This window comes from Sorex fumeus, unplaced genomic scaffold (genome assembly GCF_029834395.1).
Source record: "Sorex fumeus unplaced genomic scaffold, SorFum_2.1 ptg000054l, whole genome shotgun sequence".
In the NCBI taxonomy this organism is placed as follows: Eukaryota; Metazoa; Chordata; class Mammalia; order Eulipotyphla; family Soricidae; genus Sorex; species Sorex fumeus.
The window spans coordinates 2,928,401-3,034,239 of NW_026606111.1; the positions used below are offsets into that span (position 1 = coordinate 2,928,401).

The 105,839-nt window shown below is 57.1% G+C and overlaps 3 protein-coding genes across 20 annotated transcripts; 1 reads left to right on the forward strand and 2 right to left on the reverse strand.

Annotated features, from left to right (window-relative positions):
• Positions 1–39,729: 39,729 nt before the first annotated feature.
• On the reverse strand, positions 39,730–79,752 carry PLEC (plectin). Of its 18 annotated transcripts, XM_056125360.1 has the most exons (35): positions 79,615–79,752; positions 78,860–79,058; positions 59,636–59,697; positions 59,400–59,414; positions 59,208–59,297; positions 58,976–59,011; positions 58,557–58,634; positions 58,387–58,479; positions 57,498–57,664; positions 57,260–57,375; positions 57,075–57,181; positions 56,859–56,978; positions 56,666–56,761; positions 56,442–56,569; positions 56,076–56,169; positions 55,480–55,634; positions 55,083–55,392; positions 54,924–55,001; positions 54,669–54,830; positions 54,458–54,562; positions 54,278–54,373; positions 54,025–54,150; positions 53,367–53,519; positions 53,127–53,281; positions 52,918–53,044; positions 52,633–52,816; positions 52,388–52,545; positions 52,108–52,286; positions 51,488–51,626; positions 51,046–51,402; positions 50,872–50,955; positions 50,669–50,773; positions 50,468–50,566; positions 46,280–49,660; positions 39,730–46,157 (listed from the first exon to the last, which is right to left on the reverse strand). In XM_056125360.1, exons 2-35 carry the CDS (start codon positions 79,050–79,052, stop codon positions 39,939–39,941), a joined length of 13,767 nt encoding a protein of 4,588 aa, XP_055981335.1. In that variant the 5' UTR covers positions 79,053–79,058; positions 79,615–79,752; the 3' UTR covers positions 39,730–39,938. The 18 variants fall into 18 exon arrangements, with proteins under 18 accessions (XP_055981335.1, XP_055981336.1, XP_055981337.1 ...); XM_056125361.1 differs by lacking the exon at positions 59,400–59,414; XM_056125362.1 differs by lacking the exon at positions 58,976–59,011.
• Positions 79,753–80,040: 288 nt separating this feature from the next.
• PARP10 (poly(ADP-ribose) polymerase family member 10) lies at positions 80,041–85,849 on the reverse strand. Its single transcript, XM_056125380.1, has 10 exons — positions 85,676–85,849; positions 85,349–85,600; positions 85,048–85,284; positions 84,453–84,946; positions 84,143–84,364; positions 83,974–84,052; positions 83,227–83,847; positions 83,004–83,137; positions 80,560–80,734; positions 80,041–80,466 (listed from the first exon to the last, which is right to left on the reverse strand). The coding sequence occupies exons 1-10, from the start codon at positions 85,842–85,844 to the stop codon at positions 80,138–80,140; spliced, it is 2,712 nt and encodes a 903-aa protein (XP_055981355.1). The 5' UTR covers positions 85,845–85,849; the 3' UTR covers positions 80,041–80,137.
• Positions 85,850–88,241: 2,392 nt separating this feature from the next.
• Positions 88,242–91,043, forward strand: GRINA (glutamate ionotropic receptor NMDA type subunit associated protein 1). Its single transcript, XM_056125385.1, has 7 exons — positions 88,242–88,350; positions 89,063–89,414; positions 89,498–89,607; positions 89,693–89,893; positions 89,983–90,111; positions 90,214–90,357; positions 90,435–91,043. The coding sequence occupies exons 2-7, from the start codon at positions 89,087–89,089 to the stop codon at positions 90,582–90,584; spliced, it is 1,062 nt and encodes a 353-aa protein (XP_055981360.1). The 5' UTR covers positions 88,242–88,350; positions 89,063–89,086; the 3' UTR covers positions 90,585–91,043.
• The last annotated feature ends 14,796 nt before the right edge of the window (positions 91,044–105,839 follow it).

The window sequence follows — 105,839 nt, forward strand, 5'->3', positions numbered from 1 at the left end:
AATGACCTACTACTGTATTATTGCTCCAGCCCCAAGCAAGGTAATTTTTATTGAACAAAACTTACTTAGAAAGATGCAATGGGTTAGGTATAAAGAAAGGAATACGTGTTCCAGAAAGAATGCATCTGGAAAGAACAAGCAAACGAGCAAAGAGAAACAAGCAAGATGCAAGTCCAGTGGAGAAGGCTTGAAGAGTGAGTCAGAAACTTCCACTTCAGGCTTTGATGACATCTACCATGTCTACTGTTTTCTGTGGTTGCTTCTGAGCTTGATGTCTTATGTAAGAAATTATTCCCAAATAACAAAATAACAAGTAACACTTGATCACTTGACATCCCGTTACTCATTGATTTGCTCGAGCGGGCACCGGTAACGTCTCCATTTGTCCCTGTTGCATGCTAGTGTAGCCCAATGGCGTCTGCTCATTCTAGGAACACGAAGAGCCCCAAACCAATCATTCAGGGTCTTGATGAAGAAGTCTGACCATCTCATAGGTGGGCGGCCATGCGATCTTTTGACGTTCTGTGGAATCCAGTTGGTGACAAGTAACAATAATTCCAGTAATTAACAAGTAACTGTCACTATCACTGTCCTCCCCTTGTTCATCGATTTGCTCGAGCAGGCCCAGTAACATCTCCATTTTGAGACTTGTTACTGTTTTTGGCATGTTGAATACGTCACGGGGAGTTTGGCAGGCTTTGGCCTGAGGGTGAGATACTCTCAGTAGCTTGCCAGGCTCTCCTAGAGGGGCGGAGGAATCAAACTCGGATCAGCCATGTTGGCTGCGTGCAAGGCAAACACCCTACCAGCTATGCTATCGTTCCAGGTCTGACATACAAGTAACACATAACAAAATTCCAGAGAAGTCTTGCTTTGCACTTGGAAACTTGGTTACATTCCCAGACTCTTTATGGTGCCCTCTACCACCAGGAGCACCATCCAGTGCCCAGAAATAGTTGTGAAAACCTACACTGGAAATAAGAAATTCCTGAAACCAACAATCTAATCTTTTATTTTAAGAAACTAGAAGACTTGGGGCCAGAACCATAGTACAGTGGGCAGGATGCTTGCTTTGCATGCAGACAAACTGGGTTTGATCCATGTCATCCCATAGAGTCCCCTGAGCACTGCCAGGCATAGTTCCTGAGTGTAGATCAGTGTAACCCTTGAGCATCATAGGTGTGTGCCCACTTCAGAAAGAAAGAAAGAAAGAAAGAAAGAAAGAAAGAAAGGAAGGAAGGAAGGAAGAAAGAAAGAAGCTAAAAAAGTCTTCACCGTGTCAACAGTCTAGCTTCACAGGTCTTGACTAATCTCAGAAGAGACACCAAGTCAAGCTGATAAGCTGATAAAACTCACTGGTATACTGGTTTGGGGGCTGAGAACTCCGGGGCTCCCTCAGAAGGGGGCTGGACCAAGTACCTGCCCTACTGAAGCCCCAACCACTGTACCCACACCCCACAGCTTCCACCATATAAACAAGCCAGCTTCACTGCAGCATGACCAATCTTGGAAGAGATGCCAAGCCAATGAAATTCCCAGGAACACTGCTCTTCAGGCTGAAAACTATGGGGTCTCCTCAGAGCAGGGGTGGGCATCCTCCCTTCTCCCCCCTCTACTGCTGAAAGCCCCTGAACTCACATCCCACAACCACTACCACATAATGGCCCAACCTCACAGCTTCATGAGTAATCTCAGAAGAGATGCCAAGCTAATAAAAATCACAGGTACACTGGTTTGTGGACTGAAAACTGGGGCACAGGAGAGGGCACAGCTATAAACCATCCCGTTCTACAGATCCTGGAGCTCCTGTAGTGTATGACCATATATGTGGCCACTAACCTCCAAGTCCCACAATACTGATAGCCTTGTAGTAGCACAGCAAATTAGATGGAAAGTAGCATAGAAGTCAACTAAACTCAATTAGCAAAACCAGTAACACAGAAGGTTCAGCTAGTAACAAACAGCTTAGTAAGTCCTCAGAGGATGACTTCAATAGCCCCATTGTGAGATGCAACAATTTTCACAAATTTCGTTTTACCAAACCACTTTGTGTTAATTTCACTTACCATTTTGTTGTAACAAGCAATATAAAAAAATTATTTTGTGCCTGCCAAGGAGGCAGACTCGGGAAGGGTGGGAAACTGTGAACAATGGTGGAGGGAAGGCCACACTGGTGGTGGGATTGTTGCTGGAACATTGAATGACTGAAACAAATGTATTAGGAACAACTTTGTAAACCATTGTGTTTAAATAAAATTTAAAAAACAAAGAAACTAGAAAAGGATGGCTGCAGAGAACACAGGAGGTACGGCATTTGCCTTGCATGTGGCCAACCCTGGTTTGATCCCTGCTACTACATATGGTTCCCAGAGAACAATCCTGAGCACGGAGTCAGGAATAGCCCCGAGAACCACATGATATGGCCCATGGACCAAAATTAAAAGTGGGAAAAGATTAATAGCATGATCTTCAATAGATGTGACAAAAGCACTGGACAACATCTGATGTCATTCATGCAAAACCCCTCAACAAACCAGAAGTCACTTAATCACTTAACTTCCTGTTAGTCGTCGATTTGCTCGAGCGGGCGCCGGTAACGTCTCCATTTGTCCCTGTCACGTGCTAGTGTAGCCCAATGGCATCTGTTCGCTCCGGGAACATGAAGGGCCTCAAACCGATCATTCATGATCTTGACGAAGAAGTCTGACCATCTGGTAGGTGGGCGGCCACGCGGTCTTTTGACATCCCGTGGAATCCAATCAGTAACAGCTCTAGCCCAACGGTCGTCTTTAAATCTCATTACGTGACCAGCCCATCTGATTTTCGACACCTTGGCAAATGAGACAGCGTCCCTGATCCTTGATCGTCGACGGATGTCAGAACTCCGGATTCTTTCTCTCATTTGAGTGAAACGTGATATTCCAACAAACCAGAAGAGAAGGAATATTTTCTCAGCCTTCTGCCCAGAAGAACCCACAGCCCACACCTGACCTGTGGTGCCAGGGTGGACACCCAGGCAGTTGTTCTCTCCCTTCTAGCCCACATTGTGCTGGAGGCTGCAGTCACGTACTCAGGCAAGAAAAGGGATCCAAACTGCTGAGTCAGATGAGAACACTCTCCAGCAGCAGCTTACTCTCCTTTCTTACAGGAAAGGTCAAGATACAAGAAAAGTGTCTAGTTTCAAAAGGTCAAGGCACAAAAAGTGTCTGGTTTCATAGCAGCATTGAGCAGTGTAAGAGCACAACACCCAGATACAGCCGTGAGCAGCAGCCCTACATGTGTGGAAACACTTGGGAATGAGTCTCAGCAGAGAAGTACAGGTTCATACTGAAAACCCTCAGAACTCTCGAAGGGAATCAGTGCTGAGTTCAGGATGCCAGCTGTGAGCAGGCTTCGAAGGTGCCCAAGGACTGACCGCATCACTGCCTTGTGTCCCCAGAGACTGTGTCATCTCTAGCATTGCAACAACTTCTGGCAAAAATGGACGATCACGATCACGACCATCCTGTTATTCGTCGATTGCCTCGAGCAGGCCCCAGTAACGTCTCCTTCGTCCTAGCCCTGAGATTTTTTAAAAAGTGCCATATTCAAGGCTCTTTCAGAGTTAGGAGAATGAGACCCATCATTGTTACTGGTATTTGGCATATTGGGTATGCCACGGGGAGTTTGCCAGATTCTGCTGTGTGGGCAGGTTACATTCGGTAACCTGCCAGTTTGTCCAAAGTAGGAATGAGATAATAAGATGTCGCACGGCCGCAAATGCAAAAATGGACAAGGGACCTGATTTTCCAGTCTTGAAAAACAACAAAACCAGAACTGTTTTTAAAATTTTTGTTTGATTTTGGGTTATACCCAGTTGTTCTCAGGGCTTAGTTCCTGGATCTGTGCTCAGGGATCACTCCTAACAATACCATATGGGGTGCTTGGGGATTGAACCTGGGTCTGCCATATGTCAGGCAAGTGCCCTACCAGCTGTACTATCTTTCTGGCCCTGTTTAAGAATTTTTTTTTTGCTTTTTAAATTTTAGTTTATAAAGTTGTTCACAATAATTAATTACATTTAATACTGAAACACCATTCCCACCATCATTGCACCTTTCCACCACCATATTTCGAATGCTTCTGCTCCAAGTCCCAAATCATGCCTCCCAAAGCTTGGTACATCAGTGGGCTGGAGTTTGAGAGGTCCAGGAGTTATAAAATTTAGAATACAACTATATAGAAGATTCATTCTGGGTGAGGCCAATGTTGCTCTCTTCTGAGAGCTTTGTTTCTGATTCTCTGGATCATGGCCACTGATGAGATTCTATGGCACCAGGGGCAGTTTGTGGTATGACTGCCAAGCTACTGGAAAACTTGGGAGATGGGGGGAGGAAGTCCAGTCCTGCTCCAAGCGAGCTTGGAGATTTCAGTTACGAGTCCCACGTACCTGTTTTTTTCTGCAGGTTCCCTCAAGGGTGAGGCTTGTCTGAGCCTGTGGAGAGTAGCCATGAGCATGACAGCAGTTGGGTTCTGGGGGGTTTGGGCTGCTAGGGCTCTATTGGGGTGGGAAGGGAAACTCAACCCACCCCCCTCTGAGTTGCCCCGGTGAAAACAACCTGGTGCAGACTCTGGACCCTGTTTAAAATTTTACTATAGAGTTTGTGTAGCCAATTTTTCTCTCAGATGACACATCCCCATTCTCATTCTCACCAGCCCAGGGCAAGAATGATGGGACCTGCTGGGAAGAACCACCAGGCCAGAAGTGGACGTGGTCAGGCGTTCTGGCAAATGGAGTTTGTGCCCAGGTATCAGGCAGAAAGGGACAATCTGTTACAAACAACCCTTGGGCATCCCCAGGAGGAAGCTAAGTCCCAGCTGCTAGGAATGAAGATTGATCTACCTTAAACAAACAACTAGGAGCCGAGTGGCTGATCAAAGGATAACTGTCAAGCACACAGGCACAGGCCAGGTTCCGGGCAGGACACAAAGAGTGCACTGTAGCCGTGCTGGGGGAGACTACGGGGAGGGCAGGCCTGGTAAAGGAAATGACACCCAGGGTTGGTTTCGTTGTTGCTGGGGGGGTATGTTGTGCTTTTATCTTTAATCCATCTCAAATTATTTTTTAACTTTCCTTATAAGTTCCTCTTGACCTATGATAATTTAGGACTATGTTGTCAGATTAGACATATTATCAGTTTTTATTATTGTGTTTAGGTCTCACCTGGTGGTGCTCATATCTTACTCCTGGTTCTGCATTCGGGGGTCAGTCCTGGCAGTGCTCAGAGGACCACATGTGGTACTAAAGATCAAACCCAGGCTACGGTCAGTTGTAAGGCAAATGCCCAACCCTCTGTACTATGTACACTGTACTCTGACTCCAGTTCTAATTAGACATTCCATAGATTCGAGGATATTCTTGTTTTCCTTTTTCCTACAAATTTGTGATTTCATTCTTGATTCCAATCCTTTTAACTTTATTGAGATTTATTTAGATTTATTGAGATTTACTTAGGGTCTAATATGTGATTTGCTCTAGGCTATTTTCTATAAGTATATGTGTATGTGCACATATAAAAATATATAATATATAAATATAAATCTATGTGTATGTGCACATATATAAAATATATAAATATAAATATATAAATATATGTGTGTATGTACAAGTGGTGCTGAGAGCAAACCCAGGGCATCATATGTACAAGGCAAGTGCTCTATTGTGGAGCCTAGAATGCTCCTGGGCCCCAACCCCAAGAATGTTTCATCTAGTTTTAAGAAGATTGTGGATTCTTCAATGGCTGGATACAATGCTCCATTGTCAGTTCTAGTCCTTCCCTGTGTCCTTCAAGTCTTCTCTGCCTGGTTGGCCTTCTGGCTTGATACTCTATTACACTGAGGCTGGCAAAATGAAGCGTCCAGCTGTCACTAACATTCCTCTCTTTTGCTCTGTCTGGTTTTGCTTCCTGTAGCTTGAGGCTTTGCGGTGCATATGTGTTTAGAAATGCCAGATCTCCCTGGTGACCTCACTCTCATAACATAAGAAGGTTTCCTTTATATCTTGTTTGACTTTGTCAAAAGTCTGGCTTTTCTGCTTAGTTACTGCCTGGGCTCTTTTTTTCTATTTTTTTTTAACTGACTCACCAAGTTACAAAGATATTTATGGTTGAGCTTCAGGCATATATTGCTCCAACACTAAATTCCTTCACCTGTGCCCCTTACTCTTCACCAATGTCCCCAGTTTTTCTCCCACCCCCAGCCTGCATCTGTAGCAGGCACACCTTTCCCCTCCCCCATGGTCCTAGTGTCCCCTCCCTAACTCATTCCCCCACCCCTGCCCCAGAGCCAAGTTTCCTACTGAAGACCAGTTCTCCTGCTCTTCATTTCTGTTGCCATTGGGCACTTGATATTCCCTGATGAGGTTCTTTTATATCCACAAATGAGATAGATCATTCTGAGTCTGTTCCTCTCCCTCTGGCTGAGTTTACTTAATGGAATATTCTCCAGATCCGTCCAAGTTGCAGTAAATTACATGACTTGTATTCCATTGTGTACATGTATCATAGTTTCTTTATCCAGGCATCTGTCTGTGGGCATTTGGGTTGTTTCCATATTTTGGCTATTGTATATAGCACACTTCTTCATCAAGATCATGAACAATCGGTTTGAGGCTCTTCATGTTCCCAGAGCGAACAGATGCCATTGGGCTACACTAGCACGTGACAGGGACAAATGGAGACGTTACTGGCGCCCGCTCGAGCAAATCGACGACTAACGGGAAGTGATTAAGTGATTAAGTATATAGCACTGCAGTGAACGTAGGAGTATAGTTGTCTGCTCTGATTTGTGCTTTTAGGCTCTTGCAGTATATTTCCAGGAGTGGAATTGCTCGGTCATATGGAAGCTTGATTCTGGTTTTGTTTTGTTTTTATTTTGGGGCCACATTTGGCAGTGCTCAGGAATTATTCCTGATTTTACACTCAGGAATTAATCCTGGCAGTACTTGGAGAGCCATACGGGATGCCGGGGATCCAACCCAGGTCAACTGCATGCAAGGCAGATGCCCTACCCTCTGCAATATCGCCCCAGCTCTGATCAATTCCTAGTTTTCTGAGGAGTGTTTGTATTGTCTTCCAAAAAGGTTGGGCCAGTCGAGATTCCTACCAGCAATGAATGAGGGTCCATTTCCTCCTCCACACCCTTGCCCCTTGCCTACACTAGTTGTTCTTTTTTTTTTTCTTCTTCTTTTTGGGTCACACCTGGCGATGCACAGGGGTTACTCCTGGCTCTGCATTCAGGAATTACTCCTGGTGGTGCTCAGGGGACCAAATGGGATGCTGGAAATCGAACCTGGGTTGGCCGTATGCAAGGCAAATGCCCTACCTGAAGTGCTGTCACTCTAGCCCCATAGTTGTTCTTTTTGATGGGGTCTCTTCTTTCTAAAGTTTTTCTCCGTGTTTGTCTGGGCTGCCCAGCATCACCTGACAACCTCAAATCTGGATTGCTGCCCACTCATCCAATTGCATACAAACACTTCCTCCCTCCTCCATTTCATCCGTCATAAACACCATGCTGATGCACAAACTATATCTTTATCTGGAGTGTGAACAGCAGCATTGATTTATGTTTGCCTGCATCTTTGCCTCTGGGGGGTGCCCTGGAGTTTTTCTTGGAGGTTGGAACTGGTGTCCTTTCATTCAGCCTGAAAGTGTCTCATTAATGATCCTCATAACCATAAAAACTCAACCCAGTTTTATTTCTTTAAGACAATCTTAATACTTTTCTTCATTCTTGAGGGATAATTTTCTGGACACAAACTCCATGGGTGAGTTTTTTCTCTTAGCACCTTGAGGGTGTCATCCTGGTGCCTTCTGGCCTACAAGGCTTCTGATGAGTAGCTTCTAAGAGTCCCTGAATGACACCAGATGCTCCTGTCCTGCTTTTTAATTTTATTTTTTTTGGGGGGGGGGGCACAGCTGACAGTGATCATGGTTTACTTCTTGGCTCTGTGCTCAGGGATCATTCCTGATGGGGCCAAGGAAACCACATGGGGTTCCAGGGATCAAACCCAGGTCAGCTGGTTGCAAGGCAAATGCCCTACACACTCTACTATCTCTCTGGCTCTGTCTCTCCTGCCGTTTTAAAAGCTTTAGTGTTTGGCCTTCAGGAGTTTCATTAAGCCTTAAAAACATGTTATTGGAGGGGCTGGAGAGACAGTAAAGTGGGTAGGGTGTTTGCCTGGCAGTGCCTAACATGGGTTCCGTTCCCTGGCACTCCATATGATCCCAGAGTGCCACCAGGAGTGATCTCTGTGCAGAGAGCCAGGAGTAAACCCTGAGCAGTGCCAGTTGTGGCCAAAATAAATAAATAAAAGGAGTTTTGACGCATAGACAAGTCTCTTTACAGATCAGGAATCGAAGTTAGATGCAATAGGTCTTCATCTCTTTGAGTTTCTCTCTCTTGGAGGTCCTAAGGCTTCTTGGATGTGTCTATTAGATGTGGGAATTTTGGACAATAGTTTCTTCTGATATTTTTCTGGAGCTGACCTCTCCTCTCCAGGGAGTGCCATTATAAACACTGTGATGCAGTTGGAGCTGTTCAGTTTCTTAGTTTATTTTTAACTTCTCAATAACTGTTTATTATCCTGAATTCTCACCTCTGCATGTTCAGATATAATATTTAGGGGCCTGTAAGGCACTTGCCTACACTGTGGGCCTGGGGAAGGACCAGGACATATGTTCCTGTGCTCCTGCCAGTACGCTGAGGCCCTGATGGCTGGAGTCACCCTCCTGCCTGTGGGGGTTGCTACAAGCTGGGAATGAGCCACTGACAATTGGCCACTTGGGAAATTCCCGCTGCAAGTAAATAGTGGGGCTGCAGGTGTGGTGGCCGTTTTTTCAAGCCAGTCTGCATTGTTTTCACTTGGCAAGAAAGAGAGCGGAAGCCTTGATCTCCAGGTGTTCCTGTGGAGATCAAGGCTGCAGCCTCAAGCAAACACGGAGCTTGTTCATGCCCAGAGACTGAAAACCCAAGTGTGCAGTCTTTTCAGTACTATATCATTGTTTTGACTTTAATATTTTATCCCTTGGAAAGAGACACATGCCAGGAGTTCCCCACAGCCCAGCAGTGTCTGTCTGGAAACACAAGTTCTCCCTCACCTGTGCATGAGCCCCCTAGCGCGGGGTTCTTGGCTCATCCCTGGAGAAGATGACCAACAAGGCTTCAAGTGATAGCCTGACCACTGGAGGGTCTCCACAGCACCCCTCTGGTATTTGGGTAGGAGGGACCCAGGGCCTCACACTGACCCTGGGCTGCCACCTGCTGGCACTCTCGTGAGTGACTCCCCGGCCCTGCCCAAGTTCGGAGGCCGGAGAGAAGGGACCCATCTGCTCTCTCCCCGTGGGCACCCCTGCTCTGGGTCCCAGCACAAACCCTGTCACAAGAAAGCAAGGCCCTGAGACAGTGACAGGCAGCCCAGAAGTAGGTGCCAGCTGTTCTCCCGGGGCTGGACCAGGGTGGGTCCCAGAGAGGCCCCAGCATCCCGACAGGAGGTGAGGTGGTGGAGTGCCCCATGCCCACCTTGCACAGCTGTCTTCAGACCAGGGCGCTGGCCAAACTGCTCTCAGGGTCCCGCGGAGAAAGGCAGTCGAGTGGGCAGGAATGGGATGTCTTGCAGCGTTCACCCAGGGTCCTCAGGTGGGAAGGCCCTTAGCTGCAGGGGGCTGGGGGTGGGGGTGGGGTGGACGTACAGGAGGAGCCACAGGCGAGAATGTTGGGCCACGCGTACTCATGTGTGCGCCTTTGGGCCGGCGCCCCTCAACAACCTGGTAACACAGCCCACTCTGACGCCTGAGGCCCTCACCCCAACCCTGGGACATCCTCATCCCGACCCCCACCTCGCCTTGCCACAACCTCACCCCATCGCATCCTCACCCACCACGTGACTGCTTGGCCCTGACACGTGACCTCATCGCCCCGCCCCACCACGCCCTCACTCGTCACGTGACTTCCTCGCCCAGACACATGACCTTGCCCCGCCCCTCCCTCTCCCAGTCCTCACGCCGCCCCCGTCAGCCTTACCCGGACAAGTGAGGTCCTGGTTCCCCACCCCGTGCTCTGACCGCCCCCCTCACTTCCTCACACCCGTGACTTCCTCACCCGCCCTCACCCCCTACTTCCTTGCCCTGGCAAGGGTGACTTCTCGTCCCGCCCCTGTCACGCCCTCAGGTACCTCCCCACTTCCTCACCCCGCACCTCCTCATCCTGACCCTGGACTTCCTCACTCCAGGGGAGATTCCTCGCCTTGCCCCTGTCAGCCCCTCACCACCTTCCTCACCATGCCCGAGACTTCCTCACCCCGAGTTTTTTCACCTCTCCCTGGTGACTTCCTTCACCCAGCGCCCAGAACTTCCTCAGCCCCATTTCTTCACCCCGTGACTTCCTCACCCAGCCTCCATGATTTCCTCAATCCCATGTCTTCCTCATCCTACGGCCCTCACTTCCTTGCCACACACCCCGTGACTTCCTCAGCCCAATTTCTTCACCCCGTGACTTCCTCACCCATCTCCTCTGATTTCCTCACTCCCATGTCTTCCTCAGCCTACCGCCCTCACGTCTTCCCCCCCCCACATCCACACCCCGTGACTTCCTCAATCCCATTTCTTCACCCTGGGACTTCCTCACCCAGCCTCCATGATTTCCTTACCCCCATGTCTTCTTCATCCTACAGCCCTCACTTCCTCGCCACACCCCGTGACTTCCTCACCCAACTCTCCTTATTTCCTCACTCCCATGTCTTCCTCAGCCTACTGCCCTCATGTCCTGCCCCCTTACCACACACCCACACCCCTCCCCCCCATGACTTCCTCAACCCCATTTCTTCACCCGCTGCCATCCTCACCCCCATGACTTCCTCCTGTGACATGTCCTGCCCACCACGGCGGGAGAAAGCGGGCCCTGTCCCCAGGCTTCTGTCAGATGCTGAGCTCGCACCATGTGAGTCCGTGGTTTGCTGTTGTGATTGATGGGACGGTTTTCCAACGCTTCTGATCAGAAATGGGAGGCAGCTTCCGAGAGCCCCCCATGTCACTGTGCGCGATACCATCATCCCCATCTTAGCTTCGTGCTTCTGAGAGACTGATGCGACTCGGCGCCACTCAGCCCCTGCATCCCAGTTCCCAGTCTCTGGGTGGCCAGAACCTGGCTCCTGGGCTGAACCCCACTCCCTGGCCTTTGGAGTAGTGCCCTTTTCTTGCTTTGCAACTTGCTGGGTCCGGACAGAAGGGGGCATTTGTCCCTATGTGCCGCTTCTCTTTGCGGTGTTCACGTGGGAGCGTCTTCCTTTTTACGGGGGGGGGGGGGGGGGGGGGGGGGCGGTGGCTGATCAGCTGAGTGCAATGCAGAGGACCCCCGTGCGGGCATCTCCCCGGGACAGCTGCAGCTGCTTATTCTGTTTGGCTTCGTGTAGAACCACCGAAACTTTTGCACGGCGCCGGCTGCGTTTTCCGTCCCCTGCGCCAGATCAGGGTCCCAGGCCTGCACTCGCCACTTTTTGCCAGGGGTGTGGCAGTGTCTTAGGAAGCGCCTCCTGCTTCCTGACCCGTGTCCTCCCGCTGGGAACAGTGTAAGAAGGAATTAGAGAGTCTGCAGAGAGGGGTTGGGCCAGGGCTGATTCCTGCGACTCCTCCCTCGCAGCTACAGCCTGGGCGCCAGAGGCCTCCGTGTCTCCAGGAGCTTGTGTACGTCTCCTTGGGTGGCCAATACTCTTGCTGCACTTGTTCAAGGGCTTGCCTGCTCAGTGTCTTTCAGCATCCTGGGATCTGAGTGCCCTTCTTCCCTCGGTGGCCATGGAGCAGGCAGCAGGCGCCGGGTCTGAGTGCCTCCCTTGTTACCTTCCTCTGCCCTGACATTTCACGCCTTCCCTGCTTAGCTTTAGGGGTAGTTTTCTCTTTTCTTTGCCAGTGAGGATTTGATTGGAGCGGGTCATCTCTCGGTGGTTTGGTGTGTGTAGAGCCCCTGTGTGTGCGGTGCTGATCCATCCCAGTGGGGTCATTTCCCTGATCTGTGGGCTGTGTTAAGCAGGTGCTGCTTGATTTCCACAAATTTGTAAGTTTTCCAGTTTTCTTCTGGTGCTGCTTTTTAACTTACTCCTGTTGTGGTCAGAGAAGATAGTTAAGGTTACTGTTACTATTACTATAACTGTTACTGCCTTTTTAATTCCTCTGCCTTGGTGATCTGTCATTTGCTTCATAAATGCTTGTAGCTGCTTTATTGACTTGCTATAGTGAAACCTCTGCTAATATAGAATGTTCTTTGTCTCCTGCAGTCTTTCTTAACTTAAAGCCCCTTTCTTCTGATATTGAGACAGTCGTTTCTACTTGACTTGTTCTTGCATACGATTTGTTTTCTCATCCAATTTCCTTCTCCTTGGGTCTTTGCATTTGAGCCAAGTCTCATACACAGGATATAGTTGTGTCATAAAAAACAAACCAAAAAACTTTCTTCCAATCTCTGTTGTTACTAAGGAATTTAATCCACTTAAATTTTTTTTTTTACAATTAAAAATTTTTATTAAAGCACCATGATTTACAAAGTTATTCATAGTTGAGTTTTAGACATACCACGTTCTAGCACTGGGCTCCCCCCCCCCCCACCAATGTCAACTTCCCTCCAGCAGTGTTCTCAGGTTCCCTATCCTAACACACCCCATCTCCTCAGAGCTGCCCCCTGCCAGCCTGTCATCTTCGCAGACACCTTTTTAAGTTTGGTTGCCAAAGTTTGGGTCTCATGATTTCAGTGCTGTTGACCCTCTGGTTTGGATATTTAGCTCTATCATTCCTTTCATTTTTTTTTTTTTTATAATTTATTTATTTATTGAATCACTGTGGGAAAAGTTACAGAGCTTTCGGGTTTAGGTCTCAGTCATGTAGATACCAAACACATTTCCCTTTACCAATACTCATTTTTAACCCCGAACCCCAATAGACCCCCACCTCCCACCCCTCCCAATTCTTTGTGAGGCAGATGAGTTCTAGTTAATACTCTATCTACTTTGACTAGATAGATTATTTCGATAGAAGATGCACAATTATTGTTTAATCCACTTAAATTTTAAAGAAAAGAGTATTCTTTGGTTGGTTTCTTTTTGTTCCTCATTTCCTGCCTTACAGCCTCCTTACGTGTGTAGCTGGTTTTACTTGGTGAAACTGTTTACAGCCCATTCTCATTTCCTTTTTATGTTTGTTTTTAAACCACACCCAGCAGCGCTCAGAGCTTATTCCTGACTCTGCACTAGAGATCACTGCTAGAGAGCTTAGGGAACCATATGGGGTGCTGGGAATTGAACCCTGGTTGGCTGCTTGCAGCAAGTGCCCTAGTCTGCTGTACTACCACTTTGGCCCCTTATTTCCTTTTGTACATATTCTATAATTCTTTTCTTTGTGGTCGCCATGGGGATTGTGTGTAACTGCCTACAACTGTAACACTCTCACTTGAATTTACAATAGATGAACTCTAATGACTTACAGACTGCTTCATGGCGCCACCGTCTCAATTGTTAAAGTCACAAAATCACATCATCTTACAAGCCATAGCCACTAGTCATTTTTAATGCATTGGTCTCATTTAGGGAATTAAATGTGGCATTGCAAACCATTGATAAGAATCCCTTTACCCTGTGGAGTTCATGCCCAATTCAATCATCCTAATCCATGGGTGAATAAATAGCAGTACTCCTACATTAAAAAAAGAAAAAAAAAGAATTCCTTTACTCTGGCTCTCTGCCTGCTTGGCAGCTTGGCTGTCACGCCCACAAGCTCCCGCTAGGTGCCATCTTGGCGCACCAGCAGCCCTGGTACAGAGACTCCCAGTTGAATCCCAAAATGGATTAGTATCCTACAGCGATGTCTCTGGAACCCAACCATCTACAATCTAGGATTCTAGAAGCGTGTGGCCACAAAGTGGCTGCGCGAACTCTCACGATATTCAAAATCAGCAATGAAAAATAAATTATCTAGTGTCTGCCCCTGGCAGGCAGGCTTGAATGGTGGTGGCAAAATTCGGGCAAAACACAATGGTCAAAAGTAGAGAGAGAGTATTGGGGAAATTGTCTGTCATAGAGGCAGGGTGAGGACTGGGATGGGGGTGGGGGGATACAGGAGACATTGGTGATGGAAAATGTGCACTGGTGGAGGATGGGTGTTCGATCATTGTATGGCTGAATCTCAAACATGAAAGCTTTGAAAACTGTATCTCACGGTGATTCAATAAAAATTAAAAAAAAAGAATTCCTATAAATAAAACTTTTAAAAGATGCAGATCTTTTAAATCATGTAGGACGCATGAGTGGAGTGATGCTCTGTTGTGCGGACATCCCCCCTCTCATTTTATCACCTGTCTGACTCTGCTAGGGTCTGTCTGTCATTCTTTCTGTGGACTTCTGGATTCCGCACTGAAGGACATCCCATAACAATCCTGTTTTCCCTTCTTTGCATGGGGGATGGATCCAGGACCTCACAGGCAGGGCAGGTGCTCCACCCCCAGGCTGCCTCCCCAGCAGCTACTCTTAAACATGCCTTGTTACTGGGTCTTATGGGAACCATCTTCTCTGACTGGAATATCTTGAACTATCTTCATTTCTCCCTAACGCTGAAGGATGGGTTTGCTGGAAATAGGAGCCTTCATACAAAGTTTGTTTTCCTCTTGACCGATTGCACTCTTGGGTCTTAGCCCTCTGGCCTACCTTTCTCATGAGGAATCTTTGAGAGTCTCATTGAGAATCTCTTGTATGTGACCAGTCTCTTCATTCACTGCATTCAAAGTTCTCTTCTATGTTTGAAAGCTTGATTCTTCTGTGTCTCGGTGGATTTCTACCAGTTCATTGAACCTTTTGGATATTTATATTCATGTCTGTCATCAAATTTGGGGATTTTTTTGAGGCATTACTTTCTTTTGAAAAAAGATAAATAAAGCTTGGGTTCAGTAGTCCATTGCTTGCCTTGCAGCATGAAGGCCTCAGTTTGATTACTGGCACTGCAGAAAAATAGCACTGCACTGTAGCACTGTCCTCCCATTGTTCATTGATTTGCTCGAGCGGGCACCAGTAACGTCTCCATTGTGAGACTTGTCACTGTTTTTGGCATATCGAATATGCCACGGGGAGCTCGCCAGACTGTGCTGTGCGGGCAGATACAATTAGATTTGGTTAATTATTAGTCTTCTTTTTCAGAGGAATTGCTTTAGAATAAATATAAATAAATACATAGATTCAACAGGTGTTTCTTCAGATACTCTCTGCCTTTCTCACCTGTTCCTCTCACCATGACTGTGCTGCCCCTGAGCACCAAAACAGGGTGTGCTCTCTGGTCTCACAACAAAAGGTGTATGAGCCCCTTGGCTAGGATTGCACCACATGAACACGTGGGACACCATTGCCATGTGTATGCAAAACTTGGTCATTGGGGAAGGCAGAAAAGGGGAAAACAGCACAGACTCCAGAGCTGGGCGAGGTTGCCCATCAGTACTGTCTTGGGGAGCAGACACAGCCATTCCTGGTGTCCCTTCCTAACTCCACAGACACTTTCCCCCTTAGTTTCTGGTTTAGAATGGGATCTCTGTCTGGTGTATTAGGTGGAGCATATGTGGAGTTCAAGTACTGGCAATCCCTTACCCTGTAAATGAAACAAAATGTCTGTTTGGAATGAGCTAGCTTCTGGGCTCACCTAAAGACAAGCAGGCAGCCTTTGCTAACCTGTGGTGTGAGCAGCATCTCTGTGTGGATGGCCACCTCCTCTATCAGACACATTTCTGAGGTCAGAAGCCACAAGAAGGGGCCCAGAGTGAGAGCCACTGCCCAGCAGATGCCAGACATGCCAGCTCTTTGGGTACAGGCATTGGAGTCTGCAGGACAGCTGCAGAGGTCTGGATAGGTGTCCAGAGTAGCCTGACCCTGACAGTCTGGTGCCTCCTTCTTGCATCCTGGTGTCCACTGCACTCCAAACACACAAATGCTGGGTTGGGCTCTGGGACAGGGCTGAGGTGGGCATTGGGACAGGAACTGGGATAGGGGCTGGGACAAGGACTGGAACAGGGGCTGTGGGTGGGTATTGGGACAGGAACTGGGCTAGGGATTGAGATGGCAAGCACCCTACCAGCTGTACTATCATTGTGACCCCACCAACTGTTACTTTTACCACACGCTGACCATAACTTCCTTTAAGTGCTGATTGCAAAATCTGCTGCATACAGGCTGTAACTTTGGTCATGTATTGACTAAAAATATTATATATTCTCCTGAGCACAAGCTATGCACATGCCGGCTGTAACTTTTGCCACATACTGGCTGAAACTTCTGCTGAGCACTGTCTGTAACTTTCAAGTACTTACTGTAACTTCTGCCAAGTATTGGCTGAAACTTCCTCCAAGTACTGATTGTAACTATCACCAAGTGTAAGTCGTAACTTCTGCCACATACTATAATTCCTGCCAAATACAGGCTGTAACTTACACCAAGCACCCACTGTAACTTCCGCTGAGCAGTGACCACCAAGTATTTTTATTTATTTATTATTATTTTTTTCTTTTTGGGTCACACCCGGCAATGCACAGGGGTTACTCCTGGCGGTGCTCAGGGGACCATATGGGATGCTGGGACTCGAACCCGGGTCAGCCGCGTGCAAACGCTCACCTGCTGTGCTATCACTCCAGCCCAATGACCACCAAGTACTAACAGTAACTTTCATCAGTGCTGACTGTAACTTCCACCATGTGCTGGCTCTAATTTCACCACATTCTAACAGTAAATTTCACCTGTCCCATACATGGCTGTGTTGCCTGTCGAAAGTAATGTGGGTTTGGGGGATGCTTATGACTCCCTCTGACTTTGTTGCAGGAGAGAAGCACTTGGTGGGCTGCTGGGTATTTTTTGTCTGGGTACCAGGAGAGACCCTCTACCTTTTGGGGTTCTTCACAGGCTGGATGAGTGATCACACAGCCTCAGTAAGGGAAAAGCAGATTTCTTGACCCACCTTGGGAAGAAACAACAATTGTGAGGGCTCAGCTCTGAGGTGGGGGTGCCCAGGGGCAGAGCAGGGGAGACTTCACAGGACGAGGAGAGGATGACACAATTTTTGGAGTAAAGGTTAGTTTCTCACATGGGGGGAGCGTATAGTTACAGGAAGTCCTGCGCCAGAATAACATCCGCAAACTACTTTCTTCATGCCATGAAAAGGGACAGAATTAGCCTCTTCCCTTGGGGGAGTGAGAGCTTGGGCATGGGCCCTACTGTGCCAAGCTGAGAGGAAGGCAAAGAAGGTCATGGAACCAGCCGGGCTGTGCAGAGCAGGGCCCCAGAGCGCGTCCATATGCAACCACATAGTCTGGTTCCCTTCGACTTTGTGCTGAGCATCACACTAAGCTTCCTCAAGCCCCACTGTGGCTCCTCCACACAGCACCCACAGTACAGACCACACACGCACTCATACACCTCAAATACCGCAAACAGCACACATCCTGACATTCACACCCCACATCCAGTCACACACTCAAACCACATACCCACCACGTATACCACACGGCACACTCCCTCACATTCACACCCCCTCACACATACCACACACCCACCACATATACCACATGGAACACCCCCTCACATTCACACCCCCTCACACACACCACACCAGACATAACACACTACCTCATATTCACATCTCCTCATATACCCACCACACACCCACCATATATACCACACAGCACACTCTTTCACATTCACACCCCCTCACACACACCACACACCCACCACATTACCACACACGGCACACTTCTTCACATTCACACCCCCTCAAACATGCCCCCAACCCATGGGACTAGTCAACGTGGATAACCGGGAGAGGGTGCGAGGGTGGGAAAAAAGATAGAGAGCAAGTCAAGACTCTGATAAAGCTCCAAATCTATTTCTCCCAAGCAAGCCTTTCATAATTGATTACATGAGGAAGTGGGAAAAATGGGGAATTAACAAAGCATGCAGATACTCAATAAATCAGGGTGTGAGACCTAACAGCTGGCTCATGGCAGTTAGCTCGGGTGTAGCTTAGAAACTTACACAATGTATTTTAACATTTTTCCAAGAAGAGATTAGTTCCTAAACTGCAGGTCAGGCTGTACTGACATTTTGGCTCCCAGGACACACACACCACACACACACACACCACATATACCACACAGCACTCTCCCTCACGTTCACACCCCCTCACACACACCACACACCGACCTCATATACCACACACAGCACACACCCACCACATATACCACACACAGCACATTCTTCACATTCATACCCCCTTACACACCCACCATATTCACACCCCCTCATACATCCACCACACACCCACCACATATACCACACCAGCACACTCCCTCACATTCACACCCCCACACAGGCCCACCACGCACTGACCACATATACCACACACAGCACATTCCCACACATTCACACTCCCTCACATGCACACCACACAACCAACCACACATAACCACACACAAAGCACATACCCTCATGTTCACACACACAGTACACAGCCTCACATTCACACCCCATACCCACTTATATTCTCACACCACACACAGTACACATACCCTCACATTCACACCCCACATTCACTCATACTATATATATGTATACACATACCACGCACAACACCCACAGGCATTCGTATACAGCACACATTCACACTCAAACACAGGCGTGGGGAAACTGTTCTTGCTGTGGTCACTGTAAATGAGTCTGCTCCTCCACCACGCCCTCATGCAGCAGCCTGGGGGTGGCGGGGTGGCTGCTCCCTCTTGGCGGTATTACAGTCGTAGTGCTGGGAAGAGCGTGCTTGTATGGATGCATGCTGCCGTCTCTTTGAAAGGGCGACTGTGGCAGTGCCCTACACGCCCAGGAGGCTGGGTAGTTCACTGCTCACCAGCTCTGTCCTTGAGCCCCACTGCCCATCCCAGAGGCAGTGGGGCTCAAGGCCAGTCTTTCAGGCTTTTAGCAGGTAAGAGCTCTCTCCTGTTCTGACTGTTGCCCTGGTGACTAATGGGCGTGCTGAGAAAGAGCCTGTTCTGACGCCCTTTGCCCTTGGAATCAGGCTATTTTCTGGTAAGCGTGTGGTGTGTTCTTGACAGCCTGGATGCTCTCCTCTAGCACCTGCCTTTGGTGCTGAAGCTCAGGACTCTTGGCGTATCCCCGTAGCAACCAAGGGTATTCTCACACTTTCTGGTAACACATTGCATCAGGTCCATTCTGACTCACTGTGTGTGGTGGAAGGCTCATTGTTTTCTGTGTGTGAATGAGGTGGTCCAGCATTGTTTGAAAAGCCCCTTCTTGCTCCACAGGATGGCCTTTGACCCCTGACTGCATCATTCTGTTTCTGGCGGTGCAGGGTCTGCTTCTCTGCCTTGTCCCCCGCAGCCCCAGGGACCACACACTTGTGGGGCATCTTACTCATGGTCCGAGTGCTCAAGCTTGTGGCTTTCCCTGACCTTTCCCACTTGCATATTTATTTCAGAGCCAAATCCTGGAGCAAAAAAAAACAAGCAAGCAGCAAAGCTGGTGGGGTCCTTGGACTGCTTCAGTGGGAGAGTGTCTCCCCATTGAGGCCTCCAGCTCCTCAGCTAGTCTGTTTCCCCGTTGGTGCTGGCAATCATTTTTTTGGCAGCCACCTGAATTGTCAGTGCTCAGGTCTTAACCAGCCTTTTATCAGAATTATTTCTAAGCATTGCAAAGTCTGCATAATTGTTAAATGACTTTTAAAATCTTATGTCTTACAATTGTTGTCTGAACACAGGTTGCCATCAGTCCTTGTAGCTCCATCTGTGCCCCCGAGTTCTTGCACCTCACTTAATTGTGTCTAGCACTTTCCCACACATTCATATTTTCTACATAAATACTCGTATCATGGGAGGGTGAATAGAGACAGTCTTGATTTTTCCTGTCAGTAAGAAAGCCATTTATTTTTGGTTTATTTTCCTGTTGCCTCAGACTAGTAGGCCCTAGCACAGGAATGTCTTTTCCTGACCTTGTGGAATAGCATTTGTCATCCTTACTAACCATGTGTTTGCTGTAGACACCCATGCAAGGAAACACCTGTAGACATATTGCTTTGTCCTTTCTCCCTTGCCACAAGGAGCTTAGGTTTATCCGGTCACACCCATCCCTATCACTCCCATTCTTTTATTTGTAACTACTTTTCTATGCTCTCTTCCCCAAATAGTTAATCAGCTTGTTCCCCTAATCAGTTTCTGTTAATTTGTAAGGTCAGATATTTCCAGGACACTGAACTTGTAAGTTAATATTGCCTGTCTCCTCTCCTTATGTCTTTTGAATAGTTTACTTTAAAGCAGTGTCCTTTTGTATAGACACAAGAAGACAATTAATATAATGCTTTTGTAACTTGGGATTTAATTGGCTTTGAATATTATTAATTCCCGGGCATCTGCTTTCTCAACTTAAGCCTCAGTTGCCCTCACTTCCTAGCACCCCCAAAAGCAGGGCCCCGATGAGGGACTGGATGGAACCAGGGCAAGCAGTAAGCTATGTGCTACTCTGGCATCGAGATGGGCCTGGCCAAAGTGCCACAATTCTTAACTATAAATTAAGAGTTTGATCATGGACAAATGCTGTCATGATCCCAAAGTAATGACAAGACTAGGACCCTACTAGGGATAGGAAACACTAATCTGGCCTGAGCACTGTAGTCTGAGATCGGGATGACCCCAGGAGAGAAATTCTATAAGCTTAATGCATCTCTTACTGTGTCCATACAAAATTATTAATATTATGAATGCTTATATGTTTGTTGGACAAGGAGAGGAGAAACACCCATGGGAAACCGCCCTTGTGTGGGATCCTGCTGAAAGAGAATCTGTTCTAGAAGCAGCATCCCTTAAGGGGAAGAACTTTAACCCTATTAATTGTGACCACACCTATGTGTGGTTTATATAAACTGAGATTTTTTTTTCTGGACAGTTGGGTAGAATTTCCCAGTGGTGCTGTTTTGTTTTGTGGGAAGGGTTTTATTGATTCATTCCTTTCCTTATTTATTTCTCCTTCCCTTCCCTCTGTTGATATTCCTGTGATGACCAGGGGTGGCACACATTTGCTGCAGGCGCTTGCACACTTGGCTGTGGGACTCGCTGAGGTTCGCACAGTTATTTAGCGTGATGCTCATTTGGTATTATGCTGATGGCCATGGTGCTCGCACATCAGTAATTCTGGGGTTCACCAACTCTCATACTCCAGTGTGGTGCTCACAAGCACCCTCCAATGTGTGTAGTCAAACATTCTGTCCCGGGGGCTGGAGAGATAGCACAGCGGGTAGGGCGTTTGCCTTGCTTGCGGCCAACCCGGGTTCGATTCCCAGCATCCCATATGGTCCCCTGAGCACCGCCAGGAGTAACTCCTGAGTGCAGAGCCAGGAGTAACCCCTGAGCATTGCCGAGTGTGACCCATAAAGCAAAAAAACAAAAACAAAACAAAACATTCTGTCCCTAGAGCAGAACCACCACTAGAATGAAGCTCATGTGGGCAGGAGTGAGAGTACAGTGGGTAGGACCACTTGCCTTGCATACAGCCAGTTCCAGTTTAATCCCTGGCTCCCATATGGCTCCCTCAAGACCCATCAGGAGTGATCCCTGAGCACAGAACCAGGAGTAAGCTCTGAGCACTTCTGAGTATGGCCCCAAACAAAAAAGAAACAAACTCAGCACATGTTGGGGGGGAGGGGAGGGTCCCTGGAGATCCAGCTCATGACCACGTGCTTGCGAAGCAAGAATATAGCCAGTATAGCCATGGTGCCACCTTGGGCATGTGATGGTGTTTAAACTTCAAGTTCTTTTTCCTATAAGTGCAGGGCCATTCTGGTTTTCTCTCTCAGATCAGATTTGGGAATATTATTGGGAATTGGTGGCTTTTGGGGTGTGTAATGGGTGGCGAACTGCACCTGGCAGTGCTCATGGATTACTCCTGGCTCTATGCTCAGGGATCACACCTGTAGGCTTGGGAGACTTGAAATCAGTCGGGGTTTTTTTTTACCTCCTTGCTGCTACTCTCCCTACTTTTGTAAGAGATTTCTCTAATCTGTGAATCGTCTCCCAATTTTCTGTTTCATTGATTTTTCCTTATTACAATTTTCTGCCAATGGTCCTAATTTTGTTCTTTAGTTCCCATCTTCTTCTGACTTTAAGTTTGGCTTCCCTTTCTCTTTTCTATAAATTTTTCCCAAGTACTACTTTAGCTGCCATCCCCAAGCTGTGATATGTTGTGCTTAAAAATATATAAATATGGTCCTGAGAGATAGTGCAGGAGGTGAGGTGTTTGTCTTGCATGCAGCCAACTCCTTTTGGTCCCTGGCACCACCCTTGAGCACTGCCAGGGGTTACTCCTGAGCACAGAGCCAGGAGTAAGTCCTGAGTGACACTAGATGTGGCCCCCAAAACCACAGTACAAAAATACATAAATTTTAAGCCCAATTTTAAAAACATAATTTAAATACACACAAATATTTAAGTATAAACATTTTTATCACTTCAAATACTAATTTCCATCTTGATTTATTTGACCCCTGAATTATTTGGAGATAATTTTTCTTTTCAGATATTTGGAGAGTTTTCCAGATATGTCTTGCTCTTGATTTCAGATTTTACATCACTGTCAGTCCTCATTTTTATACCATTTAAAGCCAATGAGATTCCCTTAGTGGTCCACATCATGGCCTGTTGGAGCGTGGCCTTGGTCACCTCTGCTTGTTTTCCCTGAGAAGGGAATGAGCAGGGGGAAAACTGGGAGCACCATGCCCTGAAGGCTGACCCTGTAAAGGGGGGCCGAAGAGAAGGCTGCACCTGATTGGCCTTGGCCAGGCCAGGAACCACATTCTCATTCCTGAGAGAGTTCAAGGAACTGTCGCATGCGCAGCTGCAAAGCAAAGAAACAGATAACGTAGCTCACTCAACTTGTAACCCTTGGCTTTCCCACAGAGTACTCTCTGTACACTATAAAAGAAAATGAGCTTTGGCATAAAGTTGCTGTATGCCGTATATTGCATGCAGTCCTCCCTAGCTCTGGTCAGCTCTCATTCCCTCACTCTGGCCAAGGTTCAAGTTGGCCGCGCAGGACGCGGTAATGGTCCATGTGGTGGCAGCGGCCTGCGTGCCCTCAGAGAGGTTCTCGACTCCTATAGGACTGGCTGCTCTGTTGCTTCATGCCCTTTGGAGGCCGGTTCTCGGCCTCCTTGTCCTCTTGGTGGCCTGTTTGCAGGAACGCTACTGGCCCTTCCAGTCTTCTCCACCTCAAGTCCCTGCTGGCGCCTGCATGACTGCCCTGCTCCTGTCCTTCTGTCTCTGTGATTGTCGTCCTGTTTATTGGAGCAGAGTGGCAATCTCTCCTTTCCAGGGGAGTTTTAGCAGCCCCCGCAGAAGGCGAGCAGGCCTCACAGAGTGAGGGTCTCTCTCCCTTGGGTCATCATCTGGTGTGTCACGGGCTCACTGTTTCCTTGGCTGTGGTCTACACTGGCTCCAGTTCCCCTTAATCCACACAGCTCTCCACTCACCTCCCAACTGTGCTGTTTCTGTGTAAAGGTCTTTTCTCTCTGAAGGAAACTTGAGTAACGGGACCTGGTACTTGGCCACCCCATGGCCAGTGCCCACCCGAGCTCAAAGGACTAGCTCGACCTTTCCTGTAGTATATACCCTATGACTTTCAGCCTTTCTTATATCTGGTTCACTATCTCACTCTCAATTTTCAGATACCTTTTACCTCAGCAAAGAGTTCTAGGCCGAGGTACTCAGGATATGGCTCAGAGGGTAGTGCTCATGCTCAGCATGTGTGAGGCCCCAAGTTCAATCCCCAGCACCACACAGTCACATGGCCCCTGAGTACTGCCACATCTAGGCTCCCAGGCCCCCAGCTCTTCAGGAAAGCCATCGAAAAAATGATTTCTAGGTTGACAGTCTCTCTTGTTCTTTAAGAACTGAATCCAGGGTCTCAAACTTGCAAGGAAAGCTATTTCCCTAGTCCCTTCTTTTTCTTTCTTTTACTCTTTTTTGGTGGCATGGAGGAGCTTCTAAGCCTTGCTCTGAGATCTGGGGGCCACTCCTAGCAACACTTGGCCTGGCTCTGGGGGCTTGATAGCTCAGTACTCGGGCAGCCATGAAGTGTGGAACTGACCACCTCTGTGTGCGCTCTGGGTCCAGCCAACTCCCTGGCCCCTTCCCTCAGTCTTGGTCAAAGTCTTCTTTACTGTCCTTACAGGAGCCTGCCTCTGTTTTGTTCCTGCTCTCTTCTCCTTTCCAGGTTTGCTCTCGCTCTAGGCTCAGGACATGACTGTGGGTGCCTCCATGAATGCCCTCAGGTCGTTGGAGGTAGAGTTTGTTGAGCTATTGGATCTGTGGGTTTATAGTTTGCATCAGCTGTGGAGAACTCTCAGCCCTGACCCAGAGCCTGTTCCTTCAGTTCTCGTATGCCTGTAGGCCTTGTACTGTCTCAGTGATGCGCTCTTTCAACACTACAAATGACATCATGGTGCTTTTTAAAATACCTTACAAGCCAGTGTTTCCTCGAACTTATTAGAAATACAGGACACATTTATCACATGCGTCATTGTCCACATGATGGACCCAATCACCTATGCCCTAGGGGTGACTGGCCCTCCCCCACTCCTACCAGGCTGCAAGAGCGTGATCTCACTGGCCCAGGGGCTGGGTTAGGTGCAGGCACGCAGCTTCTCTTTGCTGAGGCCTGGCCATTCCTGTCTACTATAAACACTTTCCTGCTTTGTTTGGGGATGCAACTCAGTTGCTTGGCAACAGGAAGATCTTTCCATGTCTTGCTACAAGCTTGGCTGGGTGAGACTGACTCCTAAGAAGGCATTGAGATGGGAGACAGGCCTCCAGCTCTAGCCCTGCTTACGCCTCAGCTCAGGGCACCTGCCAGCCTCAGTGGCCACAGGACCCTTAAGCCAGGCCACTCCAAGGCTCACTCTGTGCGTGCCCACCTCTCGGTGCCCCCTCCTTCTTTGCCAATGTTTTGAAAACCAAGATTTGTGGTATTTTAATGGTATGTTTGTTTCCAAATTAAGGGGTAATAGGATACTTGTTATTTCATCGTAGGCATGAAGTTCTGTTCTGTCTCTTAACTTCCAAATTCAATGCTGCAGTTTTTCTTTTTCAACCTTGGTAAAACATGTATCACAAGGTTTTCCATTGCCAGGAGTATATCCAGTGGCATCAGGACACAAGGAACATAGCTATGCCTCACCCCTCCATCAGTTTAAGTTCAGTTCATCATCTTGAACTGCACTTCTATCCCCACAAAGCATGAACCCCCATTCCCAGCATCTGTCCTATCTGTCATGCCCTCGCACAAATCCTTATATGGGCATAATCAATCTGATTGGTCTTTCACAATCACCTCTACACCCTCAGTTCCATATATCATCCAGTCAGTTGGCCAGATGACTCATGTACGTTGGGCACAACAGTCGGATACTAGAAACAACTAAGGGGTCAAGATCCATAACATAAATTCTGGTAACTGTAGAGACTGGGAAAGAAGAGGAGAATGAGAGAGAGGGTGAGAAAAAGGAGGAGAGAGAGGATGAGAGGAGTGAGAGAAGGTGGGAGGCGGTGTCAGATATGAGGAGGTAAGAGGAGGTAAGAGTGATGTCGGTGGGCCCCACGGGTGACTTATATGAAGTGGGGAGGAGAAAGACAGTCACTTTCTCCCCATCCGCCTCTGCCACTCGGGACCCAGGGTTGCTGGGTTCTTGTCTCGCCTCGCAGAAAGGAATTTCAGGAGTAGACAAGCAGTGAAGTAAATAGATTTTATTTGGAGGATTTTTAGGTATGGAGGGAGGGAGAGAGAGTGAGAGAGTAAAGTTAGACACGAAAGCATGAAAGTACACATCTCAAGAGGGGAGATGCGGGCGACACATGTGCTCGGGCACCACATGTGCTCGGCCACGTGGGCACAAGCAGCACATGGGCTCGGGCAGCAAATGTGCGCGCTTCCTTTGTTCAAGGTGGCCTTTATAGGGTTCCTCCAACCTGCCCCCACGTGGGGCTTCCTCCCAGGTAAATGTCCCGTTGCTAAGGAGGTTGCCAGGGAGGATGGGAGTGGTGATGGTCTTCTTTGAAATTCCTTTCCTGGCCTTTTGTTCCTAGAGGAGCTTCTTTGGGTCTGTTGCTGGAGCCAGGTGAGGGTCTTATCAAGCCTTAGTTCCTGTTTTGCTATTTTCTGCAGGGCTGGCTCTTATCATTGCCTTGGGAGGGGGCCCTCCCTGTCTACCTGCCTACATCATATCCCCCCTAGAGATTTCACCACCTTAAATCTTTAAGGGGAAATTGGTCGGTGGTCTATCTTCTGAAGCTGCTTCATGCTGACAAGGGGCGCAGACCCTGCCTGTGAAAGGGGGAAATCTCAAACTACCTTAGTTTATAATGGGCCCCAGGCAATGAATTGGTTGGGTTCCTGAAGTTATCTGAAAGAAAAGATCAGATGGATTAGACTGAGGGATATCACTTTGAAATGGTTAGACCCTGAAGGATTAGAAGTTCCTTTCTGACCCAGTGAGGACAATGTTGTTTGCTGTCTTAAAAAACAAGAGTTAAAGCAACAGAAACCAAAGCAACATAATGCCATACCCATATCTATCATTAAAATAATGGAAAGGAATAACTCTACCCACAGGTTTGGCTGATAGAAAAATGACTTCCTGTGTCCAGATTTTTCTACTGGACACAGAAACACCAAGCCATTCTCTGGCTTTCTCAGTACAGATTGGAAAAGCTTCTGCCCATACACTGAAGCTATCAATAAAAACTAACAGCTATTTATACCTTGAATATATGAGCATTTGATCATTTGCATAAGGTCAAGCTGTGATCCTCCTCTAAGTTCTTTGATGCTGAACAGGTGTTAGTAGAGGAGGATCAAGATTTCCTCTAGGTTCATTAATGGCACAGAAAGCACAGGTCTGAGTTACATCTGCCTTACTTCCTGTTCAGTCCCTTCCCATGGAAGATGGTTTTCACTAGTGTTAAAGCATGACCCTTTAATAATATTCCACTGCATAGGTCCAGGAGTTAGTAACTTTCCTTGTTGGGTAAATCCATCAACTTCCTTTTGGAAACCTCCAATGTCCATCGTTCCTCTTCTGCAGAGCATTCTGGCTTAGAGGAAATATTCTCTGGTGTTAATCCCATGATGCAACAAAAATTAAGAGCTGTTAACATCCTTGTTCTCTCCAAACGACTGTTCACAGAAAATGAGATTCAATACAAAAAGTATAGAAAGAAAATTCACAGTATTTTAGAACGAGCTATTAATCCATTCTAACTTAACCAGTTTAGATGCCCTTTCTTGACACTTTGGCCAATTCACAGACTGGGGGAAAGCAATTCTGCACTTTGAGATGAGCTTCACCCTAGTAAAGCTCTGATCGAACTAGTGACAGCATGCATAACATTGAGTTCCTTTATGCATTAGGCTGTTTACCTATAGTCAGTAAACCAAGTTTTATCTAAATTTCCCAACGAGGGGTACCTTTTAGATCAAGATTAAATACATTTATTCAATCACCTCTGTAGAATTAGAATCTGATTCTTACAAAAAAGCAAGTTGCAGAAACATGGTTTTCTCTCCACCTTCATTTTAAAACTTTGCAAGATAGCTTAACAAACCTGGCTTGTTCTTTTGCATAAGCACAGTAAGATTAGAGAACTCTCCATTTGGGATACCCCATTATTTACTGAGAAGTCCTGGGGATTGGCTAAAGACAGGAGACACACCAATAGTGGCATTAATCTTATCTGGCACGTCAGAGCTACCCAGGCCTGGCCAGAAGATGTCCCACGATGAACTGGATTGATGGCCTCAAGCCTTCAGGTTGAGCTGGATGTAGTTTTGGGCCTCATTTTCCACAGAGATGTCCTGGCAGAAAGAAGTCCATCCCATTCCTTCTTCAGGGCTGGGAGAAATCCTGATTTCCAGGTTTTTCCTTGACGCCGAGAATAGGCCCAGACTGAGATAGTCATTGCAGAGTCCTGGATTCCTCATTCTCCATAGCAGTGATGATTTCCACATCTTTCCTCAAGCCGGCCTGCCTCTAGGGTCGCCCTGAGGTTTGTAGGGTACTTGAAACAGTACCCGTTAAATCCCTGCTCCTGTCATTTAGACAGATCCCCTGACTGTTCCCTGGAAGAGGGCTTTGGGGTCCCATAGTTGGTTTTTCCAGTCTGCATGAGGGGTAGACCCTATTACAGAGAGGAAAGACTTATCTGGATTTATGCAAACCAACATAGTGCCATGAAACATCAAAAACATACTGAAGGTACAAAAGAAGAGAAAAGCAAGCATTTCACTTTACTCACAGAGATGTAATATACCTGTTTGCTGTGGGTCCTAGTCAGAGAAGCTAAAATCTGTAAAGATAAAGCATACATTTAACATGTTTTCAATCCCATTTCAAAACCCTTGATTTCCTGCAACTTTTGAAAAATTCAATGATCTTAAGAGCACTGTAACAGGAGTCCAGACAATCCATCAATCATCTTTTCCATAGATCTTACCACAAAGGTGCTAGAACAATTCTGCATGTGATTTAAAGAGTTTCTTACAACAATTTGATCAGTTCTTTTTCTTAAAACAACCTCAAACCTTCTACACATTCCTTTACATACATTCTGTAACTTTCATTCATTTAAAAATCAACTTCACTTTAACAGAATTCCTTTCCTTTCTTCCCACTGACGATATCTCCATCCATTATCTTTCTGACTTATGGCATACATCTATAGTAGTACAATGTACAATGTGATCTCCCAAATTTAGACACAAGTTACCAACCATCTCACTTAACATGACAAAACTGTACTCTGCAGCACTATTTCAAAAGCATTAGATCAGTTGCATAGATATTCAAAATGCCTTAAAAATGCTCACAATTAAAGCTTTTACAAGGTATATCCACTGGGCAAAAGATCACTTTACATGAGAAATTAACCAGGAGACATCTTAAAATTCTGATTTACAGGAAAACACAAATACAAAAAGATTAAAACACTCATAGATTATCATGAAACAGAAAGCATTTCACACTTAGGTACAAAGTTCTCAGGTCAGGTCAGGGCTAGGTTGATACCTGGAGACAAAGCTTGGCATAGAATAAAATTATCAAAATAATAGCATGCACTTTTAAAGCAATAGACAGGCTGATTAACAACATAGTTAGTAAAATTTCCCACATTTTCCATGCAATTCTCCATTCTCAGAAACTATTACAGAAGGCTGACATCTGAGGTGAACCCATTTTATAACTCTTAGTAGTTCTAGAAATTTTAGTTACCAAGAGTCTCAGAGATCAAATCAAACACTGGTAGGATAAGTTTTGCAACCAACTTTATAACTCTAGAGACTCATATTTTAAAATAAACATGAACCTGTTTTTATGTACCACATTATTTCAACTCACAAGATATTCTAGGTCATTCTAATCCAATGCAGATACAAATGTATACATTGATATAACAGCATAAAACCCATGAACCACCAATTAATATAAAACATGATAAAACCTTTGGCTTAATTTCAATAGTTCTTGTACCTTATTTAAAATCATGAGCTTTCTACAACAGGTACTTTTAACAATTCCACAAGAATACAAGCATGCTTTCAGATGCAGAAAAAGGCCTTTGTTTTTTTTCCAAACTTTGATATTAGCATAAGAAAATACTTGAATTGCTGTGTAAACACAAAAAGGATGGCAGCAATCTATTTCTCCCACAGCCCACGTTTGGTAGTTTCCCCCACTCCAGGGAGGTGGATGGGCAGGAGAAGGAAGGAAACGAGGCCAAGCTGGTTGGTCTTAGTAGCCGTTTATTACATGGAAGAGATGTATGTCATGGAGGCCCCAGGATCTCTCAAGCACGTGCTCCTTTGTTCTCTCAGCTTCTGTCCTCAGCCCCATCTTCCCAAATTCTCTGACCCACGTGTCCCCCCAGAGAGCCCTGAAATCTCCCTTATATAGATCATAGTACCTCTGCAATATGGTGGTGCCATCAAAAGGAGTTACAGAAAGAACCTTGAGGCAGCAAAATGTACATTGTTTCTTTACATCTGCAGGCCAGTAATTTTGGCCTGGGGAAAGAAGATACAAAACCACACTGAAACCTTTCACAAGCACTTTCACAAGCTACAAGCACTTGGGCTTGAGTCCCAAAGACCAGTCTGCTAGAGCTTGGAATCTACATCCCAAAAGATCAGGCCTGGCTAGATCTGCATATCTAAGAACTGCTAGGATTCTGTGAGAAAAGGGACCTGCCTCTTACAAATTTTTCATAAATGTTAGCTGAGGCTTGTAAGATAAGTTCTTGCTTTCTCTGAACTCTTATTTCCCTTTAGTTTCAGGCTCTAGTTCCATAGCTCTTCTAGATAGTACAAGATTCTTAAGTTCAAAAAGGATTTCAACTGTTAATAATATAATCATCAATGTTCTTCTAACAAGAAATTTAGATCGAGAATTCTGCTTTCTCTGTAGGCTCAACCTTCTGATAAGGATTAACCCTTGTCTAACAGGTTCCTAAAACAACTGCATTTCTTAAATAACTGGGTTGCATGTCACTAACTTCTCTAAAATTTCTACTTCTGATTTCAGCCTGGTTCCAACACTCAAGTACTCCACATAGACAGACAGATAGACAGAGACAGTGAACTGACGAAAACACCACACGTACATGTGCACATATCTGCAGTTGACCGGTCTGACCGTTCAAAAATGGCAGGGAGAAAACTGATGGACTGAGAAAGGAAGAAGCAGTCCCCAGGGCAAAGAAGCCCTGTCGGCCGATTGGGAACAGTGCTCCCCGTTTCCCAGCCTGACCAGTCAGTCGCCTGTTTGTTCAGAATGGGTCAAGAAAGCGCTTTTGTTGATATAAGCCGGCAAAATAAACTATGACAAAGATGTTAAAACCTAAGGTGGTCAGATGTTAGATGTTACCATATTTTGGTCAAGGCTAGTTCTGAGGCAGGGAGCTAGTATCATAATCTTGCATTTTCCTGCCTCTTCTGCTTTGATAATCCTATTTCTTTTGTTACCTGCAAAGATCTGACTGCAAAATGATCTGGTAATGCAAACTGCCATTCACTGTATATCCTTCCCAATATTCTAACTTATACTCAGGCCACGTGGTGTTACAGAGTTCAGCAAGATATTTCTTATCTAGACTTCCTACTTGGAAGCTCCTCTGGTGTTTTAAGGAGCAACCCATAGGAGAATGTTTAGGTACTGATGTAGAATTTCCCATATTTCCTAATTGCAAGCAATAATCTATGAAAAAGATAGTTCCTTGGCAAAACTTTTCTTCAGGTCTATCCAAGGGGACTCGAACCCCTTTACCCTGGCTTCTCCCGAGGGGACTCTAACCTCCCGTGAATTGGCCTTCACTTTGGCTTCTCCCAAGGGGACTCTAACCCCCGGTATACCCTGGCCTCTGCCGAGGGGACTCAAACCCCCCACCTAATTGGCCTCTTGTCAGAGGCTCACTGGATTTGGACCGTCTCCACCAATGGCCTCTGCTTCCACCGCAGGCATCCCTGGGCGGACCTGGCATCGGGCAGACCCACAGCTGTGTGCCCGAGCCTAACCTAGTGCTGTGGTCTTAAACTCTCTCCTTGAAAAAGTTCTGCCTTTTCTCAGCTTGCTACATCTTCCCTGCTTTTCTGGCTCGCTGCTTTTCTCAGGCTTCTTACCTGCCTTTTACCCTTTTTTTCTTTTCTGCCTTACCTCTGGACTGCCTTCATTAGCATTTGAAATGACCTCTAGCTGATTTTCTAGTTAGGCTGGGGAAAAGGATTTTCTAGTTAGACTGGGGAGATTTTCTGTCTGGAAATTGATCTGCTTTAGTTTCCCAGAATCTTCACACTATTGGGCTTTCCTCCCATTCCTCCCATAGTGGAGGATGACCCAAGACAAACAAAGGAGGGGTGCCTCTTTGCAGAGACCATCAGGGTGCTCATGCACACACACACATTCACACAGAGGTTATCACATTCCTCCCCCTTCCCCCTAGAGATTTCCAAGGGAGCATACCTCCACAGCAGATTTTCCACAGATTACCTCCTTCCTCGTGGATTTCTTCACTGCATCTGTCCCTTCGTGGTCGCCATCTGATGTCGGTGGGCCCCACGGGTGACTTATATGAAGTGGGGAGGAGAAAGACAGTCACTTTCTCCCCATCCGCCTCTGCCACTCGGGACCCAGGGTTGCTGGGTTCTTGTCTCGCCTCGCAGAAAGGAATTTCAGGAGTAGACAAGCAGTGAAGTAAATAGATTTTATTTGGAGGATTTTTAGGTATGGAGGGAGGGAGAGAGAGTGAGAGAGTAAAGTTAGACACGAAAGCATGAAAGTACACATCTCAAGAGGGGAGATGCGGGCGACACATGTGCTCGGGCACCACATGTGCTCGGCCACGTGGGCACAAGCAGCACATGGGCTCGGGCAGCAAATGTGCGCGCTTCCTTTGTTCAAGGTGGCCTTTATAGGGTTCCTCCAACCTGCCCCCACGTGGGGCTTCCTCCCAGGTAAATGTCCCGTTGCTAAGGAGGTTGCCAGGGAGGATGGGAGTGGTGATGGTCTTCTTTGAAATTCCTTTCCTGGCCTTTTGTTCCTAGAGGAGCTTCTTTGGGTCTGTTGCTGGAGCCAGGTGAGGGTCTTATCAAGCCTTAGTTCCTGTTTTGCTATTTTCTGCAGGGCTGGCTCTTATCATTGCCTTGGGAGGGGGCCCTCCCTGTCTACCTGCCTACATCAAGAGAAGTTGAGAGGAGGTGAGAGGAAGTTGAAGAGGTAAGAAGAGGTGTGAAGAGGTATGAAGTGTAAAAAAGTGAGAGGAGGTTTGAGGAGATGTGAAGAGGTAAGTGGAGGCGTGAGGAGGTGAAGAGGTGTGAGGCATAAAGAAGTCAGGAGAGGTTTGAGGAGGTATGAGGGGATATGAAGGGTGTGAAGAGGTAAGAGGAGGTGAGAAGGGTGTGAGGGGATGTGAACCCTAACTCAACACAGAAAGCTCCAACCAATTCCTCCCCCTTAACCGTAACCCACTTCCTGCCCTGAGACTCTCTGCCTGCTCTACGCTACAGAGCCATGCCAACAGGGCTTCTCTCCTGTTGCCAGCGTGAAGCTTTAAGGCTCTTCTCTGCGGGCACCAGCATAACTTCTACTTTTCGCTGCATCAGGAATATTCCATTGATGGAGAGGCTTTGCCTTGTTTGCTTGCTATGGTCACTGGACATTTCTATTCTTGGCTGCTGTTGCTCTGTGACCGAGCGCACTGTGGGCAAGCTCTTCTGAAAGTTTCCACTTCTCTGGGCGTGGCACTGCTGAGTTGTATGACAGCTCAAACCTCTGAGTAGCTGCCTGCACGCCTGACCACACCACCTGCGTGCCATGGATACATCCGTGCCACGTCGCTGAATCCTGTCGCCATCAACTCTGCCAGCCATCAGGAGGGTACAGGTGGCGGTATGCATTTGCATCCAGGATGCCACCCACTGTGACTAAGCCCTCCTGTCCTTGGGCATGTGCTCCTCCTTCTTTGGAGAAAGGCCTCTTTATATAGTGGACCTTTATCTCGGAGTGAGTCATGGGTTTCCCATGTTTCACAGAGGCCCTATTTATAGGGAGAAGATTTCCTCTAATTTCTTCATTTTCTGTTACCTTTCTTGATGTCCTTTGATGCACAGGGTTTTTTTTTTTTTGTTTCAGATTTTGGGGGCCATTCCCGGCAGTGGGTGGGGGTTAGTCCCAGTGTGCTCCAGGCACCAGGTGAATTGTTGAATATTGACCCTTGGTGCTTTAGACTTCATCAGTGAATTGCCTCTTTTCTTTCTCCCAGAGAAGCTTATAGTGCTCTTACAAGCACCCCTAATCCCCTGAGGTTATCTTTAACCTTTCCTTTGTGTTTTACCTCTCATTGTTATTCTCCAAGTCAGCCTTGGTTACTTATAACCCAAAACTTCTGGTAACTCTGGACTTTGTATTTGAAGTGAATTACTTTTCTATTTCCCGAATAGCCTTTTCATATTTTACTACAGAGCAATGCCGTGATCCTAATATTTGGGAGTTGATTGACTCTGAAATATATCTACTCTTGGGCATCTGTCATAATTACTTGACTCAGGCTTTGGTTGTCATAACACCCCACAAAGGGAGGTCCCACCACAGGACCTGAATGGACCAGGACTGTGTGAAGATGCTACCCCGGCATCGAAATGGGACAGTCTAGAAAGCATAAAAGCACGGTCTTGATGTAAAGTTATTACGATTTAAGAGACAGGACCCCCATGGGGAAGGACAAGTTGAACTGGCCTGAAGACTTAGTCTGGGATTTACGGTAAAGGCCTTGTTTGCCCTCAGAGCCCAGAGAACTAAGTTTTGGAATCGGTATCTTTTATTGTGTTTATCCAAATAACTGCAAGTATTAAGAAGTAAACTTAATTGTTTAATATGCACAACTAAGGGGAAAGAGAAAAGCAATATATCCCTGGAAGATAGAGTGTCTCCTTAAGTTACTTCCCCGAAAAGAATTGCCTCTGCCTAAACACTTCACCTCTGTAAATGATCAATCACACCTAGATGCAGTTCTGTATCTTGAACCCCTCCAGATGTTCTGTAAGTATGCTAGCATCTCAGCATTAAATGGGACATTTTTACCATCTATCTATGAGTTCCCTGTCCCTTTGTTCCTCTGCTGGGGAGGGCTGAGGAGGCAACGCTTGGTGGACCCACACGTTGAACTCACAGCGGTAGTGCTCAAACCCAAGCCTGCAGGGCACGAGCTCAGCCTGCTGCACTATCTTTCCAGACCTGTGTACCAAGGTTTCATGTTTGTGGCATCCAACTCAGCTATTTTTTCCTTTCAGTGTATGTACTTGGGGGTCACATCTTAAGAACCCACTGCCTGAACATTATTTTGAGTTATTAAACTCTTAGGCTAGTTTCAGCAGGTCATTTTGAGCTGATGTTTGTGTGTATGAGGTGGGAGTATGACTTCACTCCAGCTCATACATGTGCAGTTTTTTTAGCACCTTTTATTTAAAAAACTGTCCTTCCTTTGTTGGACAGATGACATCCTTGTTTAAAAAATTAGCTGAACAGGGCAGGGAAGACAATACAGGGGCAAGGCACTGGTCTTGCACATAGTCAAACCAGGTTCGATTCTCCTGGAACCATGTTTGCTACCCTGAGTTCCACAGAGAATGATCCTGAGTTCGAACTAGGACTGAGTCCTGAGCACCACTGTATGTTTTCCACACCACACCCCCAACCCCACCTCAGATCAAGGGACCATAGGGCTAGGAGCTTATCTAAGAACTCCATTCTCTCCCATTAATCTAGATGTCCACCTCATGCATTGTAGTACATTGTTTTTATTATTGTAGCTTTGAGGAAGTGTGATTTCTCCAACCTTGTTCTTTTATGAGCTGGAGTGATAGCACAGCGGATAAGGCTTTTGCCGACCTGGGTTCGATTCCTCCACCCCAGCCAGCTACCGAGAGTATCTCACCCACGCAGCAAAGCCTGGCAAGCTCCCCGTGACATTGGATATGCCACAAAAACAGTAACACATCTCACAATTTGTTGTGAGACGTTGCTGGTGCCCACTTGAGCAAATCGATGAACAACGGGAGGACAGTGCTACAGTGTTCTTTTACAAGATTGTCTTGACTATTCTGAATGCCTCCTGTATCCAGGCCTAAATTTTAGGATTAATGACTAGGTTTCAGCAATTTCTGCAAAGAACCTACCTGGATGGAATCTTTCAATTTTAGCAGTATTGCTCTGAGCAGTATTAAGACTTCCAGTCTATCTATGCATATGGGTGTATTTCTGCACAGGCAGTTGATTGCTTTGGAATTTTGCTTTGCACTCTTGGTTGCTATTGCCAGCACTGTAAGAGCCACACCTGGAAAAGCCTGAGGCCCAGAGATTGAGCCCAGGCTTCACACACCACTCAAGCCAATCCCAGCCCTCTTCTTTCCTTTTATTTGCTCTTAAGTTTTATTCTTTGTGATGCTTGAATAGGTTTTGCCATGGAAGCTCGCTTTGGCTTCACTGAATTTATCTGTGCTTCTTGGCCATAATGAGTCATCCATTTAAAATTATTTTCATCCATTTGGAAAGATCTGTCAGTGATTGTTCCTTCCCGGAGGAGCTCAAGGTTGGCCCACTATCAGCTTCCCACCTGTCTCACTCTCTCACATTGTCAACTACGTGTGTCTTTGAATTTCCCCACTGTGATTTTGTTCATATCTACCTTCCAGTCTTTTCATTTTATTAGGAGCAGGGGAACACCAGAACATCTAGGGGGTGCTCAGGGATCACTCCTTGTGGGGCTCAGGGAAACTTACATGGTGCCAAGGATCAAACCCAGGTCAGCCAAGTGCAAGGCAAGCACACTCCCCACTGTAGGATTGCTCCTTCCCCTCAATCCATTTTTCAGGTGAGCCTGATTTGCTCATTTACTCGAATCAATAGTTTAAATGTTATTACTGTTTCCTTCCCAGAAGTTCTACCAAATTCTTTTAGGATCTTGATCTTTCTACTTATTAGTTTCTTGGACTACACCCAGCAGTACTCTGGACTCTTTCTGATTTTGTGCTCAGGAGCAACTCCTATGTAGCACCAAGGATTCACACTAGGGGCCATGGGATGAAGGGCAAGCACGTGCACACGTGTGTCTGTGTGTGTGCGTGCATGTCTATGCACTTAATGCCTGGTACTATCTCTTCAGCCCCCTCCAAGTCCTTCTTAGATGGAAGCTTATTATATTCTAACTGTTCTTTCTTGCCTTCCAGTCATTCCAAATAGATATACTAGCTGCAGTTTTCAGTCCTGTAGGCCCCAACTCTGCTTTTGTTTACTCTGGCTTCCTCGTCCCGACCTGCCAGTTCAATAGGCACACATGAAGGTGTTTGATCTCCTTTGGTTTGGTTCTGATTTGGTTTGGGGGCCACACCTGTCAGTGTTTGGCGGCCTGTGTGGTGACTGGCATGGAACCTGGGACTCCAGCAGCCAAGTGTGCACTCAGCCCCTGCGGGCTTAGGAGACCCCTGAGCAGAGAGGGCCAGGCTGAAGCAGCTCTGATGGGGCTCCCAGACCCTGCAGAGGGGCCTAAAATTACAAATGTCAGTGGAAGCAGCGTCCTGGCAGAACCCGACCAAATCCAAGGTCCTTGTGGCTGCCCCCTTTGACCCAAAGAACTTCTAGTCCTCACTTTCCCGTGCAGCCTTGTTCCTTCTCAGGCGGGGGTTTGAGCCTGGCCTAGGGGAGTGGCAGTTGTACTGAGGCTTCTATCCTGCCGGGGCAGGATGGTTGGGAAGGAGCTGGCTGGGTCTCACCTGGAGGTCATGCAGGGTTTGGGGGGAATCTTGGCCTGTCACTCTGCTAAGGAGCGCTAGCCCCTACCCACCTCCTCTGGTGCCCTGAGCCCTCATCAGCCTGAGTCAGGGACAGAGGGGATCAGAGCCTCAGCCTTGAGAGGAGCTGGCCCCAGGGTGTGCTCTGAGTCTGGCAATGTCTCCCCCTCATTCCTAACCCCCTTCTTCCTCTCAGCTCCTTCTGTGGGTACCCCCACCCTGGCCAGCAGCTCTGGCAGCAGAAGGCGGAAGCCTTGCTGGGGATTTGCCCACTGGTCCCAGGTTCAGGCATCACTCCAGCACCTGTGCAGGTGGCTGCACCCCCAAATCTGTGGGGGTGCAAGTGGGTCCATAGGGGAATTAGATGGAAGGCCAGGGGCTGGAGCAACTGTAGAGCAGGTGGTCACTTGAACTTGCATGCCTCTGACCTGGGTTTGATCCTTGTCATCCCATGTGGTCCCCCAAGCCCACTAGGAGATCTCTGAGTACAGAGCCAGGACTAACCCCTGAGCACCGCTGGGTTTGGCCCCAAGCGAGAAGGGTCAAAGGCCAGAGCAGCGATCCCAGCACGGCACAGCTGGCATGACTGGGACCCTACAAAGAGGCACCAACAAGAACCTGCTGGAAGGGCTGCATGTAGGAACCCAGATGCTATGTGTGTGTGTGTGTGTGTGTTTGTGTGAATAGGAATGTGTGGAAGGGCTGCATGTAGGGAACCAGATGGCGTGTGTGGGGAGGGACGGGGTCTTTAGAGCATCCTGGCTTTGAGGTGAGGTGGGTAGTAAGGGTGACTGGACCACCCATCCTTCCTTCCTCAGCGCAGGCTCCTGAGTGTCCCCAGAACGGGGTGTACTGAGCTGGCTGAGATAGTAGAGAAGGAGCAGTGAGGGAAGGCGGCTCCAAGAGGGTACTGCTGCAAAGGAACCTAGAAGCACGGGGGTGCCAGCAGGGGCATAGTCACATGTTCTCTGATGTGCTCCAGCAGGCAGCAGGGCGTGGGGGCAGCAAAGCATGGCCTGGCAGGCATGGATGGCCCAGCCCAGCTCCCTGGCCTATGCGTTCTGCCTTCCGCAAAACACTTGCATACCTCAAGCAGGCAGGTGTGGCCCAGGATAGGGGGTCATGTAAGGGGGTGGGCCACACAGAGACCTACAGACGGGACCCTCGCCCAAGTCTGGAGAAGTGACCAAGACACATGTGGTCATGTCCTGGAAGTAAATAGGCCCTGAACTCCAGTCCCTCGGGGCAGGTCTGCACCCCCGAGCCCAAGGTCACGGTCCTCTTCCAGTGTAAACCGGTGAGATGGTGGAGCAGATGAAGACCAGGACTCAGACAGCCAGAAGGGAGTCTGGGCCTCCCCGTCCTCACGCAGGCAGCGACCCAGAGCTTCACCAAATGACCAACAGCAGTGCAGTGAGGCTCTACCATGGACAGTACCCAGACACTGTGCCAGGACCTGCTCAGGCAGGCCTCAGGGACAGGACCCAGCTACCTGCACATGGCAGTTTCTTGGGCCACACAGGGCTGAGCCCTAAGCAGGGGCCACGCCACCCACTCCTCACGGCCAGACAAGAGGCAGGACATGAGAAAGGTTGGAATTGCTTTATTGGGGCGAGCGGTGGGCCCGCCCGTGGTCGGGTTAGTGTCCGCCCTGGAAGAGGAAGCCCGAGGCCCGTCCCCGCCCACCTGGGTCAGGGGAACATGCAGAAAAGCTCAGGGGCAGAGGTGGGGTGCAGGCCCCAGGCCAAGAGCTGGTGGAACTGGAGGGCTGGGCATCCTGGCAGCCTGGTGCCCTGGAAATAGGCTGGCAGCATCCCCAAGCTGGGTCCCTCAGTCTGGAGGGGCCTTGGGGAGAGAGTGAACTGGTGCCGGCTAGCCCTCAGGCTGAGAGCAGCCTGGTGGGGGACCCTCACTCAGGACCGGGGTCTCTCACCCCTACCAGGAGCCCCAGGGCCTGGGTGCAAGGGACATGGAAGGCACTTTCAGGGAGCTGAGGCTAAAGACAGCCCAAGGCTGGGCCTTGAGTGCAGGTCAGGGTGCGGGGGTTGGGGGGTGGTGCTCAAGCTCTAAAGCAGGACCAGGACCACAGGAGACAGGGGACGTGGGATCTACGCCCCAGTCCCTGCCTTGCCCCAGCAGGCGGGAGAAGCTGGCCTGGGGCCCTGCTGGGGAGGGAGGCTCGCAGCACCGAGCAGCAGGAAGTGAGAGGGGGCGGCTGTGAGCCTTGCCCACGAGGGCCCTCCCTGGGGAGGCAGTGGGGGGGCCAGCTCTGGACCCCCCAAGGCACCTGGCTGTGGTGAGGGGCAGGAAGACCCCGGGCAGAGGGGACGGGGCTGGGGCCTGGGCGGCCCCGTGCCCACAGGGGCCGTCTAGGCGGCGGTTATTCATGGATCAGTCTTTTTGGTAAAACCTTAGGCACCACTTGGGAGGAAGACACTGTGAACGTGAGAGAAAGCCCAATGCTGGGCGGGGGCCTGGCCACATGCAGAGGCGGAAGACAGGGGCGGGCAGGGGCTCAGGCCACTGCAGACTCGGGGCCTCCCAGGGAGGACGTGGACCCCGAGGCATAGCGGCGGCCGTAGCCTGTGGAGGAGTAGGAGGAAGAGGAGAAGGTCATGGAGAAGCCAGAGCCAGTGGCATCGAAGCTGCCGCGGCGAGAGCCAGCACGGGAACCCGTGCGGGACCCGGCGCGAGAGCCGGCTGTGGAGCCGGAGCCACTGATGCTGTAGGGGCTGTAGTAGCCCTTGCTGGACTGGGCGGCTGCCTCCAGTAGCCGCAGGCCCGTGCCCTCCTCCACCATGCTGCGTTCCATTGCGTCCCTGTAGGAGATCTTCAGCTTGGTCTTGGGGCAGGTGAGGTACTTGGAGTACGCACTGACATCTCGCAGCTTCTGGGCAGTGCGGGCATCCACGGTGCCGCGCTGCAGGGCCTCGTCCAGGGACACGCGGCCTGGTGTGTCGGGTTCGACCAGGCCGCCGGTCAAGTACTGCACCTCCAGGAAGCGCTGACCCGCTTCATAGTACAGCCATCCCTTCTTCAGGGCCTGGGCGGCTGACATCTTGGTCTTGGTGCGCGGGTCTTCGAAGCCACAGAAGGCCTTCTGGGCCAGGTTGATGCGGTCCACCATGATCCTGTCCACCAGGCCCCTGTTGACGGCGTCAGTGACGGGGAAACGCTCGCCTGTGACGGGGTCGATGATGCCGCCTGTGCAGGCCTGCGCCTCCAGCAGCCGCTGGCCCGTGATGTTATCCACCAGGTTACGGTGCATGGCCTCTGTGATGGACACCTTCTCCAGCGTCTCCGTGTCCAGGATGCCGGCCACAGGGCCTGTCTCCTCTGTGGGGTCGGACCAGGAGGTCAGCTGGGTCCTAGACACGGCAGGGCTGATGGGATAGGAGGAGGATGAGCCCACGGAGGAGGAGCGGGAGCGGAAGCCACCAGCGTTGCCCGAGAGCATGTCGGCGAACTCGGTGATGGAAAGCGTGCCAGCACGGTACTGGTCTAGGGCTGAGCGGTCGATGAAGTTCTTGGTGATGGCCTCATCAATATCATACTGGCGGCCTGAGCGGCGGTCAATGATCATGGACTTGACCACACCATCTGAGGAGGAAATGGTGATTTCCTCCCACTCGCACTCCTGTTCTGAGAGCTCCAGGTACGTCTGGTGGTCGATGAGGCCCTTGCGGTAAGCCTCGTACACCGACATCTCCTTGCCTGTCTCGGGGTCCACGATCACCACACGGCGCTTGCGCACAGACGACTTGGAGGATGTCTTCCGCTCGCGCTTCTTTTCCTTCAGCGGCAGCAGGCACAGTCCCGTCTGGGGGTCAGTGATGCAGCGCTCCATCAGCTGTAGGTAGGTGAGATTCTCCTCTGTGTTGGGGTCAAAGAAGCCCTTGGTGTCATCAGAGGGGTCACTCAGGATCTCATTCATCTCCTCATCAAAGAGACCGCGTTTGTAGGCCACATCCACGGGCAGCCGGTGGCTCTCCTCGGGGTCAATGACACCACCCGTGGCGATCTGGGCCTCCAGTAGGCGGATGCCGTGGTCCTTCAGGATCAGGCCCTTCTTCATGGCCTGGAAGAGGGAGATGAGCTTCCCTGAGTAGGGGTCCTTGTACCCGGTCACGGCACGCTCGGCTGACAGCAGCTTGTCCTTGAACTCGGGCCCCACGATGCCCATGCGCACAGCCTCCTCCACGGTCAGCTTGAGCCCCTTGATGGGGTCGATGACGTAGCCTGTAGCTGCCTGTGCCTCCAGGAGCTCAAAGGCTGTGCCTGGGCGGATGATGCCCTTCTTCATGGCCTGGTACACCGACAGCCGCTCCTTGGTGGCATCCACGAAGACGCCAGCAATGCAGCTGGTGCCCTCCAGGAACTTCTGCAGGTTCTTGGTGACCTCCTCGATGGAGGTGAGGCCCTCCTGCAGCTGCAGCGCCGTGGCCTCGTCAAGGACCTGTGAGCGCACCAGCTCCTCCACTGTGATCTGTTTGCGCAGGCCGCGGAAGGTCAGCTTGCGGGTGTCCGAGAGGGGCAGGAGCAGCTGCCCGCTGCCCTCATCCCGCCGGCACCTCTTGAGCAGCTGCGTGTAGCTGAGACGCTCGTCCGTGGATGGGTCCACGTAGCTGCGCACCTCACTGGGCTCCGACAGCTGGTCGTGCGTATCCTTGTTGAGGTACCCCCGCTGGTAGGCCACTTCCAGAGGCAGGTGGAAGCCCAGGCGGGGGTCCACAATGCCGCCCGTAGCGAGCTGGGCATCCAGCAGCCGCAGGGCCTCCTCGGCTGGAACAAGCTGCTTTCTCATGGCCTGGAAGAGTGAGATCGTCTGCTCTGTGTAAGGGTCTCGGTAGCCCGTCACTGCCCGCTCAGCTGACAGCAGTCGGTCATGCAGCTCGGGGCCCACCAGGCCCTTCCGCACAGCCTCGTCCACAGTCAGACGCTCGCCCTTCGTCGGGTCCAGCAGGAAGCCAGTGGCCGCCTGTGCCTCCAGCAGCTGGCGGGCTACCTCAGCACTCAGCAGTCCCTTCTTGAGCGCCTGGTAGACGGTCAGAGTCTGTTTGGAGCCAGGCAGGTAGACGCCGGCCACACAGCCTGTGCCATAGAGGAAACGCCAGGCAGACTCTGCCTCCAGCACCTCCCGGAGGTTCTTGGTGCCCGCCCGGAGTAGGTCGTAGGTCTCGCGGGAGATGATCCGGGCTTCGTACAGGTCCTCGGCCGTGAGGCGGCGGCGCACGTAGTCGTAGGAAGCCAGGTTCTGCTGGCGGATGATCTCGGTCTTCTCAATGATCTCAATGATGATGATGATCATGCGCTCCTTGGTCACCCGCCCTGCCTGGAAGTCAGCCATCAGCTGGGCCCGCTGCTCCTTGGGAATGAGGTCTGACTGCATCACCTCCCACAGGGACATGGTAGAACTGCCCTGGCTGCCGGCAGCCCCGGGAATGTCGATCTGTGTCTCCTCGAATGCCCGCCGGGTCTCCTCTTCCGAGTACACCTGTGTGGTCTCCACCACCTCGGCCTGCTCCGCTCCCTTCAGTGGCAGGAGGCGCAGCCCCGTCTCAGGGTCTTCCACGCAGCGCTCCAGCAGCTGCAGGTACGTGAGGTTCTCGTGCGTGTTGGGGTCGAAGAAGCCCTTGGTGTCATCACTCGGGTCTGCCAGCACGCGGCTCATCTCCTCATCAAAGTAGCCGCGCTGGTAGGCCACTTCCACAGGCACGCGGTGGCTGTGCACGGGGTCGATGATGCCGCCTGTGGCGATCTGGGCCTCCAGCAGGCGGATGCCGTGCTCCCTGAGGACCAGGCCCTTCTTCATGGCCTGGAATAGAGAGATGGTGTTGCCCGAGTAGGGGTCCTTGTAGCCGGTGACGGCCTTCTCTGCTGACAGCAGTTTCTCATGCAGTTCGGGGCCCACCACACCCGCCTTCACAGCCTCATGGACGTAGAGACGCTGGTTCCGCACAGGGTCCACTAGGAAGCCGGTGGCTGCCTGGGCCTCGAGCAGCAGGGTAGCTGTGCTAGGCCGCAGCACACCACGCCGCATGGCCTCGTAGACTGTCACTTTCTCCTTGGTGTCCTCCAGGTAGATGCCAGCCAGGCAGCCACGGCCCTGGAGCAGCAGCCGAACTGAGTCCACTTCCGACAGCTCCTTCACAGATGTCTTGCCGTTCTTGAGCTGCTCAAACTGGGTCCTGCTGAGGATGCCGGCGGCTAAGAGCTCGCTGGCGGGCACCGGGGCACGCAGGCCACTGAAGGACAGGCGCTCTTGGCGCACAGTCTCCACCTCCTCCACAATGGTGATGAGGATCTTGATGATCTTCTCCACGGTGACCTTGCCTGAGCGGAATTGCCGCAGCAGCTCTTGCCGCTGCTCCTCAGTGAAGTACTCAGAGCTGATGAGCTCCCACACCGTGACCGTCCTGCCCTGGAAAGGGCCCACAGGCACATCCACAGTGGCCTTCTGGAAGGCCTCCCGGGCCTGGAGCTCCGAGTAGACCTCCTCCTGCCGGGCCCGGGCTGCTTTCTCGGAGACAGGCAGCAGGCTCAGCCCAGTGAGCTGGTCAGGCTGGCAGCGCTGCTGGAGCTGGCTGTAGGTGACCGGTTCCTGGGCCTGGGGGTCGTAGTAGGTCCTGGCGTCATCCCGGGCTGTGGACAGGGCTCTGCTCGTGTCTTGATCCAGGTAGCCCCGGGCATAGGCCACTTCCAGGGGCACGCGGTGGCTCTTGCTGGGGTCCACGATGCCGCCTGTGGCCAGCTGGGCATCTAGCAGCCGTAGGCCCTGCTCCTTGGGGATGAGGCCCTTCTTCAGGGCCTGGAACAGGGAGACGCTCTGGCCTGAGTAGGGGTCCCGGTACCCCGTCACGGCCTTCTCAGCGGACAGCAGCTTCTCGTGCAGTTCAGGGCCCACCAGGCCAGCACGCACGGCCTCGTCTACAGTCAGCCGGGCACTGGTGGCAGGGTCGAGGATGTGACCCGTGCCAGCCTGCGCCTCCAACAGGCCCACAGCTACCTCAGGCTGCAGTAAGTCTCTCTTCAGGGCCTCATAAATACTCAACCTCTGTCCCGTCTCCTCCAACCACACGCCAGCAATGACACCGGTACCCCGCAGAGCCCGCCGCACAGCCTCCATCTCAGTGACCTCCTGCACCGAGCACTCCCCCTGCTGCAGCTGGCGGTAGAGGCCACGGTCAATGACGCCGCTCTCGAGCAGCTCAGCCGCGGGCACCAGGGCGCGCAGGCCCTGGAAGCAGAGCTGCCCCTTCTGCTCCTGTTCCTCTACCACCGTGATGACAATCTTGATGATCTTCTCCACCGTGACCTTGCCCGAGCGGAACTGTCGCAGCAGGTCGCGCCGCTGCTCTGCCGTGAAGTACTCAGAGTTGATGAGCTCCCAGATGGTCACAGTCCTGCCCTGGAACTTGCCAAATGGCGCCGACACCGTGGCCTTTTTAAACACATCCCGGGCCTCAGAGTCGGTGTAGACCAGCTCACTGCCCTTGCCAGCCTGATCTGTGAGTGGCAGGAGGCGCAGCCCTGTATCCGGGTCTTCCACACAGCGCTCCAGCAGCTGCAGGTATGTGAGGTTCTCGTGCGTGTTGGGGTCGAAGAAGCCCTTGGTATCGTCGCCCGGGTCTGCCAGCACGCGGCTCATCTCCTCGTCAAAGTAGCCGCGCTGGTAGGCCACGTCCACGGGCACACGGTGGCTGTGCACAGGATCCACGATGCCGCCCGTGGCGATCTGGGCCTCCAGCAGGCGGATGCCGTGGTCACGCACAATCAGCTCCTTCTTCATGGCCTGGAAGAGGGAGATCTGCTCGCCAGTGTAGGGGTCGGTGTAGCCGGTGATAGCACGTTCGGCCGACAGCAGTTTGTGGTGCAGTTCCGGGCCCACCAGGCCCTCCTTCACAGCCTCACTGACAGTCAGCCGTCGGTTCCGCACGGGGTCGAGAAGGAAGCCAGAGGCTGCCTGGGCCTCTAGCAGGATGAGGGCCGTGCCTGGGCTCAGTAGCTGCCGCTGTAGAGCGGCATAAATGCTCAGCTTCTCATTGGTGGGCTGCAGCAGGAGCCCAGCCAGGCTGCTGTGGCCCTGCAGGTAGCGGCGCACATCCTCCCTCTGCGCGAGCTCGGCCACCGTGGCGCGGCCCTGCTCTAGACGCTGCAGGTCCTCGGCGCTCAGGACACCCACCTCCCGCAGCCGCTGGGCCGGCACCTTGCGCCGGAGGCCGTCGAAAGCCAGCTCGGGCTCCGCCTCTGCGGTGGCGGCATCGGGGGCGTCTCGGCCATTGGGCAGGGCCTTGGCAGTGCTGACTTTGGCGGCGACCTCCTGAGAGTGGGCCAGCGCGGCCCGGTGCTCCTCTTCTAGGCGCTGCAGCCGCTCCCGCAGTCGCTGGTTCTCCTCAGCCAGCATTTGCTCCTGCTTCAGCCGCTGCTGCTCTAGTCGCTGCAGCTCTTCCTGCTTGTGCCGCACACCTTCCTCAGCCTCGCGTTGCCGGCGCCGGGCCTCCTCCATGCTGGCCACCAGCTGCTGCTTCTCCTGTTCCATCTGCTGCTGCTGTCGCTGCTGCTCCTCGCGAAGCTTCTGCGCCTTGGCCACCTCGTCCTGGAACAGCTGCTCCAGCTTGGCCTTCTCCTGCTCAATGAAGTGCTCGCGCTGCAGCAAGCTGTCCTTCTCCGTCATGAAGCTCTGCTGCAGGGCCTGTGTCTCCTGCAGCAACTGCTCCTGCTGCACTGCCTGCCTCTGCAAAGGAAAAGAGGGTCAGGGAGGCCAGGTGGGGGCCCTGGCCCCCCACCTGAGAGCACGCAGAACCTGCCACTGCCCCCCAAGCCATCACCCCCGGTATAGGGAGAGGGACCCAGTACCTCCTGGGACTTGAGCTGCAACAGGTGAGCCTCCTCCTTGAGCTTCGCCTTCTCCCGCTCCAGGGTGGCAATGGCCTCCCGCAGGCGCTCAGCGTCGTGGTCACTCTGCTGCCGCTGGATCTCCAGCGTCTGTACCAGCGTCACCTTCTCCTGCGTAGCTAGTTCCGTGCGGTGCAGCTTCTCTCCTATCTCCTCGGCCTGCTTCCGGAAGCGCTGGGCGTCCTCCTCGGCGCGGGCCTGTGCCCGGCTCATCTCAGCCACCCGGAGCTTGAGGCGCTCCGCCTCGGCGCTCATCTCTAGCTGCCGCTGCCGCTCGGCCTCTAGGGTGCGCTGGAAGCCTTGCGTCTCCTGAGCTAGCTGCTGGGCCATCTGCTCCTTGTCCTCCTGCAGCCGCCGGGCCTGCTCCTGCGCCAGCTCCTTCTGCTGCTGCAGCAGTTCCGCCTCGGCCTTGAGCCGCGTGGCCTCCTGCACCGCCTGCATCTTCTCCTTGAGCATCTTCTCCGCCAGCGACCGCTGCTGCGCCAGGTCCTCTTCGGCCAGCTGCCGGAGGCGAGCGGCCTCCTGGGCGGCCACGCTGAGACGGGCCGCCTCCTCCGCCACCTGCTTCATCTTCTCTGCCTCCTCCTGCAGGAAGCGCTGTGTGTTGTCCTTGTCCCGCAGGATGAGAGCACGGTTCTCAGCCTCGATGCGCGCCTTGAGCTTGCCCAGCTCCTCCATCTGCACCCGCACGGAGAACAGCTCCTCCTCCACCTGGCTGCGCTGCCGCGTGGCCTCGGTCACCTCTTCCTTGAGCCGCTGCAGCTCCTCGTCCAGAATGCCCTTCTGGTGGTCGGTCTCCTCCAGCTTCAGCCGCAGGGCCGTGAGCTCCTGCTCCACCTGCGCCTTCTGCCGCAGCGTCTGCTCTGCGAACTTCTTGTGCTTCTCCATCTCGGCATCCGCTGCCTGCTTCTGCCGCAGGGCCGCCTGCTCGGCCTGGGCGCGCCGGGCCGCCTCCTGCTCGGCGTCCTTCCGCGACTTCTCGGCAGCCGCCTGCGCCTGCGCCCGGGCCTGGGCCTGTTCCTCCGCCGACTGCTTCAGCCGCTCGGCCTCCTCTACCTGCTGCCGCGACTGCGCTGCCTCGCGCTCCGCCCGCTCCCGGGCCTCCTCCGCCTCCTCGGCCGCACGCCGTGCTGCCTCCGCCTCACCGCGCAGGCGCTCCAGCATGCTCTGCTCCTGCTGCAGCGTCTGCTGCAGCTCCTGCTCCTTCTGCTGTACGGAGAAGGCGTGCGCCTTCTCCTCCGCCTGCAGCCGCTTCTGGGCCGCCTCCTGGGCCAGCTGCAGCTGCCGTGCCGATTCCTGCTCTGCACGCTCGCGCAGGCGCCGAGCCTCCTCCACCTTGGCCTTGAGGCGCTCCACTTCCTCCAGGGCGGCCTTGCGCTGCCGCGCCGCCTCCTCCTCCGCCGCCAGGCTCTTCTGCACGCGCTCCTCGGCCTCGCGGCGCCGCTGCTCCTCCTCCGCGGCCAGCTGCCGCTGCCGCGCCGCCTCCTGCTCCGCCTGCTCCTTGCTGCGCTGCGTGTCCTCAGCGCTGCTGCGGATGCGGCACAGCTCCAGCTCCAGCTCTGCCTTGCCCGCAGCTGCCCTCTCGAAACTCGCCTTGAGCGCCAGGATCTCCTCCTCCACCTGGCGCCGCTGCCGCACCGTATCCTCCACCAGCCCCTTCTGCCTCTCCAACTCCATGTCCGAGGCCTTGCGCAGCAATGCCAGGCGCTCCTCAATGTCCGCCTTGTGGTGGGCCGCCTGCTCCTCCAGCAGCCGCCGCTGGAATGCCTCGTCTTCAGCCAGCCGCCGCAGCCGCTCGTTCTCCGCCTCCTTCTCCTTGAGCGCGATCTCCGCCTCCGTCTTCAGCCGCGTGGCCTCGCTGATGGCGGCCAGCTTCTCGGCCAGCACGCGCTCAGCCTCGGCGCGCTGCCGAGCCGCGTCCTCCTCGGCCAGCTGCCGCTGCCGCTTGGCCTCCTCGGCCAGGGCCCGCAGGCGGGCAGCCTCTTCAGCCAGCTCGCGGAAGCGCCCGGCCTCCGCCTCCAGCCGCTGCTTGGACTTTTCGCTGGTGGAGCGCGACTCCTCCTCAGCCCGCGCCTTGCTGGCCAACAGCACGTCCATCTCCGCCCTCACCTTGGCCAGCTCGGCCTCAAGCTCCTGCCGCTTCTGCGTGGCCGACGCCGCCTCGCGCTGCAGCCGGGCCAGCTCCTCCTCCAGCAGCTGCCGCTGCTGCTCCCCCTGCTCTGTCTCGGCGCGCAGGCGGATCAGCTCCTGCTCAGCCGCCAGCCGCTGCTGCGCAGTGCCCTCGGCCAGCTGCCGCTGCTTCTCCAGCTCCTGCTCCGCCAGCTCACGCAGCCGCACGGCCTGTTCCTCCGCCTTGCCGCGCCGCCGGGCCTCGCGCTCCGCCTCTTCCTTCTGCTTCTCAGCCTCGGCCTGCGCCAGGGTCTTCTGCTGCGCCACCTCCTCCGCCTGCAACCGCAGCCGCAGCGCCTCGTTGGCCTTCAGCTGCCAGCACTCCAGCTCCCGCTCTGCCTCCTCCCGTGCGCGGTCGGCCTGCTCCTGCTGCTGCGCGCACCGCTCGGCCTCCTCCCGCAGCTGCGCCACCGCCAGGTGCTCCTCCTGCAGCGTGCGCTCCAGCTGCGCCGTCTTCTCGGCGAAGGAAGCACGCTTGGTCTGCAGCTCCATCTCCGCGTTGCGCTGCGCCGTCTCCAGGGCCACCTGTGCCTGGCGCGCACGCTCCGCCTCGGCCTGGCGCATGCGCCGCTCCGCCTCCTCCGCCTGCAGCCGCACCTCCTCCAGGGCCTGCAGAGCCCGCTGCTTCTCACGGGCCGCCTCCGCCTCTGCCTGCACACGCAGGGCCAGCTCGGCCTCCGCCTGCCGCTTGCGCTGATTCTCGTCTTGCACCTGCCGCCGCAGGCGCTCGGCCTCCTCCTGCGCCTGCCGCTTCTGAGCCTCGGCCTCCTCCGCCCGCAGCCGCAGCGCCTGCAGCTCCCCTTCCGCCCCGCCGCGCTGGCGCTCCGTGGCCTCCAGCTGCAGGCGTACCACGCGGATCTCCTCCTCGATGCGCAGCCGGCTGCGCTCCGCCTCCTCGGCCTGCCGGGCCTTGGCCTGGATCTCGGCCTCAGAGCTCTGGCGCAGGTGCTGCAGCTCCTCCTGCACACTGCGCTTCTGCTGCTGGGCATCCAGGGCCACCTCCTCGCGCCGGGCCACCTCTTCCTGCATGCGCTGCTGCAGCTCCTGCGCCTCCCTCTCGGCCTGGGCCTTTGCCTGCGCATGTGCCTCAGCCAGCTGCCGCTGCTTCTCCAGTGCAGCCTCCACCTCGGCCAGCCGCTCCCGCTCCTCTGCCCGCTGCTGCTCAGCCAGCCTCTGTGGCCGTAGCAGAGAGAAGAGAGAACCAGAGAGCGGTGAGCACCAAGGGCCACCGACTACGCGAGCGGCAAGTTACGCGCACCCCCACGGTTCACACCCACAGTGCTGTGGGGCGGGCGGGCAGGCAGGCAGACGTCGCAGCCTGGGGGAGGGGAACAGCGTGCACACGCCCAGCACCGGGGCAGCAAGAGCAGCCTGGCACCACCGAGCTCACCAGCCTGGGAAGTGAGCGGGCACACTCTCACGGGACAGGCACCGCGAGAGAGACAGGGTTTAGCAAAGCAGGTTTGCAGGACCCGCCAGCCACGCCCACCGCGCAGCCACTCCGGAGCACAGCTGACACCTGCCCGCCGGGCTCTAGCCACCCGGCGCCAGTTCCTGACCCCTGTCCAGTCCTGTATCCCTGCGAATGGGGCAGGCTTGGAAAGATGACCTGGACGCCAGTTGCCAGCAGAGGGCGCCACCTATAGACCAGACAGTGTCCCCCCCACCCCCAGTAGTGCCTGCCCCCCACCTACAGACACCCCTCTCCAGACCCCCACATCCCAGCAAAATGGCCCCAGAGGTCCTGCTGAGGGACACAGGATAGGCAGTGGGAGGCCCGAGCCAGCGCAGAAAAGTCCACCACAGGGAGCAGCAGCACAGTGCCAGGCCAAGGCGGGGGAGGCCACGGGGACGTGGGGGGCTGTGGAGGGCGCGGGGTGGGCTGAGCGCAGTGGTCTCAGCTGCGTTCTCAGCAGTGGCTGGAAGGGGCAGGGCGGGCAGCAGGACGGCCTCCCCTCTGGCCTCCCCCCAGAGCTGTACCTCCTCCTCCTCCATGCGCCGCAGCGTCTCGCTGATAAATTTGATGTACTGGCCCGTGAGCGTGGTCAGCTCACTGTAGCGCATGCGCAGATCCACATACTGCAGGCAGGAGACAAAGGTGGCCGGGTGAGCACGATCCAAGCCCAGGTGCCCCCACCCCCGCCCCTGCCACACCCCCCAGCAGCCCCAGCAGGGCCTCACCTCCTGGATGACACTCTCGGACCCAGACTGCACCTTAGGCTTCTTGGCTGGGGAGGCCACTGGCTCAAGCTGGGCCTTGTACGTGACTAGCTGCAGCTCGTAGTCCTACGAGGACACACTGATTCACTGCCAGATCCCGTCCCCAGACCCCTATGCGAGGCCTTCCCGGGGAAGTCCCCCAGGGCTCTCTGCCCAGGCCTCACCTTGATGGCGTTGATGTACTGCTTGGCGAACTTCTGGCATTCTTCCACCTTCTCTGCGTGGCGCTCGATCTCTTCAAGCAGCGCCTGTGCAGGACCACATGGGTGGTCAGGCTCGGCCCCGCCCTGAGACTGGCCCCGCCCCCTCCAGCCACACCCGGCCCCGGCCCCACCCACCTTCTCCTGCCGCAACTGCTCCCGCACGGCCTGGCAGTCAGCCAGCGGCATGGCCTGGATGCGCTCCTGCCGCTGCTTGGCCTCCTGCAGCCAGGCCCCCAGCGGGTCGGCGCTCTCCCGGTAGTACCGCAGCTGGCGGCCCAGCTGCTCCAGCTCCCGCTGCCGCAGGTCGGCCTGCGCCAGCACTCCCTGCCAGCGCTCCAGCAGCTGCGTGACCTTGTCCCTCCAGCGCTCCACCTCCACGTCCCGCTCGCCGTGCCGCTGCTGCAGGCGCTCGCCCACCTCCTGCGCCCCCCGCAGCTCATCCCGCAGGCCGTCAAACAGGTGCTGCTGCCCCTCCGCCTGGGCCCGGAGCTTCTGTTAGGGTCAGAGACCATACAGCGTTAGCCGGGGCCTCTGCCGCCCCAACCCTCCTGAACAGACGCGCGCCCAGCAGCAGCACCTTCAGAGTGGCCTTGGTGGCCTCCAGCTCCGCCAGGGTGGCGGGCACGGCCTGCACCTCCTTCAGCTGCTCCTCATGTGCCTGGAGCACCTCCTCAGCCCCCTGCGTGCTGCGGATCACCAGGCTGATGGTCTTGAGCCTGGCAGGAGAAAGCAGGAGTCAGGGGCACGAGGCAATCCCGGGGGGAGGCTGTGAGGAGGGGGTGCACCGGAGGGCCCACAGGGAGCAGGCCAGGGCTGTGGTGCCATGCGGGACCCTGACAGCCAGTGACACATTGGAAGCCTATGCCCATGCAGCAGGCCCAGCTGGCAAGGAGGTTGTGGAGGGGGTTGGGGACACGAGGGCCCCTTGCACGCCTGGGATGGCTATGGGTGAGGAAGGGAATCCTGACCCTGCAGCAGGGGCTCAGATCCGACCCCCGTCCCTCCCTTCTGGCTCCAACCTTCCCCCCCAGTCCTGGCGGGAACCCCATATCCCCACTCTCTCCACCCAGCAAGTCCTGTGGAGCCCTTGGCACAGTCCAGGCCAGCCTCTCCTGCCATCTGCGCGGCCCCACCCTGGCCCCTCAAGTGCCCTGGCTAGACTCGGCTGCTGTCCCATCTGGAGTCGCCAGCACTCACTTCTCTAGGTAGATGGCGGACAGACTGCGGACCTGCTCCAGCTTGCCCAGGGTCAGCTCCAGCTCGGAGCGCAGCGTCGGGGCTGCGGGCGATGGCTCGGGCAGGCCCAGGATCTTCTCCGCCTCGGCCGAGAGCCGGGCCACCCCCTTGCCCAGCCCCTCCACTTCTGCCTGCGTTTTCTGAGGACAGAGAGGAGAGCAGGGGTGAGCAGTGCTCAGAGCCAGCGGGGCCCCCCTGGAAAGCAGTGTGTGTGTGTGGGGGGGGGGGGTGGGAGGCCTACCTGCTGCTCCGCAATGCGCTGGGCACACTCGCGTGCTGGCTCTTTGTCCAGAGGCAGCCGCAGGCGGTGCACGGTGCGGCCCTCACAGGCCTCTAGCTGCAGCCGGATATCCTTGAGCTCCGAGATGCAGCGCTGACAGTGGGATTCCTCTTGCTCACCTGGGGGATAGTCCTGTCACCTGCTGGCCCCACCCACCCACCCGCCCACCCACACCACTCCCCCAGCCGGGGGCCACCACCCCCTACCTTGCTCTACGCTCTGCAGCAACTGTTGGTAGTGGCGGCTGCAGGAGCCATAATCGCGCTCGGCTTGGAGTCGGTCTTCGGGCCCGAAGCCCCCAGCGTCCTGGCTGTCCCGCAGGAAGGCCTGATAGTGCAGCTCAAGGCTGCGCAGGGCCTGGCGCTGTTCCTCAGGCTTGAGGGTGCGGAACTGGGGGTGGGGGTGGGGGGAGCAGGAGACCAGGCTGAGCGGGCGGAACCCCGAACATTCCTCCACTCCCCCCGCCCCGCCCCTCAGGCTGGTAGCCGTACTGTGACTAGTGACCAGGACCGGATGAGCTGCACGTCACGGCTGAGGCTCTGCCACGCCAGAAGGCTCTTCATGTCCACATGGAGCTGGTGCCACAGCGTAACCAGAGCCTGGTGCTGGGTCTCCAGCCTGGCAGGTTGGAGGCACAGTCAGGGATGTGATGGCACTTGCCTGCCTCCCCCACTCCGGTCCCCAGAGCCACTGTACCCACCTGCTGACAGCCTCCAGTGCCTCCTGGTTGGGCGGGGGCACGAGGAAGCACACGGAGGGCACTGCGGCCTCGCCACCTGAACTGCCCAACACCTGCCAGTGGAACGGCTGTGCAGGGCCCAGCAGCTGGCACTCATCCCCCTTATGCACCGTCACCTGTGGTGGCCAGAGCGGTCACGTCACGGCTCTGCCCTCACGCCTGGGCCCTCCCAGCCATGCTCCTGGTCTGCCCACGGCTCACCTCCACCTGCTTGTAGTCACACACAGCCTGCAGTGGGACACGGCCCCGCACCGGCTGGGCTGGGTTGCGGGGCTTCAGCTGCACGATGGCTTTGGCCCTCTTGGCCAGTCCCGAGAGGTGGCCTCGGTACTCGTTGAGCTGCTCCTTCTCGTCCTGCAGGGGAGGGGCGGCGGGGAGGGCTCGTAGGAAGCCCAGCCCCGGACACCATAGGCCTGGCCCCTCCCAGAGGCAGCGCTGGGCAGGGCAGCTCCCACAGACCTTCCTCTCCCAGGCAGCTGAGGGCCCCAGTCCTGGGCCTTCCCTGACCCCAGCTTCACCCGCAGGAGCTAGACCCCTTCCTCCACCAGTGTCCCCAGGCCTGGCCCCCCTGGGCCCCAGATGCACACCGGGCAGTGACCACAGCCACAGGGACAGCCACAGAGCTCCCAGCCTGGGCCTCTCTGCCCAGGGATCTAGAACGGGACAGCCCCTAGCCCACCTCACGGACCCCACAGCACTGCTTCTGGCCCCAGAGTCACCACCTTTGGAGGGGCCTTCCCAGCACCTCTGTGGCCCCTCTCTGGGCCTGGACCTAGGCTAGAACCCCCCCACCTCCGCCTGCACTGCCCGGGGACCTGTGTGCCCAGGGCCCTGTCCCACGCCTGGGGCAGGCGTCCACCTGGGCGTCCTGCAGCAGGTCCTCGAGACGTGTGACAGTGATGGCACGGTCGCAGGTGTATTTTCTGCGCATCGTCTCCTGCAGCTTCTGCAGCTGCTCCTCAGCCTCCCGCACGTCGGAGAAGAACTAGGGACAGTGAGAGAGGTCACACGGCAGCCCACCAGCGGCCCCATCCAGAGCCTCCCCCCACCCCCCCCCTCCGGGACTGAGGGTGAGCGGAGGGCCCAGCAGGAGGCAGGAAGGCGGTGCCCACCTGGAAATAGGCGCTGTTCTCCTTCAGGTGTGCCTCGATGCAGCAGCACAACTGCAAGACCCAACTCCACTGCGTCTGCAAGGCCGCTTGGAAGGACTGCGGAGTGGGAGGAAGGGGCGATGGGTGGCCACCCTCGGCATGGCCACCCCAAGCATGGCGGGGGCATGTCCCTCAGCCCACCTCTACTGTGGGCCGAGCAGGGTGGTCTTCCCGCAGCAGCCGGTCCCCCGTGTTCTGGATCTCCTTGATCTTCCTCTCTTTCAGCTCCAGCTCACGCATCAGGGCCTGGAAGGAGGCCACAGTCTCAGCATCTCAGCGGGGCATGACGCCCTCAAGCCACCTCTGGCCACCTGCAGGCTGGGGGCCGAGCTGGGGGGCTGCCGGGCCTCACCGAGTAGCTCTCTTTCTTGGCCGTCATGTTGCTGTTGCGCTCGCTCCAGTCGAAGCCCACTTCCTCCTCCTCCTTCTCGTTCAGCCACACCAGCTCCTTGGTGGCGGCAGCCACAAAGCCATGCAGGCTTTCCAGGGAGCGGAGGCGGGCCTTGGAGGAGTTCTGTGGGCAGGCTGAGTCAGCAAGCTGCCCCTTCTGGGGCGCCGCCCGCCCCCCTCCGCCACCCCCCACCCGCCTGTGGCCAGCTCTGCTCACCAGCAGCTTGGCATACTGCAGGTCCAGCCGGCCCAGGCTTTCACGGTAGGCGCCCCGAGTGGCCGGTGAGATCTGGCCCTGCCGAGAGGGGGGGCATGAGTCTGCAGTCCCCGGCCCACCCACCTCCCACTGCCCCGCCTGCAGGTGCCCGCTGCATACCTCATCTGCTCGCGCCCGCTCCACCTTGGCGCGGAAGTCCTCGATGGACTGGTGCAGGCCACGGTGGCTGCCCAGCTGGGCCTCCACGCTGGGCAGGTCCCCACCCCACTCGGCCACGTCCACCCGGTGCTGGTTCTCCTCCACCCAGGCTAGCAGGTCCTGCAGATAGCGCAGAGCTGAGTCCTCAAGCTCAGGGCGCCTCTGCAACGGCACCTGGGTCACCGGGGTGACCTGGGCAGCCACGCCCGCCTTCAGTCGGAGGTTGTACTCGGTGCGGATGGCCACCAGGCGCTCATGCAGCCGGTATACCCTGGGGATGGAGGGGGGGTGGGCAGGGGTCAGTCGGGCCAGGCTGCCTGGACTGCACAGGCCAGGGAAGGGCTGGTGTGGGCCCCACCTGCGGTACATCTGCTCGCCCTGTGGGTGCCGCCCATCTTTCAGGGCCTGCACGTCGTTGAACAGCAGCCGGATCATGCCGTCTGCCTTGTCCAGGTCCCTCTCCACCTCGGCTGCCCGCTGCGGTGTCTTGCCTGCCACCAGCAGCCGGATGTCCTGCAAGGCAAATGTCCTGTCTGAGTACAGGGGCCTTGCTGGTCCACTGCCCTACGCGCCATCTCTCCCCTCCCCGCCCACTCCAGGCAGACTCCTGGCCTGCACTGCTGGTCAAGTGGCCACCCCCAGCAGGGGATCTGGGCCCAGGTCCAAAGGCTGCGCCCAGGATCCCGTGCCGCCTCCTCTAACATCCCTTCTCAAAACTCCCCTCCGTGAGCGCCCGGCCTGGGCCCCCAGGACTGGGTCTGATCCTGGTGCCCCCACCATCCCCCAGCAGTGAGTGGTACAGGGCAGGCCGGGGCAAGGCAGCAGGCCCCAAGCAGCTCTGCCTGGCAGCACCCCAGGGGGAGGAGCTGGAGCCTGTTCCCTCCTGCCCGCTGGCTGTGGGCTCCTCCCTCCCACCCACCCCACCCTGTCCCGCCCCGCCCTTCCCCCCCTCACCGACTGCAGCAGGGCGTCGGCCTGGTTCAGCTGCTCCTCACACATCCCGGCCTCCATCTGCAGCTTGCTCACCACGCGCTGCAGCAGCTCCAGCCTGCAGCCCGGCCCGGGAAGTACGTGCTCAGGCCACAGCCCCCTACCCCCGGCCTCCCTCCCAGCGGCCAAATGGGGGGGCTGCTCCCGCTCCCCTCCTGCTCCCCTCCCGCTGCCCACACTGGCGGAGGCAGGCTGGGTTTCCCAGCCTGGGGGGGGGGGGGGAGTTTCCTCCCCGCAGTGACTCATTCCCGCCCGCGCCCAGGGGTGGCTTCCCTGCCACTGCAGCCCGCCCACCACAGGGCCCTACCCAAGGCCCTCCCCCGCCCCCACCTCTCAAACTCGCTGCGAAGCTGCTTCTCGCGCTCGAGGATGGCCACGTGCAGCTTGCCCCACTCCTTCTCCACGTCCAGCGGGTGGTAGCCAGGAGGCATCTTGAGCTGGCCCGCTTGCACAGCCCCCTGTGGACAGGCCACGTCAGCGGGGGCAGGGCTGAGGTCGGCCGGCCACACTGGAGACGGCCCAGGCTCTGCCGCCGGAGTGCTCCACTCACTCACCTCCAGGGACTGGTAGATGCCTTTGGATCGATTCTTGTCCGCCTCCTTGGCTGGAAGCTCTGTCTCCTTGAACTTCAGGAACTGACACCACAGGATCTGGGGGGGCGGGGGAGGGGTGGGGGGAGCAGGGGTCAGCAGGCACATCCATGCCCCCAGGGCGGGCCCAGGCCCTGGCCGCCGCACATCAGCCCACCTCGATCTCCTCAAAGCTGGAGGGGCAGGTGCGTTCCTCAAAGGCCGCCGTGTGGTGCCGGATCCACTGCAGCAGCAGCACCACCAGCTCACGGTATTCCTGCCAGCGCAGCTGCAGCTCCTGCAGGGACAGTACGGCCACACCCGGCCCAGGGTCATTCTTAGGGACCAGTCCACAGCCCACCTCTGCGTGTCCCCAGATTCTGCCCCAGCTCACATTGGCCTTCACTCCGTCCTGCGCATCGGGCACCCGGGGCATGGCGTCATACAGGGACGAGACGTAGGTGATGATGGACTTCTCATCGGGCTGTGAGACATCCACGTCTGCAGGAGAGCAGAGTTAGGGGCCAGTGGATGGTGGAAGGCGGGGTGGGGCCGTAGCAGGGGCTGGACTGGACCAACCTTCCGGGTCCAGGAGCCGGGTTACCCCCAGGTCCCGCTCGGCCACTGAGAAGGCCTGGTCCAGGTTCTCCAGGTTGGACTGACGGTACACCTTGTTCATGTCCACCAGCGTGGGCCTGCGGGCGGGAGGGCAGGCGGGCGGGTGGGCAGGCAGCACCCAGGAGGCATCGGGCCACACCATCCTGCCCACACTGGACCCCCGAGCCACCCGCAGGGCCCCACCTGCCCAGCCCCACACCTGTGTCGATGGATGATGGCGTTGAAGAGGCGGCCGTCACGCCAGCTGGTGGTGAAGTTGTCGCAGCGCAGGCCCTGGTAGCCCTCCACCATGCGCTGGGACCACAGCAGCAGCTTCTCTTTGGCCGTCATGTCCTCCGACTGCCCGCTCACCTGGATGTCCGAGATCTGCCCGCCACGGGCAGCAGGCAGTGCTCAGCCATGGCTACCACCCGGCCGTGCCCGCATGCAGCCAAGGCACACAGGAGCCACCTGTAGCTGAGGCGGGGGGGGGGGGGGGGTGCTCCGGAGAACAGGCTGTGCCCCCAGGGCTGTTCCCAGCTGCACCACAGGCCAGCACTGACCCAAAGCTCGGTCCAAGCTGGGCAAGGGAGGCCGACTCCGAGGACCTAGGCCCAGAAAGCCTTTCCTGGCTAGGGGCAGAGGTCTCTGGGGGGTAGGGGGTGTGCTGTGCTAAGCACCGCTGTCCCATCTCTGGGGCCTCACATCTGAGGGTCCTCCCATCTGCCTGTCATGCTCTGTGTGTGTGTGTGTGTGTGTGTGTGCGCGCGCGCGCGCGCATGTGTGTGTCCGTCTGTCGGTGACTCAGTCGCATGCCAGCCGGGCTGTGCCTGCCCCAAACTCTGAGATTTGCCGTTTCCTGTGTGGCTGGGGCAGGCAACAGTGAGTCAGCGGGTCCAGCCTGGGCTTCTCTAGAACCTTCCCTGGGGCAGGCAGGCACTGCTCCAGCAGCAGAGAATGCATTCCTCGGCAGGGCAGGGAGATTTTGTGGCCCAGCCCAGGGCCAGAGGGCATGGAATAGGCAGCCTGGGAAAGGCCGCCTCAGGCCAGACACAGCGTCAGGGCTGTGGGGGGGCTGGGGGCACCAGAGTGGGGTGCTCCCCCCCTACCTGGAAGTGCAGGATGATGGTCCAGATCAGGCCGAGGGTCAGCTTGGGGTTTCCATCTGCAATGTCATCGTTGCGGATGTTCACCAACTTCACCTGTGAGCGAGTTGCCCCAGATCAGCGGGAGGCCAATTTGGGGATGCAGGAAGGGGCGGGTGGGGAGGGGGCTTCACCTGGCGGTGCCGGAGGTAGTCCAGGGCAATCTGCACATTCTGCAGCTTGTGGAAACGCATCCTCCCCTTCTCTCGGGGCTGAGTGAGGAGGATTGAGGGGACCCCAGTCAGTGTCCAGGGTAGCCTCTCTGGGGTCAGAATGCAGCCGCCAGCCCCCCCTCAGGTCCCCCACCTCGGGCAGCAGCTCATCCCTCCTCCCCAGGACACCCCCCACACACAGGGCGGGGGCCCCAGCCAGGGCCAGGCCTCAGCTCGAAAGGAAGGAAGGGGGTGGGGAGGACACAATAGCCAGGAAACCGCGGGGAGGGTCCTGGCTGGGCAGTCAGCAGGACTCGGGCAGCTGATGCACGCCCGCCCGAGCGCCACCTGTCCGGGTGAGCGGGGCTCCCGGTCTCGGACCAGTGGGCACCACCACTCACCAGGCGCAAGCTCCTGATTAGGTCCCGCTCTCTTGGCTGTCCCGCCAGAGCAGGGCAAAGGGTAAAGGGCAGAGGTCAAGGTTCAGAGTCCAAGCAGCAGAGAAACCAAAGCAGAGCAGAGCATGAGATTAAGTTTTGGGGAGCCAGTGAGGGCAACAGGGCCAGCACCCAACCCGACAGTGAACGCGAGGCTGGCTGGACACAGAGTCAGGGCTATGGGGGCCACACGTACCAGGCTGTCCCCCGAGAGCACCTCCAGCAGGGATATGAGATTGTGGCCATCGCGCAGGTCTTCGTACAGGTCCCTGATATGCCTCTGGGCCTGTGGGAACAGGGCTGGGCTGAACACAGTATCTCTGAGCCATGCCAGGCCCAAAGAGAAAGAGGGGGCCACAGATGTGCCTGTCCCCTAGAAGGCACCTACCTCTGCCCGCCAGTGCTACACGGAGCCCAGGAGAAAGGAGAAGAGGAGAAAGGAGGCAGGACAGGCGTGGGGAGAAGACAGAAAATAACAGGGTTCAGAGATGAAAGTGAGCACAGGCCCAGGACAGGCACAGCACCTTGGCTTGCCTGCAGGGCAAGAGCACCCGCACCCCTGGAACATGCACACACAGGCACGGGTGCACACTCGGGACATGCACCCACACACACACCACCCACCTTGATAAGATGCTTGTTGACCCACTTGGTGAAAGTTTTCTTCTGCACACGGTCCCGCTCATCTGAGAAAGACAAGCCAGGTTATACTGAGGCCCCGGAGGGAACAGGCCCCAGAGAGGATGGGGCAGCCTGATCCTGCTCACCCAGCCACTGTCGGCCTCTGGGGGTGGGATCAATCCGGCAGCCAGCACCCGGACCCTCGTACAAGTCCCAGCCTGCCCCCCCCGCCCCCCAACACACACACGGGCGATCGGGACTGTGGAATTGGGAAGCTGCACCGTGCATGGAGAGGCCCCTCCTCTGGGCCAGCCAGCCCACTCCCAAGGCTTGCCCGCCCCGAGCGGGTCCCCATCAGGTCACTGACCCCTGCCCCCTGCCCATGCCTGGCTGGCGACGCACACTGCACACTGCCCGAATCTCGCGGAGTCGCTTCTCCCTGGAATGCAGGCGAGCCTAGGCACCCCTCCCTGCCCGCGTGCCAGGCTTCCTGCCCCAGGAAGCGGGCCTTCCTGCCCGCTCTACCTTTCTTGCCCTCGGAGGCCCTGAGCACAGCCAGGTAGAGGTTGTCCTCCGAGTTGGTCCTCTTTTGATCCAGACCCTCGTGCTCCGGCACACGGAGCCGATGCTGAGCCATGGTGCCGCCCCCTCAGCGTCCGTCTGTCCCTCGGCCCGTCCCCGCGCTGCGCCTGGCACCCGCCGAGCTCTGGCTCTTGCTCGGGCTCGCGGGACTCCAGGACAGCGGCCGCGCCCGGCCGACCCCGCCCCGCGCAACCCCGCCCCTGGGGTGGGCCCCGCAGGAGGAAGCAGCGCGGCAGGAAGTCGCTTTCCCCACGCCCGGGAGGGGGGGGAACCCCCGCGGCCCGCGCGGGTGGGGGGGAAGGGGGAGGCGCCGGCGGGGGCCGCGCGCCCGTGCAGAGGGCGCCCGCGACGGGGGGGGGGGGGGGGAGGGGAGGGAGGCGAGGGGCTGGCGTGAGTCAGGCTGGGGAGGGGGCCCGGCGGGTGAGTCAGCGGGAAGGAAGCCGCACCTGGGGGCCGAGGGTGGGGGCTGTTTGCGGTGGGCAGGACCGGACAGCGGGTCGTAAAGGCGGTGGAACGGGCCAAAGGGCGCGGGGACGCCCGGCCCCTCGCGGCACGGGCGAGCGGGCAGCGCCCACCGCAAGAATGTTCCAGGCGCATCTGGCCTGATGGGATCCAGCTGTGGGCGCACCCCCCCCCGCGCCCCCATTCCGGGAACCGCGGCCCGCCCACCGCCCGTCGCGGCCCCGTTGGCCACCGGGGGGCGCCCACGCCCCACGGCAGGGGCGGACCCGGGGCGCGGACGGCCTCGAGGCCCCGCCTTGGGGCCGTGGACAAGGCTCCGGGCAGCGGGCGCCGTCCCTCCGCCGTAGTCCTGTTCCTCGCCACCCGGTGACCTCCCGGGGCGCGGGGTCCGGCCCAGCCCCCTTCCCGGGGCCCTCGCGCCGCACACCCTGCCGGCCCCCCACTGGCCGCCCCACGGGAACCCCCGGGCCGGGCGCTGCCCCCCACGGCCCTCGTTGAGGGGTCCACTCCGCTGGCTAGGGGCGCGGCCCCGACGCGAAAGCCCCACCCTCGGTCCCTCCTCCCCGGCCCGGGTCCCTCCCCGCCCCCGCCCCCGCCCCCCGCCCGCCTGCACCTCCCGCCCAGGTGCCCGCGGCCCCGTGTCCCCCGGCCGCACGCACCTACGCAGCACAGACGCTCCGAGAGGTAGCGCCGCCGGGCGCGCCCGCTGCCCGCGTCCAGCCAGCGCGGCCCGTCCCGCGGCGCCTCCCGCGCGGCGAACGCGCCCCCCCGCCCAGCTGACGCCGGCCGCGGCCATGGGCCCGGGCGCACAGGGTCCAGCCAGGACGCCGGGCGCCGGCAGGGCCTCCCGGGTCCAGCCGCAGCTCCTCCGAGTGCCGGCCGCGGGCGCGCAGCCCAGACCCGACGAACCTGCCCCCTGGCGCCCCGCCCAGCCCGGGCCAGGAAGCCGCACCCCACGACGGGGAGAGGGCGCGAGCGGGGGCCCGGCCGGACCCTGCGAGGGGCGCCCAGGGAAGGGGTGCCGGGGGCCCCCGTCGGGGGCGCGGGACCATAGCGAGTCGGGGGCGGCCCGGGCCCCGCACCGGCCAAGCACGCTGAGTCACGGCCGCTCCCCGGCCCCCGGCGCCGCCCCCAGCCCGGCGGGTGTCGGACCGCAGACCCCGGGGACCGGCCGCGGGAGCCGCGCCCGCCGGGCAGCCCCCCGGACGCACGGGCCCCGTGCGCCGTGCCAGGTCGCAGCTGCCGCGGGCTCCGGCCCAGGGCTGTGACTCTGCGCCCCAAGGCCGAGGCCGGCCGGACGCCGGACGCGGGGGGCGCGCGCGGGGTCGGCAGCCCGCACCGCCACGTGCGGATGTTGGTGTCCGCGGGCAGGGGCGGGCGGGGGGCGGCGCCGCGCGCGCCCCGCCCCAGCCCCCCGCGCGCGCTCACCTGGCTCCTCGGCCGCCGCCCGGCGCCCCCTGCGCCAGTGCCACACGGCAGCGAGGGTGACGACGTGGCCCACGACCACCAGGGAGGGGAAGAGGCTGCCCGAGGCCTCCATCGCTCCGGCGGAGCCGCCCGGGAGCCGCCACCCGGGAGGCCCCGCAGCGCGCGGGGTGCGGCGAGGCGAGGGCGGGCGCCACGCACGGGACCGCCCCGCCTGCGGGACCGCCCCACGCCGCTGCGGGCCGGCCCGGCCGCACCGAGCGCGCGCGGCCGCCACCTCCGGCTCGGCGGTCGGAGAAGCGCTGTCGCCTCAAGGTTAGCGGGCGCCTTAACCCCTGCTTCCCCGCGGCCACACCCCGAAGGAGGGGCCACGCACAGCGCCCCCCCCACCCGCGGGACCGGCGCCCGCGCACCCCATTGGGCCTCGGAGGGTGCCCTCTGCCGACAGCTGCCAGGAGCCCCCGCGCTGGCGGGCATCCAGGCTTGCAGCCCCCCCCTTCCGAAGGACACATGCACCCCTCCCCCGTCCTCAGGCCCCCAAGGGGGACAGGGGAAGGACGGCAGGCCGGAGGGGTGCCCGCTGTGCCCCTCAACCTCCTGTCCCCCCACCGCGCCCGCCACGGCCCCGGGGCTGTCACTGGCTATCCCAGGCCACCCACATACCCGGCACGATCTTCATTGGGGACAGCGGTGGGAGCCAGGGGATGCGGGACTGGACTGGTGGGGTCACGGACCCCGCACGGGCAGCGGTGAGGCGGCAGTGGCCGGGAGGAGGGCAGGGAGCTGCCTCAGCAGAGCCGAGTGCAGGGGGAGGGCGGGCAGGGGGCCCGGGCTATAAATACCCCAGGAGGGTACGACCGTCATTCGTCCAGAGTTAGAACATGACGCGCCGGCAGGGCCTCGACGGACTCAGCCTGGCGGTGCCACCTGACACCGGCTCCCACCGTGATGCTAATAATAAGAAGCCGCCTGGCACCAGGTGTCGAGGAAGGCGGTGGGGCCTAGGCAGGCTTGTGCCCGGGATAGAGGGGTGGGTCCTCCCCCCACCACACACACACACACAGACACACACATGCTCAAGACAGCACAGCAAGGCCAGAGCCGCCTTGGCAAAGGGTGCAGTGGTGAGCCTTGCTCCCAGGGGCCCCGCCTCAGCCCCAGGGGCACACCTGCCTGCAAGGTCACACTGCTGACTCCCGTCCCCGCCAGGCGTCAGGTGCCCAGCACAGGGCAGCACATCACACCCCAAGCTGTCTCCCAGACTCAGGCGTGCAGAGAGGGGAAGGGCTCCAGGGTGGGTGGGCCTGGGCAGCTCAGGCTGGCAGGCGAAGAAGGGGCAGCTTTAGGCATGGGGCTGCAAGACACCCAGGGATGGGAGATGAAGCCCACCTTCACCCAGGCCCCGGCCGGCCACACTGCCTGGCGCTGGACACACCCCGGCCCGTGCTGTGCTTCGGAAACTCCCCTCGACAGGAAACCGCCCGCCCTGCGGCAGTGCCCCGTGCTCCCCACAGCCGGCAGGGAGGTGGGGGGGGGCAGATGCCCCTCCACAGCCGCACCCCAGCAACCCCAGGACCCTCCCCACAGCTCCTCCAAGGGGCTCCCAACCCCTCTCACCCTCATCCTCCTCCCCAATTTCTGGCCGTGTGGCAAAGCAGCCCCCCCAGGCAGAGGCCTGGCCCCCCAGCCCCGCCCTACCTTGGCCCAGCTGAATGAGCTCCTCCATGCTGTAACTGTCCATGGCGCCCAGTGGGGCCAGAACAGGGCTGGGAGGCAGGAAGCCGGGAGCAGAGAGAGGCAGGAAGGACAGAAGGAGGGACGAGGGGCGACTGTCACGCCCCTGGGGCCTCCCCACCCAGCTCCTCCTCACACCAGCCCTTAGCCAGTGGGCCCTCCCTGGGCCTCTGCACCCCCGCGCTGGCCCCTCCGTCCCCCCAAGTCCTGCTCTACCCACCTCCTGGACACCGTCAGCCCCAGAGCTAGCCCCTGCCTCTAGCTATCCGCCTTCCCCACAGCCTCACCTGTCCCAGCCTCTGTTCACTCATGCCTGGCGGGAGCCTGTCTGGAGGACAGCTGAGGGTCTCCAGGGAAGGGGCACAGTGGGCTGACATTTGGCCTTCCCAGTTCATCCCCAACACATGGCCCTCAGTACACAGCCCGGCCCTGGCGGATGAATAAACATGGAGCTGTGCCTGGCTTTGTCTTGTGGGTGGTCAGCGGCACCAAGCAGCACTCAAGAGACATGTGTGGTGGCGAGGTGGAGCCTGGACAGCTGCTTGCATAGCCAGCGTTGTCCCGCCGAGCCCCTTTTGGGCCCAACCTGGGCTCCTGACAAGCACAGCCATTCCCAGGGCAGGCAAGCGGTAAGTGGCTGGGGGCCAGCGCTGCAGACCCCACACTGCCAAGCCCAGCAGACACCCCAGTGGGCACCCCGTGGGCCAGGGGACTCATCCTTGGGGAGGGTGGAAATCATGGCAGGCAAGACCTGCAGACACACTTCCACGTGGTCCTCCCTCAGCCCCTGGGCCCAGGACTGTCCTTTCCCCAAGACCCCCACTGCCCTCCCCCAGGGACCCCTATTGCACTACCCCAGGTCCTCCTGCACCGTTCTCACCCCGGACCTCCCACACTATGTCCCCCAGGACCCCCACACTGTCCCCTGGACCCCTGCACTGTCCTCCTGGGACCCCGCACTATCCCCCCTGCACCCTATCTGACACAGGGCCTTCTGGGCCTTCTGGCCAGGCCTGGCTGCAGCTACCTCAGGGCCCAGAAGCCCTGCAGACCGTGGTGGCAGCAGGCTGGGGGGTGTCTGTGGGGTGGAGCCCACTCTCTGCCCTGAACCCCCTGACCCCACGGCGAGAGTGGCCCAGGATCCAGGGAAAGGCAGACCCCGCCCGCTGCAGCCTGACTCAGCCAAGCTGGAGCTCATTTCCTGTTGGAAACTCTGAGGCGACTGAGGCTGCGGCTGGGAAGGGGCCACTGAGTCACCTCCTCCAGGGATGGGGGCCCTCTACCCACCACTGCCACACCCAGCCCTGAGCCCCGCCACTGTCCAGCCACAGCCCTGGCGGGAGGCAGGGCACAACAGGCCTGGGCGGCTCACCTCGCCTGAGCCCGCCCCTCATCTCTCCCCCACAGCCGCCACCTGCCCAACTCAGGGCCCTGGCCCAGTCCTGGACACTCCCCCCAGCCCCAGACAGAGGCAGACCAGCCAGTGGGGACCTCAGATGGTGGGAGGCACCCAGACTCCAGGACCTGCCCCCATTTCTGCCTGCACAGAGGGGCTCCAAGCAGCCTTGGGGTCCACAGAGGTGCCCCTGGGGTGGACGCGTCCCCTCCCAAGGAGGCCTCAAGCCAGCCCCAGCATGGCCACTTGGGCCGGTGGCCCCAGCCCCCCAGGGTTCTGGGCCCCAGGGTCTGGGGTAGGCAGGGCAGGGCTGACAGTTGGCACTGCCCCTCCCGGCCCTGTGCCCATTGCAGCTGTCGTGGGGTGGGGCGGTCCCGGCCCACGCACCTCCCAGGCCTTCCCACCCCACCGGCGCCCAAGGCAGGGCCTCGTGGTCCCGACCTGGCACCCAGCCCTGTCGCTCATGGGGGCTCCCCCTGCCGGCGTGAACAGGGCCTGCACCCCCCCCACCCCACCCACGCTGACCTGTGGCTGGGGCAGGCTCCGTGCCAGGCCTTGCCAGCGTTCCCCGGCCGATGGCGGGCACTACGGGGGGCTCGGGCCCCCCCTCCTCAGCCTCCTTCCGGCGATATCCCAGCCGCTCCTCGTGGCCCGGGTCCCCGGAGGGGCCCCTCTTGGGCGGGCAGCTCAGGGGCCCCTGCACGGCCTGCACGTGAGGACCACGGCGCGCCGGCATCACCATGGCCACAGGGCGGCGCACGCGCTGCTGCGAGGCGGGGACGATCTCCGGCGGCAGGTGCAGGTACTGGCGCAGGTGGGCGATGCCCTCATTGGTGAGGTACCAGTACAGGTGGCGCCAGGCAAAGGTCTCCCGGACCAGGCCCCGCGAGCGCAGTGAGCCCATGGCCCGTAGGACCTGCAGGTTGGTGACGCCGGGCACGTCAGGGTGCGGGCTGCGGGGCCGCAGGTCCTTCTTGGCCACCATCACGCCCTCCCTGAAGAGCACCTCGTAGATGGCCCGCAGCTGCTCCAGCGGCATGAGCATTCCAGCCACCATGGCTGCGACGAGGTGGGCACCGGCTCGGGCTCTGGCTGTGCACTCCCTCGCGCGGTTCCTGCCCGCTGCCTCCTCCCCCTGGGCGGCCAGGCCGGCCCCCTCTGACTCAGCAGCCGGCGGCCCCTCCCACACCGCCAGAGGCCCCTCTGAGTGGGGTGCACCCCGGGCACCCCCTCCCGGCCCAGTCCCCGGGGCTCGGCTCCAGCATCTGCAATGACTTCAGCTCCCAGACACTTCCTCCGAGGTTCCTGGTCTAGGGGGGAGTGCCGGCCAAGGGGCTTCCCCCTCAGGCCCAGGCGTAGGGTCTTAGAGGGGTGTGGGCTGCGCAGGCTGGGGGGGGGGGGCTCGGGTCCTACGTGGGAAGCTCAGGGCAGGGTTTTGGGGAACCGAGCTAGAGCACAGGGACATGCGGGCACCACCCGTGGCTATCGGTCAAGCAGACAAAAAGGACAGCCCCCGGAACTCCAAATACCACCCAGTGGTCCCCTACTTAGCCCTTCCTGTGCCAACCACCCCAAGGGCCTGAAGGGCCTTCGGAGCGCCCAGAAGAGAAAGGTCCCAGTCTGCCTGCCTCGACTCCTGGCCTGGGGGGGTGGGGGGGCTCAGCAGCGTTCCTCCCCCGCCCCAGCTGTCAGCTGCCAGCGGGAATCAAAGTCACACAAGTCCCCGCCTCATGCCGGCGCACGCTCCCGGGGGGCGCCACACAGGCCGGGCGCCCCCACCACGCGGCCAGCAGCAGCCTGGCGTCGGGCCCTGAGTGGCCGCCGACCACGCCCGGCGGCCGGCGCGCGCCCCACCACTGCGACTCCAGCCTTGCGCGTCCAGCAGTGCCTCCCCAGCGATGTGGGCATCCACCCCACACAGCCGGATCCACCCGGATGGGCGCCCCCTCCCCCAAGGCGGACACACCCATTCCCACCAAGCACTGTTCACCCGGGAACCGGTTATAAATAGGGCGGGGGTGGGGGATCCCGAGGTGGGAGGCGCCGGCGGGCAGGCGGCCAACGGGCAGTGCGCGGGGGCGGGTTTGTGGGGCTGTCACCATGGCACCGCCGATCAGCTCCAAACACGCGTGTGCGCGCCTCCCTCTCCTTCCCTTGCACACACGCACCCACGCGCGCGCGCTCGCGGGCACGCGCACCCACGCACGTGTCTGCTCGTTTGCACGCTCAAAGGTCCTCAAGCACGAGCGCGGATCCCGGGGTCCCGGGGTCCCGGTGCAAACTTGCCAGCCTAGCGCAGCCAGCTGTCCCCTCCGGCCTGCACGTCAGTGCTCCCAGCCGCCGGCACCATAAGGCCGTGCCGCGGGCACCAGGCCAGCACCGCTGAGACCAGCTCGCGGGGGCAGTGGCGGCGGCGGCCACGCCTCCCGGCCGCGCCCGGGCCCTCCCCTCGCGGGCTGTGGCCTCGGGACACCACGCGAGGCCCGCGGCCCGCCCCCATCTGAAGCCTCCCGTCCTGGCCCGTGCCCAGCATCCAGAGGCTCTCCACCCCCCAGGGCCCGCGCGGATTTCCCGCGCTGACCCCGCCCTGGCCACCCAGACAGTGTTTCCCGCCAACCCACCCGTGCACGTGCACCCCCCCCACGGTCCCAAAATGATCCCAGAGCCCCCCACCACCAGCACTGGTACGCAGCGCGGGTCCACGCGAAGCAGCCTCGCAGGAGTCAACGCGGGGTTGGGGGTGGGGCGTGACGGGGAATCCTGCAGCGTCGGGGACGAGGGGACGCAGAGAAGCGTCCCCAACTGTCCCCGCTGCCGTCCAGCTCCCCTGAGCTGGGGCGCCCCAGGCCCGGGCCGCCCCCGCCCCCACCCTGCGGAGCCGCCGCGCCCGAGGCTGATTCAGCCCGAGGCTGATTCAGCGCCGTTAAGGGGGGGGAGGGGAGGCCTCCCGGTTTCCAGGGCAACCGGCCCGGGCCCAGGGGCAGCCCCCAGCACCCCTCCTGCCCCCCCGCCAGAACAAAGGGCCGCAGTGTGGACTTGCCCGGTGCCAGCCCACCCGGCGCCTCCACCCTGGGATCCCCACGGCCCGGTGCCCCCGCAACGGGGCGGGAATGCGCGGACGCTCCAGACCCCGCAGTGTCCCCGGAGCGCGCGTTCCGCCCCGCCCCGCCCCGCCCCGCCCCGCCCGCCACTGCAGCCCGCCCCGCCTCCCGCCACTGCAGGGCTGCGGGACCGCGGCCGGGAGTCCCCCCCCACCAACGTCCCGCACGGACCCCCACATCAGCTGCGACCGCACAAGGCCCAGGAGCCTCCTGCGGCTGCAGCTCCGCACCCCAGAGCATCCCCCGAGCCGAGCCGGCGACCCGATCGCTGGCGGGCGGGGGTGGGGACACCTAGCCAGAGGTCACTGGCAGACCTGCGCCTCAGCCGACTCCGCACCCACCCCCGGCCCGCACCTTTGAGGGAGCTGATCTCATGCTGGATGGCTCGAGAGGGGTCCATGGTCCACCGTGAAGGGGGGCAGCGCCGCGGCCACCACGCAGAGTCCAGCCGGCAGCGCGCTGCCCCGGCCAGAGCCGCAGCCTGGGGGCGGGGCCCGGCTCAGGGGCGGAGTTTGCCGGCGTGGGGTGGGGCTCGGGCTGATCAATACTCACCCGAGGCCTCCCCGCGTGGTGCCCACCCAATGGGCAGCTGCTGGCCAGATCCTGCACACGGGGCCTCCTCCCGCCAATTCTCCCACTCCCTGGCGGGGGGGGGGGGGGGAGGGGGGCGCGGGTTCTGCCCCTGCTTTGGCCTGCCTCACCTGGGGGTCTCCTCTGCCCGCCCCTCACTCAGGAGGCCCTTTCCACCGACTCCACCGCATCCTGCGGGGACGCTGTCCTCCACCACCAAACTCAGGTCAGGCCCAGCGTCCCGTCCCAGTCTGTCCCCGCGAGCATCCTCCGAGAGATGAGGCCAGTCTGCCCCCACATCACAGCAGGCTTCCCGCGGGGGGGGGGGGGGGGGGGGGGGGAGGGGGGGTGCTGAGGGGCAGGAGGCCAGCTCCCGCAGAGAACAGGGTACCTGATGGAGGGGGCTGCAGACTGCACTTTACCAGGCTCCCGCAGTGCCAGGGTGGGGGCAGGGAGTGAGCCTGGCTCTCCCTGGCCTCAGCATGGGGTCCTCGAGGGGGCAGGTCGCTGGCCCCAGCCCTCTGGGAGCCCCCAGGGGGAGACATACACAACAGTGACATCAGATATGGGTCATCAGACGGTGGCACCAGAAATGGGCCAAGCACATGAGACATGGGCCACGAGCAGTGGCTGCTGGGCAGTGGCTGGGGCCCTGGGCCATGAGCATCAGAGACCTGTGGGAGGGGAGGGTGCAGGACTTGGTGGCCCTGAGCAGCAGGAACAGGACCCTGCTGGGCCTCCCCCCAGAGACACTGCTGCCACCTGCACGACTGAGCACAGGACCACTGTCCATCATGGGTTGGCACAACTCCATCCCCCTCTGTGGCCCTGAGCTCCACCAGGTGCGGACAAACAAAAAACAAGTGAGGGCAGGTAAGGTACAGGCCAAGTGTAAGGCATGCACATGGGTCCCATCCTGGCACCATACAGGGTCCCCCAAGCCCCTCAGGTCATCAGATATGGGTGAGCACAGAGCCAGGAGTCAGCTGTGAGCATGCAGGGTGTGGCTCAAGAACCTAGCAAAGAGGGGCTGGAGTGATAGCACAGCGGGTAGGGCGTTTGCCTTGTACGCGGCTGACCCAGGTTCGATTCCCAGCATCCCATATGGTCCCCTGAGCACTGCCAGTAGTGATTCCTGAGTGCAAAGCCAGGAGTAACCCCTGAGCATTTCCAGGTGTGACCCGAAAAGCCAAAAAAAAAAAAAAAGAACCTAGTAAAGAGCACAGACGTGGGGGAGCAGGTGGTGTTGGAACATTTCACTCCTGACCTGCACTAACAGGTTCGTAAACTTTCGTGTCAAAAATAAAAATTTGGGGGGGCTGGAGCGATAACACAGTGAGTAGGGCGTTCTCCTAGTATGCGGCCGATCCGGGTTCGATTCCAAGCATCCCATATGGTCCCCTGAGCACTGCCAGGAATAATTCCTGAGTGCAGAGCCAGGAGTAACCGAGTAACCCCTGTGCATCGCTGGGTGTGACCCATAAAGCAAATAAATAAAAATAAATAAAAAATAAAAATTTGGGCTGGAGCAACAGTATAGAGACTGTGTTTGCCTTGCATACAGCCGGCCTGGGTTCAATCCCTGGCACCATATGTGATCCCCAGAGCCCCATCAGGAGTGATCACTGAGCGCTCTGACTCAGGAGTAACCCCTGAGCACTGCCTGGTGTGGTTCCCAAACCAAAAACAAATCTAACACTTTTAAAAAGCACAAACTGCAAAGGCAGAGTAATGACAGTGCTGAGCAGTAAGGGGCAATAGAATTGGTCCTAAAATTAACAAGTTTCACAAAAATAGTAACAGGTGAGTAGTTCAAAGTAGCTTCAACGTTCCAGAGTCTGTCGGGCACAATTCCCAGGCAAGGCAACATTAGGGGCCTTCCTGAGCAACAGCCTCTGGAGACCTCTGGTGACTGGGGACACCGGGGGCACCAAGCACACACACACTGCTGGGGCACCCAGGCTGAGCAGGCACCCTGGGGGGCGTGAGGCCCAGCTCAGGGGGTCCACAGCTCAGGAGCTCTCTCCCCCAGCATGGCTGGGAGCCACCCTTCTCAACAAGTCAGAATACATTTGAAAGAAAAGGCAGCACAGAAGGGCCTCCCCACCAGGCCTGCAGGGCCCAGGCTGTCTTCACGGAAAATCCAGCAAACACCAGCAAACACCAGCAAACACTTGGCTTTTGCCCTTTCAACAACAGAAATGCCATTCTGACCATGTTCTGCATCAGGACGTTCTGTGACAGGGAGACCCAGCCCGCCCCCCCCCCCACACACACACCCCGGCACTCCACTGGCTAGGAACTGCTATAAGCACGCACACACGCACACAAACACACACACACACACACACCTCTTGGCACTCCACTGGCCGGGAATTGCTGTGAGCACACACATACACACATAAACACACACTGGCCAGGAACTGCTGTGAGCGCCCTAGCATCACTTGGGCATCCCATATGTGCCCTGAGCACTGCCAGGAGTGATCCCTAAGAGCAGAGCCAGGAGTCAGCCCTGAGCACCATCAGGTGTGAGCACAGATGCAACTTTGGCCATCACTGGAACCAGAAACCCAACGAAGACTAGAGATCCAGCAGGAGGCTGGGAGCTGTTCACTACAGTGGATGATTCCAGAAGCTCAAGCAGCATGGGAGTGGGGGCCACACAAGGGACAGCCCATAGGAAGGGGAATCTAAACACATGACACATCTGTGGCGTGCATGTGACAAGAATGACACATTTGACATGTTTATGACATACGTGATATTCCGTGGCATACATCTCTCAGGTGACACACACCTGACTTGTTCTGAGACATGAGATGGCTGGCACATGTGCTGTATGTCTGTGTGGCTATGACATGCATGACATATGACATGTTTGCAACACATCTGTAACATTCATTCATGTTACATGCCATGCACAGCTATGACATCTGACACACATGATACATCTGTGACATATATGACACACAGATATGAGATGTCTGGCACATGTCTGACCCATCTGTGAAACATCTTAAGACAAGCCCAACACATCCATATAAACAGCTGTGACATGTATGACATACAGCTGTGAGATATCTGACACACATGATACATCTGTGACATGTATGACGCATGGCTGTGAGATGTCTGGCACACATGATACACCTGTGACATGCCTGGCACACGTCTGACCTGCCTGTGAAACATCTGAGACATGCCTGACACATCCGTGATACACGAGACACACCTGACTGACACACCGTGGGGTGGGTCTACAGGCACTGCTGGGTGAAGATACACAATCACAGCCCAGCAAATCACCCCTGCACACACTGCTGCAGCCCCACCTGAATCTGAGGCACAGGCACTGGAAACAGGACCGCAGTGTGACTCAGTGCTGGAACACCCCGTGTTATCTGGGCGAGGCCACATCAGGGGCCTCATGTAGGAGTGCAGGGACCAGGCCCTTGCAGCTGACGGGGTGAGAGGTTCACCCAAGAAAGTAAGGTGCCCCTGAGCTTGGGACTGGCCTGTGTCACCGAGGCACTTCTCTGTCCCACGGGTAAGCACTGTGGCAGAGCCTGCTGCCACAAAACACCTGCCAGAACAGCTGCTGGACCCCGACGCTTGTGTACCCAGAGGGCTGCGAGGAGTCGCGTGGGAAGGGGCAAGCAGACTGGCAGGACTGGGGGCTGCAGGGTGGCAGGATGAAGCAGAAACCACAGAACACAGCAGAGAGGAGGAAGGGAGAGTTAAAAGGAAGTAGCGGGGAGTTGGGCAATGCTCCCTGCTCAGATGGCAGAAGACACTGAGCTGGAGTGCAGTGAGGAGAGACGGACACTTCCCGCGGGGACTGTCCAGCCACTGTAAGGGCCACCCCTGCCCTCCCCTCTCTCTCCCATGCTCCTTTCTCCTTCCTCTCTCCCCCTTCCCTCCCCTCCTCACCCTCTGGGCCCCCCCTTCCCACCCCCCTCTGCCCCCTTCCTCCTGACCCCAGCTAGCTGCCTTCTCCAAGCCCCAGGGGCACAAGCTTCCTCCCACAGGACAAAGGCCTGATCCTTTCCCAAGTACCCCCCACCTGCATCCCCCTCCCTTCTCAAGGTGCAGGGGTGTGGGGGAAGCAAGGCAAGGAAACCCCTCCCACATTCCTGTGCCCCAGGCAATGGAGTGCAGGACTGCACAGGTGAGGCCTATGCCCACAGGCACCGTCCAGGGGACTCACCTCCTCAGCCTGAGCCTCCCCCCATCCCCCTGGGTTCCCTTATCTCTGGAGCCTCTCGGCCTTGAGTCCGCCTCTGCAGGCCGCCCTCCCCTGCTCTCCCGCCTGTCCCGGCCTCAGGACCCCACAGCCAGGCCCAGCCAGTGTGTTCCAGCAGTCAGTCTCCCCGGGCGCACACACCCCTGAGCACGACACCCCCGTCAGTCCCCACATACCTCAGCACTGAACAAATCGCAGACAAATCAAGGAGAAGATTCTGGAAACACGCCCACCCAGTCAAACAGAAGGCCACGCCAGCTCGCCCGCAGCTGCTTGCCCAGGACAAGACCAGAAATGGGCAGACTGTGAGCACAGGACACCCAGGCAGGGGCAGGTGCCAGGGCAGTGTGGAGCGTTGGGGCAGCCTGGTCTGTCTGCAGCCCACTGGCACACAGCTCACGGGAGAGCTAAACTTCAACCAAGTTCTCTCCAAAAGGTTCTTTTCCACTTGGGAGCCACGCCCATCTGTGATCAGAGCGTCCTCCTGGGCCTGCACTCAGCAACCACTCCTGGTGGGCGTAAGGGACCCTACGGGGTGCCGAGAATCAAACGCAGGTGGGCTGAGTGCACACAAGCGCCCTACCCACTGAACTATCTCCGCGGCCCCCAATTTTATTCTTAATTGATTTCTCTTTATGGTGCTAGGGATTGAACCCAGAACCTCACTCATGCAAAACAAGTGATCTACTGCTGAGCAGCATCTGTGGCCCCTCAACCACGTTTTCTTGAGAAAGCAGCAAACCAGAAGCATTTCTTGCAGCACAGGAAGTTCATACTCGGAAAGTGCAAAAGACTCTTGGAACTGCAAATGGAGGGGACACAGATGGGAAGGGCGGCAGAGGGGAAGGGCGAGTGTGCGGGCACGCCAGCATCTCAGGCAGCTCTGCTGCCAGAACCCCCAGTGCCGCCAGAGGAAGGGAAGGGGGAGCCGTGAAGGTGTCAGGATGACCAGCCATCCAGAGAACGAAACCAGGTCCTCGTGGTCTCTTGTTGGACAGACACAAGAGGTGAAACGAAGCACATGTGAGCTTTTGTGATCAGAAAAGGGACCACTTTTGTGACAGAGACCAGGACACCTGCGAAAATCGGCCGCAGAGACCGAGCCCAGGGGAGCAGCCTGCTTAGCCCTGAACTCAGCCCCGTCCAGAGCACGGAGTCAAGACGGATCCAAGGCCCAACTGCTCCCCAGCCCTGAGCACTGGAGGGAGCACCTCCTGCCCCCAGGAAAGAGGGGTGAACCTGTCAGTAAGTCCATGAGGCAGGTCGGGAAGGTCCAGAGCCCCGAGGCCACCTAGTTTTCTTAGGACAGAGGCACACATGCGCCCGCAGTGAGGGGCACCCCGGGGGCTGGTGGGGCCACCCCTGCTGCAGCACAGGCATGGGAGGCGGACAGGGCCACTACCCAGGGGGAGCCCTAAAGCCCACACACGGTGACAAAGCCAGTGGCACAGGTATTGTCCAGGATGAAGAAGTGCAGAGAACGACTTACAGTCACCCCTGAGTTCACTATCACGGGTGCTTGGCGACTCCCACCCCCACCCTCAGCTACTCCTTGCCCCCCACACACTCAGGGTACCCCCCTCAGATTATTCCTCTCACAGTAAGTACTCCACACTCGGCATAGCACCACTTAGAGAACCCCCCCCTCTCAGAGTACCCCCCTTGGAGTACACCAAACTCAGTACCAACCACTCTAAGTACATTTCCCTTAGAGTAACCCCTTCTCAGTACCCCCACTGAGTATTCCACACATAGAGGATCTCCACACAGAGCAACCCCCCTCTTAGAATAGCCCAAAGTCAAAGTACCCTACACTCGGAGTATGCCCCTCTAAGAGTAACCACTACTCAGAGTACTCCTCACTTGAAGTATCCCCTCTAGGGTACTCCCACATTCAGAAAATGCCTCTCAGAGTATCCCAAACTCAGAGTATCAAGTACCCCTTCACACAGTGTACTTCTGTCTCACAGTGTAGCCCCACTCTCACAGGGCACCCCTCTCTTACAAAGCACCCATCTCAGGAGCACCCCTCTCACACAACACACCACTCTGTCAGGACATTCTCTCATGGGGCCCCCTCTCTCACAAGTCAACCCTCTCTCACAGGGCAACAATGCTCTCTCACGGGGCACCCCTCTCTCATAGGGTATCCCTCTCACAGGGCCCTCTCTTACAGGACACCCCTTTCACACAGGATACCCATCTCATAGAGCACCTCTCTCACAGGACACCCCTCTTTCAAGAGGGCACTTCTCTGTCACAGAGCACCTCTCTCACAGGATACCCCTATTTCACAGATACCCCTCTCACAGGACACCCATCTCTCAGCGAAACCCTCTCTCACAGGGCACCCTGTCTCACAGGACACCTTTCTCACAGGGAACCCTCTCACTGGGAACCCCCTCTCTCACAAGGTATCCCACCCCTCCCTCACAGGCACTCTCTCCCACAGGACACCCTTCTGCCACTGAACAACCCTCTCACAGGACACCCGTCTCAGACAGCACCTCTCTCACAGGGCACCCCTCTCAGGGCATCTCTTTCTCACTTGACACCCCTTTCACAGGGCACCTCTCTTTCTCACAGGGCACCTCTTTCACAGGACACCCCTATCTCTCAGGACATCCCCCTCACAGAGCACCTCTCCCATCACAGAGTATCCATCTCAAACCATATCCTCTCACAAGTGATCCCTCGCAAGACATCCCTCTGACAGGACACCCCTCTCATATGACACCCCTCTCTCACAGGACACATGACATGTGGGGACACCCCTCTCACAGAGCACCCTCTCACATGGCACCCCTCTCTCACAGGGCACCCCTCTCACAGAGCATTCCTCTCACAGAACACCCCTCTCTCAAAGGACACTCCTCTCACAAGAGGCTACTCACAGAGCACCCCTCTCACAGGACACCCTCTCACAGAGCACCCCAGCTTCACAGGGCACCCCGTCACAGGACACGACATGTGAAACGCCCCTCTCACAGAGCACCCTCTCTCATAGGGTACCGTGCCTCACAGGACACCCCTCTTAGAACAACTCTCTCACAGAGCATTCCTCTCACAGGGCAACTCTTTCACAGGACCCCTCTCTCACAGAATGCCTGTCCACAGGACACCCCTCTCACGGGGCACCCCTCTTGGGGTGCCCGTCTTACAGGGCATCCCTCTCACAGGACACATGACATGCGGGACACCCCTCTCACAGGGCACCCGTCTTTAACAGGACATCTGTCTCAGAGCACCTCTCTCACAGAGCATTCCTCTCTCAGGGCACCTCTCTCCTAGGGCACCCATCTCACAGAACACCCCTCTCTCACAGGACACCTCTCTCACAGGGCACCTCTTTCTCACAGGGCATTCCTCTCACAGGGCCCACTCTTCCACAGGACACCCCCTCACAGGAGACCCTTCTCACAGTACGTCCCTCTCACAGGACACTCCTCTCACACAGGGCGCCCCTCTCTCATAGGGCGCCTTCTCACCAGGCACGCCTCTAACAAAGCGCCCTTCTCACAGGACACCCTTCTCTCACGGGGCACCCTTCACACAGGACACGGGTCTCTCATGGGCACCTGCTCCATGGTGCTCAAAGTGCCTTGCCCCAGCCTTGGGGCCACAGCAGTGTGACTGTCGCCATGTCCCCTCACAGCCTGGTTGGATTCTGTCAGCAAACAGACAAGTTCTTTCCAGAGCCCCTGAGGACGGCAGCACTGGAGCTGGGGGCAGAGCTGCCCTGTGGCCCAAGTGTTGTCACAGATAACCAAGCTCAGAGTCCAGGGAGGGGGAGGGGGCAGCGAGGACGGTGCCAGACACCATGACGCAGGACGGCCGGGGAACCCCCCAGCTCCCTTCAGACACGCGACACGGCTCCACCTGTCCCACCAGCCCCGGCGTCGCCCCAGTCCACCCCGCCCAGCTGCAGTGCAGCCACACCCAGAACCCACGAGCCCTGCTCCTGGCTCTGGCGGGACAAGAGACACCCCCTCCGCCCCCCCCCCCCAGTCTGCCCCGTAGACCAGCCTGTCACGGAAGTCAACCCCGACCAGGCAGGACCACCTCATCTTCCCAACAGCCCCCAGCCTGGGTCTGCAGAGTCCTTGCGGGTACCTGTGGGCGGGAACCTACCATCACAGTGCGGGTGGTACGAAGGCCACCCGGAACCAGGGCAGGCTCCCCAAGCTCATGAGTGCCAGGCGTCAGGTGGCCGCCCGGACTTGGGGACCCCAGGGAGCGGGTCACTTGGCCAGGAGGGGCCAGGAGCGGAGGCCGATCAGAAGGGCAGACGACAGTGAAGAGGACACATGCCCGGGTGACCACGGCTGAGCCCCCAGCTGTCACTCGGCACTGGTGCCGTGGGCCCGTGCCCGGCATGGAGGCAGGGAAACCCAGCGCCTGCACAAAGTAGGGCGAGTGTGGCCCGGGCCCGACACCCCTCGGACAGGAAGACTCCACGGAAGACTCTGGAAGGCAGGGGTCCTCACCCTGAACGGTGCTGTGGGAGGCGGAGGGCACCCCGGCGCCTGGAAGGGCTGACACTGGGGCGCTGTGCTGCCTGCAGGGGGCTGGGGTGAGGTCAGCCCTGGGCACGCGAGGCCCTGCCCCTCTCCCTGAGCTGCCCTTGGGGGCAGAGCCAGCAACTGTCCCGGGACTGGCAGCTGCCACCATCCGGCCTGGGGGGCCCCCCACCCCCCGCCTCAGCAGGCTGGAGGGGGCTGGGCGAGTGGGTGTGCACTGACCGGATCAGACGGGCAGGGCCGACCCCCGCGGAGAGGACCGGGCTGGGCGCTGGGCACAGGCGCCCGCCAGATCGGGGAGGGGGCAGAGGTCGCCAAAGTGCCCCCGCGCCAGCCGGGGCCAGGGGCGCATGAGGGAAGGGACGCACACGCGCCCGGCTCGGCCCACCCGCCGGCTCCCGGGTCTCCTATTATGGGCATGAGCGGGCCGCGGGGATCCCCGGCTGGGCTGCCCGCGGTGGACCCGAGGCCAGGCCGGCCCGGGCGTGGCCCCTACCTTTGTACTTCTCCCGCACCTCCTCATACGCCTGGATAAAGTCCTGCTCCTCGGGGGGCTGCGGCGGGGCGGCCATGCGGGCGGCGGGGCGCAGAGCGCGGGCGGGCTCCGGGCGGGCGGCCACTCTGCCCCCGCGGCCGCGCGCGCCGCTTAAAGGGCCGCCCCCGCCCCGCCCCGCACCCAGGATGCCCCACGGGCGGGGCGGGGCCGCGAGCCGGGCGGCCACCCGGGCGCCCCTAGCCGGCCCCTGGTCCCTCCCCCTGCCCCCGCTCGGTCCCCGCGCCGCGACACCGGCCACACCGGAGACAGAGACGGCGGCGGGCCGGGCCACGCAGCAGAGGCGGCGCGGGGGGCGCCCGGGCGGGACAAGCCGAGGCCAGCGGCCAGGGGCAGCCGGGGGGGGGGGTGGAGCGGGGGGGCGGGAGGGGCCGCCCGCAGTTCTCCTGTCCTCCGCGGAAAGCGCCTCGCCCTGCGCGACCGGAGACAGCGGCCGTGCCCTTCGGGGACGGGTCCCGCGCCTGCCTGAGACCCCGCTCCCGGAGGCGGCCCCTGCCCGCGGCGCGGCGCCCTTCCGACCCAGGAACCCAGAAGGAACCCGCGGGGCAGGTGGGTGGGCCGCGGGCCCGCGCTGCGCGGCCAGCAGGTGGCGCCCACCGCGGCCGCCCCCGGCCCCACCTGCAGCCCCGCCGACTCACCTGCGATGCGCACGACCGCGCGCTCCGCGGGGTCCAGCACGGCTCCGTTGCCCCCGGCGCCGCCTCCGCTCCGCCGGCTGCGCTGCGTCTTCCCCAGGTTCCAGGGCAGCGTGTCCCCGGGGCTGGGCGAGCCGCTGCCTCCGCTGGAACCGTCCTCGGCCACCGGCCGCACCTCGGCGTCCTCGCCCGACATGGCCTCCTGGGGCGGCGGGCAAACAAGGGCCACGGCTCCAGGCGCCCTCCCCGCCACCACCCCCCGGGCGGCCCCCTCTGTCCCCAGCAGCACGGGCCTCCGCCGCTGGGCCCGCACGCTGACCTCCCCTCCTCCTGGTGGCCCCCGGGTCCCGCACCGCTGCTCCCCTTCTCCCTGCCGCCCTCAACGCGACCCTCCGCGCCCAGGACACTGACCGCACCCTCCGCGCTGCCTGACGGATGGGGCCGCGTACCCCGCCGTCGGACAGCCCACAACCTCGACCCCGCTCCCCGGGCCCCGCAGCGCCGTCTATAAATAGCCGAGCCGCAGCGGCGTGAGCCGCGGGCCCCGGGCAGCCGCGCCCAACGCCCTGCGCATCCCCCCCCACCCCCCACCCCCGGCCCGGCTGAAAGGCGCTCTGTCCGCGCGGGGCTGGGGGCGCCGGGGGCACAATGTGGCTCTGTGCCGCCGCCCCGTGCCCGCGGCCGGCCCGCCCGGCCCACACCCGGTGCCACCCGTCCAGCTGCGCACTCGCGGGCGAGCGGCGAGGGGCATCGCCTACCTGGCGCTCCGCGGGGCGAGCTGGGTCCCGCCGCCCCGAACGCACGGCTGCCCCGAGCGCGGAGGCGGCGCAGGCGGGGCGAGCCCGGAGCCCCGCCCCGGCCGCTCAGCTAGCGCCGCGCCCGCACCGCCCGGTGCGCGCGAGCGCGCGGTGCCCGTGCGGGCCTGGCGCCGGGTGCGCGCGGGGCCGCGCCAGCGCGACTCCGCCCCGACTGCGGGCCGGAGGCTGGGGGACGCGATCGGGACTGGCGGCGTGGGGGTCGCCTGAGCGCGTGCTTGCCTGGCCGTAGCAGGCTGCTGGACACTGGCCTGCCGCCCCCAGCCCCGGCCAGGATCGCCCCCCCAAAAAACAGAAGTCGGAGCTGGCCCGGCGGGCTGAGCGAGTTCAAATACATGTTTATTGCAGCGAGGAGCGGCCGGCCGGGTCGGGCCTGGGGGCGGGGAGTCCGATTCCGGGGCTCTGCTGACCTCTGGTGGTCGCGGGCCCACACTCCACCCAGCCCCGCTGTACGGGGCGTCCGGGATTAGGTGGCTGGGGTGGGGCCCCCTGAATCCGAGGGCAGGTGCCGGCAGGTGATGAGGTGGGTGGGCAGCGCCTGCGTGTCGTGGAAGATGACGAAGATGCTGGGCTGGCGCAGGCAGTCCACGGCGCTGTCGAAGCGCAGGGGCTCGGCCCCGCTGGGGTCTCGCAGAGGGGGCGCCCGCAGCCCGCGGCAGCCCTGCGCGTAGTCGCCGGTCAGGACCCGCGCCACGAACACCGCCTTGTGGCCGTCAGCGTCCGGCGGCGAGTAGCGGTCCTGGACCGACAGGGAGGCGCGCCTGGCGAAGTACACACCCTGGCCGTAGAGCGTGCCTGGGGCGGGGTGCGGGTCAGGGCCGAGGGGGGGCGGGGGGCACAGCGCCCGGCCCCGCCAGCCCGCACCGCACCCTGCCCTCCCGGCCTCACCGTTGCGGCCGCAGAAGCTGCGGTTGAAGCCGTGGGTGCAGATGTCGGCGACCGCAGTCGCCGACGTGCCGTGGTACAGGACGTGCTCCAGCGGCCGGCGCTCACAGCGCTGCTCCAGCTGCTCTCGGTGCAGCTCGTACTGGTGCTGCAGCAGCGGGTGGCTCACGCGCTCCACCTGCGGGGGCGTCATCAGGGCCGGGCCGCTCCTGAGGGGCCTGTAGCTGCGGGCACCCAGCCCAAGCCCAGGCCTACCCGTGGGCTTCCACGCAGGGAAGACCGGGAAACCCCATAACTGCCAGCGCAGATCCCACACAGCTCCTGAGACCTGGCGTTGGTGACGCAGGGCCAGCACTGGGGGTGGCGCTTCAACAGGAAAATCCTTAGGCCAGGAGAAGCTGAACCCCACTCCCTGACCCAGGGAGGCATCCTAGCCAGTGGAGTCTGGGCGGTCAAACAGAGGAAGGGGTGCAGGCCAGACAAAACTAAAGAGGAGCTGTGAGCCTGCCAGGTGGCGGCTCCGCAGGCCAGTCCCCTGCAGCACAGGGGGCAGAGGGGAGGGCGGCCAAGGCCAAAACCACAGAGGTACCCATCCCTCCAGTGTGAGTGGAACAGCCCCACCCACCCCTCACTGTGAGGGTAACAGCCCCACCCATCCTCACACCAGCCTCCCCAGGCAGCTCATGGCTTCCCAAGAATAAGTTTGTTCTCCAAGAGGGAAGAAGAGCCATGTCTGTCCCAACTGGCACATCTGTCCCTGTTCTGTGTGACCCTGACAACATCAGGGCAAAAATGATGAATGGTGAGGACACACCAGTGCACGGCACGGGGGCGGAGATGAACGCTCACAGCCTCACCAAGGACAGCTGCAAATAAGTCTCCAAAGAAAGGAGGAAAGAGTGTCCCCAGGTGCTCCCCAACCCCATGGTACAGGAAAGAACCCAAGCGTGGACCTGGAAAAGGAAGAAGGTAAAAGCATTTGGAGCATGCTTTTACCGAGAAAGTAAGAGCATGTCAGGCTCGGGTATCCTCGCATGCGGCACAGGCCTGACGATGGATTTCATGCCTGGCTTCCTTGGGAGCTCACGGCCATAACAGGCCATCAGCTGTAAGAGGCAGGGAGAAGCCCTGTGGCTAGAGGAGGCCTTGGCTGCTGGCCTGACTCCAGAGTGAAGAGCAAGGGCGCCGAGGGTGGCGGGAGGCCTGGCCAGGGAATGCGACTCCCTCAGACTGCTGACTGAGGAGCTTGTTGGAGGGAGCCGCCACACAGCACTCAGTCTTCCCTCAGTACAAATTGGCAGCTGCCAAACCCGAAGAAAGGGAGCCTGGGTCCTTAGGGTCGCCTGGAGGCAGCCTAGTGGAAGATGGGGAGGCGAAGTCTGGACTATTTCAACTCAGTGGCGCTTGAGTGGGGCCCCTACTGTGCCCCTGCTCCCCACCAGTCCCCCTCTCCCCCAGCCCTGTACTCTGCGCTAGGGACACCGGACCACCCTCTGCCCATCCCTTCCTCCAAAGCTGCTGCTTTCCAGGCCTGTCCCTGTCCTCAGCCCTGCCCACCCTTATCCTCAACTCCCACCTGCCTTCAACTCTGGCCTCTTACTTTTTTTTTTTTTTTTTGCTTTTTGGGTCACACCCGCTCGGCGATGCACAGGAGTTACTCCTGGCTCATGCACTCAGGAATTACTCCTGGTGGTGCTCGGGGGACCATATGGGATGCTGGGAATCGAACCTAGGTCGGCTGTGTGCAAGGCAAGCGCCCTACCCGCTGTGCTATTGCTCCAGCCCCTCTAATTTACATTGTTGCCTGTGACCCTCCCCTAACAGAACCCTGTCAGTGCTCCCTCTGGCTGCATGCACACACACACACACACACACACACACACACATGCACACACACGCACATACTCATGCACACATGCATGTGCTTACACACACGCATGATGTATTCACACATGCACACATTACACACACGTATGTGCACACATACGCACACAGTCCCCCCACCATCTGCCAGTCTGGGGAGTGGTTGGGCTTCACTCTGCTCCCACCCTTTTTAGTGTGCTCCCACAATAGTGTCTTTGGAAAGACATCTATTCTCAGAACAGGCCATTGCAGCTGAGGGGCGGAAGGGACTGCAAGGTCCCTGAGCTGTGGAAAGTGGTCAGCCAGCGCTGGGAGAGCCGAGAGCCCCGGGAAGCCCCAAACCCAGCTTGCTGGACCATGCTCCTCAGAGGAGCCACCAGATGGCAGCACAGCCCCGCACCTGGGCGTGTCCAAGCCCAGGCTTCGTCGGCACGGCAGAGCCAGATGCTCAGAATGCAGGCCTGCACCAGCCCCCTGCATCTCCCAGCCTGCCCCGCACTGCGCAGCAACCCAGACTGGCCCTGACAGAGCAAATGCCCAGTGAGGACGCTCCTGAGCTAGGAGGACACCGACAGGCCACTCACCTTGACCACACGGATGCTGCTGGGGGCAGTGTCCAGGGTGTCGTAGAAGGCCTGCACCACCTCGTGGAACTCCCCACTGCCTTCGGCCACACTCTCCAGCCTACCCAAGGGTGTCTTCAGCTGTGGCTGTGGCTCTGACCATTGGGGGCAAGAGTGTCAGGGCCAGGCCCGGGCGCAAGCCCGAGTGTGGGGCCCCCACCCCTAAAACTAGGGCCCAACTCACGAGTGGGGTTGGAAGCCACAGCCACGCTGGCCAGACTCTGATGACCGGGGCCAGCCAGCAGCGCTGCTAAGTGGCGGGCTGCCCTGGCAGGCTGCTCCCCAAAGCCACGGAGGACGGTGCGGTCGCCATAGTGGACCACAGTCACGCCGTGGCGCTGCTCCAGGCGCCCCCAGAGCTCTGCCGGCAGTGGGTGGGCTGAGGGCCCCACCGTCTCCTCCCGGAGCTGTGTCTCCAGGGCAGCCTCCAAGGCCCGATGTAGTGCATCCACATCCTGCTCGAAGGGCACGTGGACATCCAGCTGGGCGCTGCCCTCTGGGCCTCCAGCCTGGCGCACCTCTGCCTCCAGCGTGGGCGTCTCCAGCAGGGACAGGGCCAGGGCTTGCTGCAGTGCCTGCGCCTCCTCCCGCGCGGCCTCCTGGCCAGGCGGCCCCAGGGAGCGGTGCAGGGCCAGCTGCAGGGCCGCGGCCTCCTCCAGGCCAGCCCCGGGGCCCGGAGCCGCGGGCGCCTCATGCAGGGATGCCGGCTGCTCCTCTTCCTGGGGCTGCTCGTCCCCTGGCTCCAGAGGGAAGCAGTCCTCCCCATCCTGGCCCCCAAGCGTGGCCAGTAGCTCCCGGACTTCCTCTGTGGCAGGGAGAGACGCCGGTGAGTCAGGGGATGGGATAGGCAAAGGGGAGGGGTCTGGCAAAAGTGGGGAGCAGGCAGGAGACAAGAAGGTCCCGGGGACGCAGGGTCCCTGGGGTGCCCTACCCAGGCTCACTTCCTCTTGGTCACTGCCTGTGCCGTTCATGGTCCATGCTGTGTGGGAAAAGGTCTCGGTGGGGTCCACCTGGCGGGAGGGAGTGTCAGATGCCCCTGGTCTCCCAGCTGAGCGAGGGCAAGTGGCCCGGGGCCTGACCAGGGGCAGGGCTCATCCTACCTCAGAAGGCTGGGTGCCCATGGTGGCCAGGGCCAGACGCTCTGTCACAAACACACACTGGAACCGAGTCTCCAGGTCCTGGAGCAGGCTCTGGCCATCGGTGCTCAGCAGGAAGTGGGCACTGCCTGGGTGTGCCAGGCTCAGCGTGTGGCAGCTCACAGTGCCCAGCAGGCTCTGCAGGAACTCCTCAGCCGCCTGGCATGGGGCTGGGGCGCCACAGAGCTGCAGGTGAAGGGACCGCAGCAGGGGGTCAGGCCTCACACGGCACTCCGCGGGAGAGCGGGGGGCCGAGGGCTTGATTCTCACTCACCCGAAAGCCAGTCACTTCGGAGCCCTCCAGCGGAACGAGGCTCACATCCCCCAGGCCTGCCAGCAGGTCGGCGTGGTGCAGCTGCAGGAAGCGCAGCGCTCCGGGCTCCATGGACAGCACCTTTTCCACCTGGGCCGCAGGGCTTGGCCACTCCACAGCCCCGGGCCCCTGTCCTTGCGCGTGAAACCCTGGGTGGGCCCCCGTCTGTCCCGCTGGGCTCCCGGGCCCTACCCGCAGTGGGGTCCCCCTGGGCCTTGCCTGGCCGACGCGCTCTGCAGACTCTGTGGGCACAGCAGTTCTGGTGGGCCGTGCCACCTCCTCGGAGCCCACCATCACTGTCCCTGCACCTTCCGGTGTCCCTGGGAGATCAGGGTCCAGGGTCCCTCCGTTGCTGTCCTCGGCCGGCCCCTCGGGCTCCAGGACATCGTAGTGGGGCACAAGGTGCAGCTCCCTGCCATGCAGCCGGTGTTCCTGCCGCAGCACCCGCTCAGCCACTGGGGAGAGGGGAGGTGTGAGGCTCCCGTGGGGGGGGTGTATCCCATGCGTCTGTGTGCACGTGTGCATGTGAGCGGTGCTGCCTGGCGCAGCCACTCACCCTGCCACTGCTGGAAGGTGGCCACAGTGCCACCACATCCCTGCAGGCTGTGCAGGCCCTCCAGGGTGCCCCCTCCACTGCGCCGCTGGTTCTCCAGATACAGCTCCAGGAGCGGCTGCTCCTCGGGTGATGTGTCCCCCACCACACGTACCGCGCGGGCCTGCGGCACCCGGGCCAGAGATACCGATGCCCCCTCAAGGGCCAGCGTGCTGGCTTGCTCCTCCAGGACACAGATGTCTGCGGGGGAGGGTCAGTCAGCTCAGACACTTTTCCCAGTTGCCCCTCCCCCTCCGCAGCTCACCTGCCTCCTCGAGGGGCTGAGATAGTTGGACCAGAGCGCGGTCAGGGCGCGGGCTGTCCAGGGCATGGCAAGGCTGGCCCGGGAGCCCCGCAGCCTGCAGCAGGGCCTGCACATACTGTTCCAGTCGCTGGGGTGCGATGCCAGGGGGCAGTCCTTGGAGCAGCAGGCGGGCAGGGGCTCGTGGGGGTGCGGACCGCAGGCTCAGCAGCACACCACACAGACGGTGCTCCTGGGCCAAGACCCTGGATGCATCTGGGGGGAGAGGGGGGATCCTCAGAACCGCAGGGGGCACTGCCCGTCCTCAGCCCCTCACCTGCCGCCTCTCACCTGCTCTCTTCTGGAAAGTGAGCACACCCCCGCGGCCAAGTCTCTGCCAGCTCAGCACGGGGCCGCCCCCGGAGCGCCGGCCGTTCTCAAAGTACAGCGTGAGCAGCTCGTCGCTGACGCCTGGGGGCAGCCCGCTGAGCTCCACTGCAGCCCCCAGCTCCTCAGCCATGGCTCTCCCGGCGGCACCTCCCCCTGATCACGGCCTCCAGCCGGGCGGGGCGGAAGTCCAGGAAAGCAAAAGCGAAACCTGGTGGCAAGGGAGGGCCCAGCTCAGCTCCCGCCTCTCGAAAGGGAGGGCCAAGGTGGTCCTCCCTCCTCCAGCCTCCCTGACCCTCACAGCCAGTCGCCTGCACCTGCCCTCGGAGGGCGCCCCTCCCCCCTCAGCTCTCTTCACCCCCATCGCCGGATCCTCACAGCCCACCTGCGTACACACCCCCTCCTCACTGCCCCTGCGGACACTTGCATCTGCCCCACCTTTGCCGGTGGTCCCTGTGCTATCTAGCACCCACCTCCACCTGTGCTGCTCCCCCAGAGCCCTGAGCACCTGAGCCACCCCCACCGTCCCGCCCCACAGAGAGGGCAGGACCAGTCCTGGAAAGCACCAACAGCTGTGGCCACACTGGCCTGGTCTGGTTATACAGCTGAAGTTCTCTGGAGAAACTGCTGCCCAGGACCTACCCAGGCTCAGCCCACCCCCTGTCCCCAGGCCAAGCTGCAGCCCCCTCTCCAGCCCAGCAGACTCTGGCACCTGCCCACGCCCTCCACCTGCCTGGAGTCATGTTGCCCTTGCCCTCAGAGAGCTCTCAGTGGCAGATTTAACTTGAAAGCCAGAGCGACAGTATAGCAGATAGGGCACTTGTACACGCAGCCAACCCTGGTTCCCTCAATATGGTCCCTGAGCCACCAGGAGTGATCCCTGAGTGCAGAGGCAGGTGTGGCTCCCAAAACAACTAGTATGAACCTGGAAGTCCCTAAGAAAGGCTGGGACGGACGAGCCTGGCAGTAGAGGCTGGTGAGACCCTGAGGGCCACAGCAGTGGCACACGCCAAGGGGGAGGGCCCTGATTCACCTGGCCTAGCCTGGCCTGGACTCGGGCTGTGAATTTTCTTTAAGAGGCTCCTCAACTGTATGATACCTGGTTCTACGAAACTCAGGCCACCCCTGCTCTCTCTGTCCGTTCCCTTATTCCCTTGTCACAGCCTCGACCTTCTCTTCATGTTGCACACAACATCCGGGACCCAGGGTTACAGCCACTTGGCACTGTCCACAGGGTCTGGGAACCCCAAAACCGGTGGTCATGGGAGATCAGCCCCAAGGGATGCTCCCACCATCACGATCATGATCACGATCATCCTCTTGTTCGTCAATTTTCTCGAGCAGGCACCACTAACGTCTCCTTCGTCCTACCACTGATATTTTAAAAGTGCCCATATTCAAGACTCTTTCAGGGTTAGGAGAATGAGACCCATCATTTTTACTGGTATTTGGTATATTGAATATGCCATGGGGAGTTTGCCAGACTCTGCCGTGTGGGCAGGTTACATTCCTCAGCCTGCCAGGTTGTCCAAAGTAAGAATGAGATAATAAGATAAGTAATCCCATCAACGGCCAAGACCCAGAGATGATAAAACCCAGCTCCCAGAAGAGAACAGTGCAGTCTCCTGGCCCCGCGCCTGGCTGTCCTCGCCAGGGCCCCTTAGAGGGGGGCAGGTTAGTTTCCCTCCCCGCCCCGAGCAGAGCTCTGGCAGCCAAAGACCTCCAGAACCAGCCACAACCATGCTGAGACCACTCTCCACATGCATGAAGGTACTGGCAGAGGAACAAAGACATACGGGTCCCGGGGCTGAGATCTCCAAGCCTGCTTGGATCAGGGCTGAGCATCCTTCACCCAGATCCTCCATCTTCCAGTAGGCAGGGGTCACACCCACCAACTGGCCACCTGGCGCCGTGTAATCCCATCAACGGCCAAGACCCAGAGACTATAAAACCCAGCTCCCACCATACAAGCATAAAACACAGCTACTGGTGTTGGACACCCACTCACTACACCCCACGGTGGTGGGGTGGGGGGACCACAGCAGAGTCCTGAGCCCAGGAGCCTGGAAGCAGGACTAGGGACAGCCTCCCAGCGGCTGAGATGAGCTCAGCCATTTCACAGGTCTGCAGTGGGTCTGGGCTCACTGACAGAGAGGACGCCACAGGAAGTCAGGCCTGGCTACGGGAACGCTCCGAGGGAAGGGGAACACCAAAGGGGAAGAAGATGCTGTCGAAGGGGAAGGAGGAAGCAGCACTGCATGCAGATCGCAGGCTCAGAGTCCTCACAAAGTCCCCCACTCCCTGAGCCTTGGTGCCAGCAGAGGTGCCAGCAGCTCTGGCAGGAAAGTTGCCAGCCGCCCCGCACGGAGCCCGGCCCCGTCCCCAAGCCATGGCCCCGCCCCATCACACGGCCCCGCCCCCGCCGCCCCGGCCCCGCGGCGTCTGCCAACCGCGGGCGCCGCCCCCGACGCCCGGGGCCCGCCCCGTCACAAAGCCCCGCCCCGTCACAAGGCCCCGCTGCGTCTCCGGACCGCAGGCCCCGCGGAGGCGCCAACTGGGTGCGGGTGCGGTGCGCGCGCTGCGGCCTTTGACCGCGCGGCCGCGTAGCGGACACGGTGCGCACCAGCTCCGGGCAGCCGGTGAGTCCCAGCCCCGGCCGGGCGGCGGTTCCGAGCCGCCGGAGGCCCGCCGGGCCGCCCCCGACCCCCGCGGGCCCTGCGCATCCGAGCGGCGCGGCCCGCGGGGGGCGGGGGCGGCGGAGACGGGGGAGGGCTGCCCGGCGGCCCCCGGGGACGGGAGGCGGTGGCTGGGCCCGCGCCGGCTCCCCCCAGCCGCAGGGCCGCCGCCCCCGCCCGCTTTGTTCCCCGCACGCCTGCAGCCGTTCCGCACCCCCGCACCCCCGCACCCGCTGCTCTCCGCGCCCGCCGGGCCCCGGCGGGGCCTGCTGCCCCGGCTCTCGGGGCGCGCAGATGGCCGAGGGATTTGCGGGACTCAAATAGTCGCTGGCGAGGGCCCCGAAAGCGGCTTAGGCTCGGCCGCGAGGTGCGGAGGCCCCACCCGGCCCGGGGGCTCCAGGGGCCGTGACAAGGCTCCTCCGGGCGCGGCTGCGGGCACAGCCCGAGCCCCGGCCCCGCGGGCGGCACCTCGCCCGGGCTGTCCCTCCGTCACCTTGGAGCTGGCTGCAGCGGCCCGGGCTGCGGGCCTGCGGCCAGCGCGCCGCGTCCCCAGGGCCGCCGCTCCCCTACTGCCGGGGGCTCCCTGCGCCCCGGGCAAAGGTCTTGCTTCCCCGGTTCCTCCCGGGCACCGGCGGCGACGGTCACCGCGGCTGACTGTTCTCTCTTCCTCCTCTAGGGGGAGCTCACGCAGCCCGAGACCATGCCCCATGAAAAGAGTTTCTTGGTATCTGGGGACAACTATCCTCCCCCCAATCCTGGATATCCTGGGGGTCCCCAACCCTCCATGCCTCCCTACCCTGGAGCCCCATACCCCGGTTTCCAGCCTTCTGCCTATGGCCAGCCTGGGTATCCCCAAGGCCCCGGCCCCTACCCCCCAGGAGGGTACCCTCAGGGCCCCTATCCCCCCGGGGGGTACCCCCAGGGCCCCTACCCCCAAGAAGGATACCCCCAGGGCCCTTACCCACAGAGTCCATTCCCCCCCAATCCCTATGGACAACCGCAAGTCTTCCCAGGAATGGAGCCTGGCTGTGAGTAGTGGGCTGGGGACAGGGGGTGGGGTTCCCGGGCCCCCAGTGGGCACTCACCCAGCCCCACCTCCCCCACCCCCCAGCGACTCACGGAAACTATCACGAAGAGGGACCGCCGTCTTACTATGACAACCAGGACTTTTCTGCCACCAACTGGGATGACAAGAGCATCCGCCAGGCCTTCATCCGCAAGGTAGGCCGAGCAACCCGGCCTGGGTGGGGGGCGGGATCTTGGGGCGGGGCCTCACGCAGGGCCACTGAGCCCCCTCCCTCTGCAGGTGTTCCTGGTGCTGACCCTGCAGCTGTCAGTGACTCTGTCCTCCGTGGCCGTGTTCACATTCGTCGGGGAGGTGAAGGGCTTTGTCCGGAAAAACGTCTGGACCTACTACGTGTCCTACGCATTTTTTTTCGTCTCCCTCATCGTCCTCAGCTGCTGTGGGGAGTTCCGGCGAAAGCACCCATGGAACCTCATTGCTCTGGTAAAGCCACGCCCACCCACCCCAGCCCGGCCCCACTGCCAGGATCCGGGTAACCGATGCCCTCACCAGGCAATGTGTCCTCCCTGCAGTCAATCCTCACCGTCAGCCTGTCGTACATGGTGGGCATGATCGCCAGCTTCTACGACACCGAGGCCGTCATCATGGCTGTGGGCATCACCACGGTGGTCTGCTTTACAGTGGTCATCTTCTCCCTGCAGGTGAGGGCCCTCCCCTCCCCTGGGCCCACTGGCCTCTGTCCCTGGGCACCCTCAGGCTGTGGGCCCTGGTGGCAGCAGGCCCTCTGTGCCTGTCCCCTGCAGACCCGCTATGACTTCACCTCCTGCATGGGTGTGCTGCTGGTGAGCATGGTGGTACTGCTGATCTTCGCCATCCTCTGCATCTTCATCCGCAACCGCATCCTGGAGATCGTCTACGCCTCCCTGGGCGCCCTGCTGTTCACCTGCGTGAGTGGGGGCCCTAAGGGGCGGGTGGCTGGGTGGGGCTTGGCCCTCAACAGCACTGTCCCCCAACCCTGCTCCAGTTCCTGGCTGTGGACACCCAGCTGCTGCTGGGGAACAAGCAACTGTCCCTGAGCCCTGAGGAGTACGTGTTTGCCGCCTTGAACCTGTACACGGACATCATCAACATCTTCCTGTACATCCTCACCATCATCGGCCGCGCCAAGGAGTAGCCCAGCCCCTGCTTAGGCATAGGGCTGGCCTGGACCCTGCCCTGGCATGGCAGTGCCAACCGAACCTCCCCTCTCTGGCCCCAGCCTGGGAGGGTTCCCGCCCCTCCTGTGTGTATACTGCAGATACTCCATGTGGGCCCACTCTGCCCGCAGCACGGCCCCTTCCAGCCCCCCCCCCTCAGGGCCACCCCCGACCACTCACTGCTGCATGAGCCCCACCTGCCAGCCCGCCCCAGGTCCTAGGGGAGAGGGAGTGAGCCAAGAGGTGAGGGTGCACGTCCCCCTCCCGTCCCGGCTCCCCTGCCTGGTATAGACGCCCCTTGCCCCAGCCCCGGTGCCCTTCTGTGCCAAGGTCTCCTGCGCTGAGCCCGAGGCAGAGGCTGGAACCCCACACGGAGGACCCCTCCCTTTCCCTGCTGTCTCAAAACACCAATAAATGGGACCTTTCATGCTCCGGCACCATGAGGTGCTCCTTACGGGCCCTGGGTTGGGGGTTCGCTCACAGCAAGCCCTTCCTGGTCCCCTCCCAGTGCCGGCCTGCGGAGTCCCCCAGATTCCTGCCTGCCAAGTGGTCTGGGAAGGGTGCCCAGGGGCATCAGCAAGGGCACCTTGGATTGACCTGCGCCATGCCTCGTCCTTCCTGCCCGCCCAGGAGAAGCATCACAGGGCCTGGCACAGACCTGCTTTGCAGAAGGGGGGCCAGAGGCTTTTGACTCACTGCTCCTGGCAGGCAGACACTCACACCTTGGTTCACTCACTGCCCGACAGCCCCCATGACCCCCTTTCCTGAACCCTCTTGCACCCTGTAGTTCTAACATGAGGTCAGGAGTTAGCCGCTGGGCGTATTTTTCCCCATCCACAGGGGGTCCACCTTGAGGCATGCCCTCTAGTGACCCCTTGCCCTGGGCGTCCCTCTGAAGGACCCTCTATCCCCCACCAGCACAGCAGCCAGTGTTGCTGCTGCTGTGAACAGGTCCACCCCCTGTCCCTGCCCCCCCCCCACGGGGCTCTGGGCAGACCTGTCTGAGCCCCTCCCCACCACCCCGGTTGCCAGGAGACTTGCACACCCCCAGCCAGCTGGGATCCTCATTCCTTGCTGGCCCAGGCACTCCCAGCTGCTGCCATGGCTCCAGCTGACTGTCCACGGCCCTCCAAGCCCCTGCTGGAGCCACAGGCAGAGCCAGACTGACCTTGTGGGGACAGGCGCTTCCTGGAGGCCTCTTGCTCTCCATCACCCTTGTTGACCTTGTGCCAGAACCACTCTGCCCTTGAGCATTGCCATCCTGTTCCAGGTGCCCTTGTGGGCAGGAACCAGTGGCACTGACTCACATAACACACCCAGCGGGAGGGAACTGGGCCTCCCTAGGCCACGGGCACCGTGAACAGGTGGAGGGGCCTTGGAAAGAATCGGTCAGCAGCATGTGCAGGGATAGCTGCCTGCCCAGGGCTCGAGGGCGGGCTGTGCTGGCCTGTCATGGGGGAGCAGTGCCAAGCACCCTACTGCACGTGTCAGCTTGGGGCCGTCCTGTGGCACACGGCTTCAAGAGGCAGCTGTGGGTTCAGCGTTGGTCACTGGTGCCAGCCTGCTGGCTGCGTGCACTATGTGGTCTAGGGCAAGGGCTGGCGTGAGGAGTTGGGTCTCACGGATTCCAGAGCTGACGGCTCTCAGGTCCCACAGAAATGGCCTATCAGTGCGGCCCAGGGTTGCTAGGAGCGGGTCTGGCACCTGCAGATAGATAGAGCCCGGGGTTGCTAGGAGCAGGCCAGGCACCCACAGATAGAACCCAGGGTTGCTAGGAGCGGGCCTGGCACCCACAGATAGAACCCAGTATCCGAATTAAACAGGTTTCCACGGCACCAGTGTCAGACACGGCCCTCTGTGGCTGGAATGAGACCAGAGCCAGATCTCTGAAACCACATCTGAACCCATACAGTGGCCCTGCCAAACCCCAAGACTGGCCAAGAAGTGTCCCCATCCTGCTGTGTGCTGCTGTGGCCACTTCCCCCAGAGACCTTCACCCTGTCAAATCTTCCAAAGCAGGAGGGCCACTGTGCTGGTCATAGACTCACCTGCGTCCCCTCCTCAGCCCAAGCCACCCAAATAGGCCAAACCAGGACGAGTCCATCCTAGCACCCAGCCCAGTCCCAACAGGTATACCATTCTAAGGTCAGATCCAAACCATTTTTCAACCAAAATGTCAGTTTGGGGATGGAATTTAGGAGTGAACCTTCCTCCTTCCCATGTATGAGACCCTGCTTTGCACTCCTAGCACCAAAAATTAAAACTTGCCTAAGTAATCCAATCCACTCATTTTCAATATTAAAAACAAACTGGCAGGGCCAGAACCATAGACCATAGGTAAGGAGTTTGCCTGGTGGCTGATCCAGATGCTATCCCAGCAAGCATCTTGTGTGGTCCCCTGAGCAGCACCAGGAGTAATTTCTGAGTGCAGAGCCAGGAGTTACCCCTGAGCAGCACTGGGTGTGGCCAAAAAAAAAAAAACCCACAAAGTGAGGACCAGAGAAATAGTACAGCGATTAGGGCACTTGCACGGCCAGGAGTAATTCCTGAATGCACAGCGAGGAGTAAGTCCTGAGTGTGGCCAGGTGTGACCTGAAAACCCAAATAAGACAAAGACACAACTCCCCATTTCCCAGCATGCAAAGCAGCACTGGCCTGAGGCATGTGGGAAAACCCTGGCAAGGATGGCCAGAGACTTGGCTCAGCATCTGCTGTGCACACGTATGGCTGAGAGTTTCATCCGCAGTGCCTCCCACGTGCACCGATGACAGTCAAGGCAGCTCTGCTGACTGACTCCCAGCACCACATGCAAACCGGCCACCCTGCAGCCAAGAGAACACTGGAATCAAAGCGTGAGGACGAGGCGTCGTGAATAAAAAATCACCCATAGCACCTGCTCTGCAGATACACAACTCAATCTCCAAGGAGATGCAAGATTCACGGATACAGCTCCCAGCTCCCCTCTGCTGACACCCCATGGCCACACACACCCCACGCTGCCACCACTGCAGCGGCCCAGCTCCACTGCCTCAGGGTCACTCTGCAGACACCAAACCTTGAAAACTCCAGGTACACCGAGTTTTCAGGCTGAGGATTGTGGGGTGTCCTCCGAGTGGGACACTGGACCTCCAGAAAGCCCAGCAGGCATGCCCACATCCCATGTGCCGCCATGTTGACTCACCCACCATCCCAGTTCTGTGTCCTGAGGTTACCACAGCTGCCTACACAGCCACATGACACCTCCCATTTCCACAACCCTGACAGCCCAGTAGGAGCGCCAAGTTAGATGGGGAAAGTAACACAGAAGCCAACAAACAAAACAACCCAGAAGGCTCAACTAGATAAAAGCAGCTTAGTAAAACCGCAGATAGATAAGAACTTAACAACCCTGGAGAGAGAAAACAATTTCGACAGATTTTATTTTACTGAAGTATTCCAGTAGCCATTTAGTTGTAAAAGGAATATAAATTACTATGTGCCTGCTAATGGGGTAGACTTGGGGGTAGTTGGGATAATGTGGACAATGGTGGAACTAATGTTGCTCTGGTTGTGGGACTGACAATGGAATACTGAATGTCTGTAACAACTGTATTATGAACTATTGTGTAAACCATGGTGTTTAAATTAAAAAAACTGGAATCTTAGCGATAGTATAGCAGGTAAGGCACTTGCCTTACATGCAGCCAAGCTGGATCAATCCCCAGCATCCCATATGGTCCCCTGAGTACTGCCAAAAGTGATCCATGGGTGTTGAGTCAAGAGTAACCCCTGATCCAAAAAAAAAAAAACAACACAACAGGGGCTGGAGCAATAGCACAGAGGGTAGGGTGTTTGCCTTGCACACGGCCAACCCAGGTTCGATTCCCAGCATCCCATATGGTCCCCTGAGCACCACCAGGAGTAATTCCTGAGTGCAGAGCCAGGAGGAACCCCTGTGCATCGCCGGGTGTGACCCAAAAAGCAAAAAAAAAAAAAAGAGTAACCCCTGATCATAAAAGAAATTGAAAATTCAGTGAGTTTAAAAGCAAATTAGACTAAACAGTTACTCAGATCAAAGCAGAGAGCAGGCTTGCTCTTCAAGCCCGTGTTCTTCCTTGCTTGTCTGTTTCTTGCTTGCCTTTTTCCACTCTGGACAAGCCCATCCTTATTGTTCATTTTCAAATGTGCTTTTCCTTTCTCTCCCTCACATCTTTTAAATAAGCTTCAACTTTTTGTTTGTTTTTTGTTTTGGGGCCAAATCCAGTAATGCTCAGGGTTTACTCCTGGCTCTGCACTCAGGAATTACTCCTGATGGTGCTCGGGGGATCATATGGGATGCCGAGGATCAAACCCGGGTCGGCTCTGTGCAAGCAAGTGTCCTACCCACTGTACGATTGCTCCAGCCCCTCAGTAAAACTTTCTTCACAAAACAAAACCAAAAAAATCAGATTGTAGTTAATTTTGTTTGTTCTTTTGGGGGGCAACGCTTGGCTGTACTCAGGGCTCACTCCTGGTAGCACTCAAGGACCATATGTGGTGCCAAGATCAAACCCGGGTTGGCCACATTCAGGGTAGTACCCTACCCACTGTATTATCTCTCCATCCCCAGATAGTGAAAAGTATTTTAAGAAGCCACAGAGAGGAAAAAAAATGAATAGAAAACAAGTAAAAGATATGAAAGTAAAAGGAGTTCATAGGTAGAGCTATTGGAAAAGACAAGCATAAAGAAAAATTAGGGTGAAGAAATCACATCAGAAAATTTCCCCTAACTAATAAGAATCAACCCACAAGCCCCTAAAGTGACACAGAAAGGTCATGCTGGCCTCGTGAAACCCCTTTAAAGTGATTTCATGGGGCCAGCATGATAATACAGTGGGTAGGGAATTTGCCTTGCACGCGGCCAACCCAGGTTCGATATCTGGCATCCCATATGGTCCCCCAAGCACCGCCAGGAATAATTCCTGAATTCAGAGTCAGGAGTAACCCCTGAGCATCACTGGGTGTGACCCAAAAAAAGCAAAAATAAATAAAGTGATTTTGTGAGCCTGTGTTGTGGGCTGATGTGCCCAGTCCTATCCCAATTTCTAGGACCTCACATTGATATCTTTTCTCAAATTAGGTCATTCCTGGCTGTGTATTCAATAAATGTGTGTGGGTTCTCTCACCACTTTCGTTGAGTCACTTCCCCACCCTGGCCTGCAGGCGCTGCCAACAGACACAGAAAGGAGGGAATAGGGCACCAGGCTAGTTAGTGATCAGTCGCCATTGATTCCAGTCTCAGTTCTACCTTTTACTCCATTCTCCCCGCGCAGTCTCACTGAGCGCCCCATTCCAGTCTCACACTGTCCCTCGTTCCTGTCTCCTACTCTCCCTGTGCCCCATCTCACTACCTTCAACTGCAGCCCAACCTCCACGGTTTGGGGGTAGCAACTACACACAGGTCAGACAACACAATCAACAAATGTAAAGCCGTTCCTTCCGGGGGAAGTTCTCCTAGGACAAAGACCTCATCCTGCTAGGAGATCCACTCAAGGGCAGAATTTCATCTAAGGATCTACTTCTCCTTTCCTTAGTCCTTAAACAACCATCTTAGATTTACTTCTTAATAATCTTTCTAGTCATTTTGTATGGAAACAGTAAGAGATACATTAATCTTACAGGGTGGCTTTCCTTGGGACATCTCACTATAGATCCCAGACTACAGTCCTCAGGCCAGATTAATCCTTCCTAACCCAACAGGGTCCTTCCAGTCACTTCTCTTAGGGTCATGACATAATTTTCCCATGACCATGCTCTTAATTTACCGTAAGTTTTATGGCACTTGGCCTGTCCCATTTTGATACCAGGGTAGCTTACCACTTGCCCTGGGTCCATCGAGTCCCTTCATTGGGACCTTGCTTTTGGGGTGCTAGGAACTAAGGGCAAATGAGGCTTACGTCAAGTAAATATGACAAGTGCTTAGAAGTAAATATTATTCAGAGTCAATTAACTCCCAAGTTACATAAGCATAGCATCATAGCGTCTTCCTGTGTCTATATAAAAAGGATATTGTGGGGCTGGAGCGATAGCACAGTGGGTAGGGCGTTTACTTTGCACACAGCCAACCTGGATTTGATCCCCAGCATCCCTTAATGTCCCCCAAGCATTGCCAGGAGTGATTCCTGAGTACAGAGCCAGGAGTAACCCCTGAGCATCGCCAGGTGCCACCCAAAAAGCCAAAAAAAAAAAAAGGACATTGCTCTAAAGTAAACTATGCAAAGGACATAAGGAAAAGATAAGGGAAAGAGAAAAGCAATATTTCACTTATGAATACAATATCCAGCGTCCTTAGAAGGATCTGACCTTGCAAGACACAGGGTCTGATTTGGGGATATAGGTGATTAACAGATTGGGGAAGCAGAGCACAGAGGAGAAGTTAAAGATAAACACAGAGGAATGGGAGTGCCTCGGGAGCACTGTGATGGGTGTAACCCAATAAACCTAAATTCCCTGTGACAAGGGAGAAAGGACAAACCACTGCTATTCTACAGTGGCAAATGTAATTAGTTGAGATGCAGTCTACACAAGAGCAAGGCCCAGCCCTGATCCTACAGGATGACAGAATATGTACAGATATGCCCAAAGGGACAGAAACTGTGTCACCATAAACCAAGGAATACCAAGCTTGGAGAGATGCCCTGAGCAGATGGTTTCCAGAGCCACTGACAGGGCAGGCCCTGCTGGCTTGCTTGCCCACTTCCTGTCCAGAATGGGGAGATAATAGGCTTATGTTGTTCCAATCACTTTTTTTGTGGGATTTATTACCACCATCCACACAAACTTATATATTTGGAGAATATTTGCACTCAAATCTGACAAGCTCATTATGAGGAAGAAAAGTTACCGGGGCTGGAGAGATAGTACAGTGGGAAGGGTGCTTGCCTTGCACAAGGCCAACCCAAGTTCCGTACCTGGCATCCAAGATGGTCCCCCAAGTACCACCAGAAGGAATTCGTATATGCAGAACCAGGAGTAACCCCTGACCATCGCTGGTTGTGGCACCTCCCACATGCACACAAAAAGAAAAGTTATAGCCCAATATCTCTTATTAAACAGATGTATACAACTCCCAAAGAATGGACGAATGAGGAGTTACTCCAGACATGTTAAGCAAATGCATAAATGAACATAAGACATTCATTTCATTATTTTAAATTTTTTTGTTTGTTCTTTTTGGGGGCTGCCACAGCCACTGAGTGATGCTCAGGGTTACTCCTGACTGTGCTCATGAATTACTCCTGATTGTGCTCAGGGATGCCAGAGATTAAACCTGGGTTGGCCAGGTGCAAGGCAAACACCCTACTCCAAGGCAAGCACCCTACTCCAGCCCCTTAAAATTTATTTTAAAGATGACATACTTAGAAAGGTTAAGGTACTTATGCACGGCCTCACTCGGGCTCTTGTCATGTCATAGTATCTGAAAGTAGATTATGATGAATTAAAGACATAGTGAAAACCAGTGTTCAGTGCATCAATACACAAACCAACAGTCAAATTAAAAAGAAATAATACAAGAACTGGAGAGATAATACAGCAGGTGGGGCCCTTACCTTGCATGTCAATCTGGTTCTGTCCCCAGCACCCTACGGTACCCTGAGTTCCACCAGGAGTGAGCCCTGAGCGCAGGAAACAAGACACATAAGCGGGGCTGAAGCGATAGCATAGTGGGTAGGGTGTTTGCCTTGCACGTGACCGACCCAGGTTCAATTCCCAGCATCCCATATGGCCCCCCGAGCACCGCCAGGAGTAATTTCTGAGTGCATAAGCCAGGAGTAACCCCTGTGCATCGCTGGGTGTCACCCAAAAAGCAAAAAAAGAATCACATGTGGTGCTGTGAACATGATATTCAAGCTACATTTTTTAAAAAAAGCATGGCATGTTAGAGACCATGGCAGATGCCCCCTTAGGCTGTTCCAGTCTGATAAACTGCTGGGGGGTCCTCACAGGGCTCATTCTACTCTCACTCCTGTTCATGGGGGTTTGCTGCAGAGAACAGCTAGAAAGCCCCATCAGTGGAGGCACGATTCTCACAGCGCAAAGTCTAAAAGCAAACACACCAGCTCCCAGTGTCTGCTCTGTGTGCAGTCACACAGGAAGACGATACATGTGAAATACATGTCCAGGAGGAAGTGTGCTAATGACTCAGTGCCCGAGGGTTTTACAGGAATCCTTCACAAAGGTTCCTTCTCCCTAGCATGCTTGAAAGTTGCATACCCCTCAGAAGCAACTCAAACGTTCTGCACAAACCCTGATGTTTAGACTAATAGTTTAGAGCCAGTGAGTCATTCTTCCCAGTTTATCACTTCTAGGAACCTCAGGCTTCTTGCCCAACTCCTTCTCCAGAGGTGGATCTTCACAAGGAGAGCAGTCTTGGGGCTGCCATAGTGATACATTTAGTAAAACATAGGCAGGCATGTCAACTGAAGGTAACAAAACATTTATGGGCCGTATCCCTGGTACAACGAGCAGGGCATTTGCTTGCACACAACTTACCAGGTTTGATTCCCAGCACTCCATACGGTCCCCCAGCCCTGGTAGGAGTGATCCCTGACCACAGAACCAGGAGTAAATCCTGAACACTGCTAGGTGTGGCCCTAAAACAACAAAGAAAAGAATAGAGCATTTCTGGGAGTTAGTGGTAGCACAACCGGTAGGGCGTTTGCCTTGCACACACCCAACACAGACAACCCGAGTTCGATTCCTCCGCCCTCTCGGAGAGCCCAGCAAACTACCAAGAGTATCTTGCCCGCACGGCAATGCCTGGCAAGCTACCCATGACGTATTCGATATGCCAAACACAGTAACAAGTCTCAAAATGTTACTGGGCCCGCTCGAGCAAATCGATGAACAATGGGAGGACAGTGACAGTGACAGTGACAGTAACAGTGATCTTTAAAATCCTAGAGAAAGAGGTGCCATGTTCATGGGTCAGAAGACATGATTGTGTTAAAAAACGTCAATTGTCTACAAACTGATATAGAGACAACACAATTACAATCAAAACTTCATTTTTTTAGGCTTTTAGGGTAGAAATTAATAAACACCTAAACATTTATTTGGAAATGCAGAAAACTGAGAAAAGTCAAAACAATTTGTAAAAGAGCAAAGATGAAGAACTTATATAACTTGATTTAATGATTTACTATAAACCTACAACCTACAAATAAAGCTCCCAGAAATGTGCGGCCGCATTTGTAGCCATGCAACATCTTATTATCTCATTCTTGCTTTGAACAACCCGGCAGGCTACCGAATGTAACCTGCCCACATGGCAGAGTCTGGCAAACTCCCCGTGGCGTACCCAATATGCCAAATACCAGTAACAATGATGGGTCTCATTCTCCTAACCCTGAAAGAGCCTTGAATGTGGCACTCTTTAGAATCTCAGGGCTAGGACGAAAGAGATGTTACTGGTGCCTGCTCGAGGCAATCGACGAACAACAGGATGATCATGATCGTGATCGTGAATGATTTACTATAAACCTACAACCATTAAAATCACATGATGCCATAAAGAAAGAGTTTTATATATATATATATACATATATATATGATAAAAGGAACTTGCAAGGTAGGCTAATAACAAACACCCAAGGCCACAGAAATGAAACACTGATCTCTAGTATGAAGCAAAGCACAGGGAGAGAATGGGAGAGACAGTGGGGCAGTGGTGGAGGGAAATGGACGTCATGGGGGAAGGGATGGTGCTGGATTGTGTTATGCTTGAAACCCGACCAATAACAGTTTGTAAACCACTGCCTAAAATAATTTAACTGAGGTACCATGATTTACAAAGTTATTCATAATCGAGTTTCAGGCATACATTTTCCAACACTTATATCATCACCAGTGTCGACATTCCTCCACCAAATGACCCATTTCTCTCCTACCCCCCCAGCCTGTCTCCTTGACAGGAACTTTTTTTGTGGATGGGGGCACAACCAGTCGTGCTTGGGGCTTACTCCTGGCTCTGCACTCAGGGATCACTCCTGGCTTCAGGGCACCATAAGGGGGCCGAAGATAAAACCTGGGATGACTTCTTATCAATAAATGAAGAAAATTAATAATACAGCCACATGAATAGATCTCAGAATCAAGCTGCTGGTGGGCCCTGGGGATGAGGTTCAGTGATAGAGCACAGTACTGAACAAATAAAGCAGAAAAATTATGTGGAACAAGAAAATCACATGGACATTGTATGATTCTCCTCCAGAAAATGGGCTGGAGGATAGTCCAGTAGGCAAGTGGGCTGCCCCAGGCTCAATCCTCAGGACACCAGAGTGATTCCTGAGAAGAGAACCAGGAGAAAGCCATGAGCATCACCAGATGTAACCCCAAAACAAAAAGATCTCCAAAAAAGACTAACCTATGTGGGCAAAACCAGGGTAGAAATGGAAAGAAAAAAGGCACAAGGAAACTCTCTGACATGCTCTACATCTTGTGGTGGTGGTCAGATGGTTAAGACATTGGTCAAAACTCATCGAATAGTTCTCTTAAAATAGGTATAGTTTATTAATAAAATTGTCTGTATTCTACTTTTATCTTGTTATCAGAGAATGAAAGATAGTTAACTAGAGATCAAAATATTAAGCAGCAGAAGAAAGGGTCTCATTTAAGAATCTTATTTAACCTTTATCTTATTTTATTTGATACACCAAAAACAGTAACAATAATGGGTCTCATTCCGCTGACCCTGAAAGAGCCTCCAGTACGGCAGCTTTGGGAAAGACAAGTAAGGAAAGGCTGCTAAAATCTCAGGGCTGGGACGAATAGAGATATTACTGGCGCCCGCTCGAGTAAATGGATGAACAACGGGATGACAGTGATACAGTGATTTTTATCTCAGGGCTGAGACCATTTAATTTGGCTACACTATTTATGGTAATCATTACTCCTACAGTAATCTGGGATAGGAAGCAACTAGAAATGAATGAGGCCTGAGTGGAGCCAACACTCTAAGCTTCCAAGAGGACAGAGATTTTGTTTTGGTATCTTACAACCAGCAGTACTCAGGTGGCCAGGCAGCACAGGGAACCATATGGACATATACTCCAGCCCTCTTGTCCTCTCCCCCACAGGACAGAGACCCGAGGCAAGGTGAGTCTTGTGAGGTCCTCACTACATCTGGAGAACAGCTCTGTGCAAGACTGGTCTTGGGACAGGAAGACTCCAATGACAGCCTTCCTATCTCCTTGCATGTCAACTGTCACTTCTGGAGCCAAAGATGGAGCCAGAAAAAGGCAGGTGTCTCTCTCTGCTGGTCAGCTCTAGTTCCTAGTCTAAACACTTCTGAGAAGACAGGAAGTACCTAGGGTGACCTTTGGACATTTTGTGGGTGGAGTTGGATGTTTATTAGAGCAGAAAGATTCCCTGATGAGTAAAGCAATGCGTATTCACAGAAGAATCAGCAGCCCAATAGCCACCGAGCATTTGCTGACTTGTGCAACTTCATAACTTACCAAAGAATGCAAGTATACTCGTAAATGGCCGAGACAGAGGAAGCACTTAGTACCCAGTGGGTGACAGTGAAACCAAAACCACAATGAGATGACAAAATCCACTTGGTTGGGAAAAAATCAATCAGTCTGGCAATACCAAGTGATGTAGAAGACACAGGACATATTGCTGAGAGGTGGGGTCAGTTATTCAATCAATCCACGTTGTCTTGTGAAGCTAGAAATGTATATTCCTACAACCCAGAACTCCACACCTAGGTAAGCTCAGGATAAGCTTCTGTATATCTCTGTCAGCAGACAAGTCCAAGAATGTCAGTGGTATTAGTGTTCATGTTCGCAACCAAATGTCCACAGATGAAATGATGAACACACACACAGAGCTGGAACGCAGTGAAAGTGCGCACTCATCAGATGAAAGGATAACAGCCATGTGGAGCTGTTTGTCATTAGCTTGTCCCTGTCCACAGTGCAATACAGTGAGAATTTAATCACAATCAAGCCTGTGTTTGGAAACTCGGTGCTCACCAGCACAAAGCAGGAGGCTCAGCATTCCTGGCACTGACATGCCACTGTCCAAGCCAAAGCTGCACATTTACCAGTGAGAGAACTGACCCCCCCACCCCCAGGATCATCTAAACTCTGCCTAGACCTCCAGAACCTGGCAACTGCTGGGCCACGCTCAGCCTCTCCTACCTGCTGTGCACACCGGCTGTCTCCGGCTCCTCTACTCCAGTCTCTGTGCACTGCCATCCCAATTTCCTTTACCCTGCTCAGATCCTTCTCACAGACATGCTTTCCAGAAGTCATCCCAAGGCTGGCGCTTATCCACTGATAGTCACTGTGTGAGTGAGCTGTGAACCCCTGAGGCAAAGCTCTTGATGTTCACTACCTGGATATCTGGCATGGTGTAGGGACATGCACAGTGCTCCATCCTCCCTGGCATAGCATGAGCCAATGCCCAGTGCTCTGTTTACCCTGACAAGGTGTAGGCACACACTTGGTGCCCCATCTATACTGGTTTGGCACAGGAAGGAAGGAAGGAAGGAAGGAAGGAAGGAAGGAAGGAAGGAAGAAGGAGAAATTGAGTAGGAAGAGGAAGAGGAGAAGGAAGAAGTGGAGGAGGAAGAGAAAGAGAAGGAGAAAGAGGAAGATAAAGAAAATTGAAAATTTGATCCAAAGAGATATGGATAGGATAAGCAGTTTATGAGACCATTCAATCCAGAGTGCTGGCTCTGGAGATGGACAGAGTACTGGTGTGCCTACGCCATGCTAGGGCAGACAGAGTACTAGGTCTGGAGGTGGAGTGCTGACCTCACAGGGCAATGCCTCTGCTCTATCTCCATTCCCTCCCTCAGAGGAGGTTGCTCTCTGAAAGCCCCTTAGAAAGATGATGATGATGATTATCATAACTTAAGGTCCTCGGCATTTGATAAGAGACCATTATTCTCCATCTGATGCTAACTGATTTTAAGTAATAAATATTGTACATGGAGGACAGTCAGGCTCTCAGTGCATGAGGCTATTAGTCCTGACCCCATGCATCCCTTCTCTTATTTCTGACCCTTCCTTTTTTTTTTTTTCTTTTTGGGTCACACCTGGAAATGCACAAGAGTTACTCCTGGCTCTGGCTCTGCACTCAGGTATTACTCCTGGCGGTGCTCAGGGGACCATGTGGGATGCTGGGAATTGAACCCAGGTTGACCATGTGCAAGGCAAATGCCCTATCCACTGTTCTATCGCTCCAGCCCCTTCCTGACCCTTCTTAATCTTCACGGTATCCCTGTTTCAGGTCTGTTTACCCAGGGTTGGACGCTGGCGAAGAGAAAAGACACAAAGTTTGCAGAAGGTGAGGACAAAGGAAGGAACTGTAGGTTCCAGACTAAAGTTTGGGTATCTGGGGGTGGGGCACACATGACAATACTCAGGGGTTACTCCTGGCTCTGCACTCAGGAATCACCCCTGATGGAGCTAGGGGACTATATGGGGTGCCAGGAATCAGCCGGGTGCAAGGCAAGTGTCCTATCCACTGTACCATCTTTCAGCCCTCATGTAAGCCTGAGTTTTTTTGTGGACCAGTGCTGCATACTGAAGCAACTGGAGGGGCACATAGGGGGTCCCTAATCCAGTTGTCAAAGAGGACAGTGATGCCTGAAGCTGGCCCTGACTGTTCTGCACAGTGTCTGCTCTCACCTCCCACACTGCCCAGTGCACTGCCTTCTTCCACACTGCCCAGTGTATCATCTCTCACCTCCCATATTGCTTGGTGCTTCATCTCCTCTCATCTGTCCAGCAGCCTTACCATGCCCCAAACCCTTCCCATGTAGTTAGTGTCATGACACTGTCCTTGTCTCTCTCTGTGATCTCTGGGTTGGAGCAGTGCATGGCGAGTGCCTTACCCTCTGTACTCTCTCTCACCCCTAAGGTTTGCTCAAGACTAAATGGCAACCGGCTCATGAGATAGTAACATTCCCAGAATCAGAGACCATGGTGCATCCCCCCTTCGTCCCGTTCCCACCCCCCCGCCCCTCCCTTCCTCCCCCCCCCCCGTGTGGAAGACAGCGCTTATGGTCCATTTGGCGCCAGGAAGCCACCAGGCTGCATTCCATATGTCCTCACATCGTCCCCCACAGGGAACAGGAGGCCAGACCAAGCGCACAGGTCCCGCTGGTCTCTGTTCCCTTTGCCGGCCCCAGACAGTTTAAAATCCTAATTAGTCTCTCCCAGACCGCAGCTTGGCTCCAGCCTCGCCAGACATTCGTAGGGAGTGTACCCCTATAAACTTTCCCTATTTATTCACTTTACTTGTCCCTGCCCCTGTGTCTGCACCAGGCGAGGTCCGCAACCTGTCAGTCCCCAGGATTACTCTCCTTTACTTAGAGCCAACTGACCCTGGCTCACAACTGCTCCTACAGAATAGCTTCACCGCAACTTCTAGGTTTGGATCACAGGCCTGCACCCCATCACCCAGCCAAGCTGACACAGAAATCTAAGCATCACAGAGGACAAAGACAGCATCACCCAACAAAGACCAACAGTCAGGCAAGACTAAATGGTGGAAGACATTCGGAGAAGAGTGAAAAGTGCATTTTCAGGGGCTGGAGCAATAGCACAGCAGGTAGGGCATTTGCCTTGCACGCGGCCAACCCGGCTTCAATTCCCAGCATCCCATATGGTCTCCTGAGCACCACCAAGAGTAAGTCCTGAGTGCATGAGCCAGAAGTAACCCCTGTACATCGCCAGGTGTGACGCAAAAAAAAAAAAAGAAAAGAAAAGTATATTTTCATCTGCTGCAGGCAGGCCCTGGGCCAGATTCGGGAGAGCAGAGCATGCAGAGTGTAGACCCAGGCCTGCAGCTGAGGCGGGGGTGGGGGCAGACTCCCCATTGTGAGATGCACATAGAATGCTCAGCCCTGGCTGGTCTCCTGCCCATCCTCGCCCCACCCTCCTAGTAGGGGTGTGGTGGAGAGGGGCTGCCTTGGAGCCATTGGACGCCCTCGGGAACCTCCTCAGCCGCCAGCACCAGGCGACAAGTTCTCCGCACTGCCAGCAATGAAGACATTGCCCAGCTCTTGGAGCCCGATGAGGAATGCGGTCATGGACTCTTGAAGGACTGTTAGGAAACTTCAAGGGTCCAGAGAACACAGACACAATAAGGAGCTGTGCTGAGGGATTCAGAAGAGGAGAATGTGAGCCACCAGAACTGGGACGTTCACGCTCCAAGGCGCGCCAAGGCTGGTAGTCAGAGAAAAGCTCTGGGTG

Bases quoted from the DNA above. Each gene is read 5' to 3' on its own strand.
- PARP10 (XM_056125380.1), bottom strand. From the start codon at position 85,844: ATGGCTGAGGAGCTGGGGGCTGCAGTGGAGCTCAGCGGGCTGCCCCCA. The intron at 85,285-85,348 runs GTGAGCTGCGGA...CCTCCCCCGCAG, and splicing joins TCAGCCCCTCGAGGAGGCAG to ACATCTGTGTCCTGGAGGAG. The intron at 80,467-80,559 runs GTGAGGCCGGGA...ACCCCGCCCCAG, and splicing joins CAGCTTCTGCGGCCGCAACG to GCACGCTCTACGGCCAGGGT.
- GRINA (XM_056125385.1), top strand. From the start codon at position 89,087: ATGCCCCATGAAAAGAGTTTCTTGGTATCTGGGGACAACTATCCTCCC. The intron at 89,894-89,982 runs GTAAAGCCACGC...TCCTCCCTGCAG, and splicing joins CATGGAACCTCATTGCTCTG to TCAATCCTCACCGTCAGCCT. The intron at 90,358-90,434 runs GTGAGTGGGGGC...ACCCTGCTCCAG, and splicing joins GCGCCCTGCTGTTCACCTGC to TTCCTGGCTGTGGACACCCA.
- PLEC (XM_056125359.1), bottom strand. From the start codon at position 66,288: ATGGTGGCTGGAATGCTCATGCCGCTGGAGCAGCTGCGGGCCATCTAC. The intron at 53,045-53,126 runs GTGGGTACAGTG...CCAACCTGCCAG, and splicing joins GCACTGGAGGCTGTCAGCAG to GCTGGAGACCCAGCACCAGG. The intron at 52,546-52,632 runs GTAGGGGGTGGT...ACTATCCCCCAG, and splicing joins GCTGCAGAGCGTAGAGCAAG to GTGAGCAAGAGGAATCCCAC.